Source organism: Oncorhynchus gorbuscha, linkage group LG17 (genome assembly GCF_021184085.1).
Source record: "Oncorhynchus gorbuscha isolate QuinsamMale2020 ecotype Even-year linkage group LG17, OgorEven_v1.0, whole genome shotgun sequence".
In the NCBI taxonomy this organism is placed as follows: domain Eukaryota; kingdom Metazoa; phylum Chordata; class Actinopteri; order Salmoniformes; family Salmonidae; genus Oncorhynchus; species Oncorhynchus gorbuscha.
Window position 1 is genome coordinate 33,837,838 of NC_060189.1, and position 144,179 is coordinate 33,982,016.

Below are 144,179 nucleotides of genomic sequence, written 5' to 3' on the forward strand. Positions count from 1 at the left end.
CATTTTTTGTAAGTTGTTTGGCCTAACTGTCCTCTCTAAGTTTAGCTGGAACTTATCCCGAAAGGATTTGAGAAATATGATTGTTTGACCGATAGGCCTATGACATTGGCCTACGTCTCGTCTTCCACTGTGCAGAATACAACATCTCAACAACGATTGGAGAGACTGGTTAAAATGTCTGACTGAAATACGGGACAAATCTACTTTTTAAAATAAATTAGTGGTGTTTGAATTTGTTGTTACAATGTGGGACCTGGTTGTTTGGTTCCGGAACGAGGGTCCAAATGCAGGATTGTTCCGCACAATCCGGGACATGTGGTCCCAACTACCAGGGCCCCCCACCCAGAATTATTATTATTGGGAAACCTGCTAAACGTCCTGTTATTCTACACATTTTGCCATGAGCTTGAGACCAAATGTTGCAGTTTTAAAGCTAATTTCCTCCAATTCAACAAATTTGACATGGATATTTACATGTTAATATGTTATCTGGGGGGGCCACGACCCTAAAATCCCCCAAAAGCGCGGTCGGTAATCCTGCCCCGACTGTGCTTTAGATCAAATCAGAATCCACATCTACTTCCTTCTCACGCCCCCTTTCTGCAATGAAAGTTGCCTATTCAGCATATTACTCTGTCTGCCAAATTGCCCTATAACGCTAGCCCTTTGCCTCCCATGCAGTCAGGTGAGTCAAGTGTTCATGCTGTAAATCCCTTACTCCAATGGTTTCAAAGTTCACTTCCGCATTACTGGACAAGAGAAGGACCCCCCCCCCCCCCCCCCTAAAATCTGTGAGATGGGTAGATGAGAGTCTCTGAGATTTATTCACATTGTGCATCACAATCTCAATTGATAAGGATACTTTAGAAGGAAGGTAAGTAAAGAAGCCATATCTTTCCTCCTATGGGTTTACGATTCTCTCGTGTTTACTGTGTGTCTCCAGATTTGTCTTCCGTGATTTATTTACATTATTCAAGAGATAATGCTTCTTATACTGTATGTGTTGACAACAGGTTCATGATGAACACTGTAGTTTACCTTACAAAAGTTCTCTTTTCCAAAACAAGGCCACATAATACTGCTACAGTACCGATACTGTGTTACCTAGAGTCTTCTTGTCATGCCAGTATTTAGTACGTCCTGTGTACTTCAGTATGTATGTTGTTTTTAACCTCGTTGCATGTTCAACATATCTTTTATGAGATACTGCTCGTTGTTGTAACTACAGTAGTTTAGTATGACCAGTCACCAGTGACTTAGCTAGTTACTGAGTAAGGTTTCTTAAAAAAAAATACGGCTGTCACATGACTTGGCTCAGATGAAGGACTCCGATGTTGAGTTGAGACAGTTTTAACACTGAAATGTTTTCATCTCAGAGGACGGAGAGAAGGTTTGTCCGGTATAGTGTCCAGTTTGAATGTATGTGGGAATAATAGCCTGTATTGTTACTGTAAAGTATAAGTAAGCACCAGCTAAAACCTACTACAAAAAAATATGGATTTAGTTTATCTTAGTCCAAAAAGTACAGTTGAAGTCAGAAGTTTACAAATACATCTCAACTCGGTTTTTCACAATTCCTGACATTTAATCCTAGTAAAAATTCCCTGTCTTAGATCAGTTAGGATCACCACTTTATTTTAAGAATGTGAAATATCAGAATAATAGTAGAGAGAATGATTTGTTTCAGCTTTTATTTCTTTCATCACATTCCCAGTGGGTCAGAAGTTTACATACACTCAATTAGTATTTGGTAGCATTGCCTTCAAATTGTTTAATTTGGATCAAACATTTTGAGTAGCCTTCCACAAGCTTCCCACAATAAGTTGAGTGAACTTTGGCCCATTCCTCCTGACAGAGCTGGTGTAACTGAGTCAGGTTTGTAGGCCTCCTTGCTCACACACACTTTTCAGTTCTGCCCACAAATTGTCTATGGGATTGAGGTCAGGGCTTTGTGATGGCCACTCCAATACCTTGACTTTGTTGTCCTTAAGCCATTTTGACACAACTTTGGAAGTGTGCTTGGGGTCATTGTCCATTTGGAAGACCCATTTGCAACCAAGCTTTAACTTCCTGACTGATGTCTTGAGATGTTGCTTCAATATATCCAATATATCATTTTCTTTCCTCGTGATGCCATTTATTTTGGGAAGTGCACCAGTCCCTCCTGCAGTAAAGCACCCCCACAACATGATGCTGCCACCCCCGTGCTTCACACCCGGGATGGTGTTCTTCGGCATCCAAGCCTTCCCCTTTATCCTCCAAACATAACGATGGTCATTATGTTCAAACAGTTCCATTTTTGTTTCATCAGACCAGAGGACATTTCTGCAAAAAAGTATGATGTTTGTCCCCATGTGCAGTTGCAAACCGTAGTCTGGCTTTTATGGTAGTTTTGGAGCAGTGGCTTCTTCCTTGCTGAGCGGCCTTTCAGGTTATGTTGATATAGGACTCGTTTTACTGTGGATATAGATACTTTTGTACCTGTTTCCTCCAGCATCTTCACAAGGTCCTTTGCTGCTGTTCTGGGATTGATTTGCACTTTTCGCACCATAGTATGTTCATCTCTAGGAGACAGAACGTGTCTCCTTCCTGATAGATGCGTGGTCCCTTGGTGTTTATGCTTGCGTACTATTGTTTGTACAGATGAACATGGTACCTTCAGGCGTTTGAATATTGCTCCCAAGGATGAACCAGACTTGTGGAGGTCTACAAATTTTTTTCTGAGGTCTTGGCTGATTTATTTTTATTTTCCCATGATGTCAAGCAAAGAGTCACTGAGTTGGAAGGTAGGCCTTGAAATAAATCCACAGGTACACCTCCAAGTGAAATAATCTGTCAGTAAACAATTGTTGGAAAAATTACTTGTCATGCACAAAGTAGATGTCCTAACAGACTTGCCAAAACTATAGTTTGTTAACAAGAAATTTGTGGAGTGGTTGGAAAACAAATTTTATTGACTCCAACCTAAAGTGTATGTAAATGTACAACTTCAACTGTAAATATGTTGGAAATAGCAGACTTCAAACACAGTTCCCAGTCCAGGATATGTGCTGGCATTGCCCTGTGACTACAAAGAGCATGGCATGATCCGGATGATATTATCTATAAAGCCAATAATTTTTACAGTCCTGTTGAATAGGCCAGTAAAAGAAATGAGGAGGTATAAAACTATATGATTAGCAGGGTTAGGTTGGACTAACTGTGTGATCATTTCTTCTGATTCACCGTATTGACACAGTCCGAAGACAGAACATTTTCACTCTGTACTCAAACCATGGGAATCGGGAAAATCATGTTCAGCCACCGGACATAGACGTCGCTACTTAGGCTGATTTGCAAACGGACTACCTTACAGCAATTGCGAGTACTGTTTAGTGTTCCAACCAACAAATAGTTTGTTTTGAAGTGACACAAAATATGGAGATTGGAACGAATACTCAAAACCTTGCATTGAGCAGGGTACTGTAGGCTGATTTGACAAGTAATGGTAGTGAAGTTGATATTACTCTCTCCCTACAGGTGAATATATATAACCGTCAGGATGGACGGGGAGGAGTTCGAGACAGGCCGTATCCAGGTGCTTCAGGAGCAGCGTATGGCTGTCCAGAAGAAGACCTACACCAAATGGATGAACAGTGTCTTCACCAAGAACGGGGTAAGAGGAATGGAGGAAAGCAAATGGCCCTCTGAGGCTATAGTGGGTGGCAACACCCACTGCTTCTCCCTCAACTGTTTAGGGTTTAAACAACGGCCTGACTCAGTGCCCAGTCCTGCTGTATTTGTGGAAAACGCCTTTTGTAACTGTTTTGGGGTAAACGTTTTGCTCAGTCATCGTTCTTCATGCGTATCAGCTTTTTAACTGTCGTGCCTTTTAAGTACCGTGCTTATCAAGTGTCTCAAAGTAATGTCATACACTAATCACATACTCTTGGTGCTGGTCGAAAGGTTCAACTTGAAAAAGACCAAAGACAACACTTCACAAGTGTGCCTGATAACCTCTCCTTAGCAGCTGGCTGACCTCAGTCAGCCCTTGCAAAAAAAGGTTTTTAGTTTTTAAACTGCAGTGAAAGTCCACTAACTGCAGTCGACTCTGGTATTTTAAAGGCTGTAATTGCAGAATAACCTCGGTGTACTGCAGTGGAACTGCACTGTAACTGCAGTAAGAAAAAAGTGTAATTTTGGATGCAGTATTTACAGCATACTGCAGGTATTCTACACTCTCTCTGCAATCTTTTTTTTCATAAAGGAGACCTCAAAGTATCTGATTAGCCACTATCTGTGAAAGCTGTAACAACATGTTGAAGCTTGACAAAATCATAATTATCTCACAGACACTAATCAGTTGTTGGCTCTGAGGTAATATTGGCTAATAGCAATGTAATAAGGAAATAGATCTGTGGTAGATCAATGGCAGCAATATTTGATGAATCCAAAATTAGATTAAGATTCAACTGTGAAATATGTTCCATTTCGCTACATTACATTCTATCCATTCCTCTGAGATGTACTCAATATGAGCCCGATGGTGCAAAACTGAATGTAATTGGCAAGAAGCTCAAGTTATTCAATTCAATACACCTTTATTCATCCCCTCATGGGCAATTTAGATGGGTAGGGCTATGGCTTCTTATCTCAGATCAGTTAGAGAGGACATGTAGGGCCAGAACTGAGGATTGAACTAGCTGAGGGGACCATCATGCTTTATGGACTCTAGACAGGCAACAGTGCTGACCCTTGGTTAATATGTAACCTCACTTTATCATCTATGGCAGGGAGGGGGGAGAGACAGAGAGAATCCAAGATCTGGCATAAATATTGCACCAGCCAGACGCACAGGAAGGAAAGAGTCTCTTTTTATAGCATTAGCTTTTGTTTAATGTTACATTTCTAGGGTAAGTTAACATTGTTATTCAGATCCCATCACGTCAGATCTCTCCGAGGAACTGAAGGTAACATAATTGGTCAGAATATGGGCACTGTTCTTTCTTTTATGTCCCTCTTTTTCCTGCATGGGAACAAGGCATATTACGGTTGTTCACACCCACACCATGTGAGTCAGATGCATGGTTCCCCTTCCCTTCCCTTCCCTCCTCCTCTCTCTGTCTCTCTCCACCTGAGTGTTGTGCTGTCGAAATCAGCCCACAAGTAACATTTGCGTTGCATATCACAGTAGTGGAAATGTTGCATGGCAGGCAGAGGCCTGTATATAATCCTTTGACTGGACACCACTTTTCTGGAATTACCCATACATAAACATTTCACTGTACAGTTGTATTCGGAGCATGTGACTACAAAGAAAACCGGATCACAAACACACCAAGTCAACCTGGATCTGTATTTACAGTACAGCATCACGCATTGCCAACTCCTATGGTCATCGTCATGACATGGCCATAAGTATTTTAGGTATTTTATTAGGATCTCCATTAGCTGTTGCAAAAGCAGCAGCTACTCTTCTTGGGGTCCACACGAAAAACATGAAACATAATGACATAATACAGACAAGAACAGCTCAAGGACAAACTACATACATTTTTAAAAAGGCACACGTAGCCTACATATCAATGCATTCACAAACTATCTAATAGGTCAAATAAGGGAGAGGTGTTGTGCTGTGAGGTGTTGCTTTATCTGTTTTTTGAAAACAGGTTTGCTGTTTATTTGAGCAATATGAGATGGAATGAAGTTCCATGCAATAAGGGCTCTATATAATACTGTACGATTTCTTGAATTTGTTCTGGATTTGGGGACTGTGAAAATAACCCTGGTGACATGTCTGGTGGGGTAAGTGTGTGTGTGTGTCAGAGCTGTGTGTAAGTTAGCTATGCAAACAATTTGGAATTTTCAACACATTGTTTCTTATATAAAAAATGAGGAGTTGGCTATAAAGCACAAACAGATCTGGGATCAGGCTAAAGTGCTCTATGCTGTACTGTAAAAATCTATGAAGACCTGAGCCAGCAGGCATGCCTACTGCAACAGTGATGTATAATAACCAGTGTAATGATGTCATGGATGAGCACTGGCCTGGTACCCCTCCCAGCCTCCCACCACCGTGGATCCAGAAATACCAGGGCAGACCAGGCCTACTTAGGCGCTCCCATAATTGCCCCTCTAGGAGAGAAGCAGTCAGCAGACCTGAGTTCAAATACTATTTGAAATCGATCAAATTCTTTGAGCAATTGTTCTTGCCTGCCTGGAGTGGTGGGTTTTGCCGTTTTGGGACTAATGTATTGGTCCATTAAGCCAGGCAAGCTCAATCAAGCACAGAAAGTATTTGAAATGAATTAGAATAGTATTTGAACCCAGGTGTGGCTGTCAGGAGGTAAAGCAATCTGTTCTGAGACATGATTTTTAATCCCTGGCATCTGGATTAGGGAGTGGCTGTCACACTGGTCCAAGAGGATAGGGTGCAGGAAAGGGCGGGAAGGAGAAAAGAGAGGTCGGTGGAGGGAGGGAGGGAGGGAGGGAGGGAGGGAGGGAGGGAGGGAGGGAGGGAGGGAGGGAGGGGGAGGGAGGGAGGGAGGGAGGGAGGGAGGGAGGGGAAGGGTGCTTGTCTGAGTCACTCTTTAATGGAGCACAGTGGCAGCAGGCCTAACTAACAGGCCCCGATGTCAGAGCCTCATAGCCCTGGCTGCAGCTGGCTGACTGTGCCGGAGCCAATCTAACATTTCCTGCACCTCCTAACCCAATGTCTCAAATTTACACAGGTCACTGAAAATAGACACCACAGCATGTATGAGAAAGTGAATTGGATTTTTGCAGAAGTGAAGGTGATGACGACTTGATCATAGTTTCCTTCCTGACTTGCACAATCTGTGAATAAAACGTTTCATCACATAAGCATATTTCTAAGGAAGAGATGAGCAGGTTTAGAGCTTTACTCTAACTAGCCGCGTTAGCTGGGTGATCAGGTGACGTCACAGAGGTGCAGTCTCATGACAGGTTTCGTAACACGGGTCAGTCATACAGGTGTTCTGTTAAACAGGAAGTGATTGTTTATCACCCATGTCAGTACATCTTCTATCATGTTACAAATCATGTTACCAATCTTCTATCATGCTATGCTTCCAACTGAAACTACTACTACAATAGCAGGAAATTGGCTAGCTGGACGAAGCATGATCATATATTTAACAGTCCAGTATAGCCATTCTGTGCTGTCAACTAAAACTAATAGTATGGAATTACTTGGCTGGAACATGTGACTGAATAGAAGAAACTATACACACATATCATGTTTCCGAGTGCATGCAGAAAGCAAATAACAAAAAAGGAAGAACCTCCAGCACTCTGGGGATCATGAATGCTCCACATACAGTACGAGTCAAATGTTTTAACACACCTACTCATTCAAGGGTTTTTCTTCATTTTGACTCTTTTCTACATTGTAGAATAATAGTGAAGACATCAAAACTATGAAATAACACATATGGAATCATGTAGTAGCCAGAAAAGTGTTAACGAATCAAGATTCTTCAAAAGCCAGCCTTTACCTTGATGAGAGCTTTGCACACGCCCGGCATTCTTTCAGCTATCTTCACCTGGAATGCTTTTCCAACAGCCTTGAAGGAGTTCCCACATATGCTGAATAGTTGATGGTTTAGCAACCAATATCATTTGGTCGCTAAATTATTCCATATGTGTTATTTCATAGTGTTGATGTCTTCACTGTTATTCTACAATGTAGAAAATAATAGAAAGTGGAAACTAGTAAAAATTGAAGTTAAAATAGAAAAACTCTTGAATGAGTAGGTGTCAGAGGAAGGCCCTAAAAATGTACGCTGCTGCTACTCTCTGTTATTATCTATGCATAGTCACTCTAATAACTCTACCTACATGTACATATTACATCGACTAACCGGTGGCCTTCACATTGACTCTGTTCCGGTACCCTCCTGTATATACAGTAGTATCGCTATTGTTATTTTACTGCTGCTCTTGAATTACTTATTTTTTACGTATTTTTCATAAAACTGCATTGTTGGTTAAGGGCTTGTAAGTAAGCATTTCACTGTGAGGTATACCTACACCTGTTGTATTCGGGGCATGTGACAAATAACATTTGATTTGTGTCCAAACTTTTGACTGGTACTGTACTTACAGCATACAACAATTTAATGGACTTCACACCAATGTATTTTTTTAATAGACCTTCATCAGAGTTTGACAACCCCCCCATTTACACACACATGTTGTCTGTCCCTCTCCAGGAGAAGCTGTCCCTTAGTGATGTGTACACAGAGCTGAAGACAGGGGTCCCCCTTGTCCGCCTGTTAGAGTTCATTTCCAGGGAGAAGCTGCCCACTCCCAGCCGACGCACCCTGCGGGTCCACTGCCTGGAGAACAACAGCATCGCTATCAACTTCCTCAAGACTAAGGTACATTCACAATACAGAGTTTTGTGAACGGAAGGATTTAGAAATCCCCAAAAATATCTTGTAACTAATTCTGCAAGGGTCTTTGAGGTAAATTTTTAGGGAAACAGGCCTACGTTTTTTGTGAAGTGTCATGGGGTAAGACGTTTTTTTTTGTTTTACAGTTCTGTGGTTGTTTCTGAGTTGTTGGAGGTATTGTTTTGCCTCTGACAGTAGTTCACATGAACAAGTATGCTTACTTTTGTTTTGCAATATCAGAAACTAAAAATAGATTATTCCATCTAGACTAGTCGATAGCCATATTTATTTGATGTTCTCATGTACCCCTTTTACGACTGTACGTTTTGGATTTCTTCTGAGTAGTTATCAACCAGTACCTGCTGACCTTTCAGATTCGTGTGGATCTGATTGGCCCTGAGAACGTTGTGGATGGAGATCGGACCCTGATCTTGGGCCTGCTGTGGATCATCATCCTACGCTTCCAGATCGGAGCCATCAATCTCGATGAGGTATTTCTCATATCATTTTAAAGAGTAGAACAGGCTTGGAACCTCTGGCCAGAAAAGTTACATTTCTATAATACACTACATGACCAAAAGAATGTGGACACCTGCTCGTCAAACATCTCATTCCAAATCATAGGCATTGTTGGTTCCCCCCTTTGCTGATATAACAGACTCTACTCTTCCAGGAATGCTTTCCACTGATGTTGAAACATTGCTGCGGGGACTTGCTTCCATTCAGCCACGAGCATGAGTGAGGTCGGGCACTGATGTATGGCGGTTAGGCCTTGCTCGAAGTCGGCGTTCCAATTCATCCCAAAGGTGTTCCATGGAGTTGAGGTCAGGGCTCTGTGCAGGCCAGTCAAGTTTGGACTGCCAGATGGACTGCCGTCGGACTGCCAGATGGTGAAGCGTGATTCATCACTCCAGAGAACGTGTTTTCAATGGCGGCAAGCTATACACCACTCCAGCTGATGCATGACATTGCATGGTGATCTAAGGCTTGTGTGGGGCTGCTCGGCCATGGAAATCCCATTGCATGAAGCTCTAGGCGAACAGTTATTATGCTGACGTTGCTTCCAGAGGCAGTTTGGAACTCAGTAGTGAGTGTTGCAACCGAGGACAGATGACTTTTACGCGCTATGTGCTTCAGCACTTTGCAGTCTCATTCTGTGACCTTGTTTGGCCTACCACAATATCAGCACTTACGGTTGACTGAGGCAGCTTTAGCAGGGCAGACATTTGACGAGCTGACTTGTTGGAAAGAGGGCATCCTATCACGGCGCCATGTTGAAAGTCACTGAGCTCTTCAGTAAGGCCATTCTACTGCCAATAGTTGTCTATGGAGATTGCATGGCTGTGTGCTAAATTGTATACACCCATCAGCAACTGGTGTGGCTGAAATAACCAAATCCACTATTTGAATGGGTGTCCACATACTTTTGTAGATATCCTGTCCTGGGCGTGACCTGGAATACACCTCACTGAATGAATAGAGATTATACATTGAGTGTACAGAACATTAAGGACACCTGATCTTTCCATGACATAGACTGACCAGGGGAATTTAGGTGAATCCAGGTGAAAGCTATGATCCCTTATTGATGTCACTTGTTCAATCCACTTCAATCTGTGTAGATGAAGGGGGCGGGACAAGTTAAACAATTATTTTTAAGCCTTGAGACAATTGAGACATGGATTGTATATGTGCCGTTCAGAGGGTGAGTGGACACGACAAAATATGTATGTTCCTTTTTAAACGGGGTATGGTAGTAGGTGCCAGTTGCAGTAGTTTGTTTCAAGAACGTCAATGCTGCTGGGTTTTTCGCGCTCAACAGTTTCCCGTGTGTATGAATGGTCCACCACCCAAAGGACATCTAACCAACTTGACACAACTGTGGGAAGCATTATAGTCAACATCGGTCAGCATCCCTGTGGAACGCTTTCGACGCCTTATATTGTCCATGCCCCAATGAATTGAGGCTGTTCAGATGGCAAAAGGGGGTGGGTTCAACTCAATATTAGGAAGGTGTCCTTAATGTTTTGTACACTCAGTGTATATTGTATTATATGTCATACAATATTTGAAATCTGAACTTCATGTGGCTCAAAGAAATGTGAAAATGTTAATTAAAATGACAAGATGTGATACAGTATATTGTTCTCATCAAGTAAGTGCCAGAAATGCAGACTGCATACTAAGTCTGGTCTACCGGTTTCAGGCAAGTGGTGGTGCCAGCAACGCCCGTCGTTCTGCCAGGGAAGCTCTTCTGATCTGGTGCCAGCGTAAGACAGCAGGATACTCCAACGTCAATGTGCAGGACTTCTCAGGAAGCTGGAGGAATGGGCTGGCATTCAACGCCCTCATTCATGCCCACCGGTACAGGGGAAAATGGCAGGATAGTTCCGAGCGGCAGTTTCTAAGATTCAGATTAAGCCTTTTTTAATAGAGAATCTCCATTTATAACTGATTTTTAATCATCTAGAAGTACATTTGCTTAATCCGGGTCTGAGAAACTCCCCTCGGAGTTTACAGATGTATAGTTTTTGTTTACTGTACCCATCATATTTTTTTTAAATGGAAAAACATTTTGTCGCAGACCCGACTTGTTTGATTATAATCGTCTTCGTGAGGAGGACCCTAAGAGGAACCTGGGCCATGCCTTCTCTCTGGCCGAGAATGAGTTTGGCATCCTACAGCTGCTGGATGTGGAGGACATCGATGTTAAACACCCAGATGAGAAGTCCGTCATGACCTACGTCTCTCTCTACTACCACTACTTCTCTAAGATGAAGCAGGGACAGACCATCCAGAAGAGACTGGCCAAGGTCAGTAGAATCAGAATCCAAAAACATTGTTACTAGGAATTTATCTTGGTGATGTACATACAGGCATCCATAGTCCTAATCCATCCTGTCTATGGTTATCTATAGTAAGATGTGTGAGGACACACACACACACACACACACACACACACACACACACACACACACACACACACACACACACACACACACACACACACACACACACACACACACACACACACACACACACACACACACACACACACCACATTTTCATATCCAGACCTAGGATTCAGGTGCCCTCTGTAGGCCATTAGTTGAACTGCATCTCTCCTAATCTTGAATGTACTGTAATTTCTAAATGAAGGCAACGCCTCCTCTGACTGACCTGTGGATTAGGCCGGGGATTTCACTGTGGAGCAATGGGAGGACGGGTGGTGCTACTGCTAGAGCTAATCAGATCAGTACAAACACCGATCCTGTAATGCAGACCAATGACTGTCCGTTGTGGGGAGAAACAGACACTGAGACACAATGTAGCCGGAAGCTAGGGGCATAACCTGAGTTTAACCTACTACTCACTGACTGACAACTCCTGCAAGATCGGGCCCAGCCAGCAGGACTGACAACTTGGAAGGAAGTTCTTAATCTGACCCAGTCAGTGAGAGAGACTGTGCAGTTAGTTGCTCTGTAGTGGATCTGAGGTCGAGAGAGAGACAGGGAGCTCTATCGAAGGACAGTACGCTAGCGTCGTTTATGTTAGCACAGTGGCCAGAGTGACCTGAGCTGCTGCAGGACCGAGTGGAGTGCCGTTTGTTTTGAATGTACTGAGCCTGAGGACTGAGCCAAGCCGGGTGACACATCATCATCCTCTCATCATCACCACCATGCTAACACGTGGAAACAGACACAGCAACGTGTTTCTGCAGTGCTGAGAGCGAGAGCGAGAGCCTCTGTGGTGTGATCATAAAGGTGTATTACAGTACAGTAAAGGATGACTGACAGGTTGCGTCGGGGATAAAGGCGGCAGTGAGAACTAGACACTATGAGAATTTACAAAGAGCAGTGGAGCTGACAGGCATAACATGTCCTTCGGTGGCAGTTTGAGTAACCAATGGTTTAGATGGCAACACAGGAGGGAGTCCACCATTGGACCCCGAATGGAGAAACTGAGCAAGGTGTGTACTGGTGTAGTGTATGTGTAGGCCTAGTGTGTATGTACAAGTATAGTGGGTGAGGTGTGTACAGGTGTAGTGCGTGTGTATGTAGCCCACTTGTGTAGTGTGTATGTACTGGTGTAGTGAGCAAGGTGTGTAGCTATGCCTGGACTTAGTTTGGCTTAGAGATTTGGCCTTCTGCACTGTGGGTTTCCCACAAAGACAAAAATGTGGTTGAGAAAGCCCTCAGTGCTGATCTTCTGAATGTCAGTAAATGGCTATGTGACAATAAGCTGTTACTTCACCCTGGAAAAACAGAGTCCATCTTGTCCGGATCCAAAGTGAAACTGAGGAAGTCCCCTGATTTTAAGGTGGTCATTTTGCCACAGCAAAAGACTCTGTTAAGTATCTTGGATCTGTGCTAGATAACCATCAGACAGGGGAGACCATGGCACAAAACCTTATCTCCAAAGTGAACCTTAAAATTTGGTTCCTGGCTAGAACCTCCAAATATCTGGATAAGAATGCAATGGGGGCATAGTCAGGGGCTCTTGTTCAATGCCACTTTGACTATGCGTGCTCTTCCTGGTACAATAGTGCCCCCAAGATAATGCAAAAATAAATAGCAGACATCTCAGAACAAATTAGGATTATTTTAAAACTTCCAGCAGTTAACCATCTTGACCATTCCCACTTTGAAGGTGGTATGGGGAAATAAACTGTTTTTTATACTCAGCTGCCTTTCTTTGGAATAATCTTCTGAAAAATGTGAAATGTATTACCTCCATAGGTAGTTTTGAGTTCTCACTGAAAGAAAATATTAAATAGTAGCATGTCTCAAAAGTGTGTTGTATGTGGCTGAGAAGGAAAATGCCCGGGATAGCATATGGGTCTGCCTTTTGGTGCCTGTTGCTTATCATGTTGTGGTTGTCTTGAATATATTAGGGATTGATTGTTTTATATATTAATGGTGTGTGAGACAAGAGAGATGTACCTGCCCATAGTTGTTTATCATGAAAGGGAATTGTACTAATTATCTGATGTTATGAATCAAACAACAATTTGGTCTCATTGTCTGTTGCCACTTAACTTAGTTGCATTTCCCCTTCCCTCTTCAAAAGGACCACAATGGAAATAGCTTTTAAGCTTATTGTGTTATCCTTGATGATTTTTCTTAAATTGCATGTGGAGGCGTCACCGGCGAGCTCCTTTGTGTATTAATTTTTTTATTTTTTTGTTGTCAAATAAATAAAATAAATCTTAACCCTTTTAAAACTCTTTTTGCAACTGCAGTGTATGTAGTAAACATTGTTTGACATCATTGAATAGAGAGTAAAGAATGACTGATTGCTCCCAAGCAGCCACAAACTCTAAATTATGCAGAATGCAGTGCCCTCTAGCCTTCAGATTGAAGGAAATGACATGATCTTTATTTCAATATGTTGTCATTATCCATAGGAGGTTCTAGTGTATGTTTCATGTGTATCTTTCTGATTCGTTAGTTTAATAACTCCCTCCCTTCTTCTTCCAGATCGTGGGTCTCCTGAAGGAGCTAGATGATCAGAAGATCCTGTATGAGAGAATGGTGTCTGACCTCCTGCGGTGGATCAAGACCAAAGTGGTGGAGCTCAACGATCGCTCCTTTCCCAACTCCCTGAGGGACATGCAGCAGCTGGTGGCCTCCTTCAAGACCTACCGCACCGTGGAGAAACCCCCCAAGTACCAGGAGCGAGGGGCAATCGAGGAAAACTTCTTCAGCCTGCGCACCAAGCTCATAGCCAACAACCAGTGGGCGTATGTTCCCCCAGAAGGAAAGACCCTGGGGGACATCGAGAAGAACTGGGCCTTACTGGAGCGGGCGGAGCATGAGAGAGAGGACGCCCTCCAGAGGGCACTGCTAAGGCTGGAGCAACTGGAGCAGCTGGCCCAGAAGTTTGGCAGGAAGGTAATGTTTTTTGTTTTGTAACTTACTGTTTTTTATTATTAGGTGTTATTTGATTTATTATTGAGGACCACTTCGGAAAGAAGTGTTTTATTTAATAATAATGCTTGTATGTCTTGGTCTTTGGTTACACCTTCTATAAAGCACATGCATATAATGCTCTATAACATCCTTTATAATGCCTTATAGTACACTTATAATGGGTTATGACACTGACTAAAATTCTATTCCATCCATCCATTCAGGCAGGGCTGAGGGAGGGCTATCTGGAGGACACAGCCCAGCTGATCAGCAGACAGGACCTGAGGGGGTTAAACAGCCTGGAGGAGGCCCATGCTGCTGCCCGGAGACTGGAGGCCCTGGGGACAGACACCCTGGCTAGGGAGCCTCGCTTCAGAGCCATCAGCGACATGGCAGCTGTCATCGAGAAGGGGAACTATCACAGCAAGGCACAAGTCATCCGGAGGTAAGGCTTATAACTAAATTACCACGGTAAGGACCAAGTCACCAGGAGACTAGCAGTTGCCATTGGCGATGGCTAATGGGGATCCTAATAAATCAGAGTCACCTGGAGGTAAGGCTTTGAACTAAATGACCACAGAAAGACTCAAGTCATCCAGAGTTAAGGGTCAGTTACCACAGCAAGACTCAAGTCATCCAGAGTTAAGGGTCAGTTACCACAGCAAGTTCCAAGTCATCCAGAGGTACAGTAAGATTCAGTGCTGTAAGACAGTGAAGGTAAATACTTAGTAAATACCCCAACAATCAGTATGTTTGTTTCCCATTGGTCCAAATAATTCATAAAAAATAAAATAAAGCCTACATGATTGAATGGGAACTGTGAGCATGTAGGAAGCATATCTGCACTGGTGTTTTCCGTCCGTCGTTTCAGAGAGGTGAGCATCACAAAGCGCTGGAAAGACATCCTGGTTCAGTTGCAGCAGAAGAGAGAACAGCTGGGGGACATTGTGAACACACTGAGTGTCCTCAGGGACATCGAACTGGTTGCCCAGGAGCTCAGAGATCTACAGGTACACAACTGATGGACAGGAAACAACACAGTATAATGTATAACAGTAATACGCTTAATGCTTCATCCTTCAATTTTCATACTTAATGTAGGTTTTAGCAGGGTCCACTGACATTGGGAAGCAGCTCCCGGAGGTGGGGGCCCTGCTTCAGAAACAGGACCTGCTGGAAACCCAGATCTCTGCTCATGGAGAGACTCTGAGTGCCATCAGTAACAGTGCCTTAAAGGGGACACACCGAGTTGCACAGCAGATCCAGACCAGGGTCAAATCACTCAATGCTCAGTACAACTCTCTGGTGGCCCTTAGTAAGAACAGGTGAGCACACACACACACAACACCTTAGGCCCACATTTAATACATTGTAGATAATGGCAAACCGCAGGTTTATTTATACAACTATTTTAAGTATAAGTGTGGTTGTACCTTAGCAATGACAATATTTGTGTGACAAACGGCTTTCATGGTGTGTTTGTTTCAGAGTGGTTTACACAGTGTAAACACAATCTGCAATTGATTGAATTGGTTCTTAGATGGAACTTACTGATAATTGAGACCCATTAGTAGTGTAGTGCTTTGTCAAATCTAGATCCACGGGAATGGTAACTGTTGATTGATGTGGGTCTAATGCCCGAGAAGCTGGTGTTTTGGAGGATATATTGGCATGGGTGTTCGTCGAGTGCCGGTGTTGTGCCGAAAATCTCCCCTCCTGCCAGAATTCCCCCACCCCCTTCGCGTTCTTCATTGCTGCCACTTGCTTGCGAGTTGAGATTTCTGCTCTTCACTCCGTTGTCAATTTAGCCTACATTTCACTGATCTAAGTAGCGGAAAGCATTTTTGTCTGCAGTTTTCGGTTTGGCTATTTGTATCAAGTGTATGCGGCGGTTCTAGCTTGCATGGCGCCCTGGGCGAACCCCCCTTTCAGCACCCGCGCCCGCCCCCGGCAAGATGATGAACTGGGCCGCAGCCTATGTCGCTCGTACCTAAATCCGCGACTGATTTTGTATTAGTCTATTAAATAAATCTCTTTGCCAACATTTGTCATCTCTCCCATGTCTTATTCAACTAGTATTTTTGAAAGTGTAAGGATAATAATTCAGCCATAGTTGTTCTGAAATGTTTATTGCTTTCCAACATTTTTTTTAATCTTTTCAAATCAAATTGTATTAGTCACGTGCGCCAAATAAAACAGGTGTAGTAGACCTTACAGTGGAATGCTTACTTGAGAGCTCCTAACCATCAGTGCAGTTAAAAAATATGGATAAGAATAAGAGATAAAAGTATCAGGTAATCAAAGAGCAGCAGTAAAAAATAACATATACCAGGGGGTGCTGGTACAGAGTCGATGTGTGGACGCCGGTTATTTGAGATTTTACTCCCTCCTCTATGTTTAATATAACACACATACATGAATTATTCATTTCGGTTGCCTATTCTGATGTGAAGTTTGTTCTATAGAAAGTATTTGACTGTTGCCACAACATTAAGGAAATTAGAAGGGGGTGATTCTGAAAGGGGGGATATTTTCGGCACAACACTGGCAAACCGTGCCAATATGTCCGGCAAACATTGGTTTCGAGGGCATTATCATTTTTATACAACGGGTTACCAACATATTCAAGTAATGATTTACATATTTTAATCAAAAACGTTATTTTGATTAATTTTTCATATTATTTAATCCTTCCACAAAATAGTCCCTAAACAAATCTAGGGATGCTGCCCAAGCCGGCTATTCGCTCTATTGGTTCGGTTGCCAGAGACGCGACTCGGTCTTTCAGTCTTTTTATTCTGTATCTATAGTCGTTTGTTCTAAATGTTCCATTGATAAAATTAACTTTCTTATCCCTTGCTTGCTAGCTAGCCAACTACAGAATAACAACAGTAGCTGCATTTGTTTAAGCTGTTTTGTAGTGACATTTATTTGGATACATGCATAACAATGAGCTGAAGAGGCACTCTTGTTAGGACACTGTTGTCAAAGGAGCTAGCCAACAACACAGCTAACACAATAACTTCAAACTGAAGCTGGAAGAACTGCAAACTAGCTACACTTCGTTTTGTTACCTTTTTTTCAATTGATATTTCTTTGTATTTATCCTTAAAAATGATGCCAGCTGATTCATGATTTCGACTGGCTGAGAATCGCTGCCTGCTTCTCTCTCGTCCCTACTCCGACCCCTACAGGTTCATTACCAAGGGACAGTTGGAGATCGAACTTGAATATGGAAACAATGTTGCAAATGTGGGAGAGACAGACAGCAAGGTTTATACAAGTCTCCGCTGTTGAAAACGAAATGTTAGTCTAAAATAAATGTGAGATAGTGGAGATCAAGTTGATAACTTCCCTGCCTGGGCTGATGAGACAGAGGATTGAGCAGTCAGGTGGAACAGAGTAAATAGGCATTTTAACTTCATAGATTTAGCCAGTGGTAACTTGTGGAATAGGCTGGAATGCATTTTGTCCCCCCACACCAAACGCGATCTCCACACGCAGGTTAAAATATCAAAACAAACTCTGAACCAATTATATTAATTTGTGGACATGTTGAAAAGCATTAAACATTTATGGCAATTTAGCTAGCTAGTTTGCACTTGCTAGATAATTTGTCCTATTTAGCTTGCTTGTTGTTGCTAGCTAATTTGTCCTGGGATATAAACATTGAGTTGTTATTTTACCTGAAATGCACAAGGTCCTCTACTCCACCAATTAATCCACAAATAAAACGGTCAACCGAATCGTTTTTAGTCATCCTCTCCTTCCAGGCTTTTTCTTCTCTTGATTATATTGCGATTGGCAACTTTCATAAATTAGGTGCATTAGTGCCACTGGCCTCGTTCGTCTTTCAGTCACCCTCGTGGGTATAACCAATGAAGAGATGGCACTTGGGTACCTGCTTCTATAAACCAATGAAGAGATGGGAGAGGCAGGACTTGCAGCGTGATCTGTGTCAGAAATAGAACTGACTTCTATTTTAGCCCTTGTAGCTCCCTTCAGTAACCACGAGCACAACCGTTCCTTGATTTTAACTGGCGGCTTTATTCTGTAGTTTTAGTCAGAATTATCACCTTCCGTGAGAACTATAAAGTAAATGAAAAATACAGTTAAGCACACTCTTACAACCTTATCTTACGAGTGACTTATTAGCTTGGTATAACTCTGAAGTGCTTACATACATAACAGTTTAACCGGCGTTATAACGGGTTCAGATTAAACACATGAATAAAGGAACAAATACCTCATTGGCTGCTTATTACAGAAGGGAGGAAATCAAACTTCACACTTATTATTCCTGGCATGAATTCACACTTCATTTTTTCATTTTTTAAAATTTTAATTTTACCTTTATTTTACTAGGCAAGTCAGTTAAGAACAAATTCTTATTTTCAATGACGGCCTAGGAACAGTGGGTTAACTGCCTGTTCAGGGACATACACTCTTCAACCTTTATGAACTACACCCGATGACATGAAAACTTAGCTAACGCAGCGCAGGATTGCCTTCCCTCCAAAAGTGTGTTGCTACAATAAGGATCCCCGTTACAACAGTATTAGCTACGTAGTTCCGCTTGTATTATCATTTCCCCCGCACAGCGGACACATAAACAATTCAAACAAAAGACAACAACATAACCTGTAAGTCTAACTGTCAGTTACAGCCCTTGGCAATGCACTTGTTGGCGCGCACAAGCAGTGTGGGTGCAATAATTGAATAATATCGATTTCTAAATTTATTTTGCAACGCTCGCGCACATGACACGAGCGGTGTAGTCAGCCTGTTAGCCGTGTATTGGCCATACACCACAAACCCCCAAGGTGCCTTATTTGTATTATAAACTGGTTAGCAACATAATTAGAGCATTACAAATAAATGTTTGGTCTTACCTGTGGTATAGGGTATGATATACCACAGCTATCAGCCAATCAGCATTTAAGGCTCAAACCACCCAATTTATTATGTTGGTTATTGTCTTAATGAATCAACAGGAGGAAAATGCTAGAGGGCCAGCTGAAGCTGTTTGAGTTTTTCCACGACTGTGAGGAGGTGGAGGCGTGGATCTATGAGAGGTGGCTTCCCCTTCAGTCTGCCAGTCTGGGCAGAGATCTCAGCCAGATCCAGCTGGCAATTCAGAAACACAAGGTCAGACCTTGGTTGCATCATAAATGACATCCTATTCCCTATAGTGTACTACTTTTGACCAGGGCCCTCATCCAAGCAGCACACTATATAGGGAACAGGGTGCTATTTGGGTCAGGCCTTCTTCAGTCACACAAACAGTGATTATTCAACTTCAAGTTTAATTAAGCTTACATAGCAGTCAATATAAGCTTAAACCCATGGCATGATAAATACATGGCATCTAAATACATTGGCATTTAAACAAATGAAAATATGTAATGTCATGATGTGAACCAAACCCTCACTTTTATGTGTTTGTTGACCCATCGCTGTTTTGTCAGGTTCTTGAAGCCGAGGTGCAGTCTCATGAGTCTCTGTGCTCAGGGGTCGTGAGTAGAGGTCAGGAGATGTGCAGAGGGAAACACCCCAGTGAGGAGGACATCCAGAAGTCGGTCCAGACGCTGAAGAAACAGTGGGAGCACCTGAAGGATGATGTGGTCAATCGCAAAAACAGACTGCATGCAGCCATCGTTATCAAACAGGTTACAACTTTTAAAACAATGCAAAAATAAAAGTCAGAGAAATAGATGGTTTGACGGAGGAATTACATATACATATATGTAAGCTTATGTACGTAGTAATAGGCTGGAGAAAGCTACCATAGCTAGTTCATTGACATTCTCTATTTATTTTATAGACCGTGATAGTTTGAATGTAGAGGGGTGACAGATACAGAGAGGAAGGACTGAGACGGGATTTGTACCCACGTCACTTAGGGGTATATATTCCTCTGTTTCAGAGTCTGGGGGGCTAACCACTACGCCAGACTCTGGCATGTAATATTCTCCTTTCCAAAGAATTAGATAGAACACTAGATTGGACATTAGCAACCTGGCAACAACTACAGGACAGCCATCTTGGTCAGGGAAAGTTTTGTTTAAATTGTATTATATTATTTATTATCTGTTATTTTCCTCTTCAGTACTTTGCTGATGTGACCGAGGCCAACTCGTGGCTGAGCGACAGGAAGCCCCTCCTGATCAGCGAGGATTATGGGAAGGATGAGTCCTCCACCAGCGCCCTGCTGCAGCGCCACCTACGGCTGGAAAAGGAGATGGGAGCGTACGTCGTGGAGGTGAAACGCTTGGGAGAACAGGCCAAGGGAGCCTCCCAGCTGGCCCCGCTCACAGTAAGTTCCCCATCAATCACGGTGCCTTCAGAAAGTATTCACACCGCTTTTTCCTAATTGTGTTGTGTTACAGCCTGAATTTAAAATGGATTAAATAAAGCTTTTCTTTCACTGGCATACACACAATACCCCATAATGTCAAAGTGGAATTATATTTTGACATTTTTACAAATTCATTAGAAAGGAAAGGCTGAAATGTGAGTCAATAAATATTCAACCCCTTTGTTATGGCAAGACTAATTAATTCAGGACTTAAAATGTGCTTAACAAGTCACATAATAAGTTGCATAGACTCTGTACCCCACACATAAAATACTGTATCCGTAAGGTCCCTTTTTATTAAAAAATAATAATAAACGTTTTACTAATTTTAGAATTTTTCTTCCACTTTGACATTAGAGTATTTTGTGAAGATCATTGACAAAAACAATTAAATTAAATCCATTTTAATCCCACTTTGTAACAACAAAATGTGGAAAAGGTAAAGTGATGTGAATACATTCTGAAGACACTGTAACTAAACTGCAGGTTTTTAATGTCATTGTGTCATGAATACATCCTCAAACACATTGGTTTTAATAATAAAGAAATAGCTTATTATTAAAATCCACCCCCATTGACTTTCAAGAGTTGCTAAGGACTTTCGTATTTTTCCGCAGGCTGAGGCCCAGCAGAACAAGATGCCACAGTACAGTGATTCCTCTGGTGACGAGGAGGGATTGACCACACCTGGGAGAGTGACCTCCCTCAGAGGAGCAAAGATCACTCAGACATCTACCCAGACCCATACACAGGAGGCTAATGCCAAGATCAGGTTTAAATACACAAGAGGTACAGATTCTCAACTTCAATAGAATATGGATTATTTATAGAAACAAATTGTAGAAAAAAATGGTGAAATGTTTTTCATGTTACTTTTCCACCAATAGACTTAGTCCAGTTTCTAAGGTAAATAGTCTCTGTTTTCCAGGTGTGACGGTGTGGGACCGTGGGGAAATTGTGACTATCCTCAACAGAGACAATGAGGATACGTTTCTAGTGAGGGACAGCAAAGGCAACGAACAGCTGGTGCCAAAGACGTACCTCACAGAGCTCCCATCATCTACAGTAAGCCTCCCTATTAGCTGTCTCTGTGGCCTAGTGAAGAGCTTTATGGCACTTTACCCATTTGAATCAGCGCAAGTACAATTGTGTGCCTACATTAACTCATTAACCTGCCCGCATAATCCCAGGTTGAGATCAACGATCTACACCCCTCAAATCCAAATCTGCACCTCAAAACCAGTTCCACTGTTTTCCCCCCTGTATTATTCCCCTCTAGTCAGGGACTGATTTAGACCTGGGACACCAGGTGTGTGAAATTAATTATCAGTTAAAACATAACACCAGCAGTACTCCGGACCTTGTAGGGTAAGATTTGAATACCCCTGGTCTACACAGTTTAAACTTCATAATTTTCCATTTTATATAGAACACTCCCTCTACACCACCTCCATCCACCAATGGGGTTACTGAAAGCCCCACTAAGAGGGTGAACCGGGCGCGTCGCAGACGTTCCATGCGCCGGGGGACCGCTGAGATCCAGTCCTCTTCGATTCCTGATCCACATTACCAGAGAGAAACCATAGAGAGCGCCCAGAGCAGTCTAGACCGGGACTTCAACAGCCTGCACAACCTGGCTAATGTGAGAAATAAGACCCGGTATTTCAGATTCTCCTCTACATTTTTTGGGGGTGAAAAATGGTTTCCCATTGCATCACATAAGCAGTACAGCAATACAAATCATTACACTGAATCTAAGTTATCTACGTTATAACGCTACGTTTTGTTTTCTGCTTTGACATCTTTGTGAATACATCTTTGATGATGTAGTGGCAGCGCCCAGTACAGAGAATAGGACCTAGAGTGATCATCCTGTAGCACACATGTCAGTTGTCACACACTGGCACCCAAATTGTGTATTTGTGTCTGATTTCTCCACCATACAGTCCAGGAGGAAAACTCTGGAGGAGACGGTTCGGTTGCACCGCTTCTACAACACCTGTGAGGAGTTTGAGTCCTGGATGGAGGACAAGGAGAACATCCTTAACACCTTCAGTCCGAACTCTGACAATGTGGGTGTGGTGCAGGCCAAATATGAGGTAATAAACCAGCCTCATCACTGAGATTATTCCGTAGGAATTTATTTGAAGGCCACCTGCATAAGGACTTCATAACACATTCATAACACACACAACAAAAGAATTAGCAGTACATCAGCTTTTGTCTCTAGTGCTATTATTTACTTGATATAATAGTTGGAACTCACCTTCTCATGAACTCCCCATGTTCCAGAACTTTCTGACCGAGCTGGCAAGTGGGAAGGGCCAGCTCGATGACATCACCAGACTGGGGGAGGAGCTAGTGAAGAGCAGACACAGTAAACACAGAGAGATACAGGCCAAGCAAGGACAAGTCACACGCAGGTAGGTGGACTTGCAGAAAACTATTTTGTAATAGTACTACTGACATCTACTAAGACTAACATGATCAACACAGTTTTTCAGATTAGATAGTTCTTGATTGTCTGTTGTTCACAGAAATGTTCATGGCGTACAGAAAATGCACTGCGTTTTACTGAGACGCACACACAATGTTTAATCATTGAAGAGAGCTGTCCATGTTGTTATTTTTGTTGTTGCTAGGTGGGAGCGCATGCAGAAGCTGAAGGATGAGAAGGGCCATGAGCTGCTGAGCACGGCGGATGTGCAATCCTTCCTCCAGAGCTGTGAGGAGGCCCGTGCCCAGCTCATGGAGCAGTTCACCCAGCTGGACACTGTGGACGGTGTGGGTACTACCTCCACAGCCCTGGACACTGAGGAGAGGGCCCAGGCTCAAGCACAAAGAGACATACAGGCCCTGGAGAGGAAGATATCATACCTCAAGAGTGTGGCTAAAATGTAAGGCACAATTGTAAACCTCTATAAGTGTCAGACAACCACCACTAGTCCAAAACTTTATACTGTTACTGTTGATGGTTTTGAGTGTAATGCCAGTTAGTTATTTCATCCATCCATTCATTCACATTCTACATATCTGTGTGAACCAGGAAGCAGGACTGCAGCCCAGCAGAGGCCGCAGCCATCATGGAGGAGGTGCGGGGCCTGGAGGCTCTGCTGGAGCAGGTGAAGGGCCAGGCATCAGAGAGACAGAGGCTTCTGGAGGAGGCCAAGCGGCTGCAGCTGTTTCAGCAGGAGACCAGGGACCTGCTGCTGTGGGCCGGGGCCGCCCAGGACCGCCTACTGGAGGACGACACAGCCTCGGACGTGACCTCCGCTCAGACCCTCCTGAATGACAACCAGGATCTGAGGATAGAGATCGACGCGCAAAGGGAGAGGTGAAACAGAATTTTGGGTTCTTACCTTTCTGGAAAATGTACTTATGTTTATAATAATATGCTATGTGCTGCATGCTGGGACATGGAGGTATCTGATGATGTATTCAGTGCAACTATTTCTCAGGTAAGCAGTGTTTCTAAGGTAATTTAGTAGGAGAAGGATAGTTTGTGATGAGACAATAGGAAAGCATACACAGTGTTTTTTTTGTACTGTCCTTTATTTAGTTTCTTACAGACGTATTCATGAGTCATGACGCTGGGAAAACATACAGTGCCTTGAAAAAGTATTCAGCCGGCCACAAGTTCTTCAAGTAGTCCTCCAGCCACAAAACCCCATAAAGAAAATAGTAAACAATAAAATAATACAAATAAAAAACTGAAATGTCATTATTTTATAAGTATTCATCCCCCTGGCTCAGTACTTGGTTGAACCACCTCTGGCAGTTATTAAGTCTCTTTGAGTTTCCCTCCCCCCATCCGAAGTTGGGTTGTCATCCCAGTGACCGGCAGACCACCCCTGCCCCCCCGGATTCCAGGGCCCCTGAGAGACCCATCTTTTGAAAAGTGCACACAGAACTGAAGCAGATCAACCGCCAAAAGCATTTCCAATGCCCTCACCTCGATTTGTATTATATATAGTTATCAAAACACACAGAACCAGTCAAAAGTTTGGACGCCTACTCATTCAAGTTTTTTTAATAAAAAAAATAATAATACAAATGTAACTATTTTCTACATTGTAGAATAATAGGGAATGCATCAAAACTATGAAATAACACATATGGAATCATGTAGTAACCAAAAACGTGTTAAACAAATCCGTGTTAAGCCACCCTTTGCCTTGATGACAGCTTTGCACACTCTTGGAATTCTCTCAACCAGCTTCACCTGGAATGCTTTCCCAACAGTCTTGGAGGAGTTCCCACATATGCTGAGTACTTGTTGGCTGCTTTTCCTTCACTCTGTGGTCCAACTCATCCCAAACCATCTCAATTGGGTTGAGGTCGGGTGATTGTGGAGTCCAGGTCATCTGATGAAGCACTGCATCACTCTCCTTCTTGATCAAATAGCCCTTACACAGCCTGGAGGTGTGTTGGATCATTGTCCTGTTGAAATATAAATGATAGTCCCACTAAGTGCAAACCAGATGGGATGGCGTATATCGCTGCAGAATGCTGTGGTAGCCATGCTGGTTAAGTGTTCCATGAATTCTAAATAAATCACTGACAGTGTCACCAGCAAAGCACCCCCACACCATCACACCTCCTCCTCCATGCTTCATGGTGGGAACAAAGACACACCGGTTGGAACCCAAAATCTCAAATTTGGACTCATCAGACCAAAGGACAGATTTCCACCGGTCTAATGTACATTGGCCCAAGCAAGTCGTGTTACTTGGCCCAAGCAAGTCTCTTCTTATTATTGGTGTCCATCTGAGGTGCAGTTAACTCTAATGAACTTATCCTCTGCAGCAGAGGTAACTCTGAATCTTCCTTTCATGTAGTGATCCTAATGAATGCCAGTTTCATCATAGTGCTCAATGGTTTTTCAAATCAAATTGTATTTGTAACATGCACCAAATACAACAGTGAAATGCTTACTTTACAAGCCTTTGTACAACAATGCTTTAAGTTAGACCCAGTTTGCGCTCTTCTGTGAAGGGAGTAGTACACAGCGCTGTACGAGATCTTCAGTTTCTTGGCAATTTCTCGCATGGAATAGCCTTCATTTCTCAGAACAAGAATAGACTGACAAGTTTCAGAAGAAAGATCTTTGTTTCCAATGTCAAGTCCAAGCTGATGGACCTCAGGTACACCCCCTTCCCCTGAAACACACACATGCTCTTCCCCCGTAGTGACCATTTTCCCACGTGTCTCTGAGCAGTCAGACCTTTGATCATTCCATGCCACCAGGGACACAATACTTTTCCCACTCTCTGATTATCTGAGTGTGACCCCCGTCCAATGGGTTACTGCAGGCAGTGTTGCCAGCACTGCCACTACCTGGGTGGGAGCACCCCACCGGAATCCCCATCGGCTTGCTACAAGGTCATCAAGGTTCTCATTAGCAGCTTTGAGAAAATCCTTGTATGTTATGCTCACCCATCAGGGGGCTTTGCCAGGCAGACTCAGAATCTTGAAGGGGCGGTGCTGCTTTAGTAGGTCTCTGATCGCATTTAACTTTCTGTTTTCGCTGCCTATAGGCTACTTGCAGTGGGCCCATAAAACAGATTAGGACTTCTCCTTAGTGTGAGGGTCGTTCAGATCGGTGTCTAGGGTATAGGGTTGGAGACTGTTCCATCATGATAGGACAATAAATAAATCAACTATATTTAGAATTTATATCTGCACAAAATTGAAAGCTCTCTCTTATAACCCCTGCTATCAGACACACACAAGTCTCTTAACTTTGCACACAGTGATGGAGCACGGTGTTTTGGATCATTGTCATGTTGAAAGACCAACTTCTTCTGCAGTTTGATTGTTGTGGTAGAGGGGCGCAGGTTTTTATCTAGTATGTCTCTGTATTGTGCGCCATTCATCCTCCCATCACTCCTGACAATATTGCCAGTCCCTGCTGCTGAAAAGCATCAATAACATGACGCTTCCACCACCATACTTTACGGTGGGGATGGTGTTACCTGGCTGGTGTGCAGTGTTTGACTTGTGCCACACATACCGCTTAGCGTTCGTGAAAGTCTCTACCATACTTTGGGACCATACAGAGAGAGCCGGATTTATCCTCACAGATTCATTTACAGCAGGTGATCCACTAATTTCTTACACAGGTGGAGTCCATCAACAAATTGTGTGACTATTACACCTGAGCAAATTTAGACTTGCAATTACAAAGGGTAGGAATACCTTTTTACTCTGATCATTTCTGTTTTTCATTTTTAGTACATTGTTGAAAGCTTTTGGAATTTTTCTTTTGATTTGACATGGTGCCCTAGGCTTTGCAGATCAATCTGAGACCACGAAACACGGTAAAAGTGTTGGGGGGTGAATACGTTTTTTAAGGCACTGTATGTGTGACACATTTTTTTGTAAATGTCACTGTAATGTACTTGTGTTCGTCTAACGAAAAGGGTGAAAGACATGGAGAAACTTGGAAAGTCTCTTGAGGAACAATCGAGGGGAAACCGAGGTGTGAAGGACGTCCAGCAGACGCTGGGAAAGCTGAGCCAGGAGTGGACCAAGCTGGACAAACTCTGGGGCAGTAGGAACAGGAGGCTGGAACAGGGGGTGGAGCTACAGAAGCTGAATCAGGAGGCTGATCGTATCGAGGCAGCCCTGTCTGGGCATGAGGCCAGGCTGAAGGTCAAAGACCTGGGGGTAAGATAACATATACTGTACACTGTTATACAATGAATGGGAATATAATAATAAGCCTTATGGGTATGTGGCGATGGATGTGTCTTTGTGTATGTATGTGTGTTTGTTCAGGTAAGACCACTTCTGTTCTCATCCAGTGTGTTTGTCTCTCCCTCTCTGTGCTCAGGACTCTGTAGACAATGTCCACAGTCTGTTGGGCAGACAGGAGGAACTGGAGGGCCTACTGAATTCTCTGGACCAACAGATCAGCCTCTTCCAAGACAAGAGCAAGGAACTCGTCAACAAACGACACTTTGCTGCCAAACAGTAAGGCTTATTATGTCGATGACCAGTTTGGAGACATTTCCCCCAAATGTATAGGAAATGTGTAGCAGTGAACAATGTATTGTTCAAATAATTTTTTTAAAACATTGAAATAATCAAATACATTTTTTATGACTTTTTAGAATACAGGAGAGGTCACAGACTATTCAAGAGCGCAATAAGAAGCTTGGAGAGAGCTGCAAACGAAGACGGACCCTCCTGCTTGATTCACATAAGTATCAGGTACACTTGATATAGAAACCCACCTTCTGTGTTCTTTTACAATGGCAGTTAAGGGCTTGAACATATCTCATGTGTTTGTCATCAGGAGTTCCAGAGAGATGCTGAAGAAATGCTCATGTGGATGGAGGAGAAGTCCAAGATAGCTGAAGACGAGTCGTACCGGGACCCTACCAATATCCTCCGCAAGCTGAAGAGACATGAAGCAGCTGAGAAAGAGATGCAAGCTAACCAAGTGTGGCTAGACAGACTCACACAGGTATCACAGGGCTTTCGCCATCCTATCCTTTCTATACCTAATGGCTCATAATGACACCTTCTCTCATCTTCGCCACGAATCGTGGCAAAACTACAACAACAATTTGTAAGTCGCTCTCGATAAGAGCGTCTGCTAAATTACTTAAATGTAAATGTAAATGTAAAAAAGCACTTATAGAGAAGGAACAAAAGTCTGTTCACTGTTTGTTGCTCCCACTTCTTAATAATGCTATTGGCGATACAGATGCCAAGTTTCAACCAACATGATAGAAAACTTGACAAACGTTCAGTAAAACTGGACCACTTGTGGATGAGCACTACCAGAGCCAAAGCTTTAGGATGAAGGCCTCCTACTGTACTGTACTGGTTAAATATTGTACGGTAAGCCTAGTCGCTTTCCATTCGTTTGGGGAGCAGATGCTACTGTTACTGTACTGCTATATTGTACTGTAAGTTAACCTGTTGTCTGGTTCCATCAGTTGGGAGAGGAGATGCTGTCGGAGGAGCACTACGAGAGCCAGAACATCAGGAGGAAGTCGACCCAGGTTAACAGTCGCTGGCTCAGGCTCCAGGGGAAGATGACTGAGAGAGGAGACAAGCTGAGACAGGCTGGGCAGCAGGAGCAGCTCATGGAGCTACTGCAGGTAACACACTAACAACCTCTACACTACCTACCTGGATCTAGTTTGGCTATCGATTTGTGGGTAAGAATGCTGTAGATAAATGTGGGTAGCACACTTCATTTTACAGTACTGTTTCCATTGGTATAAAATAAATAGGTCAATCATAGGTTATTATTAGGATGTTATTACTATTGTACAAAGTAATTTTTCAGTATATACCTAGTTATTTCTTGACCATAAATTGAAATGTGTTGATGATGCTTATGATGCCGATCATAATTTGGTCTCGTCCACCAGGCAGCTCTCTCTCTCTGTCTATATGAGCTAGCAATTGAACCTGAGGACCGGGGTAAATTGTAATCAAATTGTTCTCAGGATGCCAAGCTGAAGATCGAGGCCATCCAGAGGATGTTGCAGAATGCAGCCAAAGGTCACGACCTTCGCTCCAGCCGCCAGCTGTTGAAGGAGCACCAGCAGCTAGAGGCAGAGGCCCAGGAACTGGCTGACAAGATAAACACCATCGTGACCCGGGCCAAGCACCTGGCCACTAACCACTTTGACTCCCAGAGGATCCTTCAGGAGACAGATACGTACATGAAGCTGTAAGTAGTAAGGACCGATTAATGTGATCTGTAATTAGTAGCAGTAAAGCAATCCACGGATCGATCCATTGATTGATCCAATTGATTGATCCATTCATTTATGCATTGAATTAGCTAACCTAGTTCTCTATCTAGGGCCCAGAGTTTTTCCGGTTCAGGAAACATGGTCAGAAAAAAACATCTGTCCCCTGTTCATAATCCGTGTGGATATTTTTGAGACGTCATCTCTGTATGCAGGTTCAAGTCGCTGCAGAAGCCTCTGGATCGTCGCAGGGCCCAGCTGGAGGCGTCCGTGGCTCTGTTTGGCTTCTATCACGATGTAGATATAGAACTCTCCTGGATAACTGAACACCACCCATCCACTGGCTCCACCAACTATGACAAGTCCCTGGCAGGGGCTATCAACCTCATGCAGAAACACAAGGTATCAGTCTGGTAACAAGAAAATAATGAGAAAGTTTGATTTACATTTTATTTTATGTCTAGTCATTTTTGTCTCTCTTATCCAGAGTGACTCTCATCCAGTATTTTTGGTTAGTTTGTTTCCTGCCCAGGGTGGACAGATGTCAATGAGTTAAAGCTGGTGCAATATATGTGTTGTGCATAGTCCCTGACAAAAATCAAATGTGTGTTCTGTGATCAGGAGCTGCAGGCAGAAGTGAACGCCCACCGTAAACACTTGAACCGGGTCCTGGAGAAGGGGCAGAGCTTGGAGAAGTCCAGCCAATATGATGGAGAGGAAGTCCAGCAGAGGAATACACACCTGGCCACAGAGTGGGAGGAGCTAGAGGCAGCCTGTGACAAGAGGGCCATCCACCTGAACAGGGCCATCACTAGAGAACAGGTAGGGCTAACAGGAAAGCAGGATCCTGATTGTGATGGATCCAAAGCATTCCAGCCGGTGTCTATTCCACAAGTTACCACTGACTAAATCTGTGACGTTAAAATACCTATTTACTCCGTTCCATCTTGCGGTGCAATCCACTGTCTCATCAGTCCAGCCAGGCAATTTATAATCTCCACTATAAAAAGCATCTAGACATTCTCACATTTCTTTTAGACTGTACCTCTGAAGGACAATAATCATTATACCTCATCACTGTACTCTTTTGCTCCTAGATCTTGCTTGACTGTGCGGAGCTGGAAACCCGTCTTTCTGAGACTCTAGCTTTGGTCAGCACTGATGAGTACGGCAAAAACGATCTAGCCACCCAGAGCCTTATCAAGCAACATCAGGTACTGTAACCCCATTCTCCTGTTCTCTTGTGTTTAACTGGCTTTATTCAAACTATACGTCACTGTCAACAGTTCTGTTGTTTGGATATAGTTGTTATGGATAAAGCCATCTGCTGAATGGCCATAGTATGCTGTGATAATCAGAGGAGTTGGTTAAAGCATCTACAAATCTAGGGACCACTGTCTAATGCATCTGCACGGTGAGGAGCATGGTGTCTAATGCATCTGCACGGTGAGGAGCATGGTGTCTAATGCAGCTGCACGGTGAGGAGCATGGTGTCTAATGCAGCTGCACGGTGAGGAGCATGGTGTCTAATGCATCTGCACGGTGAGGAGCATGGTGTCTAATGCATCTGCACGGTGAGGAGCATGGTGTCTAATGCATCTGCACGGTGAGGAGCATGGTGTCTAATGCATCTGCACGGTGAGGAGCATGGTGTCTAATGCAGCTGCACGGTGAGGAGCATGGTGTCTAATGCATCTGCACGGTGAGGAGCATGGTGTCTAATGCAGCTGCATGAGGGTGAGGAGCTGCACGGTGAGGAGCATGGTGTCTAATGCATCTGCACGGTGAGGAGCATGGTGTCTAATGCAGCTGCACGGTGAGGAGCATGGTGTCTAATGCATCTGCACGGTGAGGAGCATGGTGTCTAATGCAGCTGCACGGTGAGGAGCATGGTGTCTAATGCAGCTGCAGCATGGTGGCATCTGACGGTGAGGAGCATGGTGTCTAATGCAGCTGCACGGTGAGGAGCATGGTGTCTAATGCATCTGCACGGTGAGGAGCATGGTGTCTAATGCAGCTGCACGGTGAGGAGCATGGTGTCTAATGCATCTGCACGGTGAGGAGCATGGTGTCTAATGCATCTGCACGGTGAGGAGCATGGTGTCTAATGCATCTGCACGGTGAGGAGCATGGTGTCTAATGCAGCTGCACGGTGAGGAGCATGGTGTCTAATGCAGCTGCACGGTGAGGAGCATGGTGTCTAATGCAGCTGCACGGTGAGGAGCATGGTGTCTAATGCAGCTGCACGGTGAGGAGCATGGTGTCTAATGCAGCTGCACTGTGAGGAGCATGGTGTCTAATGCAGCTGCACGGTGAAGAGCATGGTGTTTAATGCATCTGCACTGTGAAGAGCATGGTGTCTAATGCAGCTGCACCTTGAGGAGCATGGTGTCCAATGCATCTGCACGGTGAGGAGCATGGTGTCTAATGCATCTGCACCTTGAGGAGCATGGTGTCTAATGCAGCTGCACGATGAGGAGCATGATGTCTAATGCAGCTGCACGATGAGGAGCATGGTGTCTAATGCATCTGCACCTTGAGGAGCATGGTGTCTAATGCAGCTGCACCATGAGGAGCATGGTGTCTAATGCAGCTGCACCTTGAGGAGCATGGTGTCCAATGCATCTGCACGGTGAGGAGCATGGTGTCTAATGCATCTGCATTGTGAGGAGCATGGTCTCTAATGCAGCTGCACCTTGAGGAGCATGGTGTCTGATGCAGCTGCACTGTGAGGAGCATGGTGTCTAATGCAGCTGCACGATGAGGAGCATGGATTGTGTAATGCTGCTGTCTCTGTTGTGTGTACTGCAGGCGGTGGAGGGGCAGATGGAGGTGCTGGAGGCCCAGGTGGAGGAGCTGGGGGATAGTGTGGCGTCAGCCGTCCATGAGTGGAACCTGGACGAGGTCAACAAACCATACAGCCGCATCAGCAGTCAGATGAGCCAGCTGCAACACCAAGCCCAAGTCAGGTGAGCTCAAGCAATCAAACACATGACATTTGATACAAAGATGCCATGAGATCATGGTTTGATGCCCCCCCCCCCAAACAACAAACAACAGGCACCACGAGGAGACATATGTTATGGGTCTTGTGTGTAACAGTGGAGTTGTCTACCTTCTCTTAGGGGCCAAAAGCTGAGGGAGGCTCTCCACCTCCATGAGTTCAGACGGGAGTCTTCAGAGCTGGACGACTGGATCACACAGCAGAGACAGATAGCCTCCTCTGAGGACTACGGAAATGACTATGAACATGTAGTGGTGAGAAATACCATCTACCACTACTGTCTATACAGTATATATTTGCACAGATCTCCAAAATGTTCCGTTGGAAAATATTATCCAGATTGTGAGCGTGACTAATGCCTATTTCTTCCAAAATGTGGCATTTGTCATTGAAAACAAAATGTTAACAAATGTTCTTGATTTCCCATGATAGCTACTGAATGGTAAATTTGAGGCCTTCCTGAAGAATTTGGATGTGGGTTTTGATAGGATGCGGAGTTGCAAAGAGTTTGCTGATAGTCTCATTCAACATAAGCACCCTCAAGCTTCCACCATCAGGGATACACAACATCAGCTCAGGTATGGGCACCTAATCGATACTCTTCATTGCTCACACTACCAGTCCACTGTACAAATTAACAATGCATGTATCCACATTCAAAGGACGAAATACAACTCAAATCTGGTTGAAATGACATCATTACATGCTTCTTAACTTGTTGCAATGATGATGTCATTTCAAGCAGCTATGTCTACTGGGATGAAAGTCATGTTAAAGAGATCTTACCTGAGGACCTGAGTCGGTTGTTTTTGTCTCGTTTCCCTCCTGTTTGATAGATTGTCATGGAAGGAACTGCAGGACTTGGCCAAAGACCGCAAAGACCGTTTACTCAAAGCCGAGGAGTGTCACAAGTTTTACAGAGATCTCACCGATGCCTTAGGACATATTGAGGTACAGTTTAAATAAAATTTAAAAAAGTATATTTTGGATGAATTAGAAATGGTCTTGAAAGTAGGGCTCGTGAGCGGCGCAGTGGTCTAAGGCACTGCATCTCAGTGCTAGAGGCGTCACTACAGACACCCTGGTTCGAATCCAGGCTGCATCACAACCGGCTGTGATTGGTAGTCCCATAGGGCGGTGCACAAATAGCCCAGCGTCGTCCGGGTTTGGCCGGTGTAGGCCGTTATTGTAAATAAGAATTTGTTCTTAACTGACTTGTCTAGTTAAATAAAGGTTCAATCAAATGAATACTCTACCGTTCAAAAATGTAGGGTCACTTAGAAATGTCAATGTTTTCCATGAAAACATGAGTTGCAAAATTAATAGGAAATATCGTCAATACATTGACATGGTTATAAATAATGAATTTGAATTGAAATAATAATTGTGTCCTTCAAACGTTGCTTTCGTCAAAGAATCCTCCGCTTGCAGCAATTAAATCCTTGCAGACCTTTTGGCATTCTAGTTGTCAATTTCTTGAGGTAATCTGAAGAGATTTCACCCCATGCATCCTGAAGCACCTCCCACAACTTGGATTGGCTTGATGGGCACTTCTTACGTACCATACGGTCAAGCTGCTCCAACAACAGCTCAATAGGGTTGAGATCCGGTGACTGTGCTGGCCACTCCATTAAAGACAGAATACCAGCTGACTGCTTCTTCCCTAAATAGTTGCATAGTTTGGAGCTGTGCTTTGGGTCATTGTCCTGTTGTAGGAGGAAATTGGCTCCAACTGAGTGCCGTCCACAGGGTATGGCATGGCGTTGCAAAATGGAGTGGTAGCATTCCTTCTTCAAGATCCCTTTTACCCTGTACAAATCCCCCACTTTACCACCACCAAAGCACCCACGGACCATCACATTGCCTCCACCATGCTTGACAGATGGCGTCAAGCACTCCTTCAGCATCTTTTCATTTTTTCTGCGTCTCGCGAATGTTCTTCTTTGTGATCTGAACACCTCAAACTTAGATTTGTCTGTCCATAGAACTTTTTTCCAATCTTCCTGTGTCTGTGTTCTTTTGCCCATCTTAATCTTTTCTTTGAAATTGGCTGAGATATGGCTTTTTTATCGCATGGAATAGCCTTCGTTTCTCAGAACAAGAATAGACTGATGAGTTTCAGGAGAAAGTTCTTTGTTTCTGGCCATTTTGAGCCTGTAATTCAGCCCGCAAATGCTGATGCTCCAGATACTCAACTAGTCTAAGGAAGGCCAGTTTTACTGCTTCTTTAATCAGGATAACAGTTTTCAGCTGTGCTAACACAATAGCAAAAGGGTTTTCTAATGATCACTTAGCCTTTTAAAATGATAAACTTGGATTAGCTAACACAACGTGCCATTGGAACACAGGAGTGATGGTTGCTGATAATGGGCCTCTAGGCCTATGTAGATATTCCATTAAAAAAAGTGCCAATTCCAGCTACAATAGTCATTTACAACATTAACAATGTTTACACTGTATTTCTGATCAATTTAATGGACAAAAATTGTGTTTTTCTTTCAAAAACTCGGATATTTCTAAGTGACCCCAAACGTTTGAACGGTAGTGTATAATAGCTCAGTGCCTTGCTGAGAGGCTCAGTGTTGCTCAGAGTTCATATAGAGTTCATCTCTGTGTAAAATTATCAGTCTTGACCTACAATGTTTACTGTGCTCCTTATCCGTGTGGTGTCAGGACGTCAACTTAATTTAAGGCACTGATCTGACTCAGACAAACAATCAGCTGTGTAATGCTCACTGAAAGAACACCGTGTAATTTAAATGTGAGGGTAAAATTGAATGATGTGTAATGCAAATAAAGGTCACTACTGCTTAGCAAATGCATGCTGATAAATTATTATTGAGTTTGTGTGATTCATGCTCTGTCTGTGTCCCTCTCTCCATCCCTCTCGCTCTCTCTCCAACCACCACAGGAGAGGTACAAGAGCATTCCTGATGACATCGCCAGGGACCTGCGAGGGGTGCTTTTGCAGCTTCGTAAACACGAGGCTCTAGTCCACGTGCTAGCAGGGAACGAGCAGCAGGTACTGAACACAACACATCAATAGTTTACCCACAACTTTTGTGAACAAATGTTCTTAATGACTCGCTTTAGCAACAATACAATCAATGATAATCCGTTCACCCAGAATTCCGATTTGTTTTTGCCCTGTATTATACAACAGATTGTATAAAACTGTCACTTACTCTTCCATTTTCTTGATCTAATGATTGAGCTAGGGCTTTCTAAGCTGTTCTTTGAGGATATTTCACTCAGTGGTTACTGTAATGGAGGTGGTTTTGTGAGCCACGCTTGTATGATAAGTAACCTTGCCTTAGACTTGCCCAGCGGGCTAACACAATCTTGTGGCGCACAGGTCACTCAAATTACCATCCAGGCCAGTTGTGGGGGTTGCCTGCATGTCTTCATTGTCCATCTATGAATCTTCCTGTCATATGGGTTGTTCTTAGCTCCAGGAGTTGCTGGATATGGCAGACTCCACCCTGGACCTGTGCTCCCCAGAGATGAGGGTTCTCCTGCAGGATCAACAACAGAAGGTGGTGGAGCACTGGGAGAAGCTGCGCCTCCACATGGACCAGAGGGAGGGAGACCTCAAACGGGCACGCCAGCGCTACCTCTTCCTCAACACGGTAACTGACTCTATATTAACCATTAGAAACACCATTTCCATTTGCAAACTCTCTCTCTGAGCCTTTACCAGGACTAATAAGCATTGTCAATGGCGATTCTACATTGAACGTGCTTTTTAGTCCAGGGTAGACTTCATTTGAGTCTAGGAAATCAGCATTAAGAGTTTCCTAGTTCTTGTTACACTGATTGATTTGGATATTACATAATGTATGTATTGCATGTTGGTTTTAACGTCAATCTATTTTGGTGTTCTAGGTCCAGGACTATGCTCTGTGGTGTGCCCAGGTGCTGAATGTGATGACAGCGGAGGAGTCTATTAGAGACGTGGCCACCTGTGACCTGCACCTGGCCCAGCACCAGCAGCTGTGGGCTGAGATCGTGGCCCGGGAGGAGACATACGACCAGGCAGTGGCCATGGGGCAGGAGCTGCAGGTGCAGGACAGACACAACGCAAGAGAGGTATTCAATTTAAGAGATCTTTATTGCCACAGAAACACAATTCAGTTGCAGCAGAATTACACACATTGAATACACACCCTGTATGAGCATATACACACTCTGTATTCCTGTAAATGTCTCAATGTTTTCTGTGAAAATATTGTCTACTGTCCCAGCATTCTGAGGCTTGAATACATACAAAATGAGAGAGTTGGTTTTACATAAATGGTACCTAAATAAGCTGGCAATGTGTGGTGTCTTCCTCCTACCAGGTCCAGGATAAGCTGAGTGGTCTACAGGAGGAGAGGGACTCACTTCATGGCCACTGGGAGAGGAAACAGAGAGGCCTGGAGGGGACCCACCTGGAACAGGTCTTCTACAGGGACACAGAGAGCATGGAGAAGATCACCAACTCCCAAGAGGTCAGAGGTCAAAGCTGGTCAATCAAAGAATATATGCTCTGTTTCAAGACTCACATTGTCAGTACAAGCCCCTCTGACGGTGCAATTACATCCATTTTGAAGCAAAACACATGTTCTCCTATGCTACAGTACATGTTCATATTTTGAATGCCCCCAACTTCTTGTTTTTCCTTCCAGATCCTTCTGAAGAACAGTGATCTGGGGACGTCAGTTGATGAGACAGAGGGACTCATAAAACGCCATGAAGCCTTTGAGAAACTCCTCAGCACTCAGGAGGACAAGGTCTGAATTCAATCCTCCGCTGTCCATCTTTATGAAGGGCACTATCCTATTGTCCTTAACTCTGAAAGCGCCAACATCATTTTGGCTTAAAAACACCAACTGGGATAATTTTTGATCATTAGTAATGATTTCAAAGAGATACAATTGGTAATAATTTCAGAGAGATACTGTCTGTCAAGCAGTATTCCCCTAAATAAGCATTAGATTGTTTTATTACACATTTATGGTCAGAATGTGATGTATCAAAATAGACATGTTTGTATGTTTTACATGATTTCAACAGATATTTTGATTAATTTCATCCATGGCCACTTGTTATGAACATTTGTCGGTTATTCATTCAAAGTGTTGTTTCTGTGGTACTAGGAGGCTGAAAAAGGTGGCGATTGAGCTAATCTGACATACATGTACGACGTAAAATGGCAACTGATATTGGCTATATAGGTAATATAGGTGCCGGTGCCATCACACTTTTAACTCTAACTTTGGAACATTATGGGCTATCAACTCTGTTCCAATTGCATCTGAAAGATGATAACCACAACTTGGTTATGTAGATTGTGTTATAGTGGCTGCTACGCTCCTGAGGGGCCAAGTCTGGGGTTGCTCCATATCTTTAAACGCAGCATGCAACAATTTCAATGATTTTACTGAGTTACAGTTCATATAAGGAAATCAGTCAATTGAAATAAATGAATTAGGCCCTAATCTATGGATTTCATGTGACTGGGCAGGGACACAGCCATGGGTGGGCCTAGGCCCACCGACTGGGAAGCCAGCCAATCAGAATGAGTTTTTCCTCACAACAGGGCTTTATTGCAGACAGAAATACTCCTCGGTGTCATTGTGTAATGTGACTAAACTGTACATTTTAGAGTGGCATTTTATTGTCCCCAGCACAAGGTGCACCTGTGTAATGATCATGCTGTTTAATCAGCTTCTTGATATGCCACACCTGTCAGGTGGATGGATGATCTTGACAAAGGAGAAATGTTAAGTGACAGGGATGTAAAAAAACTTGTGCACAACATTTGAGAGAAATAAGCTTTTTGTGTACATTTCTGGGATCTTTCAGCTCATGAAACATGGGACCAACACTTTACATGTTACGTTTGTGCCAAATTTGGTTTACAAAGTTTACTATTGAGTCAACATTTTAAGGTCTGCCACACACCACTAGTATACAAAAGACAAGATTATTTTTAATTCCTCCATATTAACACAGAAATCATGGTAAAAAAAATGTTGGTAACTAGTTGCTTGACAAAGTCCTAAAATGTCAGTAGGATAAAACTTTTTTATATTTTTTTTATAAAAAGACATGGGAATTTAATCATCTATGATATAACATACACTGTCAAGTGTTCTGTGTATGTGTCTCAGCCTGTTCAACCACAGCACTGTCATTGCTCTTTAGATATCATTGTTGAAGGACCTTGCTGAGAGACTGAAGAAGGAAGACTTCAGTCGTGAGAAAGCCGGCCACATCCACAGCAAGCTGAAGGCCCTCCTGGAGAGGCGAAGCAGGATTAAGGGACTTTCAATCAAACGCAGAGAGGAGTTGGCCATCTCCAGGCTGCTCTGCATCTTCAACCGCAATGCTGCCGAGGTACAGTACCCCACATGGCCTGTGGTCAGACATGGGTTCCAATCCAGGGGCTAGGGTTCCGGGCCAGAAAGAAAAGAAAGATGTAAACAACCACTAAACGGTGTATGCGAATGTGAGTAGATTACGTTGAAAACTACGGTCGGCCATCTTGGAAGCAGTCTAGTTCTTTTATTCATCAATCATTCAAATACTATTTGTTTTCTTTCAACTACTTTCACCCGCTGAGCCTGGCTGACCTGGAGTGCCAGATGGGCTTGCACTTCGAGACCAGTCCTTTAGTTCCCTTGCACCAGAAAAGCTCAATCAAGTGTAGATGGAGTATTTAGAGATAAATAATTATGGAAAATAATGACTATTTGAACCAAGGTCTGCCTGTGGTTGATGAAGTGATGTTGTGATGTTGTCTGTCTTTGGCCCAGGCTGAGGAGTGGGTGTCAGAGCGTATGCAGAAGATGCAGGAGGACTCCAAGGTGGACCTGAGCAACCTGCAGACCAAGATGAAGCTGCTCCAAAAACATCAAGTCTTTGAGGCAGAGATTCTCGCCCACAGCAGAATCATTGACTCAGTGCAGCTGGTATGAGCTGTTATTAAACTACACTGGGGAGGGTTTCTTGTCAGCGATAACTACAGTACATAGTTCAGTAACACTTCATCCTTATAATCCTTTACAACTTCTTATAAGGATGTATGAGCCTTTATAATGTCTCATAATAAGTCATAATAGGTCATAGAGATTCATGTATCAATGTTTGAGCTGACTCAAACTGACCCCTGTGCTGGCCTAGGCTGGTGAGGAGCTGGTGTCTCTGCATCACCCTAAGTCCCAGGAGGTTCGTCGTAGTGTTGCAGCTCTGCAGAAACACTGGGAGGAGCTGAAGCTGGCGGTGGCCGCCAGGGGGAAGGTTCTAGAAGACAACAGAGACTTCTTGGAGTTTCTGCAGAAGGTGGACCAGGTGGAGGTCTGGATCAGACAGAAGGTAAGAATGGACTAGAACAATTGATGAAGGAGTCTTAGAAGAGCTATGAAAAGAAGTCCCTGCACACTTGAATCAGATGCAAGTTTCAGTGTGAAATGTGTAAAGCTTCAGTCAACAACAATCTTTTGTCAGAGCACACCACTTAGAAAAGCAATGTATGAAGGAACTATCAAGAGGAGGCAGTATGGCAATGTGAGACTTTTTAGATGAGAATGCAACCACAAAACGTTGGATTCCAAGTAGAATGCAGGAGCTACCACGATACCAGTAATTGTCAGCATGTCTCGCATATTGATAATATAAAAAACAAACATGGAAATAATGATTTTTTACATAGATTTGTTATACGTTTTCTGTTATTTTTCAGGAGGTGATGATAAACATAGGGGATGTTGGCACAGACTATGAGCATGGGCTCCAACTGCTGAAGAAACTGAATGAGTTTAGAGGATCAGGCTCTGGGGTGAGTTTGTTTCTGAACGAACATACGGAATTTACAGTACTAACGTTTTCCATCGCTGCTGGACTTGGAACTTTGGGTGAGTTTAGTGACACTTATCAAGAAGGAGAATTGGAAAATTGAATTGAGTGCGTTTTATTTCAGGAAGTCACAGTGGACGATGCTCACATCAAGGCCATCAACAGCCTGGCTGCTCGGCTGGAGAGGCAGAACAGTGACGAACTGGCCACAGTGAAACAGCGCAGACAGCAGCTTAATGACAGGTGACACCCAACCTACTGAGAAAATTTGTTGATGTGGTGATGTTTGTCCTTCAAGAGGAAAACTATTTCTACAGCTCACAGGTTCCATTGCCTTTATTCAACCAGAAAAGTTGTAATGTACTGTACAAATACTGTAGTATAAGTATATATTTTTTGGACCTGCTCTAACACCTTTTCTTTTCACCACACCTTCCATCAGATGGAGTAAGTTCCATGGCAACCTGAGCAGCTATAAGAAGAAGCTGGAGGCAGCGCTGGTGATCCACTCTCTCATCAGAGAACTGGATGAAGTCCGGGAGAGAGCCAATGAGAAGGTTGGAATGGCTTCATCTTAACCCTTCTCTATAAAACCTACTTAATATTAAGTCTCTTACTGTAACTTATTGTAACATATGTCATAAGAAGATATCACAGATCTCAGTTTCAGAGTACAGTATTTGAGTATACACCTGTCATGCTATTTTCTAAAGTAATTTCTCTGTAATTAACATTACCTGATTAAACTAATCATGTAAATGTAATTAACTATAATGCCGAGGCACCACGGAAGAATGTTTATAGAGCTGTTGTCTTCCGAATAAACTCCTAAAGACCTGCTAATCTTTTTTTATCAATAGCAGTCAATTATTATTATTATTTATTTTTCACCCCTTTTTTCTCCCCAATTGGTAGTAGTTACAGTCTTGTCTCATCGCTGCAACTCCCGTATGGACTCGGGAGAGGCGAAGGTCGAGAGCCATGCGTCCTCTGAAACACAACCCAACTAAGCCGAACTGCTTCTTGACACAATGCCCATCCAACCCGGAAGCCAGCCGCACCAATGTGTCGGAGGAAACACCGTACACCTGGCAACCGTGTCAGCGTGCACTGCGCCCAGCCCACCACAGGAGTTACTAGTGCGTGATGAGCCAAGGATATCTCTGCCGGCCAAACCCTCCCTAACCTCCCTAATCTCTGCCGGCCAAACCCTCCCTAACCCGGACGACACTGGGCCAATTGTGCGCCGCCTCCTGGGCTCGAACCCAGAATCTCTGGTGGCACAGCTAGCACTGCAATGCAGTGTCTTAGACCACTGCGCCACTCGGGAGGCCCTAGCAGCCAATTATTAATCGTCACCTTATTCAGTCTCATCTGAACGTCGTAAAATTCTTGGTTATCTTCAAGAACCCTGGCTAACAAGTTGAATAAGCAATAAAAAATAGGTTTATTTATTTATTTATTAAATACCTAAATAATCACACAGAATTGCATATACACAGGATGGATCATACATTGACTGCTAATTATGTCATACAAGAAAACGTCCCTAGTGGATGGAACCGATATGATGGCTGGTTACACACAGAAAAGGGGTTGGGTTTGAATGAAGGCGCGGGAAGACTGAGGAACAAAGGGATTGGGTCTCTACCGGACCTTATGAAGCTATGCTATCGTAATTACAGAATCTTATGCATTCTAAATAACCGCCCATTTTGGAAAAGGAAAATGTAAGAAATAGTTACTCTGAGCTGCGCTTCGATAGATTAGTCGTAGATGGAAGGCTGGGTTGCCCAGCAGAGATCCCTCTTGTCCTTTTGAAGAATATGTTGTGTGGTAGAACGGATACGTTGTAGTACCCTGTCTTTCTGAAGAGATTTTCCGTTCTTTCCTAGCCCACGTTTACAGCTGCTGCTGTTAACTTTAACGTCTAGGATGTATCACTTCTTTAGTGAATAAGAGTTCAAAGTTCATACCAAGTTGCCATACTATAAGCTCATGCTATATTCTGGCTGGTATAGTCGAAATTCATCCTTCCAGCGTGTCAATCGCCACCTCCACGTTGAAATTCGCCCTTTTAACTGTATGGACATCAGTCCTAACTTCACCGGGAACACAATGTTAATTTCGTTAGGTTGTAGTTGTTCAACCATTCGCAACCAGAGCTCACGCTGAGGTTGGCTTAGTTCTGTAGTTGGTATTAGCCCTTTTAAATGTACGGACAGTCCTCACGTCATCGGGAACACAAGGTTGACTTTTCGTCAACAGGCTTTTGTAATGGTGGAGAGAAGGGCATGTTTCATAGTTTTACAACCAATGTCTGTTCACATGGTCGGGGCCACTGAGTTGAGCATAGTTCACTTATGAAAACAATTCTCTCATTTAGATGCTAAAATGACATTTCATCTTTTCACAAATAGATTCATATTTAAACATTTAAATTACACAACAGTTCCGTGTGAATCTGATAGAATGTGTAGACTTTCCAAGATACAGTTTATGTCATCCTATCATCAGTAATAATGTCTCAGACGACAACTGATCTGACATGATATTCTTTAAGTACCAACGGATATTTTTAACTGGTTGGATTACCGAAATATGGTTCCGTTCCCCACTCTTTTGATGTTACCAGACTCTCTCTATGTTAGCTTTTCCAAAAGTCAAGTCTGTAGAGTAGAGAGAGGAAAGGGGGAAAGGTATTTATGGGGGTCATAAACCTCACCAACAAGGCAACGTCATGACACAGCCTTGTTGTCTTGACAGTGTGTCCCCATCATATTGTATTTAATTCCTATCTGCTGGGATTCCTATTGTAGATGCATCTGCTGCAAGGCCAGGACTGTGGCTGGGATGTGGAGAGTGTGGAGAATCTGATACGACGCCACGAGGAGACTGAACGCGAGGCTGGAGTCATACAAGAAAGAGGCAAGGTAAGAAGAAGCCACAACATGGCCCGATATACTGTAATACGTTTTACAGTGAAACAGAAAAATATAGTTGAATTGAATGGAATATTTGAAAGACCAACTAATTGCATTCTGGTCTTGTGTTGATTTGCCAGGCACTGGAAAAGGACACCGCTGACCGCCTGAAAGCTCAGTCTGTGATGGCTGACAAACTGAGCAAAAAGCAGAAAGAGGTCAAAACCGGCCTTGTGAAGCTGGAGAAGGACATTAAACTCAGGTGTGTTGCAAATAATAACTGAAATATCCTGAAAATACGTACTCTTTCCAAACGTGATACACTACACAACCAAAAGTATGTGGACACCTGCCCGTCGAACGTCTCATTCCAAAATCATGGGTATTAATATGGAGTTGGTTCCCCTTTGGCTTCCATAACAGCCTCCACTCTTCTGGGAAGGCTTTCCACTCGATGTTGGAACATTGCTGTGAGGACTTGTTTCCATTCAGCCATGAGCATTAGTGAGGTCGGGCACTGATGTGGGAGATTAGGCATGGCATTGTAAGCTCAGAATCGTCTAGAATGTCATTGTATGCTGTAGCGTTAAGATTTCCCTTCACTGCAACCTAGCCCGAACCATGAAAAACAGCCCCAGACAATTATTTCTCGTCCACCAAACTTGACATTTGGCACTATACATTGGGGCAGGTAGCGTTCTCCTGGCATCTGCCAAACCCAGATTAGACTGTGGGACTGTCAGATGGTGAAGCGTGATTCATCACTCCAGAGAACACGTTTCCATTGCTCCAGTCCAATGGAGGCGAGTTTTACACCACTCCAGCCGAAGCTTGGCATCAATTTACAACTCTAGCAGGGCAGAAATTTCACAAACTGACTTGTTGGAAAGGTGGCATCCTGTGACGGTGCCATATTGAAAGTCAATGAGCTCTTCTATAAGGCCATTCTACTGCCAATGTTTGTCTATGGAGATTGCATGGCCGTGTGCCTTATTTTATATACCCGTCAGCAACGTGTGTGGCTGAAATAGCCAAATCCTCTAATTTGAAGGGCTGTCCACATACGTATGTGTATATATAGTGTACTTTGATCTTGCAAAAATGACACAATGGAATCATTATTCAAGTCATTATGACAGTATAGATGTGTGTGCTCTGTTAGGACACCATCTACTTCCATTTGTATTATTATGGGGTATGGGGAAGCAGCAGAGAGACTTATAGGAAGTGATGTTACAGGAAGGAGAGGCTGCAGGAGGCTCACCAGCTGCAGCTGTTCAAGGCTAACCAGCGCCTCCTACTGGACTGGACCCTGAAGCAGAGCTCTGAGATGGGAGAGAAAGGCCTGCCCAAGAGCAAGAATGAGGCAGAGCGATTCATAGTAGAACATCAAGACTGGAAGGTGACGACTGATTATGATATTCAAGTTATCTTGGCTATCTTTCTAGGTCTCCTTGCTCTTTATCTTTCTAGGTCTCACTAGAAAAGGAGGTTTACAAATATTTTAACCTCCCAGAAGACCCATTTAAATTGCAAACGTATGTTTCCTGAAGAGATGAAATGAGTTAATGTGTTCTAGACTGAAATTGATGCACGGGGGGAGCGTATCGACTCTGTCAGAGACTTTGGCCTGAGTCTAGTAAAGTCTGGACACAGCTCATCATCAGAGATCAGTAAGTCTCTGACCAAGCTGGAAGAGGCCAAGATGGGTCTGAGCCAGACCTGGCAGAACAGGAAGAAGACTCTGGATCAGGCTCTAGGCTTACAGGTAACCCTAACTTAGAGACATTTGTACAATTTATGTTGCGAATGTAGCCCATCGAACATTAGGCATGTTTTCCTGCTTATTTATTGCTTATTGGCAGTCAACGCACCTAATACAATAAGGGTAAAATACATTTAAATAAGTTACATAAATCTTGTTTTCATTTCAGATATTCCTTGGTTACATGGAGCAAAGTGAGAGCTGGTTGAGCAACAAGGAGGCCTTTCTGGCCAATGAAGACCTTGGGGTAGGAACTCAAATGTATTTGCTCGTAAATTATGTGTGAACAATTTATGTAGGCCTTTTTAAAGGACGTATGAAGGCTGCATCAGATGTGTTGTTTACATTGTGACATTGATTGATTATTGCAGAGTTCTCTATCTGATGTGGAGACCCTGCAGAGAAAGCAAGCCCTGTTTGAGAACACTCTGGATGCTCAGATGGAGCAGGTGGAAGGAGTGGAGCGGTTCGCCCAACAGCTGATCCAGCAGAAACACTTTGACTCGGAAAATATCAAGTGCAAGAGCAAGTCTGTGCTGCTCAGGTAGAAGCCAACAATGAACTATGAGCCAAATATTTCCCTGTTTTCAAAGACTGCCCATATACAAAGATATTGTTTGGTGTATGCAATGATTTCTTCTGCCTTTGTTTGCTATACCTGACTCAAAAAACATGCCTCTCTCCAGAAAAGGAAAACTGTTGGAAATGAGTAAGGTTCGCCGGAAGGCTCTTGAAGAATCTCTACAACTCCAGATGTTCCTGGGTAGCAGCTATGAGGTATGAGAAGTTGGGTCTGCTTGATGAGTCCACTTTAACCAACTCAATGTTAGTGTGCGTCTATGAGGTTGGTATGCAAGACTAAAACATAAGTACACCCCTGAGTCAATACTTTGTAGAAGCACCTTTGGCGGCAATTACAGCTTTGAGTCGTCTTGGGTATTTCTCTATCAGCTTTGCACTTCTGGATTTGGGGATTTTCTTGCATTCTTCCCTGCAGATTTTCTCAAGTTCTGTTAAATTAGATGGGGAGCGGCAGTGAACAGCAATCTTTAAGTCTTTCCACAGAAAGTGGGATTCAAATCTGGGCTTTGGCTGGGCCACTCAAGGATGTTCACATTCTTGTTCTGAAGCCATCCTGGTGTTGCTTTGGCTGTAAACTTGGGGTCATTGTCCTGTTGGAACATAAATCTTCGCCCCAGTCTAAGGTTGTTTGCATTATGAAGTAGGTTCTCATCAAGGATTTGCCTGTATTTGCCTCCTTTCATTATTCCCTCTATTCTTTCCAGTCTCTCAGTCCCTGCCACTGAAAAGCATCCCCATAGGATGATGTTCCCACCACCATGCTTTACGGTTAACTGGGTGATGAGCTGTGCCTGGTTCTCCAGACATAGCGCTTTGCATTCATGCCAAATCTTGTTGTCTCATCAGACCACTAAACCTTTTGCCTTATGATCTCAGTCTTTTACATGTCTTTTTTCCAAACTGATGTGCTGTAGAGACTGTTGTCCTGGCAGGTTCTCCCATCTCAGCCAAGGAACTATGCAGTTCTGTGTGTTCATTGGGTTCTTGATCCTCTCCTTGACCAAGGTCTTTTTTGCCCGGTTACTCGGTTTGATTGGACGGCTAACTCAAGGCAGAGTCTGGGTAGTTCAATATTTTTCCCATTTCCCATGGAGACCCCTGTGGTATTGGAAACTTTAAACACTCTAGAAATGGTTTTATACCCTTCCCCAGATATATGTTTCATCACATTTCTATCTCGGAGATCTACGGACAGGCCCTTGGACTTCATAGTATATTTTCAGCTCTGACATGTTCTGTCAACTGTGGGACCTTATATAGACAGTTGTGTGTCTTTCTAAATCATGTCCAAACAGTTGAATTGGCCACAGGTCAACTCCAATCAAGTTGTAGTGACATGGATTATCAAAGAAAATTGGATGCTTCCTGAGCTTAATTTGGAGGTTCATAGCATCGGGGGGGTGAATACTTATGTAAATTAGATATTTCTGTGTTTCATTTTCACTTTGTCATTATGGGGTATTGTGTGCAGATGGTTGAGAACTAATCTATTTAATTAATCAATTCTTAATTTAGGCTGTAACACAAAATGTGGAATAAGTCAAGGTGTATGAATGCATTCTGAAGGCACTGTAAGTAATGTGTAGTACCTTGAACCTGTAAAGTAATGTGTGATAACTGGAACCGGCAGGTGTGCTCGTGGCTCAATGAGAGGAATGCAGTGGCCCTGGATGAAAGCTGGAGAGACCCCATCAACCTCCAGGCCAAACTGCTGAAACACCAGAGCTTTGAAGCTGAGATCTTAGCCAACCGTAACCGAGTTGACACTCTTACTAAGGTATGTGTGAAGAAGTGTTTCAGTGCACATTAATCACAGAGTATTATCTCAGTACTTTCCTATGGCTTATGACAGCTCAATACACCTTAAGATAGCATAACATAGCTCTCTGTCCTTCATGGAATCTGCAAGCTCTGAGACCAGTGTCTCGGCAGATGTTATCCACAGTACAGTTAGTTAGCAGTGACTGGTCTAGGCAAGTGTTATTGAGTCAATGTTCACCACCAGGAGGGGGAGAGAATGATAGCAGCGGGTCACTCCACTCCTGGGAAGATCAAACCGTGGCTGAAGGACCTTAACCATGGCTGGGACCTGCTCCTCAACAACTGTAAAGAGAAGAAATCTCGTCTGCAGCAGGCCTACCAGGTATTTGCACCTCATAGACGTATTGTACTAATATTTGATGATAGATACAGTAGATGATACTGTGAAAAAGAGAATGTAACTTTTATGAGATGATAAACTAAAAATCAAATCAAATTTTATTGGTCGCCTACACATACAAAAGTATGTGGATTCAGCTATTTCAGCCACACGCGCCGTTGCTGACAGGTGTATAAAATTGGGCACACACCCATGCAATCTCCTTAGGGAAACATTGGTAATAGAATGATCTTACTGAAGAGCTCAGTGACTTTTAATGTGGCCCTGTCATAGGATGTCACCTTTCCAACAAGTCAGTTCGTGAAAGTTCTGCGCAGTTAGAGCTGTCCCTGTCAAGTGTAAGTCCTGTTATTGTGAAGTGGAAATGTCTAGGAGCAACAGCAGCTCAGCTTGTGGTAGGCTACACAAGCTCACAGAACGGGACCGGCGAGTGCTGAACGAGACTGGCGAGTGCTGATGCATGTAAACAGGTAAAAATCGTCTGTGCTCGGGTTGCAATACTGCCTCTGCAAGCATTGTCAGCACAATAACTGTTTTCCGGAGCTTCGTGAAATGGGTTTCCATGGCCGAGCAGCCCCGCACAAGCCTAAGATCACCATGTGAAATTCCAAGCATTGGCTGGAGTGGTGTAATGCCCGCCGCCATTGGACTCTGGAGCAGTGGCCACACATTCTCTGGAGTGATGAATCACGCTTCACCATCTGACAATCCGACGGATGAATCTGGGTTTAGCTGATGCCAGGAGAACACTATCAACTGCGAGCCAGGCCTAACCCGCCCAACATCAGTGCCCGACCTCACTAATGCTCTTGTGGCTGAATGGAAGCAAGTCTCTGAAGCAATGTTCCTGAAGAAATGTTCCAACGTCTAGTGGAAAGCATTCCCAGAAAAGTGGAGTTTGTTATAGCAGCAAAGGGGGGTCCAACTCCATTTTAATGTCCATGATTTTGGAATGAGATGTTCGATGAGCATACTTTTGGTCATGTAGTGCATTTGCAGAGACAACATCCCCTCCAGGTAAAATAATCAAGAAATAAAGCATTCTGCTTTAAAGGCCGAATGCAGCTGTTTTTATTTCAATATCAAATCCTTTCTGGGCAACAATTAAATACCTGACTTTTATAGTTTTCCATAAAAACGGTTGAAAAGAAACAATAACAAAAGAGAGTCTAACTCCGACCACTCCAAAATGTATCAAACAAGAATTTAGCTAGGACTGTCTGGGAGTGGTCAGAGTTAGACTCTCTTTTGTTATTGGTCTATATTAACAGCAAAACCTGCTGAATAGAAGGTCTTGTGCAGATTGTACCAGCAACTATTAGGAAATAACACTGATCAAATGCCTTCATACTTTTACAGTGTTAGTTTCATCAGCTGTTGTACAATATGATATAAAACACATTTTGACTGCTTTTGGTCTTTAAGTAAAGTGTTAAGCTATAATTATTCTATGAATTTGTCATTTTCTACCACCAGGCTTTACAGTTCCAACGTTCTCTGGACGACATCGAGGAGTGGCTTGGGTCCGTAGAAGTTGAAGTAACCAACGAGGACTGTGGCACTGACCTCCCGTCAGTCAACAGGCTGCTGAAGGCTCTACAGGACCTGGAGGAGGTAGTGGATGGCTATCTGGAGAGGGTCCAGGGCCTGGTGGATACAGCCAAGGACTTCAGCTCCAAGGGCAACTTCCTGGCCCAGGAGATCCAGCAACGAGTAGGCCAAACTGTCAATAGGTAAGTTGTTGTTTTTTGTCAAAGATATATAAATAATACTGGCAAAGCATATTATGTCTTTGATTCTCCCCAACTACATTTAAATATTAGTCAGAGTAACAAAACACAGATTAACAAAACACATGTTTATTACTATGTAACAGAGCACACACACACCAATACTGCATGGCTGTGAGACTGCGCTTGTGAAAGGAATTGTAAGGGTTTTGCACAGTAGTAAGTTTTGGGACCTTTTTTTTTTACATGATCCTTCAAGACTGATTTTAACCAACTTTCGTTATTGCAGGTATAACAGTTTGGCTGAGCCATTGCAGAACCGACAGGAGACCTTAGAATCCTGGCAGCTGTTGTTCCAGTTCTACCGTGACATGGAGGATGAGCTGGTCTGGGTCCAGGACAAACTGCCCTCTGCCTCCGCCAAAGACTGGGGAACCTCCCTACAGAGTACTCAGTCTATGGTCAAAAAACATCAGGTCAGAGACAGGGATGGTCAATGTTCCAGTCTGCAGTTAAGATACTAACAACAATGTTGGGCTTGGGGTTCTGTCAAGAACTTTGTGAGAAATGTATTTGTAAAAAGTGTTATGCATGTAAGATTCCATTGGTTGATTGATTGAACCTCTGTGTGTGTGTGTGTGTGTGTGTGTGTGTGTGTGTGTGTGTGTGTGTGTGTGTGTGTGTGTGTGTGTGTGTGTGTGTGTGTGTGTGTGTGTGTGTGTGTGTGTGTGTGTGTGTGTGTGTGTGTGTGTGTGTGTGTGTGTGTAGGCTCTGGTGCAAGAGATAGCGAGCCGTACCCCTCTGGTGCAGGCTGTCCAGAATGCAGGGCAGAACCTGGTGAGGGGCAGACACTTTGCCTCGCATGAGATCAGCAAGAAGCTGGCTGGGCTCAAGAAGATTTTTGAGAGCCTGACGAGAGAGTCAGAAAACAAGGGCCGACTGCTACAGGAGGCTCTGAAAATACAGACCTTCCTCTCTGAGGTAGATAACTGTGACCACAACTTTATAGTCTCTATACATTCTCTTTGGACACAAACACAGGTTCCACAATCCACAAAAATTCTCTCCTAATCCATCTTTCTACAGTGAGGGACTTATGTGCCACCCAGATATGACGCCCACTGAAGAACCTTTTATAAGCTTACATTTCTCTTTAGGTTTCAGAACTAGAACTGTGGATGGATGAGCAGAGACCAATGTTAGAGTCAAAAGATTTTGGGAAGAGTGAGGAGGCCACCGAGGTCCTCCTGAGGAAGCTGGACTCTGTAGACCTGGACATGGAGAACCAGCGGCAGAAAGTAGAGTCTCTTCAGGAGACTGGCGCTAAACTGGAGCACTGTGGCCACCCCAACAGGTACAGCATACAAACATTACAGTATGTACATTATTCACTTTATCTGTTATCAATGTCATGAATTAACATATGTGGTCTCACAGATATATTCATATTATATATTCACATATTTAACTACATTCGCATATTTGAAATATGTACATTTAGTGATTTCTAAATCCATTTAGTTTATTTCTTAATGTTTGTCTCTCATTCCAAATGTTGTAAGCCCAATGACATGATACCATTTCTCTCATTTCACGTCAGCCATTTAGTGAGTAAGAGTCTTCCAGACGTGCTGGGTGAGTATGAGAGTCTGCTGCGTGTCTCTGGCTCGCGACGGGCAGCTCTGGAGGATCAGCTGAACCTTTATGTGTTTGAGAGAGAGGCCCGGGAGCTGCAGAACTGGCTGTGCTCCCGCAAGACCCTGGCTGAGTCAGAAGACTTTGGACAAGACCTGGAGGATGTGGAGGTATAGATGCAGAGTGGACTATTCTATTGGTTCCATTATACAGAGCAAATTAGGTGCAGCTCAAGTGTTTTTAAAAGTTTTGACCCATGTCTTGGAGGATGGGAATAGGGCCAGTATGGATAAGCCAAGTACTGGACAGTTTGTTTCAGCTTTTGGGTGTATGTAACATTTATATATTGCTGTAGCGAAAAAATAATCTTTGTGAGATTACAGTCTTTGTAAAGTACTGTAATCAGACAAGTGATGATCGATATCGAATGCATTTTAGTTTAGAGGCAGGCCACACTTTTCATAATAAAGTTACTCTCTTCCAGATGTTGCAGAAGAAGTTTGAAGACTTTGTGGCTGAGGTGAACACGCTGGGCCAGAGTAAACTCAACACTGTTCAACAACTACGACAAGAGGTGAAGTCTGCTGAAGGCCCGAGACGAGAGGCAGCGCTGCACAAATTATGGGACGACCTCAACCAGAATGTGAAGATTAGAGCGGAGGTAAAAGTCTAAGTCCAGTTCTTCTATCAATAATATTATAAGTCGCTACTTAAGTGGGACATTAAACGGTAGTGCAGAAAGGCAACGTCTACTCACAATTCTATAGTGGCCCTATTTTTTTGTTCTTTCCCTCAGCTCCTGTACCAAGCTTGATGTGCATTAAACACTCTCCTTCTAAGTATTGTTTATATATTACTGTGGGTAATCGACCTGAGACATGGTGATTTAGCAGCCATTTTGTGTGACAGAACCTGAAGTCTGCCCGAGAGGTGCACCAGTTTGACCATGACGTGGACGAGCTGAAGGGTTGGATGAGTGAGAAGGAGGTGGTGTTGGACTCTGACGACCACGATCACGATCTACTCAGTATCCAGGCACTCATCAGACAACATGAAGGACTGGAGGTAGAGTACACAACCCAAGTTCATTCAACATGTTTGACTGAGATGGTAGCAGAGCAGTTTCATTGAGGCAGACTCCATTAGCCATCCAAGGCCTGATGACTTGCTTTAGCTCCCGAAACGAATGCCTTTAACTCGGTGGGCTAACAGCCGGTTACACTAACTCACCCATCAAATAACTGTTTGTTTCCAGAGAGATTTGGCGGTCATCGAGGGAGAGGTGTCTCGGACTAAAGAGGAGGGGCGGGGCCTAACCAGGAAGTACCCCCAGGTGCAGGCCAGTCTGGGTGAGAGACTACAGGAAGTGGAGGCTAGCTGGGCTAGTCTGCATGCCAAGGCCATCCAACGCAGGAAGAGACTGGGGCAGGCTGAGGCTATGCAGAGATACCTCACAGAGTGGACAGAACTCATGTAGGTCTACTTCTTTTGATTTCATGTAATTAGGTTTGATAAGCTAAGACCCAAGATGAGACCCAATTCTATGTCACATTTATGATGTGCTTATAGATGTGTAATGTATGCTTTATGAACGTATAATTATTGAGGTGTGACCTGGATATAATTTGAACATTTTAAAGTAAATTTAAGTGCGATTACGTTTTCAATCATGAGGTTATTTTATTTTTCCCTGTGTTGCCCAGGGCATGGCTGAAAGAGACCCTGTCCCTGGTGAGAGGGGAGGGGTCAGGAGGGGAGGGTGCTGACCTGGAGCAGCTAATCAAAAGACACGAAGAGTACCATGTTCAGATTGACAAGCAGCTCAACAAATCACAAGCTGTAAAAGATGAGGGCAGATACCTCGTGGAGGAAGGCAACTTCATGTGCCAAGAGGTAATGGCACAGTACTTAACAATTAAGACATAATGTCAAAGAAACCGAAACATCAATGTAATGTTAAGATACGTAAATGTTACGTTTCTCTTTTGCTATTGAATTCTTTTCATTATTTTAAGCATTATTGTCCTTGTTTCTATTAATATGTCTTGTGCCACAATGTTAAATATTGTTATAGGAACATTGAATAAAGCTATCTATTGCTGCCAAATTGCAGTTGGAGGAGCGTCTTCTGGAGCTGCAGGAGCTGGAGACGCGGGTGCAGGAGGTCTGGGAGGAGAGGAGGGTGTTGTACCAGGAGGAACTGGAGATCCTACATCTACAGAGGGAGCTGGAGCAGGCAGAGCACTGGCTCAGTACCTACGAAGCTACTCTGAGGGTAGAGGAGTACGGGGTGAGTCTTTTAACTGGTGGGCAGCCCAATTAAAAGCCTAGGTGTTAACATAGGATTGTGGCGCAGGAGACCAGGGTTTGAACCTTGTCACTTATATAAATCATCATGCTTTCTGACAATAGTATGAAATAGTGAATATTTTCTTGAATTCCATATTTATGATGATACTGGTCATTGGTTTTAGTTCTATGTCATTTCCTTTTTGACCCACTAAGTGAAAGTTGGTTAAGCCTGGTTAAGATGCTCAGTGATGTCTCCTTTCCCAGGACTCTGTGTCAGACGTTCTGGATTTGATGAAGAAACAGGAGGACTTGGAGGCTATGATTCAAGCCCAGAGTGACAGATTTAGCACCTTACAGAAGAAGAAAACACAGGTGAGTGAAATATGAGAGGACGCTATTCACCTTTCCTGACAACTGATGTTATGGCTGTTGAATTTTGGCTAACTCCATTAAACCACACATAGTTTTATTCTATATATTTTTTAGAGAGAGCAGAGATTACAAAGCTTCCATGGTGATGATGGAGACAATTCCAGGAAGAAGCTTTCCAGGGTGACCTCCCTGAAGAGAAAACCGTCTGACCCGAAGACCCCCCGATACACTGGCCCTAAACCCCTAAAACCCACAGACTGGGTCCGCAGAACCAGCACCGGCAAAACACCTAATCCAGATTCATCTCCCTCCATCTCCAGCAGCCCCCCTCCCAGCCCCTTCCCTAGGGCCCTGACCACCCAGAACCTTGCCTCTGTGGCCCCCTCTAGATCCCCACGCTTCGCCCCTCCAGTCAACCCTCCTCCATCCCCTCCATCCTCTCCCGCTACAGAGAGCAGTAGCCACTCCTGCTACAGACCCCATAGATTGTCAGTGAAGGAAGTAGAGTTGCCTCCCACAGATAGACCATCTATCGCCCCCAAGCCAAGGCTCTCCCTCAAAAAGACGTTAGCCAGGCATGAGGAGCTGGCCCCAGAAACACCTGTGTCGGCCCCAGCCCCAACCTCACCTGAGCCAGCCTCACATGCATCTCCCCTACCCTCACCTGTATCTGCACCTGTCCTCTCTGAAAATCCTGAGCAGCCAGATAACAAACCCACCACACCCCCTAAACTCCCTCCCCTCTCCGGAGATGTCCCTCCCCCCTCCAGAGACCTGCCCCCTTCCCCTCTACTGCTACACCACAGGAAACTAGACGACCTACCAGAGGAGATGGCTACGCTGTCAGACTCAACATCTGATGTGAGATCAGATCACTAACTAACTAATTAACAAACTACACTCTGAATCTGAGTGGATAGCACATGTTTGTTTACGTTTTACACTATGTCTACTGTTTTCCATCTTGAGAACTGTGTTGTTTACATCTGTGTAGGTCAGTGGTCAAGTGCCTGCCAGAATGGATGGGATGTTGGAGATCAAGGTGAAACAAAGCGGAAACAAAGTAAGACCCTGTTTTACTTTCTCAATGTGGAGGACCGAAACAATCTGACCTAAAACAATTGTTGATGCTAGGTCATCTCCAGTGGGGGTTTTTTAATGATCAAATCATTCATGATTTACAGTAAGATAAAGCAGTAAAACTGTGAAACTGTATTGGTTTGCAGGGGTTGGAGAACTGGGATACTGTCTATGCATTACTGGAGAGGGAGACACTCAATCTTTTCAAAGACAGAGACGCAGCTACAGAGGTACTGCTTATTCATGAAGTCTACAGAACAATATTTTGAAGTTAAATTCACAGGTGCTTTTAGAGAGAATAATGACTTTTGAACATACAGTATGTCACTGCTTTTTCTTTTACAGAGGTCTTCCCTATGGCCCCCCATCAATATGGTTGGAGCAGTGTGTAAGGAAAACCCATACTATAGGAGAAAAGACCATACCTTCAAACTAACGTGAGCCTTAAACATTACTGAAAGAGAATCCATGCTTAAAGTGGGAAATCAAGCTATTTTTAAGTACTGTATAAAACATGCCATGTTAGAAGTTTGAGGACTTGTAGATAAAGTATACAAAGACTGCCTCCTCTGACAAAATGTAATTGTATGTGACCGTCTGTTCTGCTGTCTGTGTATGTCCGTTAGTCTGGATGATGGAAGTCAGTACCTGTTCGCTGCCTTTAGCCGAGAGCAGCAGCTCAAATGGGTAGAGGAACTTCAGAACTGCACCAAGTCTGGAAGCTCCTCTGACTCTGAGGATTCTGGGTAAGGCAACTGTCAAACAGAAGGTCCATTTCTTAAAATGTTGTTATTAATAAATGAATAACACATCTTTTACCAGTGCCTTTACCGGAATAGTTTGCCTAATAAACAATTTATTTGAATCCTGGTGTTTTTGAGTGTAGTTCTCATTATAAAATTGAGTGAATATAGTATCTTGATATTTGAAACATTTGCCAATTCACATTTCTTTCAGGAACTCCTCAAAGGACACAGTAGATCATCAGTACTCCAAACAGGTCAACATCAATGATGCTTCTGAGAACAAAGGGTTTCTCAGAGTTGGCTCCAGTGAAAGTGTTGGTTCCAGAGTTGGCTCCAGTGAAAGTGTTGATTCTAGAGTTGGCTCCCGTGAAAGTTTTGGTTCTAGAGTTGGCTCCAGAGAAAGTGTGGTTTCCAATGAAAGTTTTGAGAGCGATATAGGGCCACCACCAAAGCCCCCCCATACCTATTACAACAAGCACCGCTACCCTACAGGAGGGGGGACCAAAGATGAAGGTGAGACTACACATGCATTAGTTTCCCACAACTTGAAATATTACAAAAACAGCCATTTTGAAACTGAAATAAATTCCAGGTGAGACTGCATAACCAACACAATGGTTACAAACAACCATTTTGGTACACAAAGAAATTCAATTCTTCACTACATTTTTTGGCATGTTAACATTGTAATTATATTAATAAATCCTTATGAAATACTCTGAAATACTTTGATGCCTCATAACATAATGTGCGGTCTTGTTCCAGGGACTGTAATAACTCAGAGCCTGAGTTCCTTACAGGGGAGGCATCCCTCCACCGCCCAACCTCCTCTACCTCCACAAAGCCTCAATGACCCTGAGACCAAAGACAAACCCAAGAACAAGAGTGTCTTCAAGAAGCTCTTCGGAAAGTGATTTGGGATATTTCCTGTGTTATTAGAATAGAGTCATCTTAACAATTTATATCTTAATATTACCTTTACAATGGTCAAATCAAATGCCACAATCTTTCTGTTGTTAACCATTAGCAATGGTTTATGATATGTTAGCAACAATTTGTATGTTCATTTTCTCCTTGTGTTGATCTACTCAAGATGGCTGCATGCTCATGAGATTTTATGCCAGTGCCTATATAAAAAGCGAATTTATTTATTCAATAGAAATAATTACATTCAGTTTGGCCTATTTCATTTTACACATTTCAAACCACAATCATTTTCGAATCACCACATTTGGTAATTGAACTAATATCTCTTGTGTAGAAACGTATAAATAGATCATCTTTACCATGCTCAAACGAAGTTTCACGTTAATTATGCATTATGTCAATGACAGATTTGCCGATATTCGAATTATACATGTCTATTTTAAGTAAATATGTCACCGATATTTAATTATATGGATTATAGGCTGCCAATCTTGTTTTGAAAATGTGAAAATATTTTTAACAGCATATTGAGTGAGAAAGAAATACATGATATGAAGTGTATTCTTTAAATATTTTAGTCAAAAGAAATGAGAGGACATTTTTCAAAGTTAGTATAATTTTTTGCAATTAATTTTCATGCCATAACTTAATGACCTTGTGATTATGATGGGTGTACTTTTACAACTTTTACATTATACATTTAGCAAAAGTCATTCGTATTTGAATAACTTTCGGTTTAGACTGCAACTAAGAATCAACTAAATGACATATTTTAGATTGAGAATGTGTTAGTATAATAAAAGCCTGCATTCAGGTAAAATTAGGGGACAATTTTTGTCATCCAATATTCCACATGTATTACGCTTTTTTGTGTAGGCTAGTAGCCAAAATACCTTCACTTTTGATCATCTGATTAAACGGTTATGTATGTGTGTTTTGCGGATTCTGTAAAAATACATGTCTTTGATGGGAATGTTCAATTTCACTGGAATTGAGAAATGCGTAAAGAATTGTACCACAATATACAACCCTACAATAAGTGTCAGCAAAGTACATGCCACAAATGTATGATCTTTCAGCATTTTCGATCCTAGGCCTTCCGGACTATATGCCTTTATGAGTCAGCAACATTTGCTACCGCTTGATGGCGTCAGAGACAATAAAGCAACAAGACAGTCTATCCCTTGCAGTTCAAAAGTTAATTCGAGATGTTTCCATTAATTTAACATCTTGAGCTTTGTCAATTTGTGATTATTGCATTTAACTTGTTAAACAATTTGGGTAATGTGCCATGATATTTCAGGTCATGGGTTTGATTACTCATTTGGTGTCATTAGACTAGACGTGTGGGTAGAATAAAAAGCATAAAAGGGATTTCATATCTGGGCTCTTTTATTGCCTCAAACACAATGATTGTAATGTATAGAGGTTATGGGCAAGATACATTTATTTTGGTAGTTTATTTCTGGATCATTTCTGTGCGGTGGTTAGTATTTATAGTAGGTGTATTTATTACGTTTACATTAGTTTGAGGTTTTCCAGTAGGCCTAGTTAAAGGACATCGTGTTTTGAACACGGTAGTCTTGCGTTTGAATTGTAATCGAAAAGAAAAAGAAAGAAAAAAAACAGCCCAATTGTATAGTACTAATAACACATTTGACATGTTCAACAATTTAAGAAGGCCTATACAGAGATTATTTAGAAATCATTCATAAGCAAATGTCATGCTCTACCAGGTTACAGGGTGGAAAATTGTTTATTTGTCAAAGCACCAGATGTAGCCTTACAAATTCTATTGAATATTAACACAGAATATATGTGCCTGTATTTCCTGTTCTACAAAATCGCATCATTCCGCTTGCTTGCAAAAATATTTCATTGTAAACTATTTTGGTAACCCCAAGCCTATAGAATTGTCTTCATTCGATAGGTTATTTGATCAGAAGCCAGTCCCTAGTTGTTATTCGGATCACGCGTCTCCCAAAGCAGCTGCATCTGATTTAATGAATCACCACACAGCTCAAAGATTTAACAATGTTGTTCTCGGCCAGTAAAATCAGTCAAATAAATCGGAAATACATTATTCTTGAGAAACTCATTTTAAAACTCAAAATAATAGGCTATTTCCCAAAATGACAAGATTGTAAAAGGGACACGTCTCTTATCCTCAATTTTGTGTTTTGTTTCTAATTAATTCAATAGACCTATACACGATAGTAAATTAAAAACCCCTGATGTGTATTCAAATTGGCTTTATATTTACAGTTACTTCTCATCTTTAAGATTTATTGCAGGATACAAATATATGCCACACACACATACCCAATTTAAGCCTGGTTAAATTGGGCTCCCACTCCTTGAGTAAACCAATAAGGTCATAAAATAGCCGAGTGTACATTTAGGGAAAACGAAAGGCAAATAGTCTCTATTCACCTTTTGAAGTATGGTTCAAATATCCACACATTACTACAGAACACAACAGTCAAAATACTGTAGACTTGTCCGTTATATAGTCATACAGATTCACAATACCGTAACACAGCAGCACCTCTAAACGACAAACAGCATTGTAAAGGTTGCCGGTAGGTTAGGTCCATAAAATGAACCTACGCCCAGACCAATTTGGTAATCAAATGTATGATCAAATAATATCGAATAATGATTCATTATTATTTATCACGTTTATAAATAAATATACACGGTTTGCTGTGACAACAGTTGTACAGATACTTTATCTTCATACCTCAATTAGCAAATTCTTCTAAGTTGCTTATAAACTGCAGGGTGAACTTGTTTTAATGTTCATTAAAACACATGCAGACAATAGTTTGAGGTGAATTTTATTTAAAGTCCCGATCAAACATTGAATTTTCATTGAATCAATTTAATAAAAATTCCTTTCTCCAATAAACAATAAGATTCCCTCTCCGGGATACGCCTTCTTTTTAAACCAAAAGCCCTTCGCTCCTCTACCGCTAGGGGGCTCTCTGCTCTCACAGATGTGCGCCAGTTTCCATCAGTTTTATAACGGAGTTTTGCGGTATATGTCTGCTTGCCTATCGTCTTATTCCCACACAACACTATTTATTTGTGCCCTAAAGTGAATAATAATGTGTTTACATCAACGGCGTGTTTATAAATATTTTGCAGTAGCCTATGTGTCGAGCAGCCCTGTCATTGTTTTCAAACAAATCCATGCCTACACTCAATTTATTATAACGATTAAACTAGTACTTTCAATAAATTATGGTTGTCAGTCTGAGATGAAATTGTAAGCGTTTTGTTTTAGGTTTGAATCTTTTTTTATACGTGAAACATAACCTGATTGGAATTATTGATATAATTCTAGTTTTATGGCCGTAGTTGTGTTCTAAATCAAGGATGGGCAACTTTGGGGGCCACAAAAAACCACACACTCAGTCAGGGCCGGCCCAAGACTTTTGGGGGCCCTAAGCCACATTTAGTTGATGATTACAAGTTTAGATAGCTGGCCGCTAGACTAATTTACCAATCTTAGCGGACATGGGCTAATTGAGTGACTGTCAGTCACCAGGTTTACATGCAACCTTTTTATGCCTGTAAAGTAGGCTACATGTAGGATCAAAAACGACACGACAGACCTGATGGAAATTGAACATTTGTAAACTTTTCAAATGTAAAAAAAGATACTAAATACACTAGACAAGGTAGGTTCTCTTTATGAGTGTAAAATTAATTATATGAGAAATGCTTGGCTGCCTTTTGACAAATAAAAATAATCTCGCTATTGTGTCCATAATAATCTCATCATGTAGGCTATACCTTCTTGGTAAACTTTCCAAATATCGACAAAACTAAATATACTAGACAAGGTGGGATCTTTTTGTGTAGGTAAAAGGAATTATGCAAAAAAGGGCGGTGTCAACTGTTTTATGCACAAATATTGATATAATAACAATCATATTGAAGTAAAACTTGAAGTCACACGATGACATGTTGTGTGGTCCTCCCACTACCATTTGGGAAAGCATACCCTCTATTAGGCGAGAGATTAAATCAGTGGCTAGAGAACATATGCCAATACCAGAGTGGGCACACTCGCTATATTAAGCTAAATTCTCAGTGACAAACCATCAGTAGAGTTGAAAATACGATGGCATGTATTTATTTTTTGCTACATGGGAACTGAGCAGCAAAAGTTATTTTTATGTGCACTATGTAAAAATAAATAAATAAATAAAAAATGCCATTTAGCAGACGCTTTTATCCAAAGCGACTTACAGTCATGTGTGCATACATTCTACGTATGGGTGGTCCCGGGGATCGAACCCACTACCCTGGCGTTACAAGCGCCATGCTCTACCAACTGAGCTACAGAAGGACCATGTCTTCACGCAAAGACATTGACCGGCAACAAGTCAATTTGATGGAAACATCTCTGGTGTATAAATATTTTATTTATGCAGACTTTTTAATATTTGCATGAAAATCTGCCGCCAATTGGATGGAAACCTGGCTACTGACTGACATAACAAGAGAAAAACTTCTGATGCACAACCAAATTGTACCTTGTGTATTCTCCTATTCTAACTCTCAACAGTAAATTCAGACCCCAACTGAGTTCCTAATACAGTACATTCAGCATATTATATATATTAGGAACTCTGTCGGTGTCTCAACTTACTGTTGAGAGTTGAAATAGTAGAATATATAAGGTGCAATTTCGAAATTATATGTGTGTGATATATACATATTTATTTATTTATTTTCGTTTTTGGAAATTGATCCTCTGGCCTACAAAAAGGTTCGCTGCCAGTTGCCCATCCCTGTTCTAACCCATTATTATCACTATGCCATTTGTTTAATGTAGGTTCCCTTATGGAAATACGGTTTCTATAGTATAAGAATAACGTTTTATTTAAGATAGGCCTATATCACTGTAAACCCCAAGGCATGTTTTAACTCAAATACCTCTAGTAAGTTGTACTCAAAGTCAATGAAAAGTCATTATTACTTAAAACGTTAGTATCACAAACTCAAAACTAAATGATAAGTCACACCAACATTATTTTTTAAAAGATATAACAACAACAAAATTTCTGGAATTGTTATTCATATCTGTATTTTTGTATGTACATTTAGTGATTGATTGATTCAATTTTATTCTACACAAAGGTAAAACAATTAAAAACTAATCCAGTCATTTCATTTTTGCGCCTGTTACTGAAATGGGTGTTCCAGTTTAAATGGTTTAGGCTATCCAACAGTTGAACTACCCAGCACTGGCTAGATTCCAATAGGAATTACACATCACTTTGCATGCCAGCATAATGTGATCTACAGTTTCTGGTAAATTTCCCAGGTTTTCCATAAATCCTGGTTGGAAGATTAATATATATATATATATATATTTTAGGAAAGTTTGTGGAATTTTGCAAGCCTACGGCCTGATGTGGCTTGTAAACTATGACTTTCAGGCCACTGTATACCGGGAAATGATTGAAGGAGTGGCTTATAGTGGGGGCGGGAAATGTAAGAGTCCCTTACAAATAAAATGCATTTGTATTACTCATATGAAGCTAGTACTGCTCAGGTCAGCTATTTAAGTTTCTTAACTGAATTTGTTTTAGGTAATCGGTTTACTCAAAATGTTTGTGTAGCCAGAACTTATCCGGATTTACAGTGTAGGCAACCATTGTAAATCAGAGAGTAATAAAGGTGTTTTATCATGCATTAGTTGCAAGAAATGCTACTTTCCTAGTCTTGGCTATTAATCCCCAGCAGAGATTTGCTGTGCATCGGCCCTGTGCATGGGTTATTGTAGTGTGCTATGTTAGAATGTACTATATTTATATTTCTTATGATTCAGACTTGTATTATTCACTTTCAGTTGCACTCCCAAAAGTCATCGTCGTCATCAGTAGCTGCAACATCTCCAACTGTGCTAAACCCTATGATTGTGTTTATTAAAACAAATAGGCCTTCAAACATACACTCAACAAACGATTCGGCACCTAATTTGTAAAGTGTAGAATTTTGATTTGTGATGAAATCGGATGCACGTGCTTGCACACCATGGGCACAGCACATGACTATAATTGTCTTTCATCCTATATTTGAAATATATTTAAAGTATAGGTTACTACTGGTAGTTTTCTACTCATATAAATGGCATTTATTCGTTACATTTATTAAATAATTTATTGGTGGAGTGCAAACTAATTTGCTAGAACAAAATAGAGGATACAAATTGCAGAGATAATACCAGGCGCTCATGACCTTGTTTGTTAACTTGCTGAAAGAAAGCGTTGACAACCAGTCCATTCCTTTTAAGTGATGCGATAAGGCTGTTCAGGAGTATCACATTCTTTGTACAACAGCTAATCTCTGGGATAGTTGGACTCATGACCACCATGAGAATGCAAGACAAACCATCAGATTGCGCATAGATGAGATATGAGCGTTGCTAGTGCTTGTAGGCCTACACAGTCTTTTACAAACCGGAAATGAAATTACAGGACTAAATAAATCGTTTGCACTTGACAATTATTTATCTTACCAAGGGTGTTGTTGAAATTTAACTTACCGATTATATTTGGAAAAATGGGCCTACTCAAATATACTCATCATGCTTTGTCCCATGTTTTTGGCCAGTGTTTCTCCATTGACAAACTATTACATGTCTCTCCAGAAATGTGATAAAAATTAAGTGCGTTAGCATCACTATTGTTATTATTATTATTACGTAGGCTATTGTTGTGGTTATTATTATTGTGGTAATAATAGCAGCCACAAGTATCCATGGTAGCCATTCGTCATAGCACTGTCTTGAATCATCCGTGACTAACCACAAGACGACATATTGTATATCATAACAACATAATGAAATGACCAAAATAGGCTAAATAACATGCTGTTTTTTGTTTCATTGTGTTGTTAAAGGAAAACGAACTATGACTGTTATACAACTATGTGTTATTTTTGGATATCTATGCGTATATGTCATCACTATTTTAACATTTCTTAAAACACATGATGTTGGCTTGACATTTTTAACAAATGCCACTAATATTTACATGAGTGTGCATCAACAGTAGGTCGAGCCAAAAAAAGTCACCTTGTGGGAATTCACGAGGCTCTCTGTTTGTATCTCTCCTTCCCATCAGTTATTTCTCTCCTGTGCGCTTGTGCGCTCTCTGCTTGGTGAATTTGTCCCTGCGTGTGTGTGTGTGTGTGTGTGTGTGTGTGTGTGTGTGTGTGTGTGTGTGTGTGTGTGTGTGTGTGTGTGTGTGTGTGTGTGTGTGTGTGTGTGTGTGTGTGTGCGTGCGTGCGTGCGTGCGCGCGCGCGCGCGCGTGTGTGTGTCGCTCATCCTGACAAATATCCATATGAGTTTACCTTAACACACAAATACAACAACACAAATAGACAGCTATAATATAATAAACTGGCCTGACCTGGAGCTGGTCTGAGCTGAGCTATGTGAAAACCTATGATGTTCAACATTTAGGCTACTCGTTCTCGCAAAGCTGTTACGCACCTGGATTAAAGTAATACATTTGTGTTTGAATATAATATTTCAGATGAAGACAATGGAGGATGGGTTATGACAATTGACTCGAAGGTGCAAAGCTTGTTTCTTGGAGCGTTATGACCACTGGGGACACATATTTGTAGGCTAAATATACTAGTACAGTTCTCCCCTATCGATAAATTCCCACTATGACTGAGAACCCTTCGTAAAGAAAAGGTTTAAACAGTTTTTGTGTTTATAATCCCGGTAATAACGGCTCACCCTTGCTCTCTAAATTGCAACATCCCTTGTTACCTTGTTTCCCGTCATCGTGATTTACTAGTATGGTGATAATTATTCTCATTATAGGCCTAGGTATTATGTAGTAGCCTACCACCAATATGAATACTAGGCCTATAGGCTACTATACTAGGCATACAACTATTAGCAGGAAAGCCTACTACAACTGGTAGGCGAGTTATAGTAAGCCTAACAATTCTACTAATAATGATATGTTTGTGATGTTTGCAACGCCGCATAGCCTATTGGAAAAAATATATGGATTACTTGTCAAAACGGTAACTCCAAACCATTACGCACGAGCGCACGATGGAGATATTTGGCTCCAAGTAGCGGTGGGCCGAGGGTTGAATTTACTTGAGCTCTAAAAAGATGGACCGTAAACAAACATGATTAATTATGAATTAAGTATCTTTAAATACTACCTGCACATTTAATAAGGACCACTGTGCTACTGTGGAGATCTCCATATAAAAATCACAAATTAATGTCCATTCTTTAACGTCTAATCTAATATCAACATTTTAATAGTAGGCTACTTATGCTTGAGACATAAAGTAGTACCTCTCCTCGGTCGCTACAATTATGTGTCCCTCTTGTGTTTATTTCCATGGGAATGTACACAAACTTTTGAAGACGCAGAGATATGTTGAATCAGCAATCTGGAAATATCAAGAGCAGTGAAATGGATTAAGGTTAGCCATATGTGGTATATTTTCTTGGTATGATTTTTGTCCGAGAAAGAAAACCTTTGTTGATGGGGATGAGCCCATTCTGCGTTGCATTGGTGGATGTGTATCCTTGCGCACTTCAGCAACAGCTAAGAACTGCTCTGTGATTGGCTGGAAGGAGGGAGGACGCGTTAATACTTATGGTGCTGTGGTTGGCTCTCAACTGTAAAGGTTCAACCATTTTTTGTTTACATCTTAGTGTCTGTGGCTCCATAATTAATTGTAGCGATCTGTCTCCTATCGATGTGCCGTAAAGAACATGACATAGTTGTTTTTTATTAGCAGAGTTGCAGGCGTAAGAGATTGAGACACAACTGTGCTGCTGCTTGTTGTCATTTTACCTTGCGTGTGATGTTGGATATGGGAGAACGGAAAGAAGTGAAAATGATTCCTAAATCATCGTTCAGTATAAACAGTCTGGTGCCTGAAGCCGTCCAAAGTGACAACCACCACAGAACCGTCCACGAGGAAGAGGAGAAGATTCCTTTACCTACCTTGGTGCAGGACCCAAAGTCGGAGAACATTTGCACCAAAATCGAAAATTCGTCCAATGAAACGACTTGCACTGACGAGAAGGAAAAACAGGAAGAGAAGAAGGATAGCAAAGAGGGGGAGAGCGGTGGGAAAGATGGTGAAAAGAAAAACGGCAAGTACGAGAAACCACCATTTAGCTATAATGCTTTAATTATGATGGCTATTCGGCAGAGTCCGGAGAAACGACTAACTCTGAACGGTATTTACGAGTTCATTATGAAGAATTTCCCCTATTACCGGGAGAACAAGCAGGGTTGGCAGAATTCCATCAGGCATAACCTCAGCCTAAACAAATGTTTTGTTAAAGTCCCGCGGCACTATGATGACCCGGGTAAGGGGAACTACTGGATGCTTGACCCCTCGAGTGACGATGTGTTTATCGGTGGGACAACCGGCAAACTTCGTAGGAGATCGACCACATCCAGGGCAAAGTTGGCTTTTAAGCGAGGCGCTCGCCTTACTTCCACCGGGTTGACCTTTATGGATAGAGCCGGCTCTCTATATTGGCCAATGTCACCGTTTCTTTCGCTTCACCATCCGAGGGCCAGCAGCGCGTTGAGCTACAATGGGACATCGTCGCCATACCCTAGTCATCCTATGTCCTACAGTACAATGTTGACTCAAAACAGTTTGGGGAACAACCATTCTTTCCCTTCTTCCAATGGCCTGAGTGTTGACAGACTTGTGAATGGAGACATTCCCTATGCCACTCATCACCTAACGGCGGCGGCGTTGGCGGCCTCTGTGCCATGTGGTCTATCGGTGCCCTGCTCCGGGACTTACTCTTTAAACCCATGTTCGTCCATAAACCTCCTTGCAGGACAGACAAGTTACTTTTTCCCCCATGTCCCGCATCCATCAATGACCTCCCAGAGCAGCGCTTCGATGGCGGCCAGGGTTGCCTCCTCCTCCTCCTCCCCGCAGGCGCCCTCATCTCTTCCCTGTGAGTCCTTAAGGTCTTCTCTACCAAGTTTCTCTTCTGGACTTTCTGGAGGACTTTCTGATTACTTCACACATCATAATCAAGGGTCAACTTCCAATCCACTTATACACTAACAAAACATCCCACGGGAGCAAGACTGTAAGTGAACATTTTACACCCATTTACATTGTAAAATATATTAAGAAAAGCGAAATTAAACAAAGAGAAAACAAAATGAAAGCAGCCCGAACTGAAGCCCAGGTATTTTTTATTGATATTCTGCATTTATTTCTCTGTACATAATGTAATGTGTCGGGGAGTTGTTTATTATTCCACTGTCAGCAACGTGCAATGTGATACGGGAAAAAAAACGAAGAGAACGTAGTTTTTGGACTGAGGCATTACCTTAGAATGTGTATTTAAATAGTGTCTGCAGATTTGCCTAATTTTAATATTAAGAATCTTGTGATCTAATACCATCACATGAACCACCAGTCTCCATGTTTGCAGTATTATCACGTATCATGAGTGCGCTGGTGGAATATGATTGTTGCAAAGCAATTCAACACTAATTTTAATTGTTTCTTTTCAAATAAATGTGTTTTTAAAATGCAGAATAACCATACCAACCCATGGCTGTTTGTTATTTTGTCCTCTCCCATAATGAACAAAGTAGTAGGCTACTTTATACTGACATTCATTTATATATAGGCTAATATTTTCACAATGTTATACTTTATAGACCAAAGAATGGGTTTAGAAAAAAATACTCGAGAATTTCACTATTCAACACCAGAACAGATTCAGAAGGGGACAAAATGAACGAATGCCTTTTAACTTGTGTTGTGCATATTGTACTGTATGTGGTCACCACCTGGTCACATCCATCTTGTAATTAGTCAAATGTCAATATACCTATTGTAATTATAGGTTAACTTTGCGAACGTGTAACCCGTGTTGAGCAAATGCCTCATAAAAATATGGAGTGATTGTTTATGTCGTCTTTAAATTTCATGGTTGTGATATTGTGGTCTTATTCCCGTGTTTGTCGCTAAAACTGTTTATCGAACAAAATAAAATAATAGGTTACGTCCATATCTGATGAAAGCTTTGTCTTTTTTTCCATTCGTATTACAATAGTAGTACGTTTCGGTTGTTATGTTGTATGTGGTTGTTAATTGGATGGCTGCGCAGGCAACATTGTGCGGGTATAGGACCTATGCCTTTTTCGTTCAGCTTTTGGCTTTGAGAACCAACTGGCACAGAAATGTTTCAGCTTCCTTTGCCTCCCTTATTTTGACCACTTGGTACTTAATATTTGTTAGTTAAAAACAAACCAGTCCTATCCATGTTAAATAAACTACAACCACAAATGGCAAATAGTGTTCTAAAGTGATGAGTAAAAGTTGACACATCTAGTAGTAGGCCTGCATAATGCCGAGACTAATCATGGTCTCGTGCAGGCTGCTTAAGGTTTTGGATACGGTTTGAACGCTTTAACCGCTGTTGTTTGTGTGGTCTTGTATTTGGCCTCCTCCCATCTCATATCTTCTATTTGATGAGTAATGATGTATTAGCTTCGGGGGCATGACTTGTTTAAAAGTGAAGTGTTACGGATTGCAATGCAGACCAGGTCATACATGGTTTCCTTAAGGCACTGTGTTTTAATGTAGCCTACATCAATAATAAGGAAATGCATGACATGTCTACTACGACCTGTGGAATACTTTCCACTTCCTGGTTTCTTTGTTTTTGTTTTTTAAATTCCAAATGATAGTAAGGCCTAATGCAAATGAAACACAACATAAGCGTATAACTTTCAATACTGTGCGGTCAGTAATTTGTTCATTTCCTAAAGACCATCGTGTTAAATGAGTCTGAATGTAATGCAATAACCTTACTGCTTTTCACAATGGACTAGTGCAACTCAATATCTCCTCGCTAGATGTTATCGTTCAGATGTTAAATGGGGTGACCACTCAAAAGACAAAGACCGAATGAGGTAGGGTTAAATCTTGAAGAAATATATCTTCCTAAACTACGGAAATATATAGGTGCTACTAGAAATAATGATACATTTGAAGCAGAAAATGTCGTTTCTCACCCATTTCTAAAATAGTGTTTAGATGTATTCGTAATTTAATAAGACATTTAAAACAGCGAATTCTGTTAATATTCTTATTTCAAGTTTAGGCTAATCCCACAGGGAATATTTAGAATAAAATAAATTGCAACTGGCAAAATAATACTTGTTAGGTTTAAATTGAATATGATTTGTATGCTTATGATTATCACTAGGATTATTCTTTTGTATTTAACCTTTATTTAGCTCGGCAAGTCAGTAGAGTACAGTATTTGTTTATATATCAATATGCGAGTTTTTCGCTTGCCCCTGCCTTCAGTCTTCCTCCTGAGTTTCAGCCACAACAATTAGTAATCAATATACCTGAACCACAGAGGACTCATATTTATGTATTATATTTAGAACAAAGCATCAACTGAAGGATTGCGTGCCAAGCGTTGGTCTTTTATGACTGGGTTGCTTTATGCTGTACTGTGTGGATGATGTAACAGCTAATCAAGGCGGAAATATAGGCTATAGGTTACTGTCTGTCAGCAAAATAGTAGCTATTTTTAAAGTGAAGAACTTCAAGGGATTGGGTAAGGGCGTGGTTGTACCTCATAGCGATAGCATAGCGATTTGAGGACATCCTCCTGCCTTGTAATCTCCCCATATAGGCTATGGTTCAACCCAGCCACCGGCTACTGAAGAGGCCTAGGGCTACTGCAAAGCATATTACCACCGAAAGTGACAAAATGGATTACATATCTAGACCAAAATCTCGACCTTTAGGCCGTGTTAGACAAAATAAACATTTTGAAGTAACCCACAAGGCCTATGCACAATCAACTAAAGAGCCTACGACAAACACACATGTTTTTCTTCAAATGAATGATACCACTGATTTTAGAATAACGCCATATCACACGGAATGACATGGACCTCAAGACATAGAAACCCGCCGCTTAAGGTAGTTAACAAATATACATATTTACGAATATATGTTGACGCAGTCACGTAATGATAACAATTGACTGGGCATTTTTACGCACGTCTACGCACTGATGGGTATAGCGGGCATATATTTGTTGTCCAATAAGACGCTGCATGCACCAAATCCTGCTTTACTGCATGTAACTAACAGCTGTGTGGCAGGGCACGTGCAGTTCACATACTTGATCCTAACCGGCTTCAGTATACACGTAGAGGAGCAATCCCGAGGCTCAGCGCGCACGGGCCTAAACAGACACCCAACTCTCTGACCACAAACATTAACGTCATCAACATGAACAACAAGAGCAACAACAGCCATTGGTGCTGCTGCGTCAGCAGCAATACTAATAATAATAATACTTACTTTAATTGAATTAATTCATTGTCTGTGTGTGTGAAGAAAGCTCGCTTTGGCCATTGTCTAGAATACGGTGTAGGTCTACGACTCGCAGATTGAGGGCGCTAGAATCTTTTCGAAGGCTAGAGCAGATATAATATATCATGCTCTGGGTGTCTTTTTTGATAGCCACCTTAACCCTGCATGGCTAACAATGCGTGCTGTGATGTGGCGAGAAGCGTTAGGGTTATGATAGGGAAGAGCAAGGCTGGAAAAAGTGCAGGCAAAGATATTTTCAGTTATTTATGATTCCCTCCCAGTAATAAACAAAGTAGTAAGGTGCTGGTCAGAGACGTTGATGTAAAAGTCTCAATATTAAGTCAACATCTGTCCATTATATGTAGACCTGTAACATATTTTCAACACATTGGTGAAGTAATTAGTTGTAATAGTATTATTGTTTGTGTTTGTGTGTGTGTGTGTGGGGGGGGGGGGGGTGTACAGGTCGCGGTTAGTTTGTTCAAGCATGTCATGCCAAGGCCCACACCACACCAGAGCGATTAAATGTTGCGGAAAGCTGGTTCAACAAGGCACTTATTTTTTGCGGTAGTCTGGCAAACTTGTCCCCAGCTTGTGAGAAGCAACAGGCTTCCATCAAACAACTAGCCACACAAGCAATAATAAAATATTTGTTGTAGTCTCTGACTGTATTGCTTGGCTAGAGGTTCGTGTGAACGAAGTAGAAAACATTCGACAGATCGTGAATAATCGTTTTAATGAGTGTGTAAAGCGTGCGACTTTGTGCACGGAGGTGTCGGGTTAAACAAACAGCCCCCGTACCCTGACGAAATCCGATTGTGTCATTTCAATTGACGTATTCTTTCCGTAAAACTACAGATCCTACACGGGGCTCCAATCGTATGAAATAACAACTATTTCTTCAACCGATATGATCTCTATTTATTGTTATTTGTAGCCTATTCATGCTCGAACACTTTCTTTCAATAACCTATCGATAGAAAAACAAATAGCTGGCCTCGTCAAAGGGCTACTGGCCCGATTTAGATTTTATAATGCATTTCATTAGGATACAATTATTCGAGTGTGCTTTGAGAGTGCATCTCTGCATGAAAAAAACCTTGTTTTCGTATAGTTTTTTTTGTATAAAGATGAACTCTTCATTTTGCATATTCACTCAATAATGGGTCGTAATTAACGAAAAAAACGTGTGATATCATTTTGTTCCCGCAGGCTACAAGTTAGTTATAGGTTACATCAAAATACATAAATTGCGCTGGAACTTATTCCATAAACTTGACTAAATAAAGGATCGTGTGTGTGTGTGTGTGTGGTTTTGCAAAGTAATTATCTACTTGTGTAATTGACCAGTGAAATGCTGGCATAGCATATCTCAATTGCTAATATTTGTATTATTATAGACGGTTCTTATTATCTGCCTCGAGCAAATATTAAAGTTTTAGCTATAGGCCTATATAACTGCAGATGCCTACAATCATGCGAAACATTATTAGGGATATTGATAGGTGACAGTGACAGAAAGTGGCGTGTGATCACCGCTGGTAGGTTAGTATCCTGTGACCAATATGTTTGTGCACACGCCTGTATTGCTATGCACATGTTGGGGAACATAATGCTGTTGCATACAACCCAGTTTTATGAATTTGTCAACAAGCAGATTCATCCACAAACAATGAATGATTGCTTCGCTTCTGCCTTGTGGAAATTAGAACAATGGGAGGGTTCGTGTTTTGGCTAGGCTATATGTATCCCCGATCAAGCTTCACGTTTAGACTAGGGCCTACTTGACAGATTCATAAGCCTACAAAGTACCAACATTCCTGATTTTATGGTAAGTTTCAAGTTGTATTTGTCACATGCACAAGTAGAGTGAAATGCTTAACTTGCAAGCCTTTCCCAACAATGCAGTAGCCTATTCAATATCAAAATAATCAGACAAATAAAATGAAAACATGAGAAAAAAATAAATTAGAAAGGAATAAAAATGTGTAGGTCTTTAGACGAATTTACTTCAAGTTGATTCACGGTTGAAGACTGTTGGAAGCGTACTTATTGTCAATATTGAGACATTATTATGTCCTTTGATTGATCACGCCGGGCGCTCACCTGAGGCAACTTGTCACACTCATGCGCATGTTGCTGACCTGGTGCTCAAAGTTGATTGTTTAGCTTAAATTTGGCGTAGGAGGTGCATCATCGCAACTTTTATATATTAAGCTATACTAACGTCCGTTGTTGCTTTTGTTTATAACGCTGCCCTATACCCAGGCATATGCATAGACTAAACCTAAACATTTTTAGCAGTGCGACCAAATTCTAACCATAGTCTGAAACATTGGTGCTCGTCTAACTGACAGCGAATACAATGATGGACAGATTTTAAGAACAATTAAGCCTACGAAGCATGAGAGCGATTTTGGAGAACTGTTATTTTACAACTTGGCAAAGCTTGAGGTATAAGGCTATACATGGCCAGGTCCTTTGACATAATCCCGCAGAGTGGTATTCATTCAATAGAGGCCCAAAGACTATTTCAGAGAGTTTTCTTTCTACATAGACGGCATGGTTAAAACCAACATTTGTCTGTTGAACGTGGTCACAGAAGGGGGCACCACCTGGGTGAAGGCAACCAGGTGATGATTGTGTATAATAATAATCATCATAATTGTAATATAGCTTTTGGAATGATCAATGATAATGACAGAATATTTTTTAAATAATCAAATATTTGTTATTATTAGGATATTGTTTCATTTTATTTTGAGGTATTGTATTGTTATTCAATTTGTAAGTCGCTCTGGATAAGAGCGTCTGCTAAATGACTTAAATGTAAATGTAAATGTACTTCACTACTAAATATAATACTAATGTTGATAGTGGGCCATTTCTCTTCTCGCTAAATGTAACTATTATTTTTGTTTAACCCGTGCAATAGGCTACGCGTTCACACATACATTTCATTTGAAGACACCTGGGTATATAGCCTAACCATCAGAAGTGTAGCATATTCACGCGATGGCTTGGATTCCCACCTCTGGTGGTTTCATGTATATCAAACTACATCTATACACTCAGAGCCACAAACCGTTGTGGTTAGCATGGATGTTTCTAAAAATGTAGGCTACAGAAGAAAAAAACATTAAAGATATCGTCGATTTATTAGAGGCATAGTAATAGCGATAGTATGAAATATATTCACTTTATAATTCAATTTGTAGTTTTAATTTCTATATCTTATCTTTAGTTGTTTATATTTTATATTTTCGTTTTGTCAACTTCTGTGAGAGAGAATGATTTGCCTTGCCATGTTTATACTCTGTAGACTTTTAAAATTAATATTTAAAACAATCTAATAATATAGCACATATGTTTATGATGATGATGATTATTATTAGGCCTAGTATTAGTGTAATAGTATACCTATTCCTAGTGGTACTGGTAGTAGACTAGCCCTATACGTGTAATAGTACACAATAGTAGTATCGTGACAGCAGTTGTGACTGAAGCACTCGCACGTTTTGTCTGGTTTCGGTTCCTCATGCGTTGTAAGATGATATTTGGAAACGAATAGCAACTAAACCGGTTCATATGCTACCCCAACCACCGGATAGTTGATATGCCTACAATTTACGGACATTTCTGTCTATATATGCATTGTTATAAATGTCTGAATGAGCTCAGTACAACCACACCTTTACACAATACAACTACTACTGTTGTAACCTCCTCAGCTTCCGAGAACAAGAGTTCCAATTGGTGAAGATGCTTCTGAAGGGTAGGTCTGCAGCAGGCTTTATAGGCCTACTTTGAACAAATATTTTATTTCATACAGTAAAAAGTTTTAATAAACATATTTCTCGTTTTTTTATTACGGTATTTTGAACCATTAGATCCATAGGTCTTGTGTGAAAATCATAGCTTACTGACTGCACCTTTAATGAGGTAGCGGGTGTCGGTCTCTACTGCTGAACAGGCTAGCTAAAACCATTCAAGTTTGAAGTGTCTCAATTCTTTGTTCTTTAAAGTAAAAACGTTTGATATATCTCACACACACACACACACATATATATATATGACAGCGTTATATATATATATATATATATATATATATATATATATATATATATATATATATATATATATATATATATATATATATATATATATATATATATATATATATATATATATATATATACAAGATGGCTATTAAGATGACTATTAAACCCACTATATCTATTGCCACTGGCCCATTATAACGACTAGGCTACTTCATGGCCTATATTCGAGTGACTGGCGCTTTGATGCGTTCTCTATGAGCTACAATACATTTCGAATTGATATCAAGACAGGATGTGAGAGAATATTTTTGCTCTTCATTATCGATATTTAAGAAAAATCAATACATTCGGTTGAATTTCCTCTTGTATGTGTGTTCAAATAGATGTAATTTGTTAAACACTTCCATGATTTTGTTGGACATTTAAACAATGTCATATGAATCTACAGGAATTCAAATATAGGCCCTAGCGTTCGCACATTTTTTTGTTCAGATCGCTTGTGCTAATTAGTTGGAAATTAGATTGCATACAATTATTCATATCCCTTCCACATGTTCAGCGCTGCCTAATTTCCTCCCTTGTTGCGTGTAGAGAGATAGTGGAATGGATTATTCTCCGATGACAAAACAGTCTGCGCGTAATGGCAGGGATTAAATCCGCAAACAAACATAATTAGATTGCTGCTGTATTAAGTTCTAAAATATTTTTCACACATTGGACTCAGTTCTCAGCTTCTCACCCACTTTTCGTTTGACCCCTGAAAAAAGAATGAAGATTTTTTTTTAATCCCGTCTTTTAGGGGTGAGGTAGGTTGTCTGTCAGTGAGGTGTAGGCGACAGTCTGTCTACAAGCCGTAAGATGATCTGGAGAGTGCTGGAGGAAAACGGGCAAGATTCCGGGCTTGCAAGTCGAGATATCGATCTACCTCAACCGCCTAAACAAAGACTCACCTGTTTGCCTTGTTCATACTTTATTTTATGCAGTCTAATGCTTGTTTTGTTTGACTTTTCTTTTATTTCCATGGATCTGAGCTTTGATACACTTTTGGGAGTACATAAACACCGTGTTGTACCTGGACATCCCCATCTCCCGTGGAGCTCCGGTGGTTGAAAGTCAAGACCCCCCCCCCGCCCCCCTCCTCTCTCTCTCTCTCTCCCCCTCTCTCTCTCTCTCTCTCTCTCTCTCTCTCTCTCTCTCTCTCTCTCTCTCTCTCTCTCTCTCTCTCTCTTTTCTCTCGCCAGCCTCACCCACTCCTAGACCGGAACCGAAAATTACTCTTCGTTGTATTTCGAATCAGGTTGGGCATAAAAGTTTTCATTCAGCCGAATAGTGTCCAATAACATCCAACGTGAGATACAACTAACTACTCCATTATGGCCTCCAGTTAATGTTTCATAAATTGGATCCACTAAAGGGGTCGTTTATTATTTATCACCCTTCTCCTTGAGCTGCTTGTTAAACATATCAAGATTAGTTTCTGGGGCTTGTATGACTATTCAGCCCCAGTAGTGGCGCGCAGATCCCTCCATTCACCATTGACCACTCCTTTAAAACAGTTACAATATGACAGTGTTATGTGTTGTGGTGGAGTGTTTGTTCTGAATTTCATTTTTAAATAAATAATCAACAGTCAGCGATGCTCCATAAAGCAAGGATATTGCGTTTCCAAACCGTTAGAGATGGAAAGATGATCAAAAACGGTTGATAGTGCCTACCAAGACGATACATGTGAGTCTATAGTCTCAAATATGAGTCTATACTTTAAAAAAAATCATAAAATATATTGGGAGATCGCATTCCCACCTGAAGCCATTACAGAAATCACGTCTATAAATTGAAATGCGGATATCCACTCTCTTACGCACCATTACGCTCGGACTCAAATACCCACTCCAACAACATGAGGCGGGGAGTCAAAAAATCTCGATTTCTATTTTAATTTCAGCGTTCTTATGACAAACGTTGTGATTGCATGACAGATTGAATTAACCCCTGTGTTATGCAGACCTGGCATATCCTGCTGACATTTTGCACTCCCACACCGGAGTAATAGCGGGCTAACTTCTTTAGCTGCTGTGTTTTAACAGGTTGGGTCATTGCGTGCTCTGGTGATCTATAAGCCAGCATTATAGATCCGTAAAGTGGATATCACATGTAGCCTATTAGTGCCAATGGTGAGGGTAATACGTCTAGCCTTAGAATGAGGGAAAACCCTCTCCACCAAACACACTCAATTATTATTTCCTAAGTGGATTTGAACCGTAATTAATATTCTCATCAATACACGGCATGAAGTATACTGATGGCTGCATCTTGATCAAGTAGTATGCACTCTGGGTAGAGTTATAGTGGGAGTGTGTGTGTGTACGTGTACGTGTAAGTGCGTGTAAAGGGCTGTTGTGCTGTGCATGGGCATAAGTTGTGTTATGTGGAAACAGGAGTGTTTGGGGTGCCCTCTTCCTGACCTGAGCCCTTGGCGCTCTAATAGTCTGTGCATGAGCCCGTGACTCTCTGCATAGTTTTCACTACTCATCCCTCCCTGCCTGACTGAGTGCGTGCTTGAGAGAGATATATTTGGGATTTCATGTTCAATTAAAAGCATTAAAGTAATACATGCACTTATACAAACAATAAACAAGCAATTATGCAAAGAATATGGTATAATTGTCTGTACATTTGCGATGCAGGCTATAATCAAAACAAGTCACTTCATAGAACATCTATGTTATTGTTAACATCATTAGGACTTTTGTTTTGGATGAAAAAACACTGTATGAAATAAAAACATCAACTGAAATGTGTATTATTTTATTTGAACAAGTAATACAACAACTAACATATTGGCACACTGTTTCAATACTCCAGCACCCGCCCCTATCTAGGATGACTGCATTTAACCTTTTCCCAAAATGTTTTATGAGATTTAAAAACACACTTGGGAGAGATCTTAGACCATTCCTCCATCCACAATCTTTCCAGATCCTTAATATCCTTTGTCTGCGAGTTTTCAATGGTGTTCAAGTCCAGAGACTGAGATGGCCATTGCAAAATGTTGATTTTTGTGGTCAATTAACCATTTCTTTGTGGATTTTGTTGCTTGTTGGCACCCCTAAAGAAGATCCACTTGCAGCCAAGTTTCAGCCTCCTGGCAAAGGCAACCAGGTTTTGGCTAAATAGTCCTGGTACTTGGTTGAGTTCATGATGCCGTTGACCTTAACAAGGGCCGCAGGGCCAGTGGAAGCAAATCAGCCCCATAACATCAAAGATCCACCACCATGTTGCATAGTAGGTATGAGGTTCTATTCTGTATATTCATGCATCTTTTGAGGCCAAACCCACCGCTGGTGTGGGTGGCCAAATAGCTCTCTTTTTGTCTCATCTGACCATAGCACCCAGTTCCAAAACGTTCCAATACAACCTGCCAATGCCGTTTAGCAAACTCCAGTCTTTTATATTTGTTTGTTGCTCTCAATTAAAGGCTTTTTTTTATGGCAACCAAGATGACCCCAAGATACGACCAAGTTCTGTAATTCTCCCACTGTGGCCCTTGGACTTTTCTTTGCATCCTGAAACAACCATCCTCACTATGCGTGGGGACTAGATACACTTGCGTCCAATACCGGTTTTAAACGTCTTAATTGTTGCCTGAATAGTGGTAAGTGCATATTTGTTTTTGTTTTCAATCGTTTTTTTTTGTACCCATTGTCTGATTTATGAACGTCAACAACCATTTGTGTCTTTTTATTTGTGAGTTCTTTGCCTTTCCCCATGGTGATGGATGACAAAGGGATTTTACATGAGTGTTACCTCATTTTTATACCCCAGTGAAACAGGACACCATGGATGTCCACAAGACAGTTCCCTAAGCTGAGATACATTTTAACAAAGTAGAATGTTAATGCTCATATAATTTTGTCAGATTTGATTAAGTCTTTGGAGTTCCCAATAATTCAGATTTTTAGTTGTTGTTGTACTTGTTAAATAAAATATATTTCTCTGAGCTATTTTATTAGTATAAAAGGATATAATTGTTATGTTTTGTTGTTGCATATGATATAGTGTGGCATTTGTATTATTTATTTTATACAGTCTTTTTTGCTCATCTTTATCAAGGGTTCCAATATATTTGAAGGTGACTGTACACTGAATCCCCAAATGTACAGCTTCTGTCCTATTGAGAGTATGTATGCCCGGTTTGTAGTCTGCCTTATATGTTGTCTTGGGCATAAGAATATTTTGGCATCCACTGCATCTCTCTGACAGTCCAATCTGGTGAGACATGTTTTGCCAATATTAGTGGTAAAAATGTTTCCTGCTGCTAGCCATAATGCATGTCCGTTAACAACATTAATACATTCTCTGCAAATGACAAGTAGGTTTGTATGCCATCAGTATACTGTTAGAATGCCTTATATGGGTGGTATTTTCTTCTTCTATTTAAACAGAATAGTGGCCCTGTGCTCTAACAATGGCATCCCCCTGAGCTTTGTTTTAATGTTACCTTCTCCCCTGTCATTCAGGCTAGTCACTAACTAGATCTGCACTGTTGGGAAAACGACAAGAAATCCACAGATGTGCAGGTCTGTTAGTTTTGGTAACTTTACACACATGAGGCTCCTGAGGGTATCCTAAACATACACTAATGTTACCTTGACAACAATAACAACAGAGCTAGGTTATCAGTTGGGTCCTTCCAGCCATGATTCCCATAAAAATAAAGATAACCATCTCTAAACATGACAATCTCTTTTTGTTGTTGAAAAAAATAAAAAACTTCACCTAATTCTTCAAATAATGTCTCGCCAATTTGAATTACCATTCATCCACCAACATTGTGCTGCTGGATGTGCTACTGTACTGCCCTTTACAAAACACTGCAATTCAAAGTCACGTTAACATCCACATCATCATCCTGTGATTCTATTTACCTCTCCCCTTCCAAAACAATCAAATGAGGTTTTATGGTTTTGACAGTAGTCTAGTGCAGAGCCAATACAACTCCTTCGGTTTGTTATTGTCTTCCTCCCAGCCTCTCTAGTAGTGGGAGCAGCAGTAGACTGCATCCGCCCCATGATGTGTTGCTCACCCATGCTGAGAATGTTTACTGTTGTAATCAAGGTCCATGTAACTTGTTTGTGAAATGTTTTGCCTTTATGTTTTAGAGGTGCTATATAATTTGCAAATAGTGGGGCACGAAGTCACAGTTTGATTAAATTGCTGTCTGCAAAAAAACGAAAACAAAAGAAGCGTTCTACAAAGTGGAGATGTGTTTGAGAATAAAGGAATTTCCTGCTTCCGAAGACAAGCTGATCTAATATTCAGCAAATGTGAGAGTGCGAACGTGTATTTTCGTGGGTGCCATTTATATTCATATTTAAAGGAATATTATGGATACATAATGAAACACGTGATTGTTTAATGTGACTTACAGATGATTTCTCTATTCTGTTTCATTTTTTATTCAAGAAGCTATCTATTCTTTACATTCATTAACATTATACGTCAGCTTCTATAAATAATTGCACATCAATAACAATATGCCAGCTTCTGACAGTAATAAAATGAGTAGCTATCACAAATTGTACGTTTTCGAATGATACCATGTTGCATACAGAGCTTCAAACATATGTGATGTCACTATATGGTATTTAGATGATGTAACCCCTCGGAGACGTCGCATGGAGCTCCTGGGTTACTAGCTGTGTTTCCCCAACTTTTCCTCAAGTTTGCTGACAGAAAAGAGACTGTGGCTATAAACAGACTCCTCTGTGTGCTTAAAAGCTCTCAGCCCCTGGGATCCCCGAACAGTGGTTTGAGCTGTCTGAGACCTTTCCAAACATGTTCAGAGGACTAAGGGGAATAAACATTGACAAACACTTGATTATGAACCGTGTTGCTGGTATTGTAGTTAACATTTTGCATACAATCTTTTCCTCAGGTCAAGGTGGGTCTGTGGAGTTGAAGTTTGTGCGGATTCAGGTTCCAGCCCTTTGTTCTAGATGGATCTGTCTGTTTTATTAGGGTCAAAAATGCCCTCGACTTTTTGGTATTTTAAAAGTAAAAAATTGGTTGGTGCATCTGTCTTGCTCTGTGCCTTTTGACACCTTGCCAGGACTGTCTCATTTTGAATGTTGATAACAGATTCAATAAACATTTAATACACCTTCTTCTCTTTTTTTGATTTTATTTACAGTGGGTGAATCAAAACACTCCTTTTGGGGTAATTTAATTTTGTGTTTGTTTTCTCAAACGTGTTTGACCTAAATACATGTGCTATGTTTCTTTAATGCTGTCATGTTTGTTTCCGTATTTATTTCCATGGTGGATTATTTCAACTGTAATGCAAATGATGCATTGCTACTACGTCCTATCAGTAAGGCAGAATACAACGAGGCCAGGTGGTAATAGTCGAAGGGTGAGACCCCCAGCTGCAGCTCACAACAACTAATAGCTGATTGTGAAATTGGTGAACATGTTGTGTAGAGGATGATCAAATTCACATGGGATGACATTTGCTGTTTTCCCCAATACCCAGTGCAACACATTAAACCTTGTCACTGTTGTCATGTCTGCCAGTCCTCCAGTACAGCTCCCAATGTAACTTTCTTGTCAATAATGAGCTTTTCTGGAGTCCCCTCCATCTCCCCCATCTCCCTTGCTCCCCAGGTACTGCCAGGTACTGCCACCTGAAAACGCAACAACAGAAACATTTTTTTTTAGGGTTGGTGGTCTCGCTGTGAAGGTTTCTGAAATTTGTGAAAATCAAAAGGGATGTAGACCCCACCAGCTGAGTTGAACATGGAACCTGGGATGCCCCTGCCACCAATTTTACAGGCCAATTATCTACTTGGAATGGTGGGAGTTGAACAAACAAACAGCAGCCCTGCTGAGCGCTGGCAGGTCTCTGGCTGGTGGGAGACCTCTGAGCCTCTCACGGGGCTTTTACACCAGATCAATTCCCCATCACAAAGCAGAGCCAGCGCCAGCCATGATTCTCCCTGCTCATCCACCCACCCGGTCGCATGGGCTCCACGCCAACCACCAACCACTTTTCATTCATTGATCACCTCTGCGTCATCATCGTGAAGGAAGGAAGACCTGGGAAATCTATGCATGTATTTATTTACAGTATCACCGTTTTTAATAATATACTTACCACAAACTGGGGTTTGTAATGATGCTCAAATAAAGTCCTGTTTTGTTTAGTCTGTGAATCAATGTTTTCTCTTTTCTTTTTTGTTTGTTTTGGAGAGATAGAGACTGAGTGCATCAGCAAAGCGTGGTTGTAGGCTGACTGTGACAGTGACAATGGTCAATTGCAGCAGGCAGCAGCACAGACAGCTAGCTATTAGTCAGCCACAGCAGCACTACCGCAGAGTAAAATCAATGGCATCCTGATTAGACTGATGACAGCAAATTCACAGTTTCAGGCGGGAGTGTCCAGACAGAGGCGAGTTGTACAGAAAATAAGCTCTACTTGTCTGCATACAAAGAAAATCCACCCACTTTGTTTATCAGGTGTAAAGATTTGGAATGATTGCTGCGAATAGGGACATTTCAGTTGTTATTCTCCAATAGGGACATTTCAGTTGTTATTCTCCAATAGGGACATTTCAGTTGTTATTCTCCAATAGGGACATTTCAGTTGTTATTCTCCAATAGGGACATTTCTGTTTTTTTAGCTCCAACATTTCAGCACTGATCTGTTTTTCTTTTCTTGCCAGCAATTTGAATTTAATTGTGCACCATGGACTAGAGTCACACAATGCCGCTGTTATTATTATTACCTGAATATTCTGACAAACAAATTTCTCCCATCTGTCTTAGTAAAAGGCTGGGATAATGTGATGGATAGACAATGGGTTGATTATATATTGATTACGGTGATATTGAATCTGCCGTGACCAAGTGTGCATTGTTGTTAGACTATTCATGCTAATTCCTTTTTAATCATTCATTAAACTTGCATACTAAACTCCATTTCATTTACTCTCTCTGGTCATGAGTGTTAGTGTTTTATTGCTGACAATAAAGGCATATTAGTGTCAGACTTAGATATAGGCCCATTTTCTACGGTGCCCATAATAGGAAGCCCATGTATTACTGTACAGTAATCATATACTTCTAATTTATTCTCACTACCTTGCCTCCAACATAATGTTGAGATGTTTACTTTGATGCTGCTTCATTTGTTTTCAAACTCAACACTGCAACATTTCTCCAGCCTCCCACCAACCCTTTGAGTGCCTTCGATGCCGGTGCCCGCAGTCTCCTTTATATCTGAGACCAGACTGCCTTTGTGCATAAATTGCAGCAGTTACATTTGTTGTGAGAAGCTCGGAGAAAGAGAAAGGAGAATGTTGTTTTTTTCTACTCCACATCTCCAGATCAATCTGTGAGCAGTAAATGGATATTATTAAACAGCATGGGGCTGCATGGAGCGCTAGGTTAGAAAGAGGCTCATCTCTCTCTCTCTCTCTCTCTCTCTCTCTCTCTCTCTCTCTCTCTCTCTCTGCAACAGGGCAATTGTTGACACGCTTTTCCTGCCAATCTACAGCCTTCCTCCAACTGTGGCTGCCATGGCAACCTGCTCTTGCCCGTTGTGGTAGCTGGCAGCCCCACACTTACAGAGTTGTGCTGCTTCCGTGATTGACGACTCGTAAAAAAGAGAGGGGAAAAGAAGCGGGGAAAACAGGTCTCTACAATACGCATGGCTACTCAGTACCCCAATGATTTGTCTTGGTCTGGCTGGAGTACAAATAACCCTGACAAACACCATGGTGATTTGATTTCAGATCCCATACAGCGAGGAGAGGGAGAGCATGAATTTCCTTGGTCTATCAGTAGGCCTGTGTGTGTGTGTGTGTGTGCGTGTGTACGTGTGTGCGTGCGTGCGTGCGTGTGTGCATGTGTGCGTGTGTGCGTGTGTGTGCGTGCGTGCGTGTGTGCGTGTGTGCATGTGTGCCTGTGTGCGTGCGTGTGTGCGTGTGTGCGTGTGCGTGCGTGTGTGCGTGTGCGTTCATGCTGTGCAGTAACACAACACTGTGATAAAAGTATGTCTCTCTTCAGCTACACTACAGGCCAACTCTGTCAAAACTTAATTCCTGTATCAACACCAAGGCCTTGATTCCATTTGACAACCATGCAGCCTTTCCATATCTGTCACGATCTAAGATAAAAACACAAAAGGTTTCGTATTGTACTACTACAATACATAATTTTTCCACCCTCCGTGGTACAATTATTTCCCCCCTGAAAACATGAGGCTCTTGCGGCACAGCAAGTCACACCATAGTCATCTCACTATCTTAATCTGTTCCTTTCACTTGCAGTGCAGCGCAACCTGGAATGTTCTCATATGTCAACCTCCTGGCTGCATTGAGCCATCACTTCTGACTGGGGGCAAAGCTTCCCAGTGGTTCACACAGCTAGAAGGAGGAAAGGAGAGGAGCGGGGAACAGAACAGGAAGGATCTTTATCTGAACCAGATGTGATTAGATATACAGCTTCAGCCACGTGTGTATGTTTTCAGACTAATCTGTGTTTAAAGGGAAACTCAACAGGGTCCACCTTTGAGGTCATGGAAAAGTCATTGTGTAGAGAAGACCACCACACATGTTCTCAACAGATAGACGTGTCCCAAATGGCACCTTTTTCCCCTAAAGGCCCTGGTCAGAAATAGTGCTCCGTATAGGGAATAGGGTACTATTTGTGAAGCAACCAAGATTAGGAATGATACTCACTTTCGTTTGACCTTATGTAAAATTCCTTTCTTCAATACAAGGTTTGACTTTGTTTTATTGTTGAGAAGTGAGTGAGGAGCCAATGTACCAGTCTGGGACATGCACAGTATCATTATCCTTCCTCGTGATTATGATGTGCATTGTAGACTTTGTATGACCTCTATCGAAAGGTCGCTTGTACAGGTAGTGTTCTTGACAGATGAGGAATAAAGAATATGCCAAATAACCCTTTTTTGTCTTCATGGTTTATTCTTTAGTAGAGTAACAAACAGCAATACTTCTACACAAACTACATGATTGATCAGGTGCAGAATGTCCTTCTATCACATTAATACATTCCATCTACTTGGGGGTTATTAGGTATTTCTTGACAATTCACTTGACTCTGGTAGTAGGTAACCCATATGGAGAATGCTGATGCCGTTCTGAAGGCTTTGACATCTATGGAGATTGAACAGAGCAGTACATCTGACATGAAATATCTTTTTAAAGATAAATATGTTGTGCTATTTCAGAACGCCATTAGAGACATTTTGTATTGTTACGCTCCATTTTATACATCTCTGTGTGAGTGAAGAGGGCAGAGTGGAGCACACATTAACATCATTTTAGGCTTTCAGCTGTCATGAAATTGCTGCAGAGAAATGTCTTACATGCCATTGTTGAAAATCTGTAATTCTATCATGTTTCGGGAGTTATCTATCCTGTGAAATTGTTAACTGGGTGCTACAATTGGCTTGTAAGTATTAGGACAATAGCAATTCCGGAACAACTGGGGACTTTGTCAAGGGATGTTGAGTACATTTTTTCCCCCTCTAATTCTTTGAAGTACTTTAGGATTGTTTATAACCGGTTGAAGGGCATTTTAGCACATGGAAATGCTTTGGAGTCGATTTTTAAAATACAAATGTAGTCCCTCTGAGGAACTATGGAGCAAGAAAATAGGCAGGTTCGTAGTAGAATTTCATTTATGCAACTAGACAATATTCTAGTTGTAAGTGGAACTTAATTTCAATCTTGTAGTGTGTTAATTTTCTTGTGCTGCCTTCACACATTTGCCCACATTCCCAGTGATCCGGTTACTGTACCGGCTACAGCGGCTCAGCCTTTACTTAACTAAGAGTCTTTTGGTGGCTGGGAGATTGACCTATGACTCTCCTCCTCCTCCTCCTACTCCTCTCACAAATCCCTCTCTCATCCAGAGTAGGCACCAATCACGAGGGCCCTCACCACAATGGAAATACACTACATGACCAAAAGTTTGCTTGTCCAAGATGTCATTCCAAAATCACATGCATTAATAGGGAGTTGGTCCCCCCATTGCTTCTATAACAGCCTTCATCTGTGAATGCTTTCCACTAGATGTTGGAACATTACTTTGGGGACTTGCTTCCATTCAGCCAGTAGAGCATTAGTGAGGTTGGGCACTTATGTTGGGCGATAAAGATTGGTTTGCAGTCGGTGTTCCAATTCATCCCATAGGTGTTCAATGGGGTTGAGGTCAGACTCTGTGCAGGCCAGTTCTTCCACACTGATCTCAACAAACTGTATGGACCTCACTTTGTGCACAGGGGCATTGTCATGCAGAAACAGGAAAGGGCCTTCCCCAAGCTGATGCCACCAAGTTGGAAGTACAGAATCGTCTAGAATGTCATTGTACGTAAAGATTTCCCTTAACTGGAAATAAGGGGCATAGCCTGCACCATGAAAATGACACTATGCATTCGGGCAGGTAGTGTTCTCCTGGCATCCATCCAACCCATACTTGTCCGGCTGATTGCCAGATGGTGAAGCGTGATTCATCACTCCAGAGAATGCATGTATGCTGCTCCAGTGTCCAATGGCTGCAAGCTTTACACCACTCCAGCCATCGCTTGGCATTGCACATGGTAATCTTAGGCTTGTGTGCGGCTGCTCGGCCATGGAAACCCATTTCATGAAACTCCCGATGAGTAGTTCTTGTGCTGACGTTGCTTCCAGATGCAGTTTGGAACTCGGTAGTGAGTGTTGCAACTGAGGACAGACAATTTTTACGCGCTACACACTTCAGAACTCGGTGGTCCCGTTCTGTGAGCTTGTGTGGCCTACCACTTTGCGGCTGAGTCGTTGTTGTTCATAGACGTTCCACTTCACAATAACAGCTCTTATAGTTGACCGGGGAAGCTCCAGCAGGAAGACATTTGACGAACTGACTTGTTGGAAAGGTGGCATCCTATGACAGTGCCACGTTGAAAGTCACTGAGCTCCTCAGTAAGGCCACTCTACTGCTAATGTTTGTCTATGGAGATTGCATGGCGGTGTTATTGATTTTATACACCTGTCAGCAACAGGTGTGGCTGAAATAGCCGAATCCACTAACTTAAAGGGGTGTCCACATACTTTTGTTTATATAATGTACATGTCAGTGAAAGTATATGATGACGCTTTGAACCTGACAAAACATCTCAAAATATTTTATCAACCGTCTTTCCCGAAAGGCATCAAATTGTTTTAATTGTTGTAAATATGTAGTTTAAGGGTTGATAACTGTGGATTGTCAGTCTGTAAATATATGATAAGCCCCTTGTGAACCTCCCTGTGAAGTGTTGAAATTGCAGTTAACCAGCTGGTGTTCATTCTGACTTGAAGGCTATAGGGCCTACTCCTCCCTTCTTTAAACATGTACAGATCACAACCAGGTTCCTGGAAGTTAGCTAGCTGCAGAACTGATCATGTGTTTGACTGGACAACTATTTTAGCATTTTCAAGGGTTAGCAACCTAAATGATGAATGGAAGACAACGAAGAATTACGCAGCTAGGGAATTATTTTATTGTGAAGTGCAGAGAGTGGAGGAAGTCAAGGGAGCTAATAGAGGGAGAGACAAAACCCAGCTGGGTTGTGGATAAAGACAGCACCTTTACATAGCTTTTCATTAGCCAGGCATATCCCCTTTCAGACTGACATAAGCTAGCTACACTACAGACTGTATGTCTCATTCATTTCTCTCTTCTTTATCTCACTTCCTTTACCCTTAAGTGTACTGTAAGTGTTTGTTTAGAGAGTGACTCTGATAAAGTCACCTAAGAATTACTGCTATACCATAACACAGGGGTGTCCCTCCCTTGTAGATTTAAAGGCCTTTGTGTGAGCTACCGTGGTCCACTGAAGAGGATTGGGTCAGGGTGCATCCTGAAGCTTAGTCGAGGTAGAGGTGATCCAGGTCAGCCTAATGTCTTGACTAAGAGATCAGAAGTCACACCACTCGCCAGGATCTCTTTCAAGGGGGCTTAAAATGGTATCTTCCTGACTTCAAACACTGGTGAGCATCAGGGTTGGCGTCAATTCCATTTCAGTTCAGTCAATTTAGGAAGTAAACTGAAATTCCAATTGCTTTTCAGTGAGGATAACTGCTGGGCATTAGAGTTTAAACCAGCGAACAAACGTCAACCGAACCCCCAGCTCCAACAGATTTAGACTCCTCAACTTGAACTTTCCATGAAAACACAGTTGGATATTGCCAACAGGGCACACCTCGGGTCAAGCCAAGGTTTCTGTGTGTGTGTGTGTGTGTGTGTGTGTGTGTGTGTGTGTGTGTGTGTGTGTGTGTGTGTGTGTGTGTGTGTGTGTGTGTGTGTGTGTGTGTGTGTGTGTGTGTGTGTGTGTGTGTGTGTGTGTGTGTGTGTGTGTGTGTGTGTGTGTGTGTGCGCGTGTGTGTGTGTGTGTGCGCGCGCGCGCGCCCGCGTGTGTGTGGCAGTGCAGGGGTTGAAAGAGATATGGGAGGCTAGGGTGCACTGAGCAATCAGTGACATATTGCTTTCGTAATTGGTTGAACAAGTGGCTGTTGATAGAAGGGAACAGAATGTTGGTAAGAGATGTGTGTTAAGAAAGAGATGAATGGGAGAGATCCCCAGGAGGAGGATATGTAAGGGACATGGTGAGGGAATCTTACACTGGGTGAAGTGTGATACAAAACGTTTGTATGTTAGAGATTAGGTCATGATAGGAGGAAAGTTCACCATACCAGGAGAGGAGTCAACTTCATGATCTGTTCTCCAGGAAGAGACAAAATGTTGATGTTGTTATTTCAGTTTTAAAAGCCAGAAGTTCGTCATTCGTAACACAATTCGTACGCAGCCAGCCATCAACCTGATATGAAAATACTATTAGCAGTTGAACATAACGTATCTTCCCTAAACACAACGTAAGTGATTCCAAACATTCCATCTAATTGGAATGTGCGAAATGGGGATCATCAAATACATTTCATCAGGACATGACGTTCCTGCTTAAACAGTAACACTGCCATAAAAAGTTAGGATAAGACTGGTGTATGACAACATAAAATATACTGTATATATTTAGCACCTGTTCCCATCTTTCCCCTTAAGCTTCTTTCTGTCCCCAGTGAACGATTTACATCTATACACATTTCATATCACATTTCACTTCATATTTCTCCTCAAATTTAACCCAGAATCATCAGAGTATTTTCAATCAATCTCCTTAACCAAGCTGATATTAGGAGCTATGGTTCAACTCTTTACTTAACCAAACCGCACCGCATACTGACACCAATCTCACAACAGACTGTTGGTTAACGTCAGTGTGAGAGTTTTAAATGTGTGACCTAATGTACTTACCGTGTGATCCTTACCTCTTGGCCGTGATCCACGTGAACTTTCTGTGGTTGGCAATAATCAGGATTCGTTGTTCTCTTCACAGCTAGTTCACATTTGAATCCCAACCAGTAAACTGAACTTCATATCAGGATTAAATCAGGATTATACATGTAAAAACCTATAAATAGTTCCCTCAACTGGACGACTGTTTTCTGTTTGAATACAATCTGATAATGCCTATGGTATTGCATTGTAGCTACAACAAAGCAGCGTTCACCACATTCAATGATTCTTTTCTTTCGCCTGTCTGGTTTCTGGTTGTGTGTTTTGGTTAAAGTGGATGATACGTCTTCTCAATGCGTTCCTTCTTCTTTTCTCACTATATTTCTACAGCACCAATCTCCTTTATGAATTGAGACAACAGAAGCAACGTCTGAATAAATTGACACTGGTGAACAGAGCCCCCCCCCCCGATGGGAGCTGAGGATATGAGTGTGTGCTACTTTCCATTTTTGATATTTGCACACATTTTTCTCTTTGCACACAATCCCATGTACTTTACCCTCTTCCCTCTATCCCTCTCTCACTCTAATCTCTCTCTCTCTCTCTCTCTCTCTCTCTATCTCTCTCTCTCTCACTCTAATCTCTCTCTCTCTCTCTCTCTCTCTCTCTCTCTCTCTCGACTGAGGATCAGCCATGCTGCATATTAACAGTATGTCATGCCCTCACTGTGCCCCTCATCCTCCTACAAAATGACTGGGAACCAACAAGGTATATACTATTCTGTTGGAGAGGTTTTGTTGATACTATCATTAGCTACACTATATAGGCAGACAAACTGTACTGTATGTGCTCTGACTACACACACTGGAGTGCTTATTGAGACTGAGTTGAACCATAACAACACATTCTCAATTTCATTGAAGACCACAGACAGAGCTTACCTCTGTCATTCAAACACATGTTGTCTTTCAGGTCACTTAACCGCACAACATCAATTAGTCACTTGTCTCACTTGTTCGTCCTGCACTGTAGACAGGTGTTTTGGCAACATCGGTGATGCTAGCAAAGTATTGTGGAGACTGTCGTCTCCTGGGAAATATATGACCACATTGAATCACTGAAGAACCTCCCACTCTAGTAGATATTGCAAGCAGGAGCTTTGAAACCAGTGGTGGAAAAAGTCCTCAATTGTCATACTTGAGTAAAAGTATATGTACCCTCATAGAAACTTACTCAAGTAAAAGTGAAAGTCAGCTATAAAAATACTACTTGAGTAAAAGTCTAAAAGTATTTGGTTTTAAATATACTTAAAAGTATAAAAAGTAAATGGAATTGCTCAAATATACTTAAATATCAAAAGTAAAAATATAAATAATAAAAAATTCCTTGTATTAAGTAAAGCAGACGGCACCATTTTCTTTTTTTAAAATGTCTGGATAGCCAGGGCACACTCCAACACACTTATCAACAAAAGATGCATTTGTGTTTAGTGAGTCCGCCAGGCCAGCGGCAGTAGGGATGACCTGTGTTCTCTGATAAGTTTGTGAATTTGACCATTTTCCTGTCCTGCTAAGCATTCAAAATGCTTTTGGTCATGGAAAATGTAGGGGCAATGTATGGGGGAAAATGTACATTATTTTCTTTAGAATGTAGTAAAGTAAAAGTAGTCAAAAGTATAAATAATAAAGTACAGATACCCCAAAAAATACTTAAGTTGTATTTTACACTACTGTTTGAAACTCAATTTGACTTGTGTGTGAGGATTGAAAAATTAACTTGTCATTTCTTTTACACAGTGGTGCATGTTGTCAAACTTGTCGGTTACAGTACAAAGGATTAAAGAATCATTCTATGCAATCACAGGGAATATACACACATATGTACACAACAAAGGAGGCTGGTGGGAGGAACTATAGGAGTATGGGCTCATTGCAATGACTGGAATGGAATACATGGAAAGTAGTAAAACATGTGGTTTCCATATGTTTGATGTGTTTGGTACTGTTCCATTTATTCCATTCCAGCCATTAGAAAGAGTCTGTCCTCCTATAGGTCCAACCACCAGCCTCCTCTGGTATACAGTGCATTCGGAAAGTATTCAGACCCCTTAACTCTTTTCACATTTTGTGACGTTACAGCCTTATTCTAAAATTGCTTAAATTGATTTTTTTCCCCTCTTCAATCCACACACAATAGCCCATAATGACAAAGCAAAAACCGTTTTTTTAGAAATGTTTGCAAAGTTATAAAAAAAATGTCAAACTTGAAATATCACATAAGTATTCAAATCAAATCAAAAAACAAATTTATTTATATAGCCCTTCGTACATCAGCTGATATCTCAAAGTGCTGTACAGAAACCCAGCCTAAAACCCCAAACAGCAAACAATGCAGGTGTAAAAGCACGGTGGCTAGGAAAAACTCCCTAGAAAGGCCAAAACCTAGGAAGAAACCTAGAGAGGAACTGGGCTATGTGGGGTGGCCAGTCCTCTTCTGGCTGTGCCGGGTAGAGATTATAACAGAACATGACCAAGATGTTCAAATGTTCATAAATGACCAAATAATAATAAGGCAGAACAGTTGAAACTGGAGCAGCAGCACAGTCAGGTGGACTGGGGACAGCAAGGAGCCATCATGTCAGGTAGTCCTGGGGCACGGTCCTAGGGCTCAGGTCCTCCGAGAGAGAGAAAGAAAGAGAGAATTAGAGAGAGCATATGTGGGGTGGCCAGTCCTCTTCTGGCTGTGCCGGGTGGAGATTATAACAGAACGTGGCCAAGATGTTCAAATGTTCATAAATGACCAGCATGGTTGAATAATAGTAAGGCAGAACAGTTGAAACTGGAGCAGGAGCATGGCCAGGTGGACTGGGGACAGCAAGGAGTCCTCATGTCAGGTAGTCCTGGGACATGGTCCTAGGGCCCAGGCCAGTTGAAACTGGAGCAGCAGCATGGCCAGGTGGACTGGGGACAGCAAGGAGTCATCATGTCTTGTGACCGTAGCGTACGTGTAGGTATGTACGGCAGGACCAAATCAGAGAGGTAGGTAGGAGCAAGCCCACTTAATGCTTTGTAGGTTAGCAGTAAAACCTTGAAATCAGCCCTTGCTTTGACAGGAAGCCAGTGTAGAGAGGCTAGCACTGGAGTAATATGATCAAATTTTTTGGTTCTAGTCAGGATTCTAGCAGCCGTATTTAGCACTAACTGAAGTTATTCAGACCCTTTACTTTGTACTTTATTCAGACCCTCAGTACTTTGTTGAAGCACCTTTGGCAGCGATTAACGTCTCAGGTCTTCTTAGGTATGACGCTACAAGCTGGCACACCTCAAGCTCTGTCAGGTTGGAAGGGGACCGTTGCTGCACAGCTATATTCAGGTCTCTCCAGAAATGTTAGATCGGGTTCAAGTCCGGGCTCTGGCTGGGCCACTCATTCAGAGACTTGTCCCGAAGCCACTCCTGCGTTGTCTTGGCTGTGTGCTTAGGGTTGTTGTCCTAAAGGAAGGAGAATCTTCGCCCCAGTCTGAGGTCCTGAGCACTCTGGAGCAGGTTTTCATCAAGGATCTCTCTGTACTTTGCTCCGTTCATCTATCATTCGATCCTGACTAGTCTCCCAGTCCCTGCCGCTGAAAAACATCCCACAGCATGATGCTGCCACCACCATGCTTCACCGTACGGACGGTGCCTGGTTCCTCCAGACGCGACGCTTGGCATTCAGGCCAAAGAGTTCAATCTTAGTTTCATCAGACTAGAGAATCTTGTTTCTCATGCTCTGAGAGTCCTTTAGGTGCCTTTTGGCAAACTCCAAGTGGGCTGTCATGTGCCTTTTACTGAGGAGTGGCTTCTGTCTGGCCACTCTACCATAAAGGCCTTATTGATGGAGTGCTGCAGAGATGTTTGTCATTCTCTTCCCCAGATCTGTGCCTCGACACAATCCTGTCTCGGAGCTCTGCGGACAATTCCTTCAACCTCATTACTTGGTTTTTGCTCTGACATGCACTGTCAACTGTGGGACCTTATATAGACAGGTTTGTGCCTTTCCAAATCATGTCCAATCAATTGAATTTAGCACATATGGACGAAGTTGTACAAACATCTCAAGTATGGTCAATGGAAACAGGATGCACCTGAGCTCAATTTCGAATATCATAGCGAGGGGCCTGAATACATATGTAAAAAGGTATATATACAAAATTTTGCAACAACTTCTAAACACCTGTTTTCGCTTTGTCATTCTGGGGTTTTGTGTGTAGATTGATGTGAAAAAAAAGTATTCCATTTTAGAATAAAGCTGTAATATAACAAGATTTGGAAAAAGCGAAGGTGTCTGAATACTTTCCGAATGCACTGGACAAATAAAAGGTAAGGGACTTTTAGCTTGCTAACGTTCTAACTTAAAAACGAGGAATGAGCTCCAAATACAAATGAAAGCATGATGTTAGCATGAAGTGTACCATCCCTTGGTGTAGCAATCAATAAAAACATGTGCTGATCCACTGTGGGTGCTGCCGCTTCAAGCCTCGTTCACATTACCCATAATCACTCCATTACGGTGCGCTGGATTTCATGCTTTTCAATGGGGACGTCCACAACGCAGTGGAATAGCATCGCCCCCTTGCAGTTGAAGGCGGAGTCGCGAGATGGCCCCCCGTATATTTTGACATTTTCCAAACTTTGCGTTGTCTTCCATCCAGCCAGACTCCGTCGAAGAAAGTTACCAAACCACAGAAGATGATGTAAATATCTGTTTTTCAGTGATGGTTTTATGGGATAGAGCTTGCAACTTGAAAACAATGACCAATCTTCTAAGTGAGTGCTATTTTAATAGTAATGTTAAATAATACACATGGGCTATTAAAGGAATACTTTAGGTCAGATGAACTTATGGACGCCATTTTCATGTCTCTGCATGCAGTTTGAAAGAATTTGCTAACTAGGGCTAGCGCAATTGCTAACTAACAATGACTGGCAGTCTATGGGTTTCCTGACTGGAAGTCTATTGGCATCTGCTAACATGTTAGCTAGTTAGTATTGGCTCATAAAACTACCTCCAACTTCCTTCATACTGGACACAGAGACATAAAAATGGCATTTCAATGAGTTCATCTGACTCTGGGAAAGTAAATAAAGGGCCACATTGGCAAAATCACGCACTATCCCTTTAAGCAAATTGTATTATATGACTGTTGCCTCTGGTTTAAAGGTGCAATATGCAGAAAACGCTCTTACCTTCACCAGCTTGCAAAAATTCTAATAATTTACCTAATTTCAGTTAATGTGACAGAACAAGCAGTCATTGTGTAGAGAATCATTGTACCATCTAAACCGCTGTGAAATATAACCAAACATATTGTATTTTCAGCTGTTTGAAGCTGGTGTACAAATCCAAAAGTAAAAGATGCAACAAATGAAACTTAAGAACAGGAAGCATAGATCATAGATTAATCTGTAGAAACCATGAGAAAACAAAGGTTCAGAACTTTTGTGAAACGTTACAGCACATTTTAAAAATATATGGCAATTAGAAATAAAAATGGGATGGTTTTCAGATATAGATGTGTAGCTGAAGGGTGGGACTAACAACAAATAAAAACAAATAAAAAAAGACAACTAATGTAAAATATACAGTGTCTGTAAAATCTATATAGTTTGTATAGGCCTAAGTATTGTTGTCCATTATTTTACTCCAATTAGGGGAGGCATGGTAGCGTTAGGAAAATAATAAAGAAAAAATAAACAATAATAATCATAATAATTGTTTAACATTTTTTTATTTACCGCAGGTGGACTCCAATCAAGTTGTAGAAACATCTCAAGGATGATCATTGGAAACAGGATGCACCCTAACTCAATTTCGAGGCTCATAGCAAAGGGTCTGAATACTTATGTAAATAAGTTATTTCAGTTTTTTATTTTTAATACATTTGCTACAATTCTAAAAAACTGTTTTTGCTTTGTCATTATGTCCTGGGATTCTTCATGTGGGTGTAGGCACAGTGCAGTAGTGATTAACACCCCTGTGCTACTTGTACGGAAACTGGAGGGGTTTCTGTGTAAGATCACATCTCCTTTTTTAGCTGGGAAAGAACCAGCCTTTTAATGTGGGGTTCAAATTTTTAGGTACCGGGCATATGGTGGAAGATAACCAGAATATTGTGCCTTAGATGTGCCATAGATACAGTGGCAAGATAAAGTATGTGAACCCTTTGGAATTACCTGGATTTCTGAATAAATTGGTCATGAAATTTTGAAAGTCACAACAATAGACAAACATGTGTGCTTAAACTAATAACACACTAATATTGTATTTTTCTTGTCAATATTGAATACATAATTGAAACATTCACAGTGTAGGTTGGAAAAAGTATGTATGCCCCGATGCTAATGACTTCTCCAAATGCTCATTGGAGTCAGGAGGCAGCTAACCTGGAGTTCAATCAATGAGACGATATTGGAGATGTTGGTTAGAGCTGCATTGTCCTATAAAAAACACTCACAAAATTTGAGTTTGCTATTCACAAGAACCATGCCTCGAACAAAACAGATCTCAGAAGACCTCAAATTAAGAATTGTTGCCTTGCATAAAGCTGGAAAGGGATACATAATTATCTCTAAAAGCCTTGATGTTCATCAGCTCACTGTAAGAGAAATTGTCTATAAACGGAGAGTTCAGTACTGTTGCTACTACCGTTCTGCAAAGATAAATGCAAGAGCACAGCGCAGAATGCTCAATGAGGTTAAGAAGAATCCTAGAGTGTCAGCTAAAGACTTACAGAAATCTCTGGAACATACTAACATCTATGTTGACGAGTCTACGATACGTAAAACACTAAACAAGAATGGTGTTCATGGGAGAACACCACGGAAGAAGCCACTGCTGTCCAAAAAAAAAACATTGCTGCACGTCTGAAGTTTGCAAAAGTGCACCTGGATGTTCCACAGTGCTACTTGCAAATAATTCTGTGGACAGATGAAACTACAGTAGAGTTGTTTGGAAGGACCACACAACAGTATGCGTGGAGAAAAAGAGGCACAGCACACCAACATCAAAACCTCAACCCAACTGTAAAGTATGGTGGAGGGAGCATCATGGTTCGGGGCTGCTTTGCTGCCTCAGGGCCTGGACAACTTGCTATCATCGACGGAAAAATGAATTCCCAAGTTTATCAAGACATTTTGCAGGAGAATGTTAGGCTGTCTGTCTGCCAATTGAAGCTCAACAGATGTTGGGTGACGCAACAGGACAACGACCCAAAACACAGAAGTAAATCAACAACAGAATGGCTTCAACAGAAGAAAATACGCCTTCTGGAGTGGCCCAGTTAGAGTCCTGACCTCAACCCGATTGAGATGCTGTGGCATGACCTCGAGAGCAGTTCACAGCAGACATCCCAAGAATATTGCTGAACTGAAACAGTTTTGTAAAGAGGAATGGTATAAAAATTCCTCCTGACCATTGTGCAGGTCTGATCCGCAACTACGGAAAACAATTGGTTGAGGTTATTGCAGCCAAAGGAGGGTAAAACAGTTACTAAATCCAAGGGTTCACATACTTTTCCCACCCTGCACTGTGAATGTTTACACGGTGTGTTCAATAAAGACATGAAAACATATAATTGTTTGTGTGTTATTAAGCAGACTGTGTCTGTGTACTGTTGTGACCTAGATGAAGATCAGATCAAATTTTATGACCAATTTATGCAGAAATCCAGGTATTTCCAAAGGGTTCATATACTTTTTCTTGTCACTATATATGCCTTTGTTTGCCCTATCAATATGTCTCGGTTATCATATTGTCCCTATCAGTTAACAAGGATCATGTTAGCAGAACAAGTAGTTAGTCGAAGTATCGTCAAAATCAATATCTGTACGGTGAAAGATGATTGACAGCATATTAAGACCATGTTGGCTACACTCCTACACTGGTGTTCAAAAGCATGGTTTGTGTAAAATATTTAGAATCATTTTGATTATATGTTATGTCTATTTCCTTCTTGTCCTAATTGCTTCTCTATTCACTAAAGTTGGAGGTGAAACAGCTTTTAGTTTATTTGCCCCTCACCTATGGAACAATCTTTGGAATAGTCTACAGTTGGATGCATTGGTGCTTTTGGGTAATTCAGAATGTTGATACATCTTCACTGAGGAATATATATATATTTGCATGTCTTTCTTTGTGTATTTCCTAGGGCTCGTGTAATTATTTGGTCTTGTAATACAGGACTCCCTCAAAAAAGAAACCTTGGTCTCAATGGGACTCCCCTGACTAAATAAAGGTGAAACGTAAAAATATAAAACACAAATCAAACTGTTGCTCAGACATCGTAAACTCTTTTTTTGCTCCAAAAATGAGCAAAAGATTTTTACTGAGTTACAGTTAAGGAAATCATTCAATTGAAATTTAGGCCCTAATCTATGGATTTCACATGACTGGGAATACAGATATGCATCTGTTATTCACAGATAGCTTAAAAAATAGGTAGGGGCGTGGATCAGAAATCCAGTCAGTATCTTGTGTGACCACCATTTGTCTCATGCAGCGTGACACATCTCCTTTGCATCAGGCTTTTGGCCTGTAGAATGTTGTCCCACTCCTCTTCAATGGCTGTGCGAAGTTGCTGGATATTGGCAGGAACTGGAACGCACTGTCGTGCACGTCAATCCAGAGCATCCCAAACATGCTCAATGACTGGTGGCATGTCTGGTGAGTATAAAGGCCATGGAAGAACTGGGACATTTTCAGCTTCCAGGAACTGTGTACAGATCATTGGGGCCGTGCATTATCATGCTGAAACATGAGTTGATGGTGGAGAATGAATAGCACGAGAATGGACCCCAGGATCTCGTCATGTTCTCTCTGAGCATTGAAAATGCCATGGATAAAATGCAATTGTGCTCTTTGTCCGTAGCTTTGTCCGTAGCTTATGCCTGCCTATACCATAACCCCACCGCACTCTGTTCACAACGTTGACATTAGCAAGCCGCTCACCCACACAACGCCATATACATGGTCTGAGGTTGTGAGGCCAGTTGGACGTATTGCCAAATTCTCTAAAACAACGTTGAAGGCGGCTTATGGTAGAGAAATTAACATTAGATTCTCTGGCAACAGTTCTGGTGGACATTCCTGCAGTCAGAATTTCAATTTAACGCTCCCTCAAAACATGAGACATCTGTGGCATTGTGTTATGTGACAAAACTGCACATTTTAGAGTGGCCTACACCTGTCAGGTGGATGGATTATCTTGGCAAAGAAGAAATGGTCTCTAACAGGGATGTAAACAAATTTCTGCACAAAATTTGAGATAATACGCTTTTTGTGCGAATGGAACATTTCCTGGATCTTTTATGTCAGCTCATGAAACATGGGACCAACACGTTACATGTTGCGTTTACATTTTTGTTCTGTGTAAAAGAGAATTGTCTATACATTCCATATTTTCTATTGTTTGAGGGAACTCACCCATATATTTGACATTTAAAGGTTCTATGTTGTTTTTACGAGTCATACGGCATTAAAAAACAAACCTATTTATTCTACGTTTGAGAGCCTTGTATAGACTAGCTCATTATCTGTAGTGTAAACTAGAAAGGTGTTCCATCGGCTTTTTGAGAAAAGCAGGGGAAAGAAGAAGAGAGCTAATTTACACTCTTCCGCGATTCCAGTATTCCTTTCTCTGTCGGAGTGCAAAGCCAGCAATGGCTGTTGATTGTGTGAGTCTAACTGCTGGCCTTTCATGCTCTGTTAGGGCATTTCCTATGCGATTAATTGGTTTTGTTGGTAAATCTGTTCATTACTAGGTAATTGCTGTTAACTTCAGGGAATGAATGGCTTAGGAGGGCTTGACCTTCAAGTGGTAAAGGTTGGGACTGTGAATGTGTGACGTTTCATCTACCTGCATTGTCTGGGTCAGAGAGGGGTGGGAAGTGCAGCCGGGAGCTTTGTCTGCTTTGTTTGGGGGGGGGGGGGAGAGGGGACTCTAGCCGTTTGGGGCACAGAGCATCCATAGCCTCAGCCTTTCCACCCTCAACCCGGGAAGGTGAAAGGATAGTGTGATCTGAGGATGGATGCATTCAAATGAAAGCACACTTCCTTCACGGTCTGAGTGAAACGGCCTGAGGGCAACAGCCCTATCTGAGATGTCTTTCTTTTATTTCTCCCTGCTCTCGCTCATTAGCAGAAACATGTAAGTCCCCGCTCCCTTCTCCCTCTTTCTTCCAACATAGAGAGAGGGAGCTTGTCTCAATGGAAAAGAGAGAAAGAGAAGGGGATTAAAAAGAGGGGGGAAAAGTGAGTGAGAGAAAGAAGAGAGAAATAGAGAGAGAGGTATAGACCTTGTTTTACAGTTTACGGGAAATGTTTAAATCTGTTGGTCAGTAGACGCGTAGCTGTTTTGATATGTAGAACTGTTGTGGATGACCAGTGAAACGACTAATTAGGCTAATTATATCCATAAGGGAGTGAACGTTATTTATAATAAGGATTACATGGAGAAAATGGAATCTCTCTGAAATGAAAATGAATGGCTCTCCCTTCAGCAAAATATATTTGACCTAAATCCTCACTGAACACTTGGGAAAAAAACAAAAAAAAACAAAAATAACAAATGACCCTCCCCTATACCCAAAATAATAATATAAACAAACTGGATAGCAGAGAACATGTCTACTGTTTGCCCTCACTTCTTTGACAGTACAGAGCCTTAAATAAGCAGTTTTCGTAACTGTTCTTTGTCCTGCAAGCATTACATAGCAATGTAGGGATTTTGATTGCGCACAGGGCTACGGGCCAGAAGGTTGTGGGTTCGTGGACAAGAGTACGGGTGGAAAGACCTCCTTTACAGTTAAATAATTGCATGAATCTATCATCATATTTGCAGATCCAAGAAAAAAATGCCTTTCATAAACATTTCATGCAATTCTACATCATTTTACAAATTAGCAGAATATTTTTTAATACCTGTCACGATGGGCGCTGAGAGTCGGGAAGCAAGTTCAGGGAGTGAGTGTTTAAATAAATAAACAAACACAACATAATACAAAACAAGAAACCACGAATGCACAGACATGACAAAGGAACGGAAACAATAACGCTTGAGGAAGGAACCAAAGGGAGTGACATATACTGTATTAGGAAGGGAATCAGGGAGGTGAGTCTGATGACACGCAGGTGCGCGTAACGATGGGGACAGGTGTGCGCCATAACGAGCAGCCTGGTGACCTAGAGGCCGGAGAGGGAGCACTTGTTAAAATACCACACAAATTACTAAATTACAGGCTAAGAATGGACAGAGAGATGGTGTCATGACTTCCGGGTCCTCTCCCTGTTCGTGCGGTGCTCAGGGGTCAGTCGTCGCCGGTCTACTAGCTGCCACCGATCCCTTTTCTGTTCGTTTGGTTTTGTCTGTCTTGTTGTTCAGCGATGTCTAGTTTAGGTTAATTAGTGGGGTATTTAAACTCTCCCTACCCTCTGCGTTTTGTGCGGGATTGTTTGTGTAGCTGTTATTTGTTTGGGTTGCGTTTGGATTGTTCTGTTAAACAAGTGTTTTTTTCTGGACTGCTTTCCTGTTGTTTCGTGGCTGCTGTTTTGGTCCTGTGCCTCTTCTTGATGGACTTGTAAATAAACGCCCTTCTTGGTATTCGCACTCTCCTGCGCCTGACTCCACGCCCACCTCTCCTAGGGAGAACCTGACAGATAGGCCTATGTGTTCATCTTATCATATTTCTCCAATGCCGAATCAGTGTGTCTTGTTTGCAACAAAACTGTCCCTGTTTGCAAATAATTCAATCTGAGACATCATTAAGAATATGAACATGGTTCTTTCAAAAGATAGGTCTACCTTTCCACCCCACACAGAGTAGGCCAACCGAGGCAGAAAAATGTAAGCTTTAACTTTTGGCTACTCTTCTTCCGTGGCTCACGAGTGTTTCCTTAAATGCTATCTGGGTTTAAACATCTTCTATTGTACAGAAAGTGAATAGCTTAATCAATTGATAGTGAGAGAATTAGATTACTTCCCAAGCAAAGTACATTGTGTCTCCTCGGCTATAGAAGATTGTAGCTCAGCCTCTGAATATCAAAGAAACAAAACAATGATTTCCCCATATGCATCGGAGTCACTATTTTAACGCTTGTTTCTAGCGTAAAGCACCGTGGACCAAAATCTTAAATTTACAATGGGCAGGCCTGTGCTTTTTGCCATTTTCTTTAACAAAAGCTAGGCCTATGGCATACCCTCTCATACCCCCTCAATTCAAGTCTTGGTTTGAACTTAACAGCCATTCACTGACATGGAGGTAGGCTATTTAAATAGTGCATGGTAGGTGGAGGAATTGACTGACAAACTCTATGGATAAAGCAGCTTAGAGCCTCATTTTGTCTTTCAAACCTCTTATTTCTTAAATAGGAAGAATTAGGAGCCAACACAAAGCCCTCTTGTTGTTAGTAAAGTCTAATTCAAATAAATGATGTCTACTCAAATTTGCCTGCTTTTAGCACCATGAACTGTCCTACTCATCTTCGCGCTCTCCTGAAACTCATCCGAACACAGCCTATAGGCTAATCCGTCCAAGATAGGGGGTTATTTTAACTAGGCCTGAATCAAAAATAATTTTACGAAGAAGCCTTTGGCCCTCCTCCTGAACTGCCACAGTAGGCCTACACAGCACAGTCATTGGTTAAGCAGCACAAAGTTATTGATCAGCAAGAGCAGAACAGGCCGGAGCTCAGGGTTGGAATATCCATTGCAGTGTGTAATGCTGCCTAGATTTATTTACACTATCCCAGTAGCTGTCTTAGAAATAAATCACTGTTCTGCACTTCTCTGAGCATGCACTTCGTAGATCATTTGATTGAGACCACACTAAGTAGCCTATACTGTAGGTGCACTTGATATTGCTCGCCCAGCGGAGAATCAGAGATGAGGGGTGGCATCGGGCACACATCGATATATAGCCTAATAAGCAACTAATTATAAAACATTGAGAAATGTTGACATTTCATCAACTAGAAATTACATGACCACCCCCAAGACGAGATTCAACAATACTAAACCCTCCCCTTGACTGAAATTGAAAAACATGACCCTCCCCCATTTTCCTCCAGGCGACCATCCTGTAAACTTCGATCCATCCCTAACTGAACCCAAACCCACAATTCACATAAAAACATGCCTGTCTTTGCAACGTTGAAGAGTGTGTATAATATGTGTCTTGTAAAGTGATGTTAGATACATTCATGTGTAGGTAGTGCACAGTTAGATCTTCTCTAATTGAATTCATGCTATTTGACACCTGACTGTATTACATGCTATTCACAACACACCTACACTTTTCCATGCTATATGTTCTGTGTTGGTGGTTTTGGATAGATGCCTACTGCCTAGAGTAAATCCAATATTCTCTTGTTGGATGTGTATTAGCTTAGAAAAGAATCCTTAACTGTCTGTTCTCTAAAGCATTCCATTATCAGAATTTACATTACTATGCATCCCACCTGTGTTGTCTAAATATTGAGTTCAGTTTCCTAGAATTGTTCATAGGATTTATTGTTGACACTACATTTCTCATGTCAAGCAGACTGTCTCCCTCAGGTACAGTGTGGGGTTTTAGAATACACGTTTATTAGCCTTAGCCGTGACTTTGATCGAACACAACGCTGAGCCTATATCACAATATGTGGAACATAAGGGTTTCCCATCAGGCTAAATGACAGCTAGTCACATCCTTTAGGTTCTACAAGGACACACACTGCAGCCTCGGGTGTCAACTGATATGTAGCCTGTTGAATTCTGATGTTTTTATGTGTACACTGGCGGGTGTAAGAGATACTGAGGTGGGGTTGTGAGCTATACATGTAGTGGGTTAGGTTGGTGGGGGTGTTGCATGTTTTATCTTTGACAGAGGTGGCTGGCAGGCAGCTAGCTACATATTCCTGACAACCACTAACTGCCAATAATTACCCATCACTGTGCGAGAAGAGGTGTCTGTTAGGATTGGGGTTGCAAAGCTACAGGTAATTTATAATTGAATCATAAAAAAATATCTATATTCATATATAGCATACAATTTTATATGTGTCCATATTGTCCATGAGTTTCTAGTGGATAGACCATATGGTTCAAGATAATTTAATAAAATAAAACAATTAATTTCACTAGGCAAGTCAGTTAAGAACAAATGCTCTTACATGAGGGCCTCTACACCAGCCAACCCTGTGCCAAATGTGCACCGCCCTATGGGACTCCCAATCACGGCCGGTTGTGATACAGCCTTAGACCGCTGCGCCACTCGGGAAACCCAAGAGAGCTCTTCCAACCATTGTCTTTTGTTCACAACTGCCACCAGTTTGGGCACAAAACATTTACAACAAAGACAAATTGACATAGTAAAATAAATAAAAGTGTGTGTAAAATAAAAAATAAAAAAAGGATATTTAATGCTGAAACCCTCATATTAAACACCAATGGTATTCACTAAATTGCTGGTTTATAATTAGAATAATGTGTTACAGCTTCGTCACTCTAATATATATTTTCTTATAATATTATTTGATTTAAAAATGTATATTTTACATGTGATAAGGCCACACAGAGGGACAGAGATAATTACAGACACCTGGGGTTTTCTGAAGTACCCAAAAAGGCCACTAGATGACATCTGATAAAATTCCATATATTCCTTAAAAGTTATCAAAATTATTGTAGTTTACTGGTAAAATTAGAACGTTTCTAGTAATATACCCTCCCTTTGCAACCTTAATTAGGATACCTGTCAATTAGCTGTTAGTTTAGACTCTATATTAGACTCCTATCCTCTAAAGGACATCAGTATCTCGTATCCTAAGCCATAAAACATATCTCGGCTGCACCTTGACTCTAGGTCAAATTGAGCACTGTTTTCCTACAGCCAGAAAATCTCCCTATCATCATCTGTGTGGGTGACGGACTAGTGGTATCAGAAACCTTAGCATTGGTGCCATCAGATTATTTGACTGTTTTCAGGTGTTTGTGCTTTCTGAGTCTTAATTCTGTTCTGTTTGCCATTAAAGTATGTGCTCTTCAAGGTACAGAGACATTGGCGACACTAATCTTCAGCACCTGTGTTGGCAGCAGTCTCCGTAACACTCGTTTGACCTCAGACCATACAGGGATTTATTAAAGGAGGGCTTCAATACCTGCATATGGTTATTTTCTATTGACACGTTGTGAGACAGTTAATCCACAGTTTATAATGATTTTGTAGAAGCTAAAGCGAAGACAATATGTCTGCACAGATAGAGATAGAGCATTCATTTCTGCTATACAGTGATGGAAAGTAACATATATTTTACTTGGAGACGTGTATGCCCATTTATATGATTTACCAGAAACATTCAAATAGCCATCAGTTCCCAGTTAGCTGTTGCCTAATGGTTTTACAGAGAAGCAACGTGCTTTGGGAGTTATAAATTGATCTTCAACTCCGTCCCTCTCGCGAGAAGCGTTACCCTTTTTATATAAACAACAGTTTCCTGCAAAACCCTTTAAATGATTCATTCTCCTATTGAGGTGAAACTTTGAGAGGTCATTACTTAGGCCAGCGAGACGATTAAGATAATCCAATACCACCCGTGAGTGTTTGAGCCCCAGCCTGGCCCAGGCCTCTGACTAACCCCACTATTTAAGGAAAATAAACACTGCAGATGGTGTGGAATGTCATCACATTGAGGACATTTATTCATTTGTTTAGAGACTGCAAAGTGGCCAGTCAGTAAGTGAGTATGATATCTTGGAAAAGTAGCGGAGGGGAAAGTAACCCAAGAAGCTAATGATCTTCGCCATTACAAATGGCTGGGTGGGAGAGAGAGATCTGGGTGTAACAAGATCTGTCCAGAATCACCCCTCAAAGGTGCAACAGCCATTGTCCAAGGGGATAAAGAAGACAAGATGGCAGTCCTTATGAATCATTTCTTCCCCCTAGCTGTAGACAGATTGTCATGCTTCGTAGGATTTTAGCTTGTTTTGATGTACTGAAAGACAAAACATATACATATATATTGAGTATGAGTATGAGAACTAAAGTCTAATTAAATGTTAGATTCCATCATGGTACCTCTCCAAAGTTTTTCTACACTCAGAAAGCCAGTCCTTCAGCAAATAAGCTAACTAGGTCCCAGTAAAAGAGATAATAATATAAAATGCTCAAAAAATTAAGGGAACACTAAAATAACACATCCTAGATCTGAAAGAATGAAATATTCTTATTAAATACTTTTTTCTTTACATTAGTTGAATGTGCTGACAACAAAATCACACAAAAATGATCAATGGAAATCAAATTTATCAACCCATGGAGGTCTGGATTTGGAGTCACACTCAAAATTAAAGTGGAAAACCACACTACAGGCTGATCCAACTTTGATGTAATGTCCTTAAAACAAGTCAAAATGAGGCTCAGTAGTGTATGTGGCCTCCATGTGCCTGTATGACCTCCCTACAATGCCTGGGCATGCTCCTGATGAGGTGGCGGATGGTCTCCTGAGAGATCTCCTCCCAGACCTGGACTAAAGCATCCGCCAACTCCTGGACAGTCTGAGGTGCAACGTGGCGTTGGTGGATGGAGCAAGACATGATTCAGGTCTGGGGAACAGGCGGGCCAGTCCATAGCATCAATGCCTTCCTCTTGCAGGAACTGCTGACACACTCCAGCCACATGAGGTCGAGCATTGTCTTGCATTAGGAGGAACCCAGGGCCAACCGCACCAGCATATGGTCTCACAAGGGGTCTGAGGATCTCATCTCGGTACCTAATTGCAGTCAGGCTACCTCTGGCGAGCACATAAGGGCTGTGCGGCGCCCCAAAGAAATGCCACCCCACACCATGACTGACCCACCGCCAAACCGGTCATGCTGGAGGATGTTGCAGGCAGCAGAACGTTCTCCATGGCGTCTCCAGACTCTGTCACGTTTGTCGCATGTGCTCAGTGTGAACCTGCTTTCATCTGTGAAGAGCACAGAGTGTGTCCTTCATTTGTGAAGAGCACAGTGGCGAATTTGCCAATCTTGGTGTTCTCTGGCAAATGCCAAACGTCCTGCACGGTGTTGGGCTGTAAGCACAACCCCCAACTCATACCACCCTCATGGAGTCTGTTTCTGACCGTTTGAGCAGACACATGCACATTTGTGGCCTGCTGGAGGTCATTTTGCAGGGCTCTGGCAGTGCTCCTCTTGCTCCTCCTTGCACAAAGGCGGAGGTAGCAGTCCTGCTGCTGGGTTGTTGCCCTCCTACGGCCTCCTCCACATCTCCTGATGTACTGGCCTGTCTCCTGGTAGCGCCTCCATGCTCTGGACACTACGCTGACAGACACAGCAAACCTTCTTGCCACAGCTCGCATTGATGTGCCATCCTGGATGAGCTGCACTACCTGAGACACTTGTGTGGGTTGTAGACTCCGTCTCATGCTACCACTAGAGTGAAAGCACCGCCAGCATTCAAAAGTGACCAAAACATCAGCCAGGAAGCATAGGAACTGAGAAGTGGTCTGTGGTCACCACCTGCAGAACCACTCCTTTATTGGGAGTGCCTTGCTATAATTGCCTATAATTTCCACATGTTGTCTATTCCATTTGCACAACAGCATGTGAAATTTGTTGTCAATCAGTGTTGCTTCCTAAGTGGACAGTTTGATTTCACAGAAGTGTGATGGAGTTACATTGTGTTGTTTAAGTGTTCCCTTTATTTTGTTGAGCAATGTGTATGAATAATAATACAGTTAATTTGCAAGTTTCTTTTCATTGAAACATTTCATCTCAATATGCGACAGTGAGTGCATTAAAATAAATTAAAAACAAGACAAGAGAAAGGACACAACTAGACAGTGACACTTTTTACAACGACAAGTTCACAGGCGACAGATCGACATCAACAACAGTTGAACATATTTTGCAGCACAAAATGGGTACACACACACACACACACACATTTTGCAAATCCTCAAAGTCTGTACAGTTAGCTGATGCATGTTCAGGTTTTCCTTCTTGGTAACAATGGAAAAAGTCACATCTCATGCCAGCAGTGAATTGTAACCAAGTATTAACGACAGAGCAATTACCATCGTATATCAAATTAAACGAACACAACTGTTGTCTGTGTGCCGTCCTCTTCCATTTCCATTTTCCCTCTTCCTTCCTTACTATTAATATGAATCGTGACTGAGGTCAGTCGTGAAGGTACAGTGTGAATTAAGAAGTCGTTAGGACTATAACATAGAGCAGGGGTATTCAACTCTGACCCAACAAGGTCCAGAGCCTGCTGGTTTTGTGTTCTACCTGATCATTAAAAGCACATTAGGGGGGAACAATTACAAAATGAAGTGGAGCTTGCTTCAAGGTCCAGAGTTGAGTTTGAGGGACATATAGAGTCTGCTATGTAGCCTAAAAAAAAGTATCGGGATTGTGTTGCATGCCTTTTTTAGGGATTTAGAAATCATACATTGCCTTCAGAAAGTATTCACACAGCTAGGAGTGGTGGGTGCGGAGTCAGGCGCAGAGAGCCGAGGATTCATAGGAAACCGACTTTATTTCGGTAAACGGGTAAGTGGTCAACGCCAACACAACAGGCGAACAAAATATGACCGACCCAAAACAGGACACCAAAACAGTCCGAGAACATACTACAAACAACCAACCACAGACAAACAGAAAACAAGCCCGCACAAAAGCAGGCGGGCCTGCCCGGCTTAAATAGCCCTTCAACAAATCTCAAACAAGGAACAGGTGAAATCAATACAGATATAACAAACAGAAAAGGAAAAAGGGATCGTGGCAGCTAGTAGACCGGTGACGACGAGCGCCGAGCGCTGCCTGAACAGGCAGGGGAGCCTGTAAATTGAGAGTTTTTGTAACTGGCCTACACACAGTATCCCAATATGTAAAAGTGGAATTATGTTTTTTGAAATTGAAATTTTTACAAATGAATAAAGCATTTAAATCTGAAATGTCTTGAGTTAATAATTATTCAACCATTTTGTTATGGCAAGCCTAAATAAGTTCAGGAGTAAAAATGTGTTTAACAAGTCACATATAAGTTGCATGGACTCACTCTCTGTGCAATAATAGTGTTTAACATGATTGTTAAATGACTACCTCATCACATACTCTGTAAAGTCCTTCAATCGAGCAGTGAATTTGAAACACAGAATCAAAATGACACTTTGTATGGTGTATTAATACACCCAGTCACTACAAAGATAATATAGATAGAGGTGTCCTTCCTAACTCAGTGGCAGGAGAAGCAGGAAACCGCTCAGGGATTTTACCATGAGGCCAATGGTAACCTTAAAACAGTTACAGAGTTTAATGGCTGTGATAGGAGTAAACTGAAGATGAATCAACAACATTGTAGTTACTACACAATACTAAACTAATTGACAGAGTGAAAAGAAGGAAGCCTGTACATAATAAACAATATTCCAAAACATGCATCCTGTTTGCAACAAGGTACTAAATTAATACTGCAAAAAATGTGGCAAAGCATTTAACTTTAAGCCCTGAGTACAAAGTGTAATGTTTGGGGCAAATACGTCAATCTGTATACTTGGACGTTGATTGAGCTTTTCCAGTATTAGTAGCCATATTATAAGTTCAACATTTGCAAAACACCCAGTTTTCATAACACTCCATATTCTTGTATTTTTTTCCAAAAGGAAAAGGCTAGCTGTTGCACAAGGTTAGCAGCAACATTTTGCAACATACAGGGTTTCCGTAAAGCACAGCTCATTGGCTATCTAGCTAGCTTTGTTTGACCCCGATTGGTGCTTATTTGACAAAGTTACAGTCAATCAAATGAATGAAGGCTTCCCTCTCTGACCAAATTTGGTGTCCTATAGGATATACTACACTCCTAATGATAAAGTGAAGTCTGGTTACGTTCTAGGATCTCTGAGGAATAAATACGAATGTGATATGACTGGTTGAGACAACGTTTAGGATTAGATTTTCACAGATTCCTTTCTTTGCAAATTGAACGAGTGGAAATACAAAATCGATCGTGCATGCTATATGGACCATTTTAGGATATGAAAAAGGATTTTATCTAACAAAATTACACTTCATGTTATCTCTGGGACCCTTTGAATGATAAATCAGAGCAAGATTTCAGATCGTATGAATTTGTGAATTTATCAAACCCATCGCAGTGGAAAAAGTGTTTAGTTGTTAGGAGCACTCCTCAAACAATAGCATGGCATTCTTTTCGTAGTAATAGCTACTGTAAATTGGACAATGCAGTTATATTAACAAGTTTAAGCTTTCAGCCGATATAAGACACTTATATGTACAGACATTTGTTGTTTGTCTAAAATCTGCGATCGTGACACATGGTGCTGCATGATTTACAACTGTCCTGTTGACGGCATGCCTATCCCTAAGATACTTCAAGATCTATGGCAAGACCTGAAAATAGTTGTCTAGCAATGATCAACAACCAAGAATTTTGAAAATAAAACTTGACAAATATTGCAAAATTCAGATATGGAAATCTCTTAGAGACTTACACAGAAAGACTCACAGCTATAATCACTGCTGAAGGTGCCTCTACAAAATATTCAGTTAGGGGTGTAAATACTTGTGAATGAGATATTTCTGTACTTAATTTAAAATTTGCAACAATTTCTCTTAAACATGTTTTCAACTTGTCATTATGGGGTATTGTGTATAGATGGGTGAGAGAGAAAAATGTGATTTAATCCATTTTAAATTCTAGCTGTAACACAACAAAATGTGGAATTAGTCAAAGGGGTATGAATACTTTCTGAAGGCACTGTGCAGTACATCATCTCAGCAGCACCTCCATTGGAATCTGTGTTCTTTTGTGATCACAAGCTTTATAAATGCTGCTGTATTTTGAAAACCCTCTCAGAGAGCAATTGCACCAATAGTACATCTTCAGTCCGAAAAATGAACGTGTGGTGAGGTTCTCAAAGGGTTAAAAGACATCTTTTTCCCAACCTGTCCGTGGAAGAAGACTATGTCAGAGGTGTCTGGTCCACGAGAGGTGCTCTAGTTAGCTTCCCTCCACCTTTCCTCCAGTCTGAGTCTGGGGAAAACACATTTTCATGCCTGGACTAGTCCAGCCCGTCAAATGCCTGTATTATGTGTGTTTCTTCCTGTTGAGGACTTCCTATCTCAGTATCCAATTTTCTGCTCTCTCGCCGACTAAGACTCAACATCTATCCTGATACACGAGCTACATCCCTCATATATATATATGACCTTTTGCACCGTTAGTTCACAGAATAATATTCTCTACCTAACTGTATGGACTGATCAATCGTTCCTTGATTTGCAGACAACCTCACACAGGTCTCCATGATAAGCAGTGACCCCCACTAATGTTCCTTAGCATTGGTTACCAAGGTTACTTGTGGACCTATGCTGCCAACGGTCTCTGTGCTACAGGTGTGAGGTGAACTCTGTCGACCCTCTTTGACAACTCTGGCTCCTTCCCAGAAATGAGGAGGATTCCAAGAACTCTGTTCTTTGTGTTCAAATTAGACTTACAAGAGATAACACAGGTCTTACAGCTTCGATTACAATCGAGGTGCAAATGAGGATTCACCATTGATGAAAAAAGAAAGAAAGTAGAGGCAAACGAATCAACCATTTCTCTTCTTTAGCATTCCTCTCATGAAATTGGCTTCAGGTGTCATGGCAAGCTAAGGATCTGGGTGTCTTAAGTCATGTTCACAGGGCTATATCAAGCAGTCTGAAATGTCTGCCCGACAGCAATATTTCATGCGTGGGTGTCTGGTGAATGAGCACTGTGCAAACTCTGAGGCTACCTGTGTGCTTTATTGTGACTTTTGAGGACAGGTTTTCTTTGATGTTTATGAAGAAAGGTGAGACTAGCATTAGGTAGCTACCCTGGGGCCTGACACTAACTCTTTACATGAGGCAATGACTCCACGCAGAACAATGGCTCTTTACATTTGTTATTAGAAGCCATCAGTCACTTGTTTACATTGTCTCCATGCAGGTGAAACATAGCTCTTTGTCATAGCGGGAGAAACAAAGACTACAACCAGGATTCGGGATCAGTTTCTCTTCTCGCTCCCTCCGTGTGCACTCTCCATGCCATCCAGAGAGACAGATCCAAATGCAACTCCATTAGAAAACATGTCAACTTTTTTCCCTCCAAGTTTACTGACTCACCCCTTTGTTGTCTAACTTTTTTTCAGATGTAGGTTCAGTCCATACAAACATGACTTGAAAACACGTCGACTTGTGGTATTATATGTCAGCTGAAAGGATATAATTACACCCAAGGTGCTAATAGCATTTTTCTAGTCTTAGAGAAAGAACACCATTGTGGGACAAAATAATGGGTAGTGTTGTCTTCCTTTGAGCAAGCTTTGTTGCTGCAGTTGAACTTGACAAAAGATTCTGGTGAATAACAGGTGCGTCGACTGTGCTTTACTGTGCATGTGACCACATCCCCGGATCACCTAAACAAGGACCCCCCCCCCCCCCCCCCCAAAAACGACAAAGGCTGCTTTTTCTTTTTTTCATTTATTTGCTTTTCCTTTGTAAATTGCACTGTTGGGCCCAAGTCAGAAAGTGTTTTCATTAGAGAGCGAGGAGGCATATCTTCCTTTTAGTGTGATGAAAACAGAGTACTCCTCGCCGTCCTTGTCGTCCCTGGGCCCTGGAACAGAGCGCGCCCCGCCATCCTTGTCGTCCCTGGGCCCTGGGCCTGGTGAGGGGATCAGATGTTTGTTTGTTGTGCCATAACCACAGCTTTTCCCAGGGTGCACTGAGAGAGGCATCACATAAACCGTTTGTGTTTGTGTGTCTTTGGGAGGGGTTAGGATCAAAGCAGAAGACAGATTTGTGAGACATACTGTATTCTCCTTCTAAAAGTTTTACAAGCCTTGTTTTTTTGTGTTTTTTTTATTGATTTTTTAAACGATATTAAGAATGTAGTCGATAGATACATAGTTATAAATAGGTATACAAATCATAGAGGTATCCATCTTTATCTCCAAAGAACAGTCAACCATGCATTAGTGACAAATGTAAAAATGGGTGTATTTTTAAAAAAAAATAGAAAAAAACATTTGGGACTTTCTGAGCCACATTCATTTACCCTGGTCATTCAGATATACAACTTTGACCTAAATAAAGCATTCCATTCATAAGGAGGCCTTCCTCCTTAAAGTAACACCACAGCACTCACCTGCAGAAGAAGCAGTCCCATCATCTGTAGACAGGTATTTTCTGGCAGTGTTACTCTGTACATTTTTGGGCAGACGATTACATCTAGACCTGAATGAAACATCATGTTACTGATGTTATTTCCTCTTCCTTTTGCTAAAGAAAACTGTCCATGTGTCGGCAGCGCAGAGATTTGCTGTTCAGATCTGAGAGAGAGAAGAACAGGGAATATGTTGTTGGACCTGCGGAACCTTCTCGAGTTTCACGTTGTACACCAGGGATGGGCAACTTTGATGGGGGGTGGGGGCCACAACAAAATCAGAACTCATCAATGGGAGTAGCAGTGGCTCGCGGGTCTGCATACGCACATCCATACCCACACATGCAGTCAGAGCTAGCCTAGCCTAGGCTAGCTTAGCCTTTTAGGGGCCCTAAGCAACATTTAGTTTCCCCCACCTTGCGAGCAAAACATGTAGCGGTATCATTTTTTGCAATTCTTCACATTTTGCCATGGGACGTAGAGAAAAATGTGTAGTTTTACAGCTAATTTTCTGCAATTCTATACATTTTGCCATAAGGTGAAGAGAAATGTTAGCATTTTTTTATATGATATTTGAGTGAGAATGACTAACAAAATCAGTGAAAGCCCCCCTAGTCAGTAATTTGACCATGAATACTACCAGTTTTAACAGCTGACCGCTATACTAACTTACCAAGCTAAAACATTTTAGCTGGTTTAATTGAGTGACTAGTGACTGTCAGTGAGTGACATAATAAGAGAAAAACTTCTGATGCACAACCAAAATTGCACCTTGTGTATTCTCCTATTCTAACTCTCAACAGTAAGTTGACTGAGTCCCCCCCCCCCCCAAAAAAAAATATATATATCCCGTTGTGTATCAAGAATGGTGCACCACCCAAAGGACATCCAGCCAACTTGACACAACTGTGGGAAGTTTGAAGTCAACATGGGCCATCATCCCTGTAGAACGCTTTCGACACCTTGCGGAGTCCATGCCCCAACAAATTTAAGCTGTTCTGAGGGCAAAAGTGGGGGGGTGCAACTCAATATTAGGAAGGTATTCTTAATGTTTTGTAATGTTTGGTACACCCAGTGTATATGCGTATACGTGAAAAATCCAGCAGCGTTGCAGTTCTTGACACAAACCGGTGCGCCTGGAACCTACTACCATACCCCTTTCAAAGGCACTTAAATCTTTTGTCTTGCCCATTCACCCTCTGAATGACACACATACACAATCCATGTCTCAATTGTCTCAAGCCTTAAAAATCCTTCTTTAACCGACTCCTCCCCCTCATCTACAATGATTTGAAGTGGATTTAAGTGACATCAATAACGGATCATAGCTTTCACCTGGATTCACCTGGTCAGTCTATTTCATGGAAGAGCAGGTGTTCTTAATGTTTTGGAAACTGATCCATGGACCTAGAAAAGGTTGTCCATCCCTGTAGTAGACAATTCCTTTGACACGAACAAAGACTTTGTTTGTGTTTATCGAATAGGACCTGGTATTCTAAGTGTCAATTCAAAGTCAGTTGCTGTTGAACTTGGGTTTTCTTGAATAATAACACACAACTAGGGGTCATGTATCATTCACTGTTTCTGGCAATGTCTGTTTCCATGACTTTTGATTCCTTTTAAATCAAAACACAATTCTCTGTAAATGAATTAAACGCATTGTCAAATTATATTTTCCTTGACTTTTGTCTCCTATTTTACTACTGAAAAGGACTGAATGTAACTTTGCACATTGTTTTGCACATTTACTGACTTAAACAATCCTACCATGATTCTTCTACCCCAAAAGGCAATGGTGATTATTCAATAGGCCTCGCTACCACTTTCCTCTTTTCAAGAGAGGAGTCCATGTTTTTCCTAATGAGGTACCTAATTTATCTTGTCAATAAAAGCGGGACTTCTACCCAAGGTGTCAGTGAGGAATTTGGAAGTGAACACTCTCTTGCCCTTTCCCTGTAAGTAAAGCTCCTCTTCAGTTCTGTTGAGTGCTACATGATAACCCAAACTTGGCCAAAGTTTGCACACATTCCAGAGAAGCTTTTAAAAACGACGACATCGCCATTGTACACAATCAGCAAAATACCTGGTCAAATGTCAAGCTCTTCTTATGGGATGTTTTGTAAATAATGTGTGATAATGACTTTAAATACTTGCGGACAACAGTTTTACTACAAGGGTACTTTTTTTCCAGGACACAAGAGGCTGTCTGGAGTCGCCCGAGGGCTCCACTTGTCACATAGGAGTAATGGTTCTCTCAGTTCTGACTCCGCCACTTGACTTTGTTGCAGCTGCATTGAATTACAGCCCATGGACAAGTCCCTCTCTTTCTGTTGGATATTCAATCTTCTGATAAATTGTTTTGGAATTTGAGGCCTCAGTGAACAGGACGTGTTTTGAAGCAGGTTTCTGTTGCTTAGGTGGAGTGGAGCCGCCGGCATATGAGGTTCAGGAGTCTGACAGCCGAGCAGCACTCAAGTTAAGCCCCATTTAACAGACTGGGTTGAGCAACAGGGACTAAAGTTGACTTAATCCAAGCTCACTCCTAACAAATATGACATGTATGAAAAACAAACAGTGCTCGAGCAACTAGCACCAGAGGCTAAGGTGTAATGAATAACAGACTAACGCTGTGTCAAGACCACGACAAACTACCACAGGAGAGTAAACATGACAATATTATTTCTGGTTGGACTTCAGCCAGACGAGTGGGGCCACAGGGTGCGTGTGTGAGTATGTGTGAACTCAAGCACAGTTATCCCTTTTCACTTCTTCTTCGAATCCTCTGTCGCGACTGACATTTCCGTGTCATGATGTATGAAATGAAGATCCCAAAGTCTACAGCTTTATAACTCATGAAGGTTCATAACCTGTCGTGACGCGTCAAAGGGACTATGTCATTCCCTTTGACGGAATATGTGGATTTTTATGTCAAACTAATAGTACATTTCTCAATCTCTCTCTTGACCTTTCTCAGGAAAGACTAAGTCAAATAACATTTGTAAAGCTTTTTTAAATGTTATATTACAGTACTTTGTTACAGAACACGCAGAAAGAACCCCCCCCCCACACCACCAGGTTACTGTAAACGCAATAGCCAGGATCATCCTGTATTATCAGAGATTGGCGTACGATAAAGGGCTTGGGGAAGTCAGGGTCATGGATTTGGAAGGTTCAGAGGTCACCGGCAAGAGCCAGGATGATATAGCAAAGTAGAAAATGTGCAATAGGCTGCTAATGCTATCTTCATGAATCATACTATAACAAAGAGGCTGAAGAGCGTCACAGAGTGGAAACAACATGAGGTTCAGGAAGAGGTGAACTATGGCAGCCTCCAACACGAGAGAAGATGAGAACAACCAGGAAACCAGGATCCTATTCAATAGGCACCAAATGAAAGAAAGCTGACTAAAACAGGGAGGGACTACCTGGATTTGTTCAATAAGAACAGCTTGTTTCATTTTTCTACGGTGTGCCCTAATGAATACAACCCAGGGGAGAGCTGGAACACCTGCTGTGGATGTGTTTCCTACTTTGCCCCTTAGTGTCACCATAGTTCCCCATTAGCATTGAGAACTTTTATCCTGTCTCTAATCTTATAGTGTAACAATACAGTATTTCAATTTAGCTGTGAATTAAATGTAACATCCAGTGCAATGGGGTGTTGACTTAAGATTCCTCTCATTTTAGTTGAATCATTTGTTGTTTTATAAAACTCAAATGACTAGCACCAATGTCCTCTGGTATGTGTCAATATTGGAGTTTATACAATGTGAGTCTGGATGGCTGAATATCTCACTATAGTGGAAAACAGAGGAGGAAACAGAAAACAAAGGCATGACACAGTTTGCTACCCTTTTAAGCCAAGTAGACAACCTGAACTCCAAGAATTTGGGAACATTAATGCAGAGCAGACAGAGTGAAGGCGTCTGCGCCACGCCATGCATTTACAAGTCAACTTTCGCTGCTTTAGAAAAGGCTTGGCATTTACACTGGCATTTAGACTTGTTTATTTATTTTCCCAATGTGCAAAAACATTCTGCGGTAGATGCAAATTTGGTGAGTTCTTATAAAGGCATGACATTTCAAAAATGTGAAATAAATTCATATGGTCCAATTAAATTGTAACGCTTGCTTGAGAAATCCACAGTGTTCAGTCTATCCCAAATTGCTTTGTGCCTTGCATTCGGTATTTAATTACATCAGAGAGCGAAGAGTGTTCTGTGATAACAGCAGGCTTCTCTCTATATATGGCTAAGAAACAGGGAAATTATGTGAAATTGTGCCTGAGGACTGTAGACGCCGGAAGAAAGCCTTGGTATTGCTGATCGAAACACCCACAGAGCTACCTATAGGATGCAGGAGTTAAGTTCAGCGTGGTGACCCTTATTTGTGTTCCACACAGTGGTATTCATTCCAAACCGAACTAATACACATTTACTAGAATAAAAACCCCCAAAAACCATCAAGTTTTGTAATGACCTAACGATTGTCAGAGAGAAGGCATGTCAGCTATTGTATTGAGACAACAATAAACAGACTACTCCATTCTTCGAACCTTCTACCGTGATGTCACGTTTCAAAATGGAGAAGAATCTCAGATAAAATGGTTTAGGAAAATGTCCACCTGAGTTGATTTCAGCTCAGACGTGACAACTATGATTCAGCAGCCTCTACAATGCCTAATATGTGATTCAAATCGTTTCTATATAACTTCCTGAATGGTGTATATCTAAAGGGCCATTGTCATGGTCAGTCTCCAATAGCCTGCAGTACCGTAGTTGCATTAGATGAAAGAAACAAGACTTTTAGTGTGAAAGATATTTTGAACAAGATATTCTACAAGGAGAGCCTGTTGTGGGGGTAAATGCAGACTTGTCCGTCTGCTTCTCTAATAGGTTAGCATTGCTCTGGGGGAATGCTTGGTGTCTATCATCCTGAATGGCTGGAGGAAAACTAGAAAAGGAAACATGAGCACTACGTTTGAGCTACGTTTTTACATCTAAATGATCATCTGCCGGAGAGGTCTATCTCCATTTAAATACTATAAATGGATTCGGCCTGATTTGTCAACCGTTATTACAGTTGTTACAGATGATTCTTTAGTAGCTTAATATACTGTGCATGAACACCTCCAGCCCCCACACCTACTTCATAACGACAGCTGGCTATCTCACTGTTGAGCGTTTCGGGTCTATAGGCAGAAGTGGCATAACAGCGGCTGAATTATATACATTGGTTTCAAACATAGGTTTCAAACTATTCGAATCTTCTAATTACACCCGAGACAAAGAACAAATATAATTGTTGAATTATCTTTTATGCGACACAAATCTGTAAGCAAATACTTCGAGTTTCTCTCTCTCTCTCTCTCTGTAATTAGAAGACGTTTACTGTGCTATCGTGGTTTTGTCCTAAGAAAACAAATCACGATAAAATAAAGTGAGTACAGAAATATTTAGAAAACCCTTTGACACCTTTTGATTCGCTGCAGACAATCAGGATCTGAATTAATTGGCACACTTTCATGTGCTTCGTGTTTGCTTTTGCTTTCACTCTGTTATTGTGATCGTCGTAGACAGCTGGCCTGGAGACATCAGGGGAATTCATAGTTCATTTGTAAAAGGCTTCACCCAGAGGTGTATCTGTCTGGTGGAGGACGGAGAGCGGGAGGTGAGTTGTAACGCCTTGTGCTAAGAGCCGTAGCACGGTGTGTCCTCTCCTCACCCACACCAAGACATGATACCTCTGTTGAAAAATTAAGAATTACGGCTTTAACAAATGCCACGGAACCTGTCAGAGAGGAGGAGGGCTTTTTATTTTGCTTGTGGCTGACAGCAATTTTGCTACAAGCCGCTTGCATATTTGTGCTACGGCTTTCTTTGTTCCTATCAAAACAACACGACAACTCCTGTGTTCCTAGGAGACTTGTATAGAATCAGGAGCGTGCAGCAGCTCAGGGAGAAAGGGAGAAAAAAAATTACAGTCGGAGGTGATGCAAATTATATCTTCAGTGTATCTTCCCTTAAACTCCAACAAGCACAGTGACAGCTGATGCCAGGATTAAACAAAAAGATCAGGAACTTATGACTAATAGCTCAAAGCAATCATCTCTCATTATTTCAATTACATGGGTAAATGCATGCAATCATGGATCAAATTGCTCCTCTGAAGAGGGTATTTTCAAGCAAAGCATTTCTGTCAGTAAAAAAAAAGACAAAAAGTGAAAATATTTGCATTGATTTCTTTATGAAAATACACCTTTGTTAGATCAAAAAGAATCTACTCGCACCTGCAGGTGTAGTGTGTTAACAATAACAAGCTAAATAACAACAAGAGCACACACTGGCCAGTAAGACAATAAGCAGAAGGGAGTTAAATACCCTCTAGCCTGTCTGTGCAACTGAAGTTTCACAATGCTGCAGTGCAACCTGAACTAAAAGTTCAATAAATGGCAACCATTTTGCCCAATAATAGTACCTGGCTGGCTTTGAGAGGAGAGCAGCTCCACTGACCGATTCAGGGGTCTTCAGCCTCCTGGGCTGCATCCCAAATGGCACCCTATTCCCTATATAGTGCACACAGGGCTCTGGTCAAAAGTAGTGCACTATATAGGGAATGGAGTGCCATTAGGGACACAGTCTTTCTGTGATGTGATTGATGACTCGGTGACTGGAGGAAAATTGCCTCTTATAAATTATTCATCCAGCAGCTATCTATTTGCTGGTGAAGTAGCTGACAGGAAAGTTCTGACTGTCTGGGCACAATCTGCTCTCAAATCACTTAGCCTACAAGTGAGAGAATATTTAAAGAAGCCAAGCGATGTACGACGCCTAGTGGTATCAGGTTAGGTCTTTTCATAGACACATCGAGTAGAGGATCAGGGTTAGTCTATTGTCTATTATACAACGCTTTTTAGGACACTACTGCAGCTTGTAGGGTTTACATTGTTTAGAATCTGGTGAAAGAAGTGGCTGTTTCAATACATGCGCAAAGACAATGGATTAACAATACACTCTCCAAGTGGTTGAGCCAAGTGGTTCTAAGGCCATAGACAAAGGAGTGTATGCAGAGACCTGAGATGTAAAAAAAACTTCAGAGACTTTCTGGAATGTATTTTGTATTGACTTGGTCCCTCAGTAGTGGTCTGGCTGTAACTGAGCCCAACATTTTGTCGGCTGTGTCCCACAGACAGAACCCTCAGCAGCCAGCCTGAGCAGCAGATTCAAGTCCTGGGTGGGTAAGGCGGAGGCAGCAGAGATAGTGTTGGGGCGAGGGGGGAAGGAGGAGGTGGGGAGCGAGCTAAGGAGGGTGAGGGGTAGATCCAGCAACCCAATTGCGCTTCCCTTTGCATTAGCCTTTCCTGCTCAGGCTCCATCGACCTGTCACAGGCATCACAGTGATTGACTGGCTTGGCAGATGCGCTGCTATAACAGGTAACCTGATCCACCGGTCCCATCTGGCGCCCAGCCTTTCTCAATTCACACCCAGCCGAAGAATAGACATCACCAGGAGCAAAGTCTTCTTTGTGCACGAAGGAAACATTTGTCATATATGCGATATATGTATATAGCCTACGTGTAGGTGTGTGTGACTGCGTGCAAATGTGAGGGAGAACACGTTGATGGAGGGCTGAATTTGCATAGATGTGGCGCGCACACGCGCGCACACACACACAGATGGATCACCACGGCAGTCTGCTTTACAGCGTGATCTGTCTCTCTCTTTCAAAGGGATGGACGGAACACAGGCACAGATTAGAGACTTGGGGGGGTAATCATCAAATTAGCATGCTTGAGAAATGATGATTTCTTTTTTTCCTTGTGTAGCAATTGCCATGCATTGAGCCCTCGGTGCATTGCTTAATTTTTCCATGAGAAAGATTGCAATTAGAAAAAGTCTGAGAGTGAATGCATAAAGGAGTAGCTATGATGGGGCTCTCATCTCAGACAGATGGAGTGTCTAATTGCACAAAGCTTGAGAAGCTCCTCTCTTCTGGACTGGTGATGGAGGGTGGTGATGAGGGGTAGGGGGCGGTTGCCACCACCAGTTGGAGGTTTGGTTGAAGTATTGCTTTCTTTAAAATCGCTTTTTTAGGTGACCATATCCTGACACAGCGATGGACGGAGCTGAGAGGAGAGGAGGCAGGGAGCAGGGCTAGTACCGGTACCCTACTACCCACACAGCCTGATGGGCAACGTGGGGTCCCTCTCTCTTGTAAGTGCAGGCAGATCGTGTCTCCCCTGCTGCTCTGAGGAAAAACACTGTTCAGTGATCGCTTTTCCTTTAATAATGACTTCTTCCCACCAAAATATTTTGTCAAGCTTGTGTACGGGGAGTTCAAGCCTTTGAATCAACACCTCTGAAATCTATCAACAGCCAAGAATCTTCCAGGCTTTCTCCTGGTGGCGAAGTAGCTAACACTTCCCCCAATCCCTTCTCACCCAGCACCCCATACTCAAACCCAGTCACAGAGTGTGACCAAGATGCTCGGCTCGGCAGAAGGGCGCACACTGCCAATGAGTCTACGGTTCCCAGTGACAAGCAGAGGTATGAAAAGGAAATATAATGTGAGAATGCGGCACAACAAACGTCAGCTGCCTGATACGCCAGCGAGACAGAAGCGAGAGCGATGTTATTTTATGTTTCTTTAAAAATATATGTATATTTTCTCAGGCGGTCTACCGAATCTTCCAACACAATGTTGAATGAATGAATGAGCACAGTGTTTGACAAACAAATGTATTTGTTCAAGTATAAAAAAAAGAGGAAGCATAGTTGTGTCATATTGACAATGGAAATGCACAACTGTAGGCTACTTATGTGTTGGGAAAGACTTCATTTTGATCATACCAACCACATGAGTGAAAGCAAGGTGAAAATAATGCACAGCAAAACACAATGTTGGGACCTCCCCCAAGAGACTCTCCAATCTTCCTCCCCTAATAAACGTCTGGTAAAGAAACTGCCCTTAGGGCCGGCCTCCCCCAGCCTTCCTCGGCCTACCCTACCTCCCCAGCCTCCCCAGCCTCTCCCTACCTCCTCAGCCTCTCCTGACTCCCCAGCCCCTCCTAACTCCCCAGCCTCCCCCTACCTCCTCAACCTCCCCGTACCTCCTCAGCCTCCCCTGCCTCTCCTGCCTCCCCAGCCTCTCCTGACTCCCCAGCCTCCCCCTACCTCCTCAACCTCCCCGTACCTCCTCAGCCTCCCCTGCCTCTCCTGCCTCCCCAGCCTCTCCTGACTCCCCAGCCTCCCCCTACCACCTCAACCTCCCTGTACCTCCTCAGCCTCCCCTGCCTCTCCTGCCTTCCCCTGCCTCCCCTCGCCTTCCCTGCTTCCCTCTGCCTCAACAACATACACTGGAGTCTTTGACTGACATCTGCTTATGTTGTTGTTGGTGCTGCTCAAAAATATATACGGTGTATGTTCATGTGGGCAGTGTGTGAATGGCAGTACAACTCCAGGAGTCATGGGACCAGAGAGAGAGAGAGAGAGCATCCTCAGCTCAGTGCTGAGGCCTCACTCTAATGAAGAAGAAGCGACGTCTCCATTACGTACTGTAACCCTGTGGAACTGTTGCCCTTAACGCGTGCGTCCCCGACGCCACTTAGCCATATCACTGGTGTTGAGGAAGTTAGCAGCATATGCTGTTGGGTGCCCTAGGATGGATGGGAGCTGAAGTAGTGTGAAGATCTGGCATTTAAAAGCGAGGTCTAATTATAAAAACAACGGTTCACTTCTCTCTGGGTGTAAGAGAAGTGGACCTCTTGCTGGTAATGGAGATGAGGGACGCCACTTAGCTTCTTGTTTGAGGTCAGGAAGGAAATTATGGGAGAGGAAATGTGTGGCTGGCTGCATGGGCTGCTTTGGTGTAGACTTTAATAATACTATGTAATTTCTCTCCTCTAAACCTGATATGTGTGCTATCAAGTACCTAAACAACAATTCAACAACAACAAACAAAATAAGAGACAATTGTATAGTGTCTCATATGTGCTTTTATTATGAGCAAATGGCTAGAAAACCTTTCTTGCACTAAACATCATGGAAGTCAGGGGTTAGCATATATATATCACCTCAGTATCATTTGAATATATATATACAGAAATAGAATAAAGATATATACCTTTTTAATTATGTGCAGTATATAAACCATGGGTTTGTGTATCTTTCAACTCAGTATCATTTGAATATATATATATAAACCCATGGTTTATATACTGAACATAATTAAAAAGGTATATATCTTTATTCTATTTCCGTAATTACACCAATATTCCAATATACTGTATACTGAACCAATATCCTGTTTACAAAAGCCCCCTATTGACCTAAAGAGCCTCTATATTATACTACATTTTATACACGCAACTTCCTCAACCAACCAATCGACTGGAGCTATCCACACAATCTCACCTTGGAGACCTGAAATTCCACCAATCCACTTACCAGGACTGGCAGACTGATACAAAGCCTGTTCAGTGCTGCTTGTCTCAGGGAGCCCGGACCAAGCCCAGCTGTTGACTGACAGGCCGCTCCAAGTGCCAAAGGGACTAAAAGCAAGCATGGCTTTCTTCATTCCTCTATGTCAGAACCCAGAAACTCAAGTGACAGGGAACCACTATGTGTGTGAAAACAGTGGGTATTTTGACATTGAACCCACTGTAGTACTATATTTTTACAGAGGGAAAACTGACTTCTGCTTGCTGCGGGCTAAAACACCTTGTTCGTTTTTTACATCAAGTTGCTGGCATACCTGTGTAGTAAGACAGAAATGACAACATTGTTAATTCTGTACTTAAATTTGTACTTAATCCTTAGTTGCATGATAAGATCTTCAGGCATATTCCATATCACGGAAAAAGAATCTGACTAAATAGTGTCAGTAGAGTACACAATAAACTGTAAATCAATAATCTATTCACTTCCACTATGTGCATCACTCATGATGACATTTATTAAGATAGTGAGGAAAAATCAATATAAAGAAGAACAGTAGCTACAATAATAGAATTAGGTCACAACCACGTGGGAATTTTCATACTAGACTAGAGGATATTGACAGTTGGCCTCTAGCTTTCTCTTTCTCTCTCAAAAAAAAATACTAATGAAACTAAGCTGAATGCAAATATTGTTCAACTGCAACTTCCAATGGCTGCAAATAGGAGCTGGTCTGGCACAGGACTTTTTCATTTAGTTTCCAAGTTGCAAGCAGACAAGTGTAGCCCTATAATCTCTTGTGGACAGACAACATAACATAAATGGTAGCATAGATCTGCCATGATACAATAGGATGTGTAAGATAACGAGCAGCGTTAGTTTCCAGGGGGCTTTTGGACAAATCCCGATTTCGCAGGTGTTAGCATCTTTCGTATTTCATAACTGAAGGGTACATTTGGCCCACAGACTTGCAGCGATATGCAAAGAGAGAGAGAGTGGAGCTCTTCGTTTCTGTTTCCGATCTTGGTTCTCTCTCTTCTCTTAACACGTATGGACCCAGAACTTAATCGAGCATCTGGCCAACTACTCAAGACTTTAGCTACATATTGTACGCCAGATATGTGATAACTATGTTTCTATTAGTGGCCGTTACAGGTTAGCTCATTCATAATGGCGCCATAGGTGGCTCTACAAAAACCTGAGAAAACTCAGAAAGATATTAAATCCATGTTTTGCACCGCCTGAGAAGGTTCCTCGCCAACTTAGCTGCCACACATCTAGCATTTCCCGGCATCTTTGCCAGAACTAGTCCTTTCTATACGACGTGGCCACGGCCACATTTAGAAGTCGATGACAGAGTGTCACACAGTTCAACCAAAACAAAGATCTACACACATGCAAGAGGCATTTCTCACTCAACACAAAACATGGATTTAATATCTTTGAGTTTTCTCTGTTTTTCGCAGAATCACATGCAACTGGACACAGGCATTTATAAAATAATATTTTCCCCCAAATTGAGCCCAGAGAAAGTGTTGCAAAGTGCTGGTTAGTTGAAACATATACGATGGCGTGTTATACAAGTTCACCTGTTATGCCCACTAATGGAAACACGGTTATCACATATCTGGTGTACAATCTGTAGCTAGCGACACTTGAGTTCTGGGTTAACCAAGCTTAGTACACCTATGGCAACAGGAACTCATCCAAGACCGAATGTCTGCCATGGTGTGTGAAGGTAGACACTCGGGCCTCAGTCATCATTTATTTACAAAGACATCTCTTAAACAAGCAAGTGTTTTGAATAACTGTACTCAGTGCTGCTCGGGCCTAGGCTAAATGTTTCCTCCTTGAGAGTCAGGCAGACGCACACAAACACAGAGGTGTCGCTCATCACAATTTAATGTAGGGTGAGAAATGGTAGCGATGACACGGTCGCCTGTAAGGACGAATCACTCTCGAGTATTTTCTTAAACACATAAAAATGTCAGAGGAATTTGGAGAAACTCAAGCTATTGAAGACTGCCAAAGAAACATTGGCTAGTAGAACAAAAGGAGAGAGAGAGGGAGAGAGAGAGAGAGAGAGAGAGAGAGAGAGAGAGAGAGAGAGAGAGAGAGAGAGAGAGAGAGAGAGAGAGGAGGTAAGAGAGAGAGACTGTAAGAGAGAGAGAGAGAGAGAAAGAGAGAGAGAGAGTGAGAGAGAGGGACTGTAAGAGAGAGAGAAAGAGAGAGAGTGAGAGAGAGAAAGAGAGAGGGTAAGCGAGAGAGAGAGAGTAAGAGAGAGAGAGAGAGACTGTAAGAGTGAGAGAAAAAGAGAGAGCGAGAGAGAGAGAGGCCTAGAAAGACAGGCAAAGAGACCGATGTCACTTACTAAGAGGCCTTCATCCATCCCTTGAGGGGCCAGGAGAAATCTTTCAGTTGAAGGAATTGAAAAATTTCTGTCACAGACTGTGGCTGGAGCAGGCTTGAGGCTGGTGTTGTCTATGTATGTTTACAACAACTGTCATTAAAGGCACAAGAAACAAGAGGGGCTAATGTAATGGGATCCCTCCCCTTTGTTGAATATTTAATGTCAGGCTGAAGGGAAGAAAGACACACATACTCTTCCTTCCCCATCGCTTGGCTCTCTTGCCCTCCTCTAAGTGTCTCCAGGGATGGATGGGTTTCCTTGCTGGTCACCATGAGTACCCATTTGCTGTCTGATCTCTGCTCCTTATTTCCCCACTCCCTTCCTGTCTCCTGAAACCAAATTTGCTTCGTTTTAGTCACCTCAAAGTAGACTTGTGTGTGTATATATTTTCAGGGGAAATTTGATTGTCGATATGGATTTTTAAATCAGTTTTCAGATCAGGTTTTTAGAAATATGTAAACTGTTATGTTATTTTATCAGGCCCGGGCCCAGTAGTGGAACACATACCTCAGATGGGGAAGATCCAATATGGAGGAGAGATCTTTAAGCAAGACAACTCAGACATAAATGGATTAAAGAAACCATAACGGCAAAACAAGTGGCCATTTCAAGTGCAGTTGGACGAAATTTAAGACCAGGAAAGTTGCATTATAATGTGTTTTTATCAAATTGAGGATATTTTCACACTCACTGATGCCTGAAACATGAACCTATATTTTCTGTCTTTGGTTTCCTTTCTTGAAGTACCCTTAATGTGCCAAAGATGTAATACTTAAGCTCGGGTTACTGTTGTTGGTTTGTAAGTTAATGTCTAAAAAGTTCTGATTGGATTTGAATCGACCAATGTGCATTAAAACCACCGTTCTTTAAATCAAAATCATATGATCTAAAAGTGAATGTAACAAAACCTTCCCATTCTTTCAACATCCTGCTCATTTTGGCCAGTCTAATTCAGTTGTGGACTGAAGGCATACTGTCTTCTATTACAGCAGTAGACAGTTGCAGTACTTTGCAAGATGGACACATTAGCTGGCACACCTCTCTCCTCGATGTGTTACTGAACATTGCTGCACAGTCAGTGGCCTATTAGATGGACTTCTACAAAAAAAAATGAAAAAGTTTAACACACTCAACTTCCCTGTTTCATCTACGATACTGAACAGTTGACGGCAACGTGGATACACTGGCACAGAATGATTTTGATTTTGACAACATATAAGGTCATGTAAATGTTCATTTGAAGTATCCTAAGCTAAAGTAAGGTAAGTATCGATAAATGTCAGCAGAGTGGTCTCAGTATTCTTAGTACAAAATATTCAAATAAATGTATTGAATAACCTGGAATCATAGGACTGTATATCTACTGTGAAGGCATGTACCACTAGCACGGGAACACGGAGTACTGTATACCATTCATGACAGATTACTCGTTATCGTGTTAATCAGAGCTAATGTTATTCTTTTTGTCATCAGAAATACACAGAATCTGTTCAGTAGTGGATACATCAACATCATTGAACACACATTGTCATTTTCCCTGACAGAATACTGAGGACAAATACCACTGACAAAATACAAACAAATAAGATGCCAGACAAAGTAGCACTGCTTATTTCTATCATTACTTTTTAGAATAAAATAACTTGAGCCTATAGATCATTTTAAGATTGTATTGCCATTCAGAACACTTTGCCTTATGAAATCATGCTTCATCTGTGACACACTACTGAACACCAATACTGTCGTGCAGGCTGGTTAACAATCAATATTTAGAAATAAACTTTCCCCAAACAATCAATCATGACGCGTCCCAACAGCACTTCATTTTCATAATTTGACCGCCCTTGTCTTGCTCTGAAGTCAATGTTTTGGTCTCGGGGCTTGGATGGCAATATAAGTGTGTTTTCTCTCTGACAGATGGGGAGTGTATCATATTGGGAACACTTTGTGCATTAAGCACAAATTCCCCATGCAGAATTCTAAACACGGGGCCCTACAGCAGCCACAGCAAGACACTTAAACTGACACACAGGAACTTGGAGAAATTACTTAACGGATCGGTTACATCTAAAATGATTGAATCAATATCAATATTTTCCCTTGGACCCTATCTCACTGATAAGCAAAATCCGTCCCCTTAAAAGCCTTGCATTAAAATTTCATAGCGAGCAGTTTGCTTGCCGAGATGTGTAATATCTGGACAGCTGTCCTCTGGCGTGTTTGAAACTTGTTTTCTTGGCCGTTTCAGTGTCATCCACTAATTGCCTTTTCTTTAGGACACATGATCCCATTGAATTGAATCATAGGAGTATAAAACAGGAAAAGGCTTTCTGGAGGTCAGGAGAAAACAAGACGTCAGTTCTAAAGCACTTTCTTCTGTCTCTCTACATTTGTCTGTGCCATCCCCAAGTGGCTTGGTTAAGCATCTGATTTCAGCCCATCGAGGGCTGCTTGGTCGTCGGTGGGCCAAATTAGCAAGTAGAACTCCATGCCGAGTGCATGGCTGCACTGCATGGATTTAGTTCTTCATGTGCTCAGTGGCTTCTTTCTCTTGATCCCGTGAGAACATTTCTGCAAGTTTCTCTTTTTAATTCATCATAATGGGGGGGGGGGGCACTAAATCATTTTACATTCGTCTATTTTGCAAATGTACAGCAGCAAAAAGATCAACACGATGAATGTATACAGCAGTCTAACAGGGGAAATACATTCTAAAATAAATAAGTACATGTGTTGTATTCATTGTTTTGTTTTTTTTTACAACTGGAGAAAATACCGACTGCAGCCCTTCCAATCACTGTTTTCATGAAATACAATGAGAGTCTGTCAGCGCCAGAGGACCAGCTCTGGATGGAAAACACCATACATCCACTAGCTCACACAGGCAACCCAATCAGTAACTGTATTTGCTTGAAAAGCAAAACTCAAAGAGAGCTGGCTTTGCCATCTCCTTCAGGCTCAGGCCAATGAGGCCAAGCAAGCCCCTGATTTCACAAGTGCAACCCGAGCAATCACTGTAGTTCTCCTGATCCTGATTGCCTGGCCTAGCCGCCTGCATCTCCATCTCAGAGCGAGGATGCAAAGAGCCAAAGATTATCTTTCACTATGAACTTGGTCTGATTACTGACTTGGAGAGGAATACAGGATAGGCGTGTAGCATGCCCTCATCAGCTGGCTACAGTAACATGTCTGTAGTCAGAACAGAGCCCTGCATTCATAATGTACTATTTATTAAAGACAGGCTGTTCAGACAGATAAATATGTTCAATCTCTGCTTGCACTGCCTGCCAGTGTCTCTGGATCTTTGAAGGTAAGAATAGCTGACACAGTAGATATAATATAGTGGCTTGTGGTTAATATCCTGTGCTGGGCGTTTTAATGTTTGTATCTGAGCCAACATGGATTGATCCATCTGCAAGAAAAGCCTGTCAAAAATGTATTTTGCCCAGTGGAGTTGAGTCTATCAGAATGTTCACAATATTAATTATTTAACATGCTATTTGATCAGTGTTTATGGCCTAACACAGTGATCCACTGTAATTTGAGCTCGATACTTTTGCAATAACTAATAGCCTTCCGGTTGATATGTTATTATTAATACATGGCTCAATATGAAATTTAAAAAATATATATAAGTAATTTGATCACTCTTTTGTCAATGAGAACTTTCCTGCACCGCACGGTTATATTAACAGTATTGGACTTTTCAGGTAGCCTACTTTTGGCCAAATCAAATCAAATTTATTTATATAGCCCTTCTTACATCAGCTGATATCTCAAAGTGCTGTACAGAAACCCAGCCTAAAACCCAAAACAGCAAGCAATGCAGGTGTAGAAGCACGGTGGTTAGGAAAAACTCCCTAGAAAGGCCAACACCTAGGAAGAAACCTAGAGAGGAACCAGGCTATGAGGGGTGGCCAGTCCTCTTCTGGCTGTGCCGGGTGGATATTATAACAGAACATGGCCAAGATGTTCAAATGTTCATAAATGACCAGCATGGTCAAATAATAATAATCACAGTAGTTGTCGAGGGTGCAGCAAGTCAGCACCTCAGGAGTAAATGTCAGTTGGCTTTTCAAAGCCGATCATTAGGAGTATCTCTACCGCTCCTGCTGTCTCTAGTGAGTTGAAAACAGCAGGTCCGGGACAAGGTAGCACGTCCGGTGAACAGGTCAGGGTTCCATAGCCGCAGGCAGAACAGTTGAAACTGGAGCAGCAGCACGGCCAGGTGGACTGGGGACAGCAAGAAGTCATCATGCCAGGTAGTCCTGAGGCATGGTCCCAGGGCTTAGGTCCTCCGAGAGAGGGAAAGAAAGAGAGAAAGAGAGAATTAGAGAGAGCATACTTAAATTCACACTGGACACCGGATAAGACAGGAGAAGTACTCCAGATACAGTGAGGCAAAAAAGTATTTAGTCAGCCACCAATTGTGCAAGTTCTCCCACTTAAAAGGATGAGAGAGGCCTGTAATTTTCATCATAGGTACACTTCAACTATGACAGACAAAATGTGGGGAAAAAATCCAGAAAATCACGTTGTAGGATTGTTAATGAATTTATTTGCAAATTATGGTGGAAGATAAGTATTTGGTCACCTACAAACAAACAAGATTTCTGGCTCTCACAGACCTTCTTTAAGAGGCTCCTCTGTCCTCCACTCCACCTGTTTGAACTTGTTATCAGTATAAAAGATAAAAGACACCTGTCCACAACCTCAAACAGTCACACTCCAAACTCCACTATGGCCAAAACCAAAGAGCTGTCAAAGAACACCAGAAACAAAATTGTAGACCTGCACCAGGCTGGGAAGACTGAATCTGCAATAGGTAAGCAGCTTGGTTTGAAGAAATCAACTGTGTGAGCAATTATTAGGAAATGGAAGACATACAAGACCACTGATAATCTCCCTCAATCTGGGGCTGCACGCAAGATCTCACCCCATGGGGTCAAAATGATCACAAGAACGGTGAGCAAAAATCCCAGAACCACATGGGGGACCTAGTGAATGACCTGCAGAGAACTGGGACCAAAGTAACAAAGCCTACCATCAGTAACACACTATGCCGCCAGGGACTCATATCCTGCAGTGCCAGACGTGTCCCCCTGCTTAAGCCAGTACATGTCCAGGCCCGTCTGAAGTTTGCTAGAGAGCATTTGGATGATCCAGAAGAAGATTGGGAGAATGTCAAATGGTCAGATGAAACCAAAATATAACTTTTTGGTAAAAACTCAACACATCGTGTTTGGAGGACAAAGAATGCTGAGTTGCATCCAAAGAACACCATACCTACTGTGAATCATGGGGTGGAAACATCATGCTTTGGGGCTGTTTTTCTGTAAAGGGACCAGGACGACTGATCCGTGTAAAGGAAAGAAAGAATGGGGCCATGTATCGTGAGATTTTGAGTGAAAACCTCCTTCCATCAGCAAGGGCATTGAAGATGAAACGTGGCTGGGTCTTTCAGCATGACAATGATCCCAAACACACCGCCCGGGCAACGAAGGAGTGGCTTCTAAGAAGCATTTCAAGGTCCTGGAGTGGCCTAGCCAGTCTCCAGATCTCAACCCCATAGAAAGTCTTTGGAGGGAGTTGAAAGTCCGTGTTGCCCAGCAACAGCCCCAAAACATCACTGCTCTAGAGGAGATCTGCATGGAGGAATGGGCCAAAATACCAGCAACAGTGTGTGAAAACCTTTTGTAGACTTACAGAAAACGTTTGACCTCTGTCATTGCCAACAAAGGGTATATAACAAAGTATTGAGATAAACTTTTGTTATTGACCAAATACTTATTTTCCACCATAATTTGCAAATAAATCCATTAAAAATCCTACAATGTGATTTTCTGGATTTTTTCCCCCCTCATTTTGTCTGTCATAGTTGAAGTGTACCTATGATGAAAATTACAGGCCTCTCTTATCTTTTTTTAAGTGGGAGAACTTGCACAATTGGTGGCTGACTAAATATTTTTTTGCGCCACTGTATAACAAACGGACCTAGCCCCCCGACACATAAACTACTGCAGCATAAATACTGGAGGCTGAGACAGGAGAGGACAGGAGACACTGTGGCCCCATCCGATGATACCCCCAGACAGGGCCAAACAGGAAGGATATAACCCCACCCACTTTGCCAAAGCACAGCCCCCACACCACTAGAGGGATATCTTCAACCACCAACTTACCATCCTGAGACAAGGCCAAGTATAGCCCACAAAGATCTCCGCCACGGCACAACCAAAGGGGGGGCGCCAACCCAGACAGGAAGATCACGTCAGTGACTCAACCCACTCAAGTGACGCACCCCTCCTAGGGACGGCATGAAAGAGCACCAGTAAGCCAGTGACTCAGCACCTGTAATAGGGTTAGAGGCAGAGAATCCCAGTGGAGAGAGGGGAACCGGCCAGGCAGAAACAGCAAGGGCGGTTCGTTGCTCCAGATCCTTTCCATTCACCTTCACACTCCTGGGCCAGACTACACTCAATCATATGACCCACTGAAGAGATGGGTCTTCAGTAAAGACTTAAAGGTTGAGACCGAGTCTGCGTCTCTCACATGGGTGAGTGTGCGTGAGTGCTTGCTTAACCTGTCTTTCAATTCCCCAGACTGTTAACCCGTCAGGAAGAATCCCCTCGGGATCAGTAGAAGCCACAGAAGAACTAAACAGACGGGATACAGGCAGACCATCAGCCTCACTGCATGGCACTCACGGTTCCATTAAAATGGAGCTCTATAGGAGAAAGCCCTGCCTCCAGCTGTTTGCTTAGAAATTCTAGGGACAATTAGGAGGCCTGCATCTTTTGACCGTAGCGTACATGTAGGTATGTACGGCAGGACCAAATCGGAAAGATAGGTAGGAGCAAGCCCATGTAATGCTTTGTAGGTTAGCAGTAAAACCTTGAAATCAGCCCTTGCTGAGCCCTAGTAATATGATCACATTTTTGGGTTCTAGTCAGGATTCTAGCAGCCGTATTTATCACTAACTGAAGTTAATTTAGTGCTTTATCTGGGTAGCTGGAAAGTAAAGCATTGCAGTACTCTAACCTAGAAGTAACAAAAGCATGGATACATTTTTCTGTATCATTTTTGGACAGAAAGTTTCTGATTTATGCATTTTTTTTACGTAGATGGAAAAAAGCTGTGCTTGAAACAGTCTTGATATGTTCGTCAAAAGAGAGATTAGGGTCCAGAGTAACGCAAACACTTCACATGACAAGAAACGTTCCGAGGTCCTCAAATCTGAACTGGGAGATGACTACCATCTAAAAGGGCGAACATGGGAGACAGGCTTATCTAACTCTCTGAAAGGAATGGGAACCCAGAAGACCCTCAGCCCCAGAGTCTATCTACTTATGTAGCACCCGAACCGGTCCAAGGTCACAGAATCCCTCCCAGCTGCATGGGCTGTCTCAAAGCCAGAGGAGGGAGATGGTTGCTCAGTCTTTATTTGAGACGACTGTACAACCATCAAGATTAATTGTCAGATTCAACAGAAGATCTCTTTGTTTCTTGGGACCTAAAACAAGCATCTCTGTTTTGTCCGAGTTTAAAAGTAGTACGTTTGCAGCCATCCACTTCCTTATGTCTGAAACACAGGCTTCTAGCGAGGGCAATTTTGGGGCTTCACCATGTTTCATTGAAATCTACAGCTGTGTGTCATCCGCATAGCTAATAGCAGCTAATAGCATAACCACTGATCAAGCAACATTATGGATTAAACGTCATATCCTGTTTCTGCAGTATTATTTTGCCGTGACAATACTGGTCAAATGAAGATCCTACATCTGTACTGTGATTTCCCCTTAGTGGGCGAAGCTATCCATGCTCCTTAGTGGGCCATCCAGGTAACCATATTTCTTGATTACCATCGTCTTTGTTTGTACCTGACAGCTGTCTTTAATAAGGATGTTTTTCCCAGGTGTGGGAAGATTAAATGATGATTATTCCCGATAGAGAGAAGAGAGAGTGAGAGAGTTCCTATATCTACATATTTCTTGATTACCATCGTCTTTGTTTGTACCTGACAGCTGTCTTTAATAAGGATGTTTTTCCCTATTCCCGTTCCTATATCTACCTTATGGCCCTCATGGTCCTTTATAAGGTTATCGCTCTGTATCTAGCCTTTATCTGCTAAGTTTGGTTGAGAGTATAACGTTTCCCATACAGCCCAGAAATCCCCTCAGTGCAAACCTCAATGGAAGCTCAAATTGTAGTACAAATAGGTCTAATTGGTCCTAATATTTCGCCTCTATTTTGACTCTCCCCCCTCTCTCCCTTCGGAGTGGAGCTGATAGATCGCTCTCTCTACCTGTCGACTCTTGACTGCTACTCCAGCTCCAGCCAGGTATGAAGATCTTATCAGGCCTCAGTCCCATTGCCCCAGGGCCCCCTGAGAGGAGTGAGACCTGCTCTCTCTCCGGAAATATCCACTGATATGTGTCAGTGTATCAGTGTGCAGCAGGGAGGGAAAGAGACTGTTCTCAAGGCCTAGTGTTCAAATATATTTTTATCATGATATCAGTTCTGAAAGAGACAGTTATTTTATTACGAGATTGACAATGCTCTATTGTTGATTCATTAAACAATAATATATATCATAGATATATCTGAAGACTAACCATAAATATACAGCAGAAAAGGGAACTTCTTCAATGCCAGAAATTGATAAATGATCGTATTATTAATCGTATAATTAGAAATTAATTAGACATTCTAATCTTGCTTCTGTAAACATTTCCATGGTTGAGTGACTCTGCTTGTCCATAGCTTTAGGCCAAACACTCAAACTCACTCAGATTCTTGTCACAGTGGTCTTCCCAAAACTCCTGCTGCATAGCTGAGCTCACCTGCTATAACCCCAACAGGAACGCATCAATGAATCTCTCTCAGCCCAGCTCAAGTAGGAGTAATCCTCCCATTGGACTGTTTGAACGTTCCAGCTGTTAAACAAAGGGCCGGGATAATGGCTTGTTAGGAATGATCTTGTTTTGATGGAAGATCTTCAAGAGGTTTAGGCCCAAACTCCTTGTAGCTGCTATTTGTCTCTCCACATAGCCAATAATCCTGGCATTTGTCAGGCCATTAGTGCTTGATGACCATATTCAGATGCTTCAAGTGCCGGCCTCTTTCCCTCCCGTCACCTGCACTTGAGATGTGACTTTCAGTAAGCGTCTGATGATTAAGTTGTGGAGGGGTGTAGGCCCTGCCTCCTGTCATCAAGGTGTCACCCGAGTTGCAGTATAGTTAAGTACAACCCAGCTAGCTACAACAAGCAAGGTAACCCCATCTTAACCTCTCATCATGATCACAAACAGAAATGATCACATTTCCTGCAGGAGCTCTCAGGAGCTCCGTCAGAGTCAAAGGGTTTTGTTTTCAACACGCAACAATAATGTGGAATCCACCTCCTCCTCAGTCATGGCACTAGCTGCGTTGCACAGTACACTGTTGGCTGTCGGCAATTAACTGAGAGTTTAACACTTTTTTGTCTGGTGGCAAATTAGTATTCACAGTGGTTTCAATTGACATATTTCTTCTTGTCTTGGTGTGTGTGATTCTAATAGTAAATGAATGATAGAAATGAACGAAGAAGCCCCTCGGTTCTCCAGCTGTGTTTTTTAGGATATATACCAATACATGAACCCAGCCAAAGCTTTTTACTGTTAAAGCTGAGAGGCAATGAAGTAATTAAAACACCAGGGGTTCAAATATTCAATATCATTTTCCAAAATGTGTTTAATTAAAATTAATCATCAGCTGCATTACATTGCTACCTGCGGTGAAAAGTGCTACACTGGTTCTCTCTCTAGTCGAGCTGTTTCTTCCAACTCAATGTAAAGACCTTGCCAAAGAAGTCAGATTGCTGCAATCTCTCACTTTAATCCCAGAATGGGGAATTAATTCATTCAAATGCTGTACATAAAAAAAAATATGAAACGCACTTGACTTGAACCAGCACTCTCATCAAAGTTTGGCAGTACACATGATTTCTGTGGTAAATTACATTCATCATCAATGTCTTGAAATGAGGGGTTTTTAAGTCTACTTGTTTGAGCATTCTTGATAGGGTTTGAAACACTGATGTTATTTTCATGTCCTGTTTAAAATTATTTCATATTATAATATTTGTCATGGTATTGGTCCAAAAAGGACTGTCTATACCCACCCTCCCTCTCTCTCTCTCTGACACCAGACTGATTAACAACATTAAAGGAGATTGCTCTGCTTTCCTCACCTCTGCCACTGACCTCATGGGATCAACCCTTTAAAGTAGCTTTCTATCTGGAGAGTCAACCTATTGTTGAGGTCCGGTGTGTCCTGTGGTGTCCCAGACCCTGATCTGTCCCCTGCCCCCCTGCCCCTCTGCCCCCTGCCCCTCTGCCCCCTGCCCCCTGCCGCCTGCCCCTCTGCCCCCCTGCCCCCTGCCCCTCTGCCCCCTGCCCCTCTGCCCCCTGCCCCCTGCCCCTCTGCCTCCCTGCCCCTCTGCCCCCTGCTCCTCTGCCCCCTGCCCCCTGCCCTCTGCCCCCTGCCCCTGCCCCCTGCCACTCTGCCCCCCTGCCCCTCTGCCCCCTGCCCCCCTGCCCCTCTGCCCCCTGCCCCTCTGCCCCCTGCTCCTCTGCCCCCTGCCCCCCTGCCCACCTGCCCTCCTGACCCCTGCTCCTCTGCCCCCTGCCCCCTGCCCCTCTGCCCCCTGCCCCCTGACCCCTGCCCCCTGACCCTCTGCCCCTGTATGCAGTAGAGGTGCGTGGGTAAATCACTGGGGAAGCCAAGGCCCCCCCCCATATGACAATCTATGTGTTGTGATAATTGCATTTTTTTTGCTCTATAACCTGTTAATTCACATACCTTGTGACGGTGATACATTGACCAAAAGGCCGAGCCAATAAGAAGACACCGAATAAATTCAACCACACCTTCGTTTTATCACAAAACTGGATAGCAACCTCTGTCCAGTGAAGTCCACAAAGCATATTGCATTTACAGTAACAGACAGTTACAGTACATGACCTACAGAATGGTCAATAAAGTTAATGTTTCCGACATTTTCGGACCACTAAACAACTATTGATTTAGAACCACAGAGAGTTACCTCAAGTCTCAAAGAAAACAGGAGCTGCCTCCACTATTCCAGCACCATTTCAACTTCAACATTTCAACATCATCAAATCACCTCTGCTTAGTCTAATATGACAACTGAAAGATACCAAAAACGATTTGATCCAATCAATGTAAGCTAAATATGATGTGGCTGTCCATGGTTCTGATTTCTGTGTGCATTTGTGTGTGTGTGTGTGTGTGTGTGTGTGTGTGTGTGTGTGTGTGTGTGTGTGTGTGTGTGTGTGTGTGTGTGTGTGTGTGTGTGTGTGTGTGTGTGTGTGTGTGCGTGCGTGCGTGCGTGCGTGCGTGCGTGCGTGTGTGTGTGTGTGTGTGCGTACCTGTTGGTGCAAATCAGAAAAACATGTTGACTCACCCTACAGCAATTGCCATCCTCTTCTCTTTCATGTTGACGAAACGGTCTATTGCTCATACAGTACATAGAGTACAGTACCCCCTTTTATTTTTTGTTGCCCTAGGCTACCTGGCTAAGATGCTTGCTCGCTAGCCTAATTTCCAAAGTGTTTTTATTTATTTTATTTAACTGTCATACAGTACAGTACCCCCTTTTATTTTTGTTGTTGTCCTAGGCTACCTGGCTAAGATGCTTGCTCACGAGCCTAAATTCCAAAGTGTTTTTATTTATTTTATTTAACTAGGCAATTCAGTTAAGAACAAATTCTTATTTACAATGACGGCCTACCAGAAGACAAAAGGCTTCTCCTGCGGGGACGGGGGCTGGGATTACAAATTAAAATATAACACAAAACACACATCATGACAAGAGAGACACCACAACACTACATACAGAGAGACACCACAACACTACATACAGAGCGACACCACAGCACTATATACAGAGACACCACAACACTACGAGACACCACAACACTACATACAGAGACACCACAACACTACATACAGAAAGACACCACATCACTACATACAGAGAGACACCACAACACTACATACAGAGACACCGCAACACCACATACAGAGAGACACCACAACACTACACACAGAGAGACACCACCACACTTCATACAGAGAGACCTAAGACGACCACATAGCATGGCAGAAACACATGAAAACACAGCATTGTAGCAAAACAACATGACAACAACATGGAAGCAACACAACATGGCAGCAGCACAAAACATGGTACAAACATTATTGGGCACAGACAACAGCACAAAGGGCAAGAAGGTAGAGACAACAATGCATCACGCGAAACAGCCACAAACAGTCAATAAGAGTGTCCATGACTGAGAGTTTGAATGAAGAGATGAGTTACTTACTTGCCAGAAAACCACTCATCCTCCTGTTTAAAAGTCTTACTCACATCAGCTGCGGAGAATGTGATCACACAGTCTTCCGTGACAGTTGGTGCTCTCATGCATGTTTCAGTGTAACTTGCCTTGAAGCAAGCATAGAAGTAGTTTACCTCGTCTGGTAGGCTTGTGTCACTGGGCAGCTCTCGGCTGTGCTTCCCATCGTAGTCTGTTATGGTTTGCAAGCCCTGCCACATCCGTCGAGCATAAGTGCCGATGTAGTACGATTCAATCTTAGTCCTGTATTGATGCTTTGCCTGTTTGATGGTTCTACGGAGGTTCTGGTTGGGTTATGTATGTACGGCCACTGTGGGGACGACGTCATAGATGCACTTATTGATGAAGCCAATGACGGATGTGGTGTACTCCTCAATGCCATTTGAGGAATCCCGGAACATATTCCAGTCTGTGCTAGCAAAATAGTCCTGTAGTTTAGCATCTGCTTTATCTGACCACTTTTTTATTGATCAGGTCACTGCTGCTTCCTGCTTTAATTTTGGCTTGTAAGCAGGAATCAAGAGGATAGAATTATGGTCAGATTTTCCAAATGGAGGGTGAGGGAGAGCTTTGTATGCACCTCTGTGTGTGGAGTATAGGTGCTCTAGAGTTCTTTTTCCTCTGGTTGCACATTTAACATGCTGATAGAAATTTGGTGAGACGGATTTAAATTTACCTGCATTAAAGTCCCCGGCTGCTAGGAGTGCCGCCTCTGGGTGAGTGTTTTCTTGTTTGCTTATGGCGGAATACAGCTCATTCAATGCTGTCTTAGTGCCAGCCTCTGACTGTCGTGGTATGTAAACACTTACAAAGAATACAGATGAAAACTCTCTCTGTAGGTAGTGTGGTCTACAGCTTATCATGAGATACTCTACCTCAGACGAGCAATAGCTCGAGACTTGAGACTAGATATCATGCACCAGCTGCTATTTACAAAAATACATAGTCTGCTGCCCCTTGTCTTACCAGATGCTGCTGTTCTATCCTGCCGGTACATCGTGTAACCAGCCAGCTGTATGTTGATATTGTCGTTGTTCAGCCATGACTCCATGAAGCATAAGATGTTACAGTTTTTAATGTCCCGATGGTAGTTCAATCTTCCGCGTAACTCGTCAATTTTATTCCCCAAAGATTGCACGTTTGCTAGCAGAATGGAGGGAAGTGGGGGTTTATTCATAAGGCAGCCCGCCCTTCGGCCCCTCTTTCTCCGCTTCCTCTTCACGCAGATCACTGGGATCATGGCCTGTTCCCGAGGAAGCAGTTTATGTGAAAGGAAAAATAGGATTCTGCTAGTCCATGGTGAGTATGTTCAGTCCTGATGTCTAGAAGTTATTTTTGGTCATGAGAGATGGTAGAGGCAACATTATGTACACAATAGTTTTTAAAAACAAGTTACACACAACGCAAATAAACAAACAAAAAAACAATTACCTGTCTGTCTTCTCCTGCGCCATCTAATTTGAGTAGGATCTTAATTTGAGTCAGTTTGCTACAGCAGGAAAATAATCCTGCAGAAACAGGAAATGTTCATTATTATGTGGATTATAATTAATGGATTTTTTGTAGGGTTTGATACGTTTTACATTAGGGCAAATCAAGTCTGACATTTTAAAGTGGAAATTAAAAACTTTAGAAGAATTTTTAAATCTTGAATACATTACAAGTTTGCATTTCCTGCTAGGAGGACAATTCTCACAGACACCTACATCTGTTTTCTATAATATACCACTTAGCTACATAATCTAAACTGATATATGGCATGCAGCTCCATCCATCTATATGGCACATCGAACTGCCTACTAGTTTCACTTGTTGTCCCTCTATGTGCTCTTCTCTGCATTTACCTATTGCTCTCCCCCATATCCTCCTTTAGGAGCACTTTAGGAGGAATACGGAGGCATGGAACATTCCATAGCATTTTAGTTATTTAACTTTTTTAAATGTTTGTAGAGATTATAAGGTGAGATACTAACCTCGTGTTGGTTGTAAATCATGTGCTACGGTCTTTGTCCTAAATACAAAAGTATTATGAAAGGAGATTTGGTGAATGTGGAGTATAGCCGACTGTGCACTGTCATAAAGTGGCAGTAAAGCACTGAGCAGAAATCAGCACAGTTACATAGTGACTAATCTCCACAGCATCATCTCTGTATACACTGATGTCCCTGTATTCCTGACGTTGGAGGATTACAAGAGGATTTGTAGGAGAGAGGCAAGAGCGAAACAATCAACTCAAACCAACACACAACCATGAGTCAGTCGGCCAGTCAGTACTAACCTCCTATCTCACTGTGTGAACTCCTCTAAAGCAATGACAGTTGTTTTCATAGCCATACTGAGCTAAACACAAAAAGATGATGTGGTAGAGGTAGAACAAAAAATAAATAATTGATTTCCCCCACTTCCTCGCCCGCGTAGAGTCATTGACAGAGTAGAGAAAGAAAAGAGTGGCTGGCCGTTTGACCTTCTGTGTGCATTAAACAAACAGCAGATGGTAGAGATTCAGAAGCTCCATTATCTGGTGACCAGGAGTGCTGTTCCTCACAGAGCTTCCCACAGAGTCCCTCTCTCTGAAGGCAGCATACCTAGTTCCTATCCCTATTCTTTCCTTCCCTTCCCTTCCTTTTCTTTCATTTCCTTTCCTTTCTTTCCCACTGCAGGCTGCATACCTAGCTGCTTTCCTTTCCCTCCTTTCGTTTTGTTTCCTTTCCCACTGCACCCATTCACTCCCATTCATACCTGTAGTCTAACCTGGCTACCTCACCCCTTCCTTACAAACAACTATAATTGATTAATGGGGGGGGAAAGACTAATATGGTCCTAAGATATTTTGTTTAAAACAACTGGAGAGCTCAAGTAAATCATCTGAATCAAAATGAACCAATCAGAATCAGAGTCTTGAGGTTGACGAATGATAGGGGTGACATCGCCGTGATAACATTCCAGTCCTCCTCGTAATACACTTTTTCTATGACAGCCCATGTCAACCCAGACAGGAAGGAATGTGTATTTCACCTTCATTTTAGCCAGGTAAGTCATTGAGAACAAATTCTCTTTGACAAATGTTGGTGAGGTCCTGGAGATTCAGGTCCCAAGGAGAGGACTATTTCCATGCTGGGTCTCCGTTGTAAGGGCTCCAAAGGGAGAGGAAGGCCCAGGGTAGGGATGAGAATACTGGGGTATAATAGAACAGCGGGGGTGCTGCTGGGTGTGGTGAACCAGCCAAGGCCCTGGAGAGGAAGTCTTTAGCTAGCTGCCCTCAGGAAGTTACCTCTCTGCACTCAGATGTTAGATACCTTCCCTCTACGACAGCTAGTTTGCGTACGAGCCTTTTCTGTAAGAGACATTTCAAATGTACACAACAGCCATAGCAAAGTATTATAGAATAGGTGTCAATGAGCAGTCAGGAAAAAAATGACTTAAAAAAAAATCACGGTCCATGTATGTTATCCAAACTCAGTCATATTGTTAACGAGTAACTAACAGGTTGCCCGGGTAACTAGTTAATTTCCCATGACTACATGTTCTGTTTGGTAATTTCACACCTACATGAATAGTTTAACTCTGATTTATGTATAGCCCTCCTATTTCACTTTTGCTGATAAAAAGTCTGAATAAGAGCAACAAAAAAAAGATCAGCAAAGTTTCTCTGGTCCCTGTCATTAATAGCACTTTGATTTAGCCAACCTTGTCCTCACACTCTCTTTTAATTGCACAGTGACCTCTGCAACTGGCTCTCTGTGTTGTTACTTTTGGATAATAATGCAGGGATTCACTGGACATTTGAAATGGCATACTGGTAATTACAGAGCTCTAATTACACAGCGCCAGATGCCTGCCTTTCAGCGGCTACTGCAGAAAGCCTACTGACCCAGCTACAGATGTAGGAGCTTAATTTGATCACCCTGTTACAGGATAACCTTCTTGCAATGCATGACATTTGAAATGCGTCGTGTGTCTGAGGTCTAAAAAGGTTTCTGAAGTTTGTCATTTCCACTCTGACTTGATTTTCCCTTTTCCGAAAAATGTATCAACCCCGACAAAAATATCCATGAATTATAATCTACATAATAATTCACATTTCCGGTTGCTGCAGGATTATTTTCCCGCTGTAGCAAACTGGCTCAAATTAAGATCTTGTATCTGTACATACCCTTGAAACATGGACAGAGACTAAAGTGTCAGGTCTATGTGTGGCTTTAAAGTACTGTAAAGGAAGGCAAACCCCTGAGCATAATTCGAATGACTGAATAAATAATTAAGATGACACTTCTTTTTATTATTATTATTATTATTACTTCATTTAGATAGCCACCGATAGCCGAGTGGCATTTGATAGTTTGAGCATTTATCATCTGTTGGGGACAATTCAAATAATGTATTGCGGTAATTAAAGTGTATTCCATATTGATCCTCAGCTATCTTTTTCAGGTGGTCTTTTGATTAATACATTTAAATCATCGTTACCATGAAGAAGTGTTACGCAGTTCCTGGAAAGGTTGTTGTGAGGAGAAGTGATCAATGGTGATTCAGTTGGCCCGGGTTTCTGTAGAGCAACAACGGGGGTTTGATCTTTATGCGTTGCTGCAGTCCTCCATCAATCCATCAACCCTTTTCATGTTCAGAACAGTTCCCAGTAAGTCGTGATCAAAACATTACCACAATTACATTTTTTTTGTCTCTCACTCTCACCCAGCGAGAGGCTACGGCTGTCAATATCATTTTTGGCCTCCTTTATTTAAGGCAAACAGTAGGCGGTTCGTTAATTACTTCGACTTGAGTTACATCTGAAATTGTTCACTGTCTGTTATGCTGCTGATTTGGAAAATGAAAATGTGTTGCCAGTAACCCCAGAAACCAAATTTAAAGACTAAGTCTCTATGGCTGCATTTACAAAGAAAAATACCAATAATTGGGGAAAAGATCAGAATTGGGCTACCTGTGTAAACGCAGCCTATGTAATCACTACAGTGTATGCTATTTAAAAAAAAGCTATTATAAAGCACTTCTCTAAACTTCAAATCACATTATAACTTACAGGAGATTAGAACAGATGTGATCTATGGCACTGAAAATCACTCTCTTACACAACATTACCCTCTTTGAAATGAAAATGACATAATTACAGAAGTAAATATGATTTAAGGATTCTCAAAATGACCACAGGAAACCATCTACTCAAAAACATTTCCATTTATTAGGGTGATGTATCATTGTGAAAAGCAAAGCCTCCTGATTTCTCTCAGGTTTCCCCCATTTGGAGCTTGTCCATCAACAGAGTCAAATTATCCCCTAGCCCGGCCACGCTCTGTTAAAACACTATGGTGTTTACATGACTTTGGGTGCTGTTTACACTTAAAGATGCTGGAGACCCAAACATAACATAAATATATATATATATTGGTATATCCGGTGCGGTAAGAGAACCATTTCTGGATTGCGGAGCAATTGAAAGGAGCTGTGGTTTGACTGTTGTTCTACCTTTTGTGGGTGGTGATGCTGTTGCTAACCTCTTTCAAAGCAAACAGTGTCTAAATCTCTTTTTCTCTATTGCTCCAGATTCTTCCCCTGGGAAGTGGATTAGTATGGAGGAAGGTTGCACTGACGGATGGAATTGGCTTAGATAGAGTTTCTCACTGAGAGAAAGAATGGCCCTGAAAACTCAACACTTAAAACAGACGGATTACCAGCAGTAATGCTTGCCTTTCTTTTTTACTACAATTTCTAAAATGGAGCTTGATTTAAGCCCACAGAAATGTGTAAACAACATCTTTTTGAATAGTACTGTAACTGGAACATATAAAAACATTGTTTTGAATGTCTATGATGCTAGATGGACTATCTAGAACAACTCTAAAAAGCTAAGAGAGAAAATCAAATGGCACTCATATATTGACGTGTCCTCTCAATTACCCTTAACACACACTTTGGAATGATTGAGGTCACCCAGCTTGGACTATGGCCAGTATCAGTAATGATTGTGATTCTCAGATATCCTGTATTGCTTTTTAATCGGTATGTGTGATAATTGTGACCATTGAAGTACATCGTAGGTCCATCTGCTTGGCAGAGAAGTAGATCCTAAACCATCTGTGCTCCCAACACATTGCTAGGGAAGTGATATGGATAGGTATTGTCTGGGAAAGATCACCTCGGGTGGTACGTTACTACTACTCTTCTTCTGGGCTCAGACACACACACACACGCACGCACACACACACACACACACACACACACACACACACACACACACACACACACACACACACACACACACACACACACACACACACACACACACACACACACACACACACACACACACACACACACACACACACACACACACACACACACACACACACACAGTTCAGTTCAGTGAAGTCACCATTAAAAATATACACTGGAGGTGAAATATTGTAGAAAAAGAGTCTGTCAGTGTTTTCTCACTCGCCCTGATAAGACAAACAGGGACTAAAGTTATGTATTATTCATTTTCTCTGTAATAATGAACAGTCTGTTATTCTAAAATGTATATAAATGAACTAATCTGACACTCCTAAAACAGTGTTTAAATTCCTATTCAACATGTATTGATACTTTGATCATGTCACAGTAAATCAAACAAAAATGTAAACTATTTTCAATCACAGCTTGTGCAGGTATCTTCCAACAGCTGAGAGAGAGTCTTCGTTTTATTCCGGCCCTGCAGGAAACCTAGCAGCTTGAGTGGGCTGAAGCCCTCAAGGATGTTGTGATAGTAACACATACTTAATAAATAAAGAGCGTCATTAGTGATTAACATTGTGTCTATTTTAATAAATGCTTTGAGGATTTATTTTCTTAAGGATATCTAAGATGGTGTAAGTTTTGGCCGATGCGGAATGTTTGGAGAAGCACGAGCCAGCTGCTCTACAGGGATACGTAAGCACCCAGGGTTGTTTATTCACAAGGCTATAACCATTAAGCATCGGCCCTCTCAGCTTCTCCCTCCCTCCCTTCCATACAGCCATGTTTTGGAAACCCATGGTTTCTTAACCTCCCAGTAACTCTCAGCCATAATCTCTCAGTCAGTCACTACGCCCGATTCTGTCTGAAAACAGACCATAGTTTGGACATGACGGTTGAACTACTCTCCAGACTCCAACATCCTGGAGTACATCAGTAAACATAGGGTAAACGGACCTGTGATAGTGGGGGGATCTAAAAATAAAACGATCCTCCCCCCTCCTCCACCAGCTCCCTCCAGCCATTTTCCTGAAGACTAAAGACATCAAATGGATGTGCTAAAATCCCTGCTGAGCCCGGTCCTTTAGCTTTGGGTCTGATACAAAGCCTCACACCTCCCGATCTGCTCTGTGGCTCAGCGGCCCACAGTGGCTCTGGCCTGCCGGGCCCATCTCTGGCTGGCATCTCCCTCTCCTCTGACATC

General features: G+C 42.0%; 2 protein-coding genes and 2 long non-coding RNA genes across 5 annotated transcripts; 3 read left to right on the plus strand and 1 right to left on the minus strand.

Annotated features, from left to right (window-relative positions):
- The first annotated feature begins 771 nt into the window (after positions 1-771).
- Positions 772-57,814, plus strand: sptbn5 (spectrin, beta, non-erythrocytic 5). Of its 2 annotated transcripts, XM_046308195.1 has the most exons (71): positions 772-874; positions 3,520-3,655; positions 8,214-8,381; positions 8,771-8,887; positions 10,603-10,760; positions 10,981-11,209; positions 13,877-14,290; positions 14,533-14,753; positions 15,180-15,318; positions 15,410-15,633; positions 19,303-19,456; positions 19,777-19,977; positions 20,418-20,624; positions 21,284-21,455; positions 21,595-21,731; positions 22,096-22,308; positions 22,613-22,765; positions 22,959-23,089; positions 23,309-23,563; positions 23,713-24,000; positions 27,089-27,335; positions 27,502-27,641; positions 27,782-27,881; positions 27,967-28,137; positions 28,616-28,780; positions 29,135-29,361; positions 29,599-29,785; positions 30,005-30,205; positions 30,481-30,597; positions 32,195-32,352; positions 32,509-32,641; positions 32,820-32,965; positions 33,224-33,338; positions 35,299-35,409; positions 35,837-36,016; positions 36,273-36,476; positions 36,728-36,877; positions 37,055-37,159; positions 38,577-38,768; positions 39,188-39,343; positions 39,555-39,746; positions 40,114-40,209; positions 40,351-40,469; positions 40,669-40,783; positions 43,046-43,159; positions 43,291-43,412; positions 44,390-44,552; positions 44,730-44,918; positions 45,085-45,162; positions 45,287-45,459; positions 45,602-45,692; positions 47,128-47,274; positions 47,503-47,640; positions 49,135-49,391; positions 49,678-49,864; positions 50,157-50,369; positions 50,546-50,742; positions 50,989-51,193; positions 51,508-51,684; positions 51,933-52,088; positions 52,279-52,496; positions 52,727-52,916; positions 53,137-53,313; positions 53,580-53,687; positions 53,802-54,548; positions 54,682-54,750; positions 54,914-54,997; positions 55,113-55,204; positions 55,394-55,513; positions 55,725-56,026; positions 56,279-57,814. In XM_046308195.1, the coding sequence occupies exons 2-71, from the start codon at positions 3,542-3,544 to the stop codon at positions 56,425-56,427; spliced, it is 12,285 nt and encodes a 4,094-aa protein (XP_046164151.1). In that variant the 5' UTR covers positions 772-874; positions 3,520-3,541; the 3' UTR covers positions 56,428-57,814. The 2 variants fall into 2 exon arrangements, with proteins under 2 accessions (XP_046164151.1, XP_046164152.1); XM_046308196.1 differs by lacking the exons at positions 772-874; positions 3,520-3,655; positions 8,214-8,381; ... (1 more) ...; positions 10,603-10,760; positions 10,981-11,209 and adding an exon at positions 11,755-12,366.
- A 7,299-nt stretch (positions 57,815-65,113) lies between these two features.
- Positions 65,114-67,505, plus strand: foxg1a (forkhead box G1a). The gene has a single exon (XM_046309243.1). It carries the CDS (start codon positions 65,313-65,315, stop codon positions 66,549-66,551), a length of 1,239 nt encoding a protein of 412 aa, XP_046165199.1. The 5' UTR covers positions 65,114-65,312; the 3' UTR covers positions 66,552-67,505.
- A 43,362-nt stretch (positions 67,506-110,867) lies between these two features.
- On the minus strand, positions 110,868-113,797 carry LOC124001235. The gene is made up of 3 exons (XR_006832758.1): positions 113,565-113,797; positions 111,464-111,647; positions 110,868-110,980 (listed from the first exon to the last, which is right to left on the minus strand). It is a non-coding gene; the product is annotated as an uncharacterized LOC124001235 (long non-coding RNA).
- Positions 113,798-137,911: 24,114 nt separating this feature from the next.
- Positions 137,912-142,808, plus strand: LOC124001365. Its single transcript, XR_006832776.1, has 3 exons — positions 137,912-138,046; positions 141,179-141,383; positions 142,307-142,808. It is a non-coding gene; the product is annotated as an uncharacterized LOC124001365 (long non-coding RNA).
- The last annotated feature ends 1,371 nt before the right edge of the window (positions 142,809-144,179 follow it).

Excerpts from the sequence above, each read along its gene's own strand:
- sptbn5 (XM_046308195.1), top strand. The coding sequence starts at position 3,542 with ATGGACGGGGAGGAGTTCGAGACAGGCCGTATCCAGGTGCTTCAGGAG. Across the intron at positions 43,413-44,389 it reads GAGAAGGACATTAAACTCAG|GAAGGAGAGGCTGCAGGAGG; the intron begins GTGTGTTGCAAA and ends GTGATGTTACAG. Across the intron at positions 51,685-51,932 it reads ATGTGAAGATTAGAGCGGAG|AACCTGAAGTCTGCCCGAGA; the intron begins GTAAAAGTCTAA and ends TTTGTGTGACAG.
- foxg1a (XM_046309243.1), top strand. The coding sequence starts at position 65,313 with ATGTTGGATATGGGAGAACGGAAAGAAGTGAAAATGATTCCTAAATCA.